At 34.5% G+C, this 144,179-nt stretch overlaps 8 protein-coding genes, 3 non-coding genes and 1 pseudogene across 11 annotated transcripts in view; 3 read left to right on the forward strand and 9 right to left on the reverse strand.

Moving 5' to 3' along the window:
• Positions 1-10,399: 10,399 nt before the first annotated feature.
• On the reverse strand, positions 10,400-13,615 carry LOC132616946 (membrane-associated progesterone-binding protein 4-like; annotated as a pseudogene).
• A 10,532-nt stretch (positions 13,616-24,147) lies between these two features.
• TRNAL-CAG (transfer RNA leucine (anticodon CAG)) lies at positions 24,148-24,228 on the reverse strand. The gene has a single exon. It is a non-coding gene; the product is annotated as a tRNA-Leu (tRNA).
• A 14,220-nt stretch (positions 24,229-38,448) lies between these two features.
• Positions 38,449-46,103, forward strand: LOC132599939 (protein NPG1). The gene is made up of 6 exons (XM_060313094.1): positions 38,449-38,645; positions 38,983-39,180; positions 39,903-40,158; positions 40,239-41,452; positions 42,896-43,043; positions 45,533-46,103. Exons 2-6 carry the CDS (start codon positions 39,007-39,009, stop codon positions 45,850-45,852), a joined length of 2,112 nt encoding a protein of 703 aa, XP_060169077.1. The 5' UTR covers positions 38,449-38,645; positions 38,983-39,006; the 3' UTR covers positions 45,853-46,103.
• A 1,554-nt stretch (positions 46,104-47,657) lies between these two features.
• On the reverse strand, positions 47,658-50,486 carry LOC132599951 (small ribosomal subunit protein eS7-like). Its single transcript, XM_060313101.1, has 6 exons — positions 50,360-50,486; positions 49,488-49,572; positions 49,324-49,397; positions 49,101-49,224; positions 48,208-48,390; positions 47,658-47,968 (listed from the first exon to the last, which is right to left on the reverse strand). Exons 1-6 carry the CDS (start codon positions 50,479-50,481, stop codon positions 47,849-47,851), a joined length of 708 nt encoding a protein of 235 aa, XP_060169084.1. The 5' UTR covers positions 50,482-50,486; the 3' UTR covers positions 47,658-47,848.
• Positions 50,487-52,178: 1,692 nt separating this feature from the next.
• TRNAN-GUU (transfer RNA asparagine (anticodon GUU)) lies at positions 52,179-52,252 on the reverse strand. Its single transcript has one exon. It is a non-coding gene; the product is annotated as a tRNA-Asn (tRNA).
• Positions 52,253-53,049: 797 nt separating this feature from the next.
• On the reverse strand, positions 53,050-53,126 carry TRNAN-GUU (transfer RNA asparagine (anticodon GUU)). Its single transcript has one exon. It is a non-coding gene; the product is annotated as a tRNA-Asn (tRNA).
• A 13,754-nt stretch (positions 53,127-66,880) lies between these two features.
• On the reverse strand, positions 66,881-68,158 carry LOC132623143 (VQ motif-containing protein 20). Its single transcript, XM_060337885.1, has one exon. It carries the CDS (start codon positions 68,025-68,027, stop codon positions 67,137-67,139), a length of 891 nt encoding a protein of 296 aa, XP_060193868.1. The 5' UTR covers positions 68,028-68,158; the 3' UTR covers positions 66,881-67,136.
• A 1,173-nt stretch (positions 68,159-69,331) lies between these two features.
• LOC132623215 (NAC domain-containing protein 20-like) lies at positions 69,332-72,353 on the reverse strand. Its single transcript, XM_060337976.1, has 3 exons — positions 72,023-72,353; positions 70,849-71,117; positions 69,332-70,190 (listed from the first exon to the last, which is right to left on the reverse strand). Exons 1-3 carry the CDS (start codon positions 72,228-72,230, stop codon positions 69,651-69,653), a joined length of 1,017 nt encoding a protein of 338 aa, XP_060193959.1. The 5' UTR covers positions 72,231-72,353; the 3' UTR covers positions 69,332-69,650.
• A 20,158-nt stretch (positions 72,354-92,511) lies between these two features.
• On the forward strand, positions 92,512-94,697 carry LOC132599961 (uncharacterized). Its single transcript, XM_060313108.1, has 4 exons — positions 92,512-92,691; positions 92,834-93,023; positions 93,376-93,442; positions 93,950-94,697. The coding sequence occupies exons 1-4, from the start codon at positions 92,574-92,576 to the stop codon at positions 94,250-94,252; spliced, it is 678 nt and encodes a 225-aa protein (XP_060169091.1). The 5' UTR covers positions 92,512-92,573; the 3' UTR covers positions 94,253-94,697.
• A 3,354-nt stretch (positions 94,698-98,051) lies between these two features.
• On the reverse strand, positions 98,052-106,594 carry LOC132599969 (kinesin-like protein KIN-14C). The gene is made up of 23 exons (XM_060313116.1): positions 106,385-106,594; positions 105,168-105,308; positions 104,910-105,067; positions 104,707-104,817; positions 104,315-104,519; positions 104,086-104,213; positions 103,903-103,986; positions 103,722-103,799; positions 103,545-103,637; positions 103,412-103,441; positions 102,701-103,042; positions 102,528-102,609; positions 102,338-102,433; positions 102,072-102,251; positions 101,863-101,969; positions 101,601-101,779; positions 101,211-101,375; positions 100,845-101,098; positions 100,457-100,620; positions 99,910-100,034; positions 99,243-99,377; positions 98,800-98,870; positions 98,052-98,714 (listed from the first exon to the last, which is right to left on the reverse strand). Exons 2-23 carry the CDS (start codon positions 105,268-105,270, stop codon positions 98,653-98,655), a joined length of 2,952 nt encoding a protein of 983 aa, XP_060169099.1. The 5' UTR covers positions 105,271-105,308; positions 106,385-106,594; the 3' UTR covers positions 98,052-98,652.
• An 8,108-nt stretch (positions 106,595-114,702) lies between these two features.
• Positions 114,703-119,115, reverse strand: LOC132623307 (uncharacterized). Its single transcript, XM_060338079.1, has 7 exons — positions 118,505-119,115; positions 118,094-118,186; positions 115,911-116,055; positions 115,711-115,821; positions 115,540-115,622; positions 115,399-115,456; positions 114,703-115,021 (listed from the first exon to the last, which is right to left on the reverse strand). The coding sequence occupies exons 1-7, from the start codon at positions 118,757-118,759 to the stop codon at positions 114,942-114,944; spliced, it is 825 nt and encodes a 274-aa protein (XP_060194062.1). The 5' UTR covers positions 118,760-119,115; the 3' UTR covers positions 114,703-114,941.
• A 23,981-nt stretch (positions 119,116-143,096) lies between these two features.
• LOC132599980 (uncharacterized) overlaps positions 143,097-144,179 on the forward strand; it is a 1,161-nt gene continuing 78 nt past the window's right edge. Inside the window, exon 1 of the mRNA XM_060313124.1 lies at positions 143,097-144,179. This exon is cut by the window's right edge and continues 78 nt beyond it. Within this exon, the coding sequence (XP_060169107.1) occupies positions 143,397-143,966 (570 nt within the window). The 5' untranslated portion in view covers positions 143,097-143,396 and the 3' untranslated portion in view covers positions 143,967-144,179.

Genomic DNA, 144,179 nt, shown 5'->3' on the forward strand with positions numbered 1-144,179 from the left:
GAAATGAGTAATAAATGCTAAGGGTAGAACAGGAAAAACAAAATTTTTTTCTCTTGATATGCGAAAGTGGACAAATAAAAAAAAAAAAAACAGCCCGGTGCATTAAGCTCCCACTATGCGCGGGGTCCGGGAAAGGGCCGGACCAATCTATTTTTTAGAATAGTGGACAAGTAAAAGTGAATGGAGGGAGTAATAAAGGAATAAATTTCTAGTTGTAATCTAATTTAGAATTTAATTACTTAACTCACAGAAAATACTATACAGCTCCCCTATTAATTGGAGTTTTTTGGAATGATGAACAAATGCATATGATCTCACTTCTCAAATGTTTAATTAGAATTATGAGAAGTAGCACAACTAACAGATACGATATCTTTCATCCCTATAAATGAAAGAGAGAGTTAAGGAAGTAAAAAAGATACAAACATTTGACATCTTCCAGATAATCAAGCACCAATTACCTTTTTGTATTCAAATTAAAACACAGGTTTATATAATAATGAGCTTTTTAATTCCCATCTATTATGCTCAAAACCTCTCTCAAGTCTCAGCTTTGTTAATTTGACCTTACTATCTATACCTTAGAGAATAAACAGAAATGGAAGATTAATTTGGCCCTTGCTTTTCTGCTCTTTAACCTTCTTTCTTCAGTTTAGTTTTTTCAGCAATATTTCATCTCTCTGCATATCACGAGCAATTCGCCATAAAGATGAATATAGTTACATGTGATGATGATAAGCCTAAAATTATCATGTCCCTATAGCTTCTTTTCGTTTTTATTTACAAGTTATCCAGAGATTAAGCCTTCCAGTTAGTCATTCTATTTTTGTGCTTCATCTTTTTGGCGAAGACTATATATAAATTTAACGCATCATGTGATTGATCGGCTTTTCATTTAATTTGTCTCACCAGATTTTGTTTGATTAAACCTTAAAAGTTTGGAGGCCTAGAACAGCATGTGAATACAGTAATTCCTTAACATCACATGATCTTTTAGCCTTATAAAGTCCATTATCCCACGCCATAGGACCAATGATACCTACTTCTTTAGGGAATATGTCTATCAAACGCATCTAAAAGTAGCATAAGCTAACCTCTATCTAAGACATAATTGATTAAGCTCTAAATGCAAATCTAATTATAAATTAGCAAAAGTAAGAGAAAGAGTGGAGGGTTAATTACATGTAAAGGAGAGCTTACTAACATCTCATTGCTTAGACGTATCCTTTGAGTGCTTGGGAAATCCCAGGAGATTTGGATCGTCTAGCAATTAGCTATAAAGGCATATAAAAAAAAAATTAAAAAATCAGACATTAACAATAATTTGGTCAAAACGTGGAGAGGAACATATTTGAACCATCTAATATATTTCTCCCACTTTTTATAACTTCCAAAAATATTTCAAAGCAAGAGATAACCGAAAAGAAGTCTACAAGTATGTAAATCAAGACCAATAACTTTTCTTTATGGAATTTTCGCTTCTCATCTGAAACCTAAACCGAAAAACCAACCTAGTACTAGTGGTATATATCATAGAAATCTAGTGTCATGGGATGAATAACATCTTGTACTTAACTATGTACATAAAATACATATATACGAAAATATGAGATGATTTTCTTGAAAAGAGAAGAACGAAAACGAGAAAGCAGGAGAGCAGGCTGAAGGTGATGACAGAAGCATAGAGAGCACAAATGAATTGAGATGCTTTTGCCCCAAATTTAGCATATCATCATTAGTGCTCTCTATCTTCTGTCAACAATTATCGCCATTTCTTCCCCACTTCCCATCAATAACCCTAATACCCTAAATCAAACAGTTGCAATATTATCAATTATTTATTTTCTTCAGGACCAAAATTAAGGAAAAAAAGAGATTTTCCTTTTTCGGGGGGGGGGGGTGAAGGGGAGGGGGGGGTGTTCTAGAGGCAGAAAGGGTGTTGGGACTATGAGAGAAATAGATGTTTTGAGGGTTAAACCTATTGAAGAGTAACAGTGGAGAGGGGTCTTTTTATAGGAAAAAATAGGAAGTGAGAGAAGGATAGATCAAGGAAAGGTTATTCGTGATAAAAAGGGTACTGTGTGTACTATCCATTTTGTTATAACAGTCTTTCACGAGTTGAGTTTTGGTAAAAGGACGCCCAAAGATCCTCTTTCTACTTCTTAACCACCCCCACTTCCAAGGAACGAGTCCAATCCTTACATATTTACCGTGAGATATCGGTTTCCATCCTTAGGTATATAATAATCATTTTTGGTGGGAGAGTTTAATCCAACAAAATAATCAGTGTCCGCATTAGAACCCGATTATATTCAGATTCGTGCCGCGTAGGGCTCATTCGGAAAAATCTCTTCCTACAAGGATTTATTCATACTCAAAGCTCAACCCGAGTCGAGACCTCTGGTTAAGTAAGGATGATCTTTTAGTCATTCTAATGGCTATTTCCCTATCTCCTTTCATATATTTTCTCTATTAACCTATTAAAATAAGTCATTAAAGTTACTATAATGTATAATTTCTTGACTGAATAATACTTACATAACCTAATAATTATAGTGTAATTTTCAAAAAGCCCCTAGATAGGGAAAAAAAAAATTCTTACCAAACTAGAGAAATATGAGGATTCTCCTGTTTTCCATTGTTAATAAGATAGAAAGTCAACTGATAACCTTTTTTTGCTTAAAAAGATTGAATTTTAAGCTTTAGAATTCGTACAAGGGGAGGTTAAAAAAGAAATGCGGCGCAGTAACAATTTACAACATTAAAGAAAGACTGACATGAATGGAGGATATGATTTATGCAATCATTCCAGATCTTGGTGGTTATCAGTATCTTCTGTGCTTTGATTTTAATTGGTAAGTTTGAACCATTCACCGCCCACAAGTTTCACCTTCTAAAAGATCCTCCTCCTGCTTTTTTTCTGATTTGTACTCTTCACCCTGAGCTCGCGAGCCGAATTCTCCGTATCTTTCCTGATTTCTCAAACCTTTTTTTCTTTGATGGCTTTTCTTTCACCGTTCGTTTTTGGCAGAATACATAATAAATATTTCTATATTTGACAAAGTATTATTCAGATTCTCATGGATAATATTTGGTCCTAATTTCTTTTTTATTCTTGGTTTTCTTATAATTGTTACCTCCTCAAACGATAATTGGTCCTAATTACCTCCATGCCCTTGATTTTCTACAATTCAAGTGATTTTAAATGATATGGCGCGTGAAAATGTGAATTAATAGCCACTATCATATTAATTTGATGTGTAAACAAAATATAATATATCATATATTTTCTTGTATTTAGTAATTCTAATGGTTATTTCCTTATAACGTTTCATATATTTTCTCTATTCCTCTATTAAAATACAGGCCAAATTTTCATTCTTTTACCATTTTTCTTTTGAGGAGATAATGATTATAGAAAAGTCAAATTATAAGGAACTAATTGAGACCATATATAATTTAAGAGGATAACGATTATAGAGTCACGTACAAAGGGGTAATTAAGTCCAATATATAATTTAAGGTGGATCTAAATAAAATGCATTAAATTTAAATAGAAGTTTAGGCATTTTTCCAATTTTTTTACAAAGATGAAGATAATAAGGTCCAGCTGGTAGGTAATAATATCCTGTGCAAAGACCTTTAAAGGAAGCAAGTTGATAAAGGGGTGGGAGCAGCTAGCCTGCAACAAAGCATGTGCATTCTATGCTAGCGACCTACATGATAGTAAGACTTCCAACTCTTCAATAATTATTCTGACATGCCTTTCTATCTTCTGGCGATGCATGCACTTCTTTTTTCCTATCCATTTTGGACTCAATTAATTTGAATTCGTGTTAAGAGTCATACTATAAGAGTAAGACATTTTCTATTAATTAAGGAGCCTTTGGAAATGGTTTGAAACCATGGTTTCAAATCATGGTTTAACATCATATTTGGACATGTAATTTTGATACAGTCAGACCTCTCTATAATGGCTAAAATTTTTTCGGAACCTTTTTTTTATATTATATTTTACTTCTCTATAATAGCATTTTACCTATAACAGCAACAGCCAACTTTATAGCAGTACGCTCTTTGTAAAATTACCCCTCATATAACAGTTATCTTCTTTTTCTGGTAATATAATAATTAACCATCTTTATAAAAATAGAATATCTATGATTACCAATAATAAGAGTCAAAATTTTGACCGAATGTTTGATCATTTAATACACTATTTATGACCAAAAAAATATCATATGAATATATATATTTTCATCATTAAACGATTTTCCTTCGTTATACAAAGTGTAATTAAGCTTAGAATTTGACAATTAAAAATGAAAATTAGATTTTATGCATCTTTTTTGCCTATAACAGCGAAGTATTATTTAAATGTCAATGGTGTTATAGGTGTATAACAGTCATTCTCTATAACAGCTGAAAAATTTCGGACCCAACCATGCTGTTATAGAGAGGTTTGACTGTATCTTAAATTGTATTTTCTCTTATAGACATAAAAACTCACAAGTTGTGAAACTATCAAAACATTCTCAATTCTTATACAATCTTATCAAATGAGCAAGTCATAGTTCATAACAAAATTAATACGCTACTAGAAGGCCTTTCTAGAAAATATAACATCAATTGATTAAACTTTAGTTCAATAAAAACGAAAATTTAACATGAATAGTAATGTAACTACTCTTTAATATAATCCTCCCACATGGTAGACATAAATAAAGGTTGGTGGAAGTTAATAAGATTGTTAAATGGTTGGTGGGAGTAATTGTTAAAAATATTTACCAACTTATGGCTCTTTTTTTTTATAAAATATAAACTTATAGGCCAAGTTTTATATTTAAATTTTTAAAACCATGGTTTCAAACCTAAATCTTGCCTTTTTGGATGATTTGGGGTTTCAAACCATGGTTTGAAAGTATGAGATGAAATGCATGTGCAAACGCTCATTTCATCTCATGGTTTCAAACTATGATTTCAAACCGCATGTCCAAACACCTACTAAGTTTCATACCTATGACTCAAATTCGAAACTTCTATTTAATACTTACCATTTCAGCACTACCTTTGATGATGCATTACACTTAATATGCTATTTTCTTTCTCAAGTATTAGGTGCTTTTTTTTAGTACTACTCCCTCTATTTCATTAGTTTTAGTTTGATTCGACATGAAACTTAAGAAAAGTAAGATTTTTTTAAAAACATATTGTATAATGTAGCAAATGCACTTGAATTTTGTGAGCTCTTAATCATGTTACGTATGATTTTAGAGTTAAAGAGTACTTAATATATATATAGGTAGTGATATTCTTTATGGAGACTAAAAAGACACATAAACTGAAACTAACAAAGAGCACTCGAGTTTTCTTTTAAAATAGTGGGGTTGGAAGCTAATGACTTTTTTAAGCAGCAGGTCACCTAAAAAATATTCAATTAACAAGTTATGATGTCTCAGTTGAAGTTAGCATTTCTTTGATTTCACCCCCTTCATTTCCTTGGGGAGAAGAAAGAACGTTCCAGGACTCAATTTGTGTGAACTTTTACGGTCACAATCTATATATAGACAATATATGAAAATATTTACAATATTAGGTCATCTAAAAAATATAATTACATGTATAATTCATATTAAGTAGAATTAATAATTCAAAAAATGAACCAACAGGTTAAAATACACTGATATGGTAGAACCTTTATACACTGGTAGAGGGTACAGTCAGTGGCGGACCTACGTTTGCAAGTATGGGTGCTTCAGCACCCATTGAGTTTGGCCAAATTAGTTTATTTATGCATAAATAATTCTTTAAAAACTCTATAAAGTACTATGAGCACCCATGTTTGATTTTTATGAGCACTATGAACTTATATTAAAATTAATGGAGCACCCACGACTTATAAATTCTAGATCCGCCACTGGGTACAGTTAAACTCAATTTTTTTCATTGGTCCCAAATGAAACTAAAGGACAAGGCTGTGATATGACCCTTAAGATTTGTGCTTTAATTACCTCTATGGTTTGTTTATATACTACTAATATTTGTTTCAGATATCCACACCTAATTCACATGCTACTCGTGTTCACAATTACCTTTATGTTCAAGTTCAGAACTCCTGATCCTGTTTATAGTCAATACTTCAAATTTTGATATGAAATTTGATGTCCCAAATAGAGGAACCACTTGAAAGACCTTTTCTACATCCTTCAAACTTACCCCCCCCCCCCCCCCCCCCCCTTCCCCCTCACACACACACACGCACATATATAAGTCCTACAAAGTTTCTTGATGATGTTACATTCTCTAACCACTACGCTAAATGGATGAATATAGAAAGAGTTGTGGAATATCAAAATTAGCCTTCCTTAAAGTCAAAGCTAAAATGCAACTTGCCAAGAAACATGGAGAAGCTAAGCCGGAAATATCAATGCAATCCTCAACATACATGTCTTATTCATTCAATTGAAGCCCGTTTACTTCTTTCACAAAAAAGTAGTGGTCAAAAATGAAGGAACAGACATGTAAATGGGGTGGTGGGCGTTGATAAATGATAAGAAAAAAAATTCCAAATTAATGTGTCAAAACCGTACAGCTCCATTCAATCATCTTTACCCCATATAGTGGGCCATGAAATTATACTGATGCTTCTTTCCAATTTTGTCAAGTTTGAGCATTGATTGGACTATAGCTTTGCTGCAAAGTGGTACATAGAACAATATACAAGAAGGGTGCGGAGATTTTGTGACAATCTAGGGATATCACTATGGTAGTGATCAAATATATATAGGTTAATATGCATGCGGAAATTAATTTTATTGATTTTGTACATACATGATAGATGATTTATTATTCATATCAGGATGAAAGTTACGTTGATATATAGTTGTCGACTGGGTTGTGGACTAATATAGGATAACATTTGTAAAAGATTCACTATACTCTAGCGCATTAGAAAAGGAATCTGATTCAATTTTTGATTCATAAAAATAAGGGGACGGGAAAAGGCCGCTATTATACTATTAGAAGTGGGTCATTTGCAAGATTGGCCTTTAAAGGCACCAGTCTTTAATTTTCGTCCCTGAAATTGGTGGTCTTTAATTTTTGGCCTTCCACTTAATACATCGAGGTTCTGGGTTCGAATTCAGGCTCAGTAAAAAAAAAATCGCAAGGCACAGGTTGTAGCAAAAGTTAAGCCTTAAGATAAACTTTTATCTAGAATTAAGCCTTAAGGCAAATCTCTGCCTTAAGGCCTAAATTTTACATCAATAGACCTAATTTTGGGCAAAAGTTAAGCCTTAAGGCAGAGGTTTGCAAAATTCCAACTAAGTAATTTTTTAAATTTTTTTTAAGTTAAGTTTGAAACTCAACTTATATCTTAAGTTGGGGTCCAACTTATGTCTTACGAATCCAAACTCTATTTTGTAATTTTTTTTTTTTAATTTTTAACTGAGCAAAAATTTGAACAAAAAATTAAATAGTTTTTAGCGAAGAACAAAAATTAAAAACTACCGATTTGAGGGGCAAAAATTAAAGACCATTGCCTTTGAAGGGAATTCCGCACAAAAACATGCTAGAGGTCTTCCTTTTTTTCCGCCAAATCCCTCTCAAGCATGGGGTCAGACAGACCACTACCTGATTATTGAAATAAATAAATAAAGTAATACATGTGGAGGGGACTCTTCTACATTGCAATAGACTCGCGCTAGTAGTTTACATTATTATCTTTCCAATAATAATAATAATAGTGTTTGGACTAATTTACATGCATTTTTAATATATTGGATAACTCTATTCATTAAGACCTAGATAAAAGAAAAAATTACCTAATAATATTTTGTCTCCTTAAAAATATAAACCATGATTTTCAGTATTTACACCTACTTCATGATTTTCAGTATTTGCACCTACTTCAAGTTAATTATATAAATCTGTGATAAGGACATGGCATTGATTGGCTTCTCTAGTCTAGAACTAGAAGGCTAGAAGACCGTTATAGATTGGATCTTATCAAGGTGGTTGTTGAAAATTTGTGATAATATTCTATGCTTTTTATGGATATCTGTAGTCTTTCTTTATGATTTTGAATAGGAGATGTAATCAATCTCTACTGTTAGACTTGTCAAAACATTATCTTTTACCTTTTTTGTCTCATTTTACGTGATATCTTTTTTAAAATAATTTTTTTTATATTTAAAACAATTTTAATTTTTCATTTTATGTTTAATAAAATAATATATAATTATATAAATATATTTATCACCCTCTTTAAAGTGTATAATTAATCAAATACATCACGTAAAATGAGAGTATCATTGTCGAACAGTGAAAATCATATTCCTGTGTTTCAATTTGTTTGTCTGATTTAATCATAACACATAAAGAAAACTTTTGAATCTTATAGTCTAAAACTAAAGATACGTACAATGTACCAAAATGTTCTTTAATTTTATAGTCTTAAATATATCATGTGGAAAGTTAGAATTAAAAAATTAAAAAAAGGAAGACATTCTTTTAAATGGACTAAAAAAAGGGGGAAAAGGTAAAAAATGTCTCTCTACTTTGGAAAAGGGCTAAAAATATCTTTCATTACAAATTTGGATAAAAAATATCTCTCCCATCATTAAAGTTTTCAAATATATCCCTATCTTAACGGAAATTCCCAACATAATTCAATTTTATTTTTAAACCCGATCTAACTACATAAAAATCTTTATGCGACCAACTTGTTTCCGAATACCACATCTGGAACCACTAGACACAAAAGCGGATAACCCATATGAATTTTTTATTTAGTTGGGTCGGCGTTAATATATACTACTTGTAATAGTAATTTCAGGAAAAGGTTGGTCGTCTTGAAAGAAGGTCCAATAGCTACTGTTCATTTGGCAGTGGCAGCAATTAGAGTGCTTGTCCAGACACTACAACTGTCCAACAGACTGCCTTTTTTGGAAGAGAGAATTTTGGAGTTTGATGCCATTTTTCCTTTTTTGGGGCTAACCCACTAATGCAAATGCAAGTCATTTCACTTTATTCTTATTCTACTTTTCTCCCTCTCTTAAAGGGTAGCCGTCCATGCATCATCTTCATTCTTCTCCAATGATAGTGTCGCGTCTATGATTCCTTTGAACAATTTTTTATTCCTCTTTTAAAGAGACAGCCTGTTTGGTGCATCGGTGGCAAATTTGTGACGTACTTTTTACTATTAACGGTGCACGGAGTATATTATATTATATTGTATTGTTTAATGGAGGAAGTACAAATCAGAGGTAGTATTATTCAAGTAAATACATGAAGGAGAAAGAAAAAAATTGACCAATGTAACTATTATCTATCCGCTAACAATATTATTATAGGCTTATAGCTCAGTATAGAGTTCAGTTGAAACACTAAATTTAGGAAAGACAATGAAGGTGGAATGTCACTTATAAAACTTATTTTTCCTACTTTCATCAGGAGAATCATTTTCAAGAAACTTATTTTTCTAGAAAAAAAAATATTCTCCAAAATATTTTGACCAACCAAACATATTAACATTGAAAAACATATGTTTTCCTCCACACCAAACACTTCCTAGAAGTTTAGCTCATGATGCAAACAAAGTCAAAAGTTCCATTCTTCAGTAAAACTCTGATCCTTGATTTAGGAGGCTAAGGGGCACTGGACTCTTATCGGTGTGGCGATCGCTGATGTTCCAAACCTCGGGTATTTGAACTGGATCGGCCCAGTTTCTAAAAGCCCGCACACCCAACAGATCTCTATAAATAAGTCAATAAAAAGCCTTACAGCTTCAGTTTAATATTCGCATGAAACTGTATTTGGGCTTAAATGTTCTTTGACTTGGGCTTTTAGGTAGGCAGAATTGGAAAATAAGTTGCACCACAGGAAGACTTTATAAGTGATCTCACAGTAATTTGGTTCTAATCCGTTTGTTCAAGTAATTATAACTATAAACACTTTACTTTCAATTGGTTTTTAAGTGATCTACTTGTGGAGATAATATTCTTATCATTCATACTCAAAAGAAAATATCATCAATCAAATCCTTATCTTGCTTTTTCATAAACTAATACAAGTAGAACAAGGCCAGAAGTGACAACAGTTATGATTCCTTTTCCCCTTTTTTTCCCCCTCCAAAATAGTCCTGCTAAATGCAGGTATACAGAATACTCTTGAACATTTTCAGCATTGTAGCACTAAATTATTCATAGGAAAATAACAGTCGAATTCAACACCAATTTTAGAAAAATTCACAACTCGTCATCTTCGAATCCTTGTAATTGAAAATAGTCACTATTTAAACTTCAAGAGAATAACTATTTTTAAAAGATAAAGTCAAAAAGTGATCAGTAATCAATCCCCAAGCCCCAACTCCATTTTAATATGGAAGGTGATAAGGCCTTTATGGTGCTGCAATTACTGGTGGGCCATCAAGTGGCATGTGGTGCGTCCCTTTATTTGCCATAGGGTCTGGTGGTAACAATGTCAACTCTTTTGAGAAAGATAAGTAAATATACAAAATTCGGTCACACGGAAAATTGTACAGAATGTTTTCGATGTTACATATTCTATGATTTTTTTCATAAATAAATATCAATATCCTATGAAGTTCCACAATGCAGTTTTTATAACCGACACGTTTCTCAAAATAATCACATCCTTCGTAGACTCCCAGACCTGACTGGCCAAGATCTTCCTCTTTAAAACAAGACAACGTTTGCTCATTTTTCCTGTCAACGCTATCTCCGTAGGTCGTTAAAACTAATTTCAGATAACCATTATCACACCAAACCTCTGAACCCTCTTCCTGACTCCACCTTGAATTACAACTAGGTAGTTTAGCCTCTTCATTCTTCTGTTTTTCCTGAGCACCTTTGTCTGCCTTTGCTTCAACCCCTTTTAAGTACTTTGTGGGATCGCCCTCACTGTCATAATAGCGACCCACTAGCTTACCGGTAAATGTGTACGTTGTAAAGTAGAAGTCTCTCCTGTCGACAATATTTTTAACCTTGGAGCTGGATAAATTCCGCAGTGAGTCAGTACGTAAGTCCATCTCCTGTGAAGTTTCCTGAAGCAAATGCACGCGCAGCCAGGGGCGGATGCACCAAGAGCCGAGGGTGTTCACCCGAACACCTCGGCAAAAAATTACAGTGTATATATAGGGTAAATTTTCTGTATTTATGTGCATATATTAACTTTTGAACACCCTCAGCAAAAAACTACAGTGTATATTTAGCTTCTTCTTTTTTCCGAACACCCTGAATGAAAATCCTGGATCCGCCATTGCGCGCAGCATCTCTTCCAGCAAAATGATTGTAACCACCCCCTACTCCATAGTGTCTCTTTCCTTTGCTCACATCAAATACTGACCCAACAATACCAAGAAAATTAAATGGCAAACTTGGATCAGACCCATTGTACAGAGCAAGTTCTTCAACAAAAGTCTTGGAGAATTTTGTGGAGTAGAGTAGTGTGATTTGAGAGGGAAAATCTTTAAATGGACCATTGAGAGAAGAGCCACTATAACTGGAATCCCTAAAAATGAAGACCAACGCATTTTTTCCACCCAAAGTCTTCAACTTTTCCGTTAGCGGCTACCTCTATTGGGTTACCCCCACAAGTAATAGTATATTCGTTGCTCCTTTCTTGTTGAATTATGTCCTTGAAATTACTCCATCATCTTATAAATATCATAGTATTTCTGTGATTATAAAGTCTTCACATTAAAAAGTTTAAGTTAAATTATTTTTAATTTAAAAAGAATATCAAAGGAAAATATTTAATTGATAAATTCTATAAATCTCTAAATGTTCTCTATTTTCACAATATCTCTTATTATGAAAATAGCTAGCAGCATCTCTATTTATAATAGTATAAAATCTACTTTTAACTCAAAATAGGAAAACTTATTCCTATATATATTTGACTATAAATTCTAACTAGACATGAATTAAAATATCAAATACTAACCAATTTTAATTTCTAAGACTTTAAATTATTTTTTTCCAACAAATATCATTCTTTTTATAATGGACCAAAATCTCCATAAATTGGAACGTAGAAAATACAGATAAGGGTAATATTATTCAAGTAAATACATGTAGGAGAAGAAAAATATTGACCAATGTAACTGTTGTCTATTCACTAACAACATTAATCATAGGCTTATAGCTTAAGTATAAGCATATAGCACTATAGTAGTTCAGTTTGAAACGCTAAATTTAGTAAAATTTCAAATTCAAATACCATCAATATGAGTTGCATCAAATTTGTATGTTAATATTAGGCTTAATGCATATTCGACCCCTAAACTTGCCCTTTTTTTTCATTTGGCACCTCAATTAACTGTTGTTCCTATTGAATTCCTGAACTCGTCCTCAAGTGTGTCTATCAAACATAATCCGATTTACATAGTATTCCATCTTCAATGTAGCAACATGCTAATATATATTCTAATTTAATTATGCGATCTTTTAGCTAAGATTAGCTGCAATTGAGACGGGAAAAAAGAGTAACTATTAATTAAGCTGGCAGTGGAAGAGCAGAATCAACAGAAACCGACACATTCATGACCTAAAGAATAACTTATTACATGTCTAAAATATTACTCCACCTTCATTTCCCCAATTTAATTTGTGCTTCTAATAAAAATCAGATTTAGGGGATTTGATAGACACTTGAGGACAGTGGCGGAGCCAGGATTTATGCCAAGGGGGTTCAAAAATATAAAGAAGTCATAATGAAGAAGCTAAGGGGGTTCAACGTCTACTATATATACATAAAAAATAATTTTCACCTTGTATATACAGTGCAATTTTTCGCCGAAGGGGGTTCGGAACCCCCTAGGCTCTTACTAGGTCCGTCACTGCTTGAGGACGAGTTAAGAAATTCAATAGAAACAACACTTAGTTGAGGTGCCAAAATGAAAAAAATGGGCAAATTTAAGGGGCCACATATGCATTCAGCCTTAATATTATATACCTTTATTTACTGTGTTAGAAGTGATAATTCCTCCTGTTGGTACCCAAGGTGATTCTTCAATAAAACTCCAATCCTTGATTTAGGAGGCACGAGGAGAACTAAGCTCGATCACTGATCTTTACCTTGGGCACTTGAACTGGATCGGCCCAGTTTCTAAAGCCCATATACCCAAGAGATCCATAGAAATAAGTCAATTCAAAACCTAACAGCTTCGGTTTAGTCCAGTATTGAACTGTATCTGGGCTTAAATGTTCTTTGACTTGGGCTTTTAGGTAAGCAGAATTGAAAAATAAGTTTCACCCAATGGAAGATTTTTTAAGTGATCTCACCGAATTTTTGTTGACTGATCGACTCCAACTGATTGCTCATCTTTATGATCAAGTTCTACTATATTGTAAATGGGAATAAGCACACAGGTCAACATGCCTGCTTGGCTTATTTGGGGCATTTTGGTTATTTCAATCGAAATGGAGCAACATGTTTGGGTGGAAGAAAATTTTACTGTAGTTGTTGTATAACTCTTTGAATGTCTGGACTAAAATGTTCTTTGCTTATGTCATTTTCGTCAGTACACTCTTGCCCACATAATTTTGTACCCCACGTCCAGCAAATCTAGGCCCGACTTAATCTTCCATTTCACACCTACTTATACTTATATGTAGCTTAATCAGGACAGCACAACTATTTTCTTGTGTAAATTGTTAAAGTATTAACACCAAAAAAGGATGTGTGTGATTGGAAATTGTAACAATTTCTAAAACTTTAGCCTTACAAACATGAAGAGATTGTATTTACATCTCGTGGGGAAATCTTCAAAAGCACAGTTTAAATGGATTAAAAAATGCAGCAACAGAGCTATTTTTGCTTTAGTGCCAATATGTTTATTTATGAGTTAACTTAAAGTTTGTATCACATAATATGAATATAAACATATTATATGTTTCATGTTTCTTAAATATTACTCCCCGTCCATTTACTTGTTCATGTTTAACTTGACACGCTCATTAAGACGTAGTAATAAAATAAAATAGTAATTTTACTATATCATCCCTAGTTATTATATGTTCGGAAATGGATTGAAATTAATCATAATACTTAATGATAAGAGTAAAACATGTATAAAATGATATTATCTTTTAATTTTTCAAACTGGACAACTAAAAGTGAACATCTATTTTTAGTATAATGAATAAGTAAAATTGGACGAAAAGAGTATATATTTTTGCAAAAACAGATTAATCGATGTGTTTACATTAAATATAGGGAAAGAGTCCAAAACACACTCCAACTTTGGCCGAAATTGCTATAACACTCTCCAACTTTGCAGGGATCCTATGACCCCTCAATACTATTTTTTCGTGTATTATTGATGGTATTATCGGTGACATGGACAAGGAAGTGAGCACATGTTGGTTGAGCGGGTGAGGGTGGACTTAAAACTAAACGGACCCGTCTCTATTTGCCATGAGATGAAAATATATTTCCATCTAAAAGTGAAACTTATAATGATATCATATATAGATATATGTTTGAGATATAAAATTTGCCAGGCATGTCACAAGGAACTCCAACCAATGATTATATATAGGAGTATTGCTCTTGATAAAATATTTGTCGCTGTCACACGTATCTCAATTACGAACTCCAAGAATATTGAATTATTACATAAGCATTCTCAAGAAACGCTTACACATGAGCGTTTTAAATGATCTTGAACTGCTTTGTTATTCTTAGGAGTTGAATCGCTCTTTTCCGACGAAATACACTGACATATTCTGATCTTCTGCAATCTGAATACACGACCAAACAATATTTGCACCATAAGTTGAGATATTCAATCTTTACTTGTTCTTCTCAACAATTTTGAAATACTCTATATCCAAGAACCAGTCTATAAATCTACATAACTAATTTCGTCATCTAAAGAAATAGTGAAAAAACACAAAAAAGGAAAAAAAAGTAACAGAATAAACAAAATATGTAGGGAGATCACAAGGGGGAAAAAGACAAATAGGTCAGCATACATGACGCAATTGATGACGAATTCTTCCAAACTCTTACAATTGCAAAATCCCTAAAATCATACAAATATTCATCAGCAACGTTAGATCACAAATAATCTAAGCATTAACAGATCCAACAAAGGAACTACACTCAAACAACAAAAATAGAAAAATAGAAAAATAGGAAAGGTAAAGAGATAGAGTTGTGGGACTCCTCAATAATCTCCCACTCGCAACTCACAAATTGGCTCTAACCTCTCCTTGACTTCTCAACCTCCTCCTAACAATAAGTCATATCGTTGTTAATTTTTTATTGATAAGAATACACAATTCCAATAACTAAAGACACAATTTTGTTTATAGAAACTAAAAGGAAAAGAAAGAAACAGAAAAAAAATCTGAAGACAATCATAAGTTTGAGGAGGTAAAATATCCAGAGCAGTAAAATCCAGCATTACAACCTAATATGAGAATTCAAGAATCCAGCATATAACAAATAAATTACATATGACATATACACACGCCGAAAGAGGAGCAATGGTGCACCAAAACTTATGCATATTTTAATTTGAATACCCAAAAACAAACATCCAAGACCCTTTTATATAGATATATATCACCATTATGGTGTTGTGAAGTGCCATTTTTCTTATTTCTTTTATCATTAGTTATTAAATGTTAATATTAATACCAATGAACGTTTCTTATAGTGACCTTTGGATTTTCAAATTAAGACTTTTAGACTTTCTAGTAGTACAATGTAAAATTTGAGGAGGCTTTTGGACGTTGCTACTTCTCCGTAGGAAACGGTTGTCTGTTTTTTGTGATTTCTGCATCCTTCAAATTGAATTGAATGAGTAGAATGAGGGGTGGTTCATTGCATTTACTAATAAATTTAATACAAAGTAATCACAATAGTTATAGGGAAAATGATGACAAATAATGTTATTAAATGGTGAGTGAGTCTTTATTATGGGTGGAGGGATGAAACCTTTAATATTTTATTTTATTTTGTAAAATAGAGAAATGAAGAGAAAAATGTCAAAAATTTGAGAAAAAAGATAAATAACAATAGTGGTCACAGAGAGGTGTCACATCACCTTGTCTATGTCTAGCTTTATTATATATATAGATTGGGCTGCGGTAATAACAATACGCACTTTACTTACAATTGGCTTTTTACTCGAAAGAAAACATTAACAATCAAATTACTATCTTATTTTTTCATAAACTAATAAAAGTAGCACAGTACCAGAAGTGACAATAGCTGTGATTCCTTTACACTAAACAATTCTTAGGATAATAACAGTCGAATTCAACATTAATTTTGGAGAAATTTACAAAGAGTTATTTTTCAATCCCCGCAATTAAAAAATAGTCACTGTTTAAACTTCAAGAGAATGATTTTTTTCCGGAGGACAGAGTCAGAAAATTATCAAGTGTGCTCAATCTTTCTCCAAGCCCAACTCCATTCATTTAATATCGATCAAGACAAGGAAGGTGATATAGAAATTTATGGTGTAGCAATTATTGGAGGGCCATTAGGTGGCCGTTGCATGTGGTGCATCACTTTATTTGCCGTGGGGGCTGGTAGTGGGTCTATCACCTGCCTTCTAATGAATCTCTTAACTTGTGGATCTGCAGACAAAAACCCAACAGTATTAGAAGGACTTTAATTTTACGTACATTAAGGGATGGTTTGGTAGGATGTATTAGAGCAAAATAATATATGTATTAGCTTTGTATCATTGACTCCTTATTTCGTAGTGTTTTTCAACCATTCAATACTATTTCTATTCTAATACACTCTATTCAGTATTATACTTATATACACCCTACCAAACGACCTCTAACGGTGTAAAGATTACACTACAAATATAAAAATTATTTGCCCTAAAAATATATGTCACGCGGGAATAATGCTATTAACTTAAAAAAGAACACCTAAAAATTTAACATGATCATACTTTATTAAAATAATAAAACAACAAGGGTCACAAGCATACCTGCGGAGGCAAAGACAATAGTAATCAAGGCAAGTACGAGAGTTATTAGACGGACGAAGAAAGAAGAGTTGCCACTCATAATGCTTCTCTTTCAGTGAAGTTGCTGGACACATTTGCACAGATCGAATGGTGGATAATCAACTTTGTTTTACCCACCTTGTATGTCATAATTAAAAGTTAAGAGGGAAAAAAAAGTGAAACACGTTTTAACCTCTCTAGTCTAAAGTTCCCGTGCACCAGGCACGTTCATATTATTTAATCTTCTTTATTTAAAATCTTGATAAGCTATGACTTATGACTCCTTTTTAGTCATGAAAATTAGAACTTTAATATTTTAATCAAATCCACCAATTGGTTTCTTATCTTTCTGGTCAAAAGAATTGCTAGTAGTGTATTGCTCAAGCGGGCTGGTCTAAAAGTGATGTTTGGTTTTACACTTTCAGTTTTTTCTCTTGAGGAAAAGGTGCAAATATACCCCTCAATTTTGCGATTTAGAGCAGATATGCCTCTCGTTACAAAAGTGGTGCATATATACCCCTGCCGTTACAAAAATGGTGCAAATATACTCCTGCAGTTACAAAATGGTGCAAATATACCCTTTTCCCTAACGGAATTTTTTTTTAAAATCATTTAATTTATTTTTTAATTAAAAAAAAAGTCTACCTATATTTTCTTTAGTAGACATAATTTTCTAAAGCCACATGGTAATTTTTTTTTCTGGTGTGTCGGGTCTGGTAAGTTTCAAAAATTATCTCCGTGACTTTAAAAAAATAAGTCTACCCATTTTTTTAAATATCCGAGAGAAATTAGAATCTTTCTATTAATGGGAAAAAAACATCAAAAGATTGGCCCTTTATATTGTTTCTGTTAGTAAATGTGTTTAAAGGTTTCAGGATTTGGTAGTAGCAGTCAAATTAGGAAATGATTTTTTGCATTGAATGGATTTGTAGATTGAGAGTGCATATTCAAAATTAAAATGATTTTGGTAATTTGTTGAGCTTTTCTTTTGTACATTACCATAAAAAAAAAAAGTCTACCTATATTTTCTTTAGTAGACATAATTTTCTAAAGCCATATGGTAATTTTTTTTTCTGGTGTGTCGGGTCTGGTAAGTTTCAAAAAATATCTCCGTGACTTTAAAAAAATAAGTCTACCCATTTTTTTAAACTTATCAGACCCGACCCACCAGAAAAAAAAATTACCATGTGGCTTTAGAAAATTATGTCTACTAAAGAAAATATAGGTAGACTTTTTTTTAATTAAAAAATAAATTAAATGATTTTTTAAAAAAAATCCGTTAGTGAAAAGGGTATATTTGCACCATTTTGTAACTGCAGGGGTATATTTGCACCATTTTTGTAACGGCAGGAGTATATATGCACCACTTTTATAACGAGGGGTATATCTGCTCTAAATCGCAAAGTTGAGGGGTATATTTGCACCTTTTTCCTTTTTTCAATAAGACTAGAGAATACTGGTGTGTTGACACGCATCACCCTCAACTGATGCTTTAAACTAGCCAACAAAATCTCAGCTACGACCAAAATAATTATGAACTAAACTAATAAACAGATTTAGCAATAACTCGAAGGGGACTGTGATTACATTTGTTTTGATGAGTACCTCTTTTTTTTTTTTTTTTTTTTTGGACTATTTGATTCTTTACTTATTTTTATTATCGTTTAGAAAGATGTCGGCGATTACCCAAGTCATGAGACCGAGGAAAATTGGACACTGAATCCTCAATTCCTTCCAAAGAAAATTGATACACCATTATGTAATAACTGCATAAAAATACTACTCTGTAAATCACATCTTTTTATACTTAGCAATCTAACTGAGTTGAAGAACGACCTCGAATCCATAACTCGGAGGGAATCACATATATTCCAAGCTTCTTTCTTAAGCGACTATAGTAGTGTTTTTTTTTTTTTTTTTTGAAAAAAAAAAAAAAAAAACCAACAACCTTCCTTAGTCCTGTCAAGTTGCTTAATATTATGCTTAATAATTCCATGTCACTGTGACTTCATCAATATTTGTTAATTAGTTTAATATAACATCACCTAACATGTCATGACTCAGAAGAAGTCCAATTCTTTAATGCCATCAAGCTTCTGTTAAGTCAATATATAAATATATACAGAGGCTATTAGGTTTAAACGCAAAAATTCTTCTAGCAAAAATATTCTAAATAATCTTTAAACAATACTAGATTAAAGATTAATAATTGCTACATCAACTACTTCCCAGTTGACAAAAAAAATAAAAAAATACTTGCTCTTATTAGAAGATGCAGTACTTGATAAGCTAGCTTATATATCCCAGTTTCACCATTCATCTGCTTATTTTGTTATGTCAAATCCAAGCAATAGTCAGCCATCATCATCGGGCACCACCTGCAGCTGCAACGACGTGGCGGAGTTTACGTGTAATCTATGTGTATTATGTGCGTGTTGTCCAATATCCATCCTTTGTTGTTTTATTAAGACACCATACAAGATTGTGAAGCAAGTCAGTTGTACTGTTTGTTGTGGATCGCAGAAAAAAGTTCTTCCTGGATATTATTCTTCGTTTTCGGATATGGATATAGATTCTCCGAATAAGTTTGCAGGTCCTAGCAAGAAGAAGACGAAGAAGGAGAAGAAGAAATTGCTTGAATATTGATACTCAATTAGCATTTTGTGAGTTGTTTACAAAAATGAGATAAAGAATTTGTCTTATTGTCTAGACTGATATTTGAACGCCTTGAGTTATTGTTGCATTGAGACAATTTTAAAGTGTAATATAATTCTGTTTCCTTTTAATATATGAATGAGAACGAACTATGATTCATGACAAATCTAATCTGATTGGTCAAATGACTGAATTTCCCTTGGTATAAAGTTTGATTTGAATTGATTTTAGATCCGATCACTTTATTCACCTTGGCATTAATCATCAAAAAGTTTAAGAACATTCGTAGAGCAATTTTTTAGAAACCTTAATAAAGTTTAGAAAATATTATTATATTAAATATATATAATAAGTGACAATGTAATGGATTTTGCAGTTCTTAGTTCTCAACTTTCTTGTTGGGGAGCTTGCTGACCAAATGTGCATTTTCAATTTTGCCCTTGTATTTGATATATATTAGATCATATACCAAAATGTGTTTTCAATAAATCAAGACATTTACAAACCTATTTTGGTAATACATGGTCCCACAAATTAACTTTTTGCATGTGGATATGTACTTTTTCTTTCTCATACTTTTACCCCTACTTTATTTATTTGTTACTTAGATTGTCACATTCACCTAGGTAAATATGACAAATTTTAAGATCTTTTAAAATGCTTCAATAGTTGTCTAAAATGATGATGTCATATCTAACAAAAATAATTGTGACAAAGATGAGAAAATACAATAATTTGAAGGAGCTCATTTATTGTTGAAAAAGTACTAGATGGTATTTGTCACTGCGTAAATTTTAAAATTACTATTAAATTTCTCATGCCCTTGTTTATTAATGATAATGATCTTTAATTTGTATTTTGAAAACATAAATTTATGTATGATATTTTAACACAATTTTACAAAATTATTAGTTATGTCGTCGCGTTTGGACATGATTAATTTATTTAAATTTAGTCGATCCTAACTTATTTGAGATTGATAGCTTAAGGTTATTATGACGTGAATTTACACAATAATATTCCACTAACACTAAAAAAAAAATGAAAAAAAAAATACATTTTTTTGAAAGGAAAAGAAAGTTTAAATTAAGAAAAACATTTATTTTTTGATATTTTTGATATATTTTTTATGAGATAATTAGAGATAGCATCTATTAAAATAAGTTAAAGAGTCAATTTTTTTAAATTTTAAATTTTATCTTTATTTATAGTTAAGTTCGCTAAGTCTCTCAATGAAAAAATAAATATAGTGTGTATAAATATATAATCATTGTATTTTACTAGAATAAGCCGATGAGATTACGAACGACTAATTAATATATACCAAAACATATAGTTTTATCTTAAGCTAAAAATTATATGTTAACAGATTCATAAAATGCTAAAATGTCTTTTCAGTGTACAATTATAGTTAGTTTGAAATTGTTTTACATACTTCAAATTATGTTAAATTATGTTAATTTACAAAACATTAAGTTACATGTGCCTCTTTAATACTTATTTTTTGCCATACTCGCTTCCTTATAAACAATTCTTTTAGTAAGTTATCCAATTGTGCGACCAACTTAAATAATTAATAATACATAATTAAGAAGGAACGCAGCACAAAATATTTTTTTCTAATTAAAACTTTTATGAGTATGTTTTACCTTGACCTTGGGCCCGGGCTCAGCACGGGCTTTCAAGAACTAGTATATATAGAAAAGGGGATCATAGGGAGATATATGCCTTTATAATGAAGGAAAAAGCTCCAAGCTCTTACTGCCACACCGAATGTTTACACCAGACTAAATGGATGTATGCCATGTGTGTGAATCTATATATAAAATAAAGCTAGGCATAAGCAAGCTGATGTGGCACCTCTCTTTGGCCAAGGATCCTATTTATCTTTTTTCTCCTTTTTTTTTTGGGTTTTTTTCTCATTTTTCTCAATTATTTTATTTCAAAAAGTCATCTCCATAACTCACCTCTATATCTTCATAAATTCTACTCTTAATTGATATTTTAATATCCATAACTCTCAAACCTTTGATGTTCATAACCCCCAATTATATAATTTTGCATTAGATGATTCTCTTAATGGTATGCTAATATAGGAGAATTGAGAGACCAGACAAGGAGAAGTCGTGATTCAATCTCTTTCAAGAACCTTTTACTTTCCTTATGAGCAAGTCTTATTGGTGTAACATGGAAAAATTGAGATACCATTCAGAGAAGCCATAATTGAAAGCTTCTCTTCTACCTAGGCTCTGTAATACTTTGTTGGAGACTTGGAGTAGTTTTCTTTTATGCTATGTGTAGTCTACATTTAGTAGATTCCTTGTAATCTTGTTCTAATCTCATTAGAAATTTGTCTATGATTAGTAGATTCTTTGTAATCTTGTATTTTTCTTGTCCTAATCTCATTAGAACTTTTGTTGCAGATGATGAAGATTAACACTATGTAATTTTTCTTGTCCTAATCTCACTATGACTACGAGGACATACCATATAGCAATAGAAAAGGATCTTGCCCAAGAGACGGATCAAATTTCAATGTCATTTTTGGTATTTTCTATCTGTTAATTTTTAGAATTACAAATTTTTTCTTTAACAATTCTAGCATTCTTTTTGTCAACAATTTTTTCTCCTTTTTTCTTTTTTCCCATTTCATGCAAAAAAAAAAAAAATTGGTTTGCTCTTAAGACCGAACCGACATACAAATATAGTATGTTATTGAGATGGTAATGCTCTAACTATCATTGTTCGAAATTCTTTTGAGAGAAATTATTTCTATGTATGAATTATAGTATTCTCTAAAGGTTTTATTTGCTTAGTTAACTATTCTTCTGTTTTTTCTTTTCATTGGTGAGGTTCATTTTTTGTGTGTCCAGAGTGTTTTTCAAAGTAGAAGCATGGTGAGGAAGCCAACATATATTTGTGTGCTTAAGGAAGTATCTATATATCCTTCCGCAATCATGTGGATCAACTTAACAAACCTATTGATGGAATATGAGAATGTAAAATTAGTTTGTAATTTTCAAACTGCATTTCAATTCATAAGAAAGTTGTTTATTGATATGTAAAATTAATGCAGCCCTCAAATTTTCACATTTTCATAGATTACTGCAATACGCATGGAAGATTTAAAAATTTGTATAAATTTACAAAAGCAAGATCATTCGTAAAAATACTCATCAAGAATGAATAATTCTTGATAAATATTGGAGTACATTGATGAACTTTATCGACATGTGTACATTGATGAACTTTATCGACATGTGATCTTTATAAACCAAATGTAGAAGATAGAAGCGGAAGATAACCAATTATAACCAAGATTATTTTTGAATGTTTCATATTGGACATAAATAATGATTAGGATATGATTTTTTTTAATCATTTCATTAAATTAATAAAAAGAGAAGGACGAGTTTGACTTGATTATTTAAAAGAAGGATGATAATACTTACTGATTTTATGGAGGAATTGACCAAGCAAAGGTAAGAACATAAAAAAGAGAGTGGGAAAAAGGGCGAAGCGAAAAAAATGTTGGGATGAATACAAAGAAGAGTAGGATTACGCGAGCAAAAATTATTAAGATGAAAACAATAAGGGGAAAACATATAAAAAAGAAGGGCAGATAATCAAGAAAAATAACAAAGAATGGAAAAGGCGATCTTAAAAATGTAAGGTAATGAGAATATATATCATCAATTTTTTTTTATTATTATTTTACTTTTTCTCAATTAAATTTGTAACATTGCGAAACAAAAATTTTGACTTAAAATATTTACAAGAAGTACCTAAAGAAAAAATTAAGACCGGAGGCTTAAAATTAAGTGTTTTTGCCACACCAGTGGCACATGATTCTTGTGACATAGGAGATGGGAGGGTCAAAATTAAGGAGGGTCATTTGTTTGACATTGAATTTGTCGAGGATCTTTTCGTATTTGGTATCAACCTTGGAAATGTGGCTAGAACAACGGATTATTTTGGTTGAAGAACAGAGAAAAAGACCAAATTGATCAATGATTGATCTTTTCAATTAAAAAAAAAAATTAACAATAATTACTTAGCTATATTTTAACGATCGCGCGTAGCGCGGGCTAATTCACTAGTATATATATAACTATGACCTAACCTTGATTAATTAATGTATATATTCACTTTATTAAATCACTAATCATTGTACATTGTATTATTTGGTGTAAACACCCGGAGTGGGTAAGTACTTACCCTCTAAAATACTAGCTAGCCAAAGGGCAAAAAAGATAAGAGCAAAGGGGAAAAATAAAGTTGAAGCCAAAGGGCAAAAAATCATAAGAGTAAGGGCGAGGAGAGGGAGGGGGGTGGGGGTGTTGGAAATTGAAGCCAATGGGTAAAAAGGATAAGAGGAAAGGGGAAAGAAGTTGGAGCTAAAGGGTAAAAAAAGATAAAGAGTAAAGTGGGAAAAAAGTCAAAGCCAATGGTAAAAGGGATAGGAGTAAAGGGGAAAAAGAGTTGACTGTCAAGAATGGGATTCGAACCCATGCCCTTTCGGACCAGTACCTGAAACTGGCGCCTTAGACCAACTCGGCCATCTTGACTTGATGATAGCAGTTACACCATACAGATATATATCCATTTGGTCTCTTTCTTTTCCTGTTTTGATCCACTCTTCAATAGTTTATGTCAATAGATGTCGGATCCATGTGTTGGACTCTAGCACAGTTGCACTTGTTACTCCTGTTCTAAGCCTTTAACTGGTTCCAATGTAAAAATAATTGTTAAGTATTTCATATATACTGTGTGCTAATGAGCATTATCCTAACAACTTGATGGTATTGATCTCTCGAGATACAAGAAGAACATGTTGTTTGCTGATGCTCCAGATAACAAAAAAAAAAAAAGGGGGGGGGGGGGGGGGGGGGAAGAAGATGCTATCAGAACACTAGAAGCAATTTGTTTAAATCTCTGCCATTAGGTAAGAAAAATTAGCTGATTAAATTCAAGATATATGATGTCGGCATGGAATTAGTTTAGGCATTAGGAATAATCCAGGGAGACTTCTAAAAGTAATCACAGTTAAAATTCACTGATAGTATATAAATTCGTGACACTATTAACTTAAACTCTGTTATTAAACTTCCTGTGGAGATCTTAAAAGTATGAGGTGCACATTTGATGGCCTAGGCCTACCACTCAATGGTTCCATTAATAGTGGGTTGGTAAGTCACAAAAGCTATGTTTCTTTGGCTAATGCTCTTGTGATTGTGCACCACCAAAAAATGTTCACACTTACCTTTATGAGTTTGATCCAAGCACGGAAGCATGGTATTAGTAACTGAGAAACTAAATCAATAAAATGTGGATAGATGGAGACTCATATAGACTAAAGTTGATGTGTCGTACTCATTTTGACTTATTGTTATGAGAGCACTAATGATACTAAAATCACACCAGAGAAGAATAATTCAATGATTTCAATCATTAATTATCTATTGTCATGAAATAGCTGACAATTCCTAGAATTTGAGTGTGCAAAAAAAGTTAGAGCAAGCTCTCTCTTGTTGTGGAAGTTCCTTTAACAATTTTGAACTCTTAAATGAGATAATTTTCATAAATCAACGTGATATTGGAGTAGGCAAAATTCTGAATTTGAATTTCACTGTTACCCGTTAGTAAAAACGTTTACTATTGATCCAAAAATAGAATCAAATCCATGTCAGAGACCGTAAAGAAATAAATACTATTTATGGTGTGGTAATGTTAGCAAAGAAATAAAAATTACCCGAATTTTCGAAAGGAAAGATTACCAATAACATCTTATGAAATTAATGATGAGGGCACATTGGAGACATTGATGCAAGAATTTACTAATAATGGCAATTATCATCACCGAAAGCAGGTTGCTCATGGCGCATGCTTGTATTTCGCATGCTTGTATTTAAGTACTTAGTTATGCTATTAAATTAAAGAATACATGGAATGGGATACTGCCTTCATTATCAGTCCTTCGGTGCTCCATTTTATAGAAAAAACATTATGTTTTTCATTTATTAGTTTGTACAAACACTAAATAGTAAATACGAGTTAAAAAAAAATTCTCACCCATAAGATTGATAACTGCTACTTGAAATAACATAAATCGAGGGTTAAATTACACACACTGTCACCAATACTGTAAAAATTATTAACACTTACAAAGTAAATTAACATGTCATAAAAGGTTAACTTTATATTCTAAGTTATCATATTATGTTTATTGTACAGTAAGTTAACCTGATGGTGTAAATATATCATACTTTATCAGCTCATAAAACTTAAAACTCATGTCGGTATGCATAGTTAGAAGTAGGTAATAAGCAGGGCAATTTTTGGACAGTGCACCAGGGTTGCACGCTTGTGTTGCTATGAACTAGTGACTTATGTTATTGGTGGGACACCATAATCTTAGGAATCATAGTTTGAGGTGATTAATTAAACATCATGCTCTACTACTTTAAGCAAAAAAAATTCTTGAACACTCTTTAACTTTACCAATGCTCCTCTATAAATTGAGCCAATGCTAAGCTAACTTCAACTCATCCCAAATTGTTCCATTCAACTCTTTCTTTTGCTTCCATCTAGCTAACCCCATCATTTATCAAGCAACACTTGACAATGAAAGGAGCATCAAAACTTGTGCTTGTCACAGTCCTAGTGCTGCTTATTGCTGAAGCACACATCTCACTTGCTGCAACATGCAGCCCAGTTCAACTGAGCCCTTGCCTAGGTGCCATCAGATCATCATCACCACCATCTAGACTCTGCTGCAGCAAAATCAAGCAACAAAAACCTTGCCTTTGCAAATATCTGAAGAACCCAACTTTGAAGAAGTATGTCAACTCTCCTGGTGCCAAGAAAGTCGCTCGCTCTTGTGGCGTTCCATACCCCAGGTGTTAAAAACACTATATATTTCCTATATTAGTAGGGAGTGAAACTTGATATACTATACATCATGAGAACCTATCGGCATTATCTCTGTTTTATCTGTTTTAGTAATCTCTGTCTGCACCAGTTCTATACTAGGTGTTCTACTATTTACATGAAATAAAAATACGGAGTAGTATTTACTTATCCCATCTTGTCCTTGTATTCTTGGTCGCGATTTACTTGGAATGCAGATGTATTGAAGTATTAGCTTAAATGTTGTCAACTCGAGTTTCACCTTTAGCATTCAACTGCCCTTTACATTTGATGTAACACGAGTCATTCTCTTGTTGCTATGGAGAAGATTAACCTGAACAAATATTGGCTCTATAACAATGTGCCGAAGGTGATCCACTGTATTGTGTGCAAAAATTCTTTTACCAAAATATGAAGCAAAGCAAAAACAGAATAGGAGAATAATGAAACACAAACAAGCTGATGGTGGCACTTTTGAATTGAGAATTAGAATTATGACCACGACATGGGATCATGTTTAAAATTAAAGATAACCATTGAAATCCTCCTTATTTTTCCATAAAATTGGAAACTGCAGTAATCATACCCCAGAATTTATGGTTCAAGAAAAGGTTAAAATTCCATTGGACTGCAAATTATACGTGTGAGTACTCCGATAGAGAAAGCACCATTTCAATTGGATATTTCAATTGGGAATGAAAAGATTGCCCAATTCCCAATCCTTCATGCTGCTCTGAGTTTGTCAGTCTCACGACAAAGTTAAAGAACTGGCGAAGGTGACTCAAGAGAGGTTGATTTTAGGTTTAATTTTTTTATTTGATAGTAAATTTTATGATTTTATTTCCGCTTAAACAATATAATAATTTGAAGAAAAATAAAAAGTAAGAAAATTTTATTTTAAAAGAGCTTCCTACTTTTTGTAATAGAAATATTTTAGAATTTTGAATGAAACTATTCACATATTCATATTACTAGTAAATAAAATTTTATACAACAACAACTAAATGATTGTTTTGTCAACTTAACATCTTATTAACTTGAATTAACTCTTACTAATATAAATAATAGCAACAATATTACTATGTGCAAACACATGGTCAGTGGCGTACGTAGGATTTTTCCAAAGCAGTGTCACATTTTATAAAGAACAAATAAATAAAACACTAAAACATCATATTAAAAAGAATTTTAAATAAAACATTTCATGCATATTACTACAACTTTTCTCGATGAGTTTTTTTTTAAATATATTAAATAACCATATTAGTAATAATGTAAATAGTAGCACTTTTTATATATCGGGATTTAAATGCTCACTAAATAATATATTATTCAGTTGATTTCGCAAATTATTCTTAATCAATTACATTGCCGTGCTAGAAAGAAGAAAGAAAGTGAAAGCAAAATAGAAGAGAAAACAAATAAATAGGACAGTTCTTTTGTCAAAATACTTTATTTTTAAAAAAAATCAAACAAAATATGACCACAGAGGGTCGAACTCGCCTTCTAGCCGAGGACTTGTGCGCCTAGTGAGCTGCGTAGCTCCTTGTGCCAATTAGTGTCATTTATTCTACTTATCTTGGCTTTGTTCTGTGTTTTGGTTTATACATATACATATTTAGTAACATTTTCCGACGAAGCAGTGTCACGTGACACCCTTCGGCATAAGGTAAATCTGCCCCCTGCACATGGGTACCATCTTCTTGAATTAATCCTTACAAATATAGATAATAGCGATAATATTACTAAGCCATGTTAAAGATTTTTGAATTGAACAAATTAATTATGTATTGTGCAGTTTCACTTAATTAAGTTTATGACAATAGTTAATAGTTTATTTTGAACAATTAAACGTGTCATAAAGTTCTTTACAATAAACTGCAAGCTAACATAGAACGTTTAAACATGTCATTAAATTCCTTATATTAAACTGCAAACTTAAAAGCTAGGAAATTAATGAAAAGTTAATTATAACGTAATTTTCACATCTTATATCGAGAAATGAACCCCAAATTGCTAGCTCTGGAGGCAAAAAGACATATTCTGAAAAAATGTCTCTAAACACTTTCATAAACATGGGAGTAATATTCGTTTTATCCTTATTAATTGCGATTAACCCTAGCATCGGGCATGTAGCAGTCGGCGTCCAAGGTTCCGGGTCGGGCTTCTCATTTGGGCCGGGCTTCATATCTGGAACGGGCTTTTCATCTGGGCTGAATAATGGTAGGCCATTTTTTTGGAGTTTTAATGGGCCTGAAGCTGACAAATGTCTAACAACACTTAGAAATACTCCAGGTTGTGTTCAAAAAATATTTGGGTCTCTGTTCAAAATCCCATTTCACTTTATTGGGCCTTCATTTCACTCTATTGGGCCTCAATGTTGCAAAGTTGTTATAGACATGGAAGATAATTGTTGGCCCAAGATTTTTCCGATAAGCCCGCTTTTCCCTCTCACACTCAAAAATCTTTGTAACACACCGGGTCAGGCTCCGGATGCCCAACAACCACCGACATCACCACCACCTTCGGATTCATATTCGGATCCACTCCCGTCAACTCCAACTTCATCACCGCCTCCGCCTCAATCATACTCGTACTCATTTTCATTTGGAAATAAAGGAAGAAATTAAGAACGGGCTAGTTGGAGAATAGGCCCAAATTGAATTTGAATTTGGGTCTGTTGTACCCGAGTCCTTGAAATAAAATAAGGAAAATTTACTTGTCATAGCTACCCCTAAGATTTAATTATGAATAATAACTATTTTATTTAATATTTAATTTTTGCAGCTATATTATTCTAAAATTACATTTCATAGCTACCCCACTATATTTCAGTTACTGTGTTTCCTCATCTCCTAATTACACGATCCATTAACTACTCTATCCCTAAAATACACTGTCCACTTTATTTTTCTCTCTAAAATAAACGCTCTCACTTCTCTCTACTCTAACGTTTACCAAAATCAACTTTTCATCGTTGAAGGAGAGGAAGATTTGGGCTTCTAAATTTGATTTGGAAACTTCGCAACCTGGGAAGAAGATTCGAACCACCATTGTTGTCGGTCGAAGAAGCTGCCATGTGTGATCTGATATATTTGTGTCCTAAATCGACTGGGTGTTCATCAATCTGGCTGGAAACTTCAATACGATTCAATTCGTAGTTCTGGACCAGGTCGAATTGATTCTATAAGGTTACGGTCGAAAAATATCAAAGCCGACGCAACGAAGAAGACGATGAATTGGGTTATTCCAATTGGTGCTCTTTTGATCGAATTGCTCTCTGTTTTTCGTTAATAATTGTTGAATCTCTTCTCTCACTGATAACGACGCTATTCTACCGCCCCTCCGGCATGAATCCAACGCATACTCCACCTCCGATGAAAGTTGTGGAGCTTCATGCCCACCAAGTGTTTGATAAAATGTTTCAGTATATTTCAATGTACTGTTTCAATATATTTCAATGTATTTTTAATTTATGAAACAGTTTCTGATATATTTCATTGTATTCCATTGTATATACGCATACTACAACTTTATATTTCTTAAACAATCAAGCATATTTCATTATATTCCTGTGTATATTTTTCTGTATTTGGAAGTTTTTAGATCTTTAGTGGTTTTTGAATTCAAAAAGTTTTGATTGTGATAAAAGTTGAGAGAGATTCGTGAGTTGTTATGGAAGAACAGCCGTTATGCGTGATACATGCTTGATTTAATTTGACTTACCATTTAAAATGAAAGAAGAGAATTTGTTCCATAAATACAACCTATTTTTACTCTGCCAGAATTTGTATTTCCGAGTATTTCAAAAACGCGAACTCTGCCAGATTTTATATTTCTGTGTATTTCAAAAACGCGAAATACAACCGAATATAATAAAAACTAGCTACGATTTGTAAATATAGAAAACGTAGCTATAAATTGTTAGAAGCTATTAAAAGATAGTTGTTTATGTAAGTTTCACTTGAAATAATCTATTGGGTCTTCGACCCACGAAGAATTGAAGATTTTGTCAAGGAAGTGGTTTTCACCATTAGTTTCCTATGTAATTAATACGAGAATAAGACCCTATTGTTGTTAAGCAATTCTTTTTAGTAAGTAATAATTTTTTTTTTTGTTCCATTTTATGCATTTTTTGGTTAGACAGCCAAAATAAAAGAAAGAAGAAAAAAATAATATTCTCTTTATTTCGAAATGTTTGACAGTTTTCGTACACAATTTATAATTGAAATTTGACTAACGTCTTAAAGAATTGCATATAGAGTAGGTAATACAAGCGCAACTAAAATATTGATCTAGACTCGACATATGAAGAAAATTCAAAATACATATGTATAATAAGATAACACTCATAATGATGCGGTATTTACAAAAATAGGCGGTTAGATTCACTGTTTGCTTTCTAGCCGATATACATAGATTATACACTAATTTTATATGGTTATACACATATTACACACGATTATATATCAACAACTACTTTTAATTTAAGCGGCGATGGTGGCTATTTTAGATTTATTATTCCATTCAAAATTCGCTTTAGGATATGTGAATTCTCCTTTCCTTTTCTTCTGGAGAACTTCTTTTAGGATGAATATGTAAGCGAAAGTTAAACAGCAAGAAGCACAAAAGTAGGTGCAACAAATATAATGACAAATGCAAATTGACAATATAGTCAATAAGCAACCTGCTACGTACTGCTATCAAATGCCTAATAAACCAAAAATAAAAGTTCAATCTTTGAGACACCCACTTTGTCTTTCATAATGTTTTTTCTCTCGTGAAGCATTCAAAAGAGAGAACAAATTAAAGTCACAACCCATAGGATGGAGACTTTCCTCTTGCTCCTTATTTTCTCGGGGTTCGAACTTAATACTTATCGACAGTGAAAAGAAATTTTATATTACCACATCACTTTTATTTATTATAACAGGTAAACAATCTTATTATATTATTGATAGTATGAATCTCATTTTTAAGGAATATTACCTCTAAATATTTTGAGGGTGACTTGATTTAATTTTGTAAAAGATTCTTTAAAAGTTGTAATTGTGTATTAGTTAAGCACTTTTGTGATGAAGATTACTTATGTCTTTATGACCTTTCTGTTCAGTGAACTTCTTCCAATGATAACAGACAAATATTTCCATGCACACGCAAGCATGGAGGTGAACAAATAAGAATTAAGCTAATGATATAAGTCCAATTTTGACCAAAAATATTAAGTGACGTTAATTTCTCAAACGTTTTGTTAGGTTTTGTATGTCCGTGTCGTTATTTTATGCCTTTTTCTGCATATATATATACATGTACAAAAATCTTTAGTAAGCGTCATGATATATGTTGTTTGTACAAGAATTTCAATGATCCATTTAGAAGTGAATGTTGAACGAGTTTAACTGACCAGATATTTTTCACCTGAATCACTTATACTTGATGCCAAATAAATTTACCGACCCCCTAAGTCTTGCTTTGAAGCGGCACCACTTTAGGTGAAATTTAGCTACTATGTCCCTGTTACTGCAGACAGATAATTTCATTAAGAATAAATTCGACCCTTCTAGTAACAGTTAGCACCATGGAGTTTGTGATACGCTCAAATTACACCTATTAATGGCGTAAAGCGGACGTTGTCAAATATAGTAACCCAAACAAGGTTGGGGTCGAATCCCACAGCGAATATGGAGAGAAAATGATACTAATCGTATGCGATACTAATCTTTAAAGGCTTTAATCCTATTCCTGATAGTTTGAAATATTTGTTGACTAATGTAATTGAATATTTTGACTGGAATTGTATTTAATGCGAGATAAAGACTAAGGTTGTGTTCCCCAACTTGATTAGATATTATGCTTCAGGTTTCAATGTGATATATTTCTAATGGTTGTTCTATGAATATGCACTTGATCTCTTAAGGACTTCCTAATGTTTCCCAACAGTTAAGCCGTATTTCCTCTTTATGATTCTTCCGAATATAAAAGAGTTTCAATCGAAGAGCGACCAATAATGCCAATTTAGACTTGTTCTTATTCCTAAGTTAGTCTATTAAACGAGGGTTAACGTCTTGAGTCATTTTTATTCAATCTTACCAATATTGACTCTCTTTCCCAAGAAAAGTTAATATAATGGCTTAGGCTAATGCTTGCAATCATTACCCAACGCTAACGCACAAAGATAGAATAAATAATAACAACCATTATGCATATATCAATAGTAGAAACCCATTCACATAATATCCATCATGGGACCCACAACCTTAACGTTAAAATTAGCTACTCATTCTTTTTGCTAACAAAGAAAGCTTGAAAGTTAACATAATATACTTACAATGTGAATACAAGATAGAATGAAAGTGAAGTTGTTGCTTTAAATGCTCCAACCACTTCTAATATTAAAGACATAAAGTTAATGCTTCCAAGAGAAATCTGAATAATGAAATTAAAACCCTACTTTAAGTATTTATAGGGACAAAAATCGCGCCAAGTTTCTGGACAAAAACACCCTTACGCGGCATCGTTACGGACCGTCAGCATGCTGTCACGGCCACCATGCGACGGACCGTAACACAGGTTACGGTTCGTATCTCCCGGCGGATCATGGCCTCAATCTTCAGTGGCCAATGCGTTACGCCATGACGTTACGCCCCGTAATCTGAGTTACGGACCGTCCTTCTGGGGCGTAACTTGTGACACTACTTGGCAACTTTCTGGAAATTTGAGAGACGTTATGGTGAGGGTTACGGTCCGTAACATGCGTTACGGACCGTCCTTCATAGCGGCACGTATCCTCTCTGGTACGTATCACGTTACGGTCCGTAACATTTAGCTCCAAGTTGTCCGTTTTTCAGCATTTCTTATCATTTCCGATCCTTATTCGACCAACCCTATAAAACACAAAAATAACATAAGAAACGATGTAAAAACACTTAAAAACAAGCAACACTTCTAGTTACAAAGGCATAAAATGTGCCGAAATTCACAGCACATCAGTTTGTCACTATGCCCCTGTTATTCCGGCATTTAGCACCTCCTTAACTCAATCATGTTACAATATCCAGTACATTGGAATCAAGGTTCTAACCAGGAGACTCGTGCTTTATCAACATAAGTGACTTGTTATTACCCGTTGAACTTGTATTATTAGAGTGTATATTAACTCAAAGTTGGGTTCTCATAACTTATGTTATAATTTAAGGATTTTAGCCTTATTCCTTGATAATTTATTTGTATTGCATTTCTTCTTAATAAATCTTGTCAGATCATTGTAAATAAATCATTTTCATGACAAATTGAAATCAAATCTTTTACATAGACATGTCACAGACTAATACGTCTAGACTTTCCATTGCATATCCGATTATTAGCTACTCTATCTTATCATAGCTTCATACATATATAGATAGCCTAGAATGGCTGCATCAGTTGTTTCACAACATTTTAATATCACATTTCTCAACCATTCCGCTTCTTTTCAAGCATCTTCACGCTACACATTTTTTTTTTTCATTATGGAATACAAATTTATTTTGATGCTCAAATTACAGCACCTTCATTCATATTACAAATTCAACTTTAAGGAATTTTATCATTATCATATGTTGGTTCAGTACTACTTATAGACCAATGTACTTTTACACCCGCTTATGAACAGTCAGGTCTATACAAAAAAGGTTATCGCTCAACAGATACATCTTTTCATGAAAAGTCACAACTTTTATGAAAGAACACAACAATTATAGGTAGGCGTATAACCTAACTATCAAATGGTAGTTTCATCAACTAATCATCACCAAACTGTCAAGTTGTAAATTTACTACCACATCAAGGATATATTTTGTGAGAGTTGAAGAATTAATTTTATATCTTGAACTTCTTCAAATACTATTGGCTATCAATCATAAGCCAAACACCCCCACACTTTAAAAATTTTAAGTGTCCTTTCCAAATATACTAAATACCTGAAATCTTATTATGAAAATTAGAACTTATCAAGTGACATCTTTACACGAGAGAACATAATATTTCAAGTGTCACCCTTTCACAAATTTAATGCAACCTTTTTGAAATGACACATGACCAACCATCAGGTCAATAATTTAATTAACCAGTCGTTACTAAAACCGAACCAACTATGAATATATTCATTAACTACTCTATCAATTTCTGCTAATAATGAATTATGTGGGAGTTAACAAAATCTTGACTTATTAGACATAAGACCAGTTTTGGTGTTTTGTCCCCCCCCCCCCCCCCCCCCCCGGCCCAACACACACTTTGAAATCTTCAAGTGTCTTTTTCATAATTCATGTGGACATCTAATTAACAACAGTAAATCATCACATTTGTGCTGTAACACGTGTATTTTTATTTTATTTTTAAATAAAAGACTATTTTTTCCCAATGGACTTCCAACTAATCCATAACTCAAAAAATACAGCAAACTAAATTCGGTAAATTAATTCGTTACCAAGTTTATAGCGTTCAAATACTCTAACACAAGGGCATCTAATAAGAAGATTCTTTAATGCATACAAAATGATCTAGTAATAAAATTATCATTTCTCTGAATTTCAATTATTCTAACAACTTTCAAGTATAGATATTATCCATCAAAATAAAGGAATTCATAAATATTATCCCGCAACTTAAAAGTAAAATTCACATGAGTTTATGCAACATTGTTCTTCCATGATAATTTTCTTAATTTGGCGTGGAATAACGAATTTATAATAAGCATATTAAATATGTTATTCCTAAACTTATTTAAAATGCATTTCATGATAATCACAAGTGGATCAGCTACCCTAATATTTATGAAAATAAATTTCACAAAAACATCAAGGATAGAAATTTAAAAACAATTCCAACTATAGCGACTTCCTTCAGAGTCGTAAACTTTAGTACCGTCTGCTGTACTTTGCAAATTTGATGTTCAATGTTTTGCACAGATGGAAGACGTATGATTTATGCAATTAATTGTCTATCTTCTCAAACACATGTTGTGAAGACTTAGCTTTTGGAGAAAACTGAGACCACATCCTTTGATTCAGAAAGCCAAAACCACCGGAAATAAAGAATGTTAATGTTCAAACCATTCTATGGTTCAGATCCCTTCTTGTAATGGCATAACCCATCCAATTTTGTTTTGTCAATGCCCATTTACTAATTTCCGTGGAACTAAATAATCGACATTTACTTTCAGTAAACATCATCTTCATTAATGATCCTCAGTAAATGCCGATCCAGAGATAACCACCACAACACAAATGTTCTTCATTTTCCTTTCCTTAATTTGTCGACTCCACTGTTTTGAATTATCCATAATAGCATCATCTTCTTCATAACACAACATTTCTTTAAGATTGTTAGAAAAATAAGTAAACATAATCGAAGAAGATAACGACTTTGAAGCGTGAAAAATCAACTTTCTTTAAAGAGATATTGGCTGTATATATATTGGAAAAAATGCAAACAATTCCCTTTAAGATACAACAAAACTTAGATTATACATGCAGATTTTTCTATCTGCTACTTCAAAGAGTGTTCTTATATTTATAGAATTTGAGAAATGACTTTTTAAAATAATCATGTCATTTCACGAGCAGACGTGTCTATTCATTTTAAAACATCTTATATTACAAACTATCTAACATTTATCTTAAAATAATATCAGATTAATTTATGACTGACACATATGAATGCGTGCAGTGCAGTATCACAAATTAAAGTATCTCTTCCTTGGTTTTTTGAATCACATGACAAGTGCGTGAAAAAATTTTCATGCAATAATCGAAAGTAGAAATAAAAATAATAATATTACTATAAGAGGAAAACAACTCTCTGTCAAATTATCCTCCGGAAAGCGTAGAAAATACCTCTAAAGCATTACAAAATAATTTAAATTTATCCTCCTCCGATTTATTGGATCACAATTGTCCTTATTATTAATTATCGAGTTAAAAATGTTCTTCCTTCCACATTAGATCTCAAATGTCCTTTACAATTAGAAATGTCGGGATGAACTATGAGTATATATCGACTTATCTCTTGTTTCTTATTCTTCATTCTTAACGACTATCATCAATTGATTTCCAAAAAGGAATTAAAAATAATCGCACTTGATATGAGACTTAAAATAAAGGAAAATAAATTGATTGGTCATATCTTCAAATGTAGCGGTCAAATTAGCTGTTGATTAAAGGGTTTTTTGTAATGAAATGTTGAACTAAATAAGAAATTAGTATAATATTTTAAATCAAACTGCCATTTAAATTATGTGAATCTGGGTGAGAGGTCAATGAAATTGAATCTTCTTTCTTTTCATAGGCAAATATATCTCTTGCAGTGCTACAACATGCGAAAATTGATTACAACTATAGTATTTTCATGGACGGTATAATTCAAACAACTCTAACAATAAATGTTTGGCCTTATTTGACTCTTCATCATTAATCGATATTTAATTTCTTGAACAACTTGGACAAATTTAGAAGCAAGCGCATGTGCCTAGTGAAAGTGAACTACCCATTTGTTCTTTTCTAACACTACTACATGTATGATGGGATAATTCTATTTTGAATGTACAATTGACTTCCTATGAGTATACAAATATCCGTTGCTACAATTTAAAATGTTTTATGCCAGCTAGAAAATGGCAACCAGTCCAGAAAAAGATGAAAAGGAACAAATTAGAGAACGTTTTAAGAGTTACGTTTTAAGAGTAATTAACTGGGGAGATGTAATAAATTTATTTCCCCGTCTATATACAAAAGAAATAACTGCACGAACACGTGTCATTTTAAAATAAAAATTATAACTTTAATATTATTATCTTCGGTCTTATATTAGTTGTCCACATTACTATAAATATCATCAGCTATAGCAAAGAAAGAAACACCGGTATGTGAATGATGCATGATTATTTTCGTATCGGAGGAGTGGCTGCGGGTCTACCGGGGTTCCAACATATTAATATCTAGTGAAGTGTTCTCCCAGATTCAAAACTTTTTGTCAATACTCACAATCTTTATTAGTTAATAATCCTAGCGATTGGATTCTATGCTTAACCTGATAGGAAATCAAGATATAATTAGGTAAGTTTTTCCTACTTTAGTTATCGCATCAATTGTTTTTTCAAGTAAACAATATTGATTAAAGTGCAATTAATTGGAGAGATAAGGGCAATGTAGTAAAAATGCACTTTTATTTATGATTTCTTAAAGGGTTTGTAAAAAGAAAAGTGGCCAATTAATATGAGACGGAGGGAGTAGTAAATATGTATTGTCACCTTAGTTTTTATTTATTTTAGATTTTATACTATAAATTAGTACGATCATCAAGGATTGTGGTGGAATCGATTTCGTCGTAATTAGAGGTTTCAAGTATAAAACTATGAATATGTGTGTGAAAAAAGGCCTGGTAGAGGGTGCTTTCGGAGGCTGATCTGTATTTTAAATTACAATCTTTATTCAAATTAAGCTATCAGAATGTTGAATCCGTATTGCAATTATTGATATATTCGCCCTTGCACTATTCCCTTATAACTTTTGTTCAAATACTGTGCTTATTTTAAGAAAATCATTTAATATGTATAAATTATTAATTTAGAATCTACTATAAAAGGCTAAAATCCCAACATAAGTTTCAGATCCTGACTCCGTCTACGTGAACCTATATAGCCGCTCTTATACTATTCCCTTAATGAATTTTAAGTAGTGCGAATTTAAATTAGTCTAACGTCCAATACAGGTGAAAAAAAAAAAAAGGAAGATACGAATGAAATGATGATGCATAAAATTATCGAGTAAAAAGTTGTTTCGAAATATCGGCGGCGGTAACTACAAAATTGCCAAATGGAGCGCTATATATATAAAACCTGAACCTTGAGTACTTTGTTTTGTGTTTTTTTCTTTTCTTAGAATATTCTGAATCATTAGTCAAACCTCAACAACGCTGTCACCATTCTTTCTTTCTGATCCAAACAAATCTTCACCCCTTTTGGCTGTTTTAAACAAGGAATTTAAACAATTAAACCTATAACACCATTCATCTGCCATTAAAATCCACAACATTTAAGGTAATAACACCCCCATTTTCTCCCATTCTTGATTCTTTTATCTTATTTATAATTTTTCAGGATTCATTTTTTATACCCCTAACCGTTTGTTTGTTTGTATCAATCCTTAGATTGTGATTCAAAATTACAGTTTTCTTAATTATCTAGTGTATTTTGTGTTTGTGTTTTATAATAATGATGAATCTTTTTCACCAATTGGGTTGTTAATTATGAGTTTGTGATGCATATTAACATCAAGAACGAAAATGGGCAAAGACTATCCATTTTCTTGATGCTATATAAATGCTAAGGGATCAAATTTTAGGTTAATGATGTTTTTTTTTTTTTTTAATTGTAGTGAGCATAGAAAGTGGGGCCAGAGATGTCTGGAAGCGAATCAGCAGAATTAGGACAGGCTGATGTGGACCAATCAGTCAGGCAAATTTGTGCAAATGGGATTTCCATGCAAACAAATGTTGTTGAAGCAAAGCTTGATGAGGGAAACATTCAAGAGGCTGAATCTGCATTGCGTGAAGGTTTGTCCCTCAATTTTGAGGTGAGTTTTGCCAAAGTTTATGTCTTTTTCTTTGCATTCCTGTTGAATTTTGTCATGTAACCACAAAGCTTGTAGCTTGTTCATAAGGAAACAATATTGAGAGCTTGTACAAACTCATAGTGATAATAAAGCAGTAAAATTTAGGACAGGACGCTTTTCTTCGATTAAATTCATGATCGCCCACCTAATTCTTTTGTGGCTGCTTAAATGTTTGAAGGATTTCATTGATGATGAGTTTGAGAGCCAATCACTTTAAATGACATTCTCGAAAATACTGTCCTTTCTGTTCTCATATGTTGTATGATTTCCATCGATTATAGGCATGATGCGTTACTTTCTTATCTGTTGTTATTTGGTGATGCTTTAGATCTTTGGTGAAAGTTTATGTTCAATTAAATTGCATTATATTATTTACAGGCTTCGAATTAATAGGCAAAATAGGTATTGGTTTCTTGTATAGAAAAAGAAACCAGGAACTTAAGGTGGATTACCTTCTTTTGTTTTGACAGGATTAGTATTGGTCAGATTGTACTTATTTGCATGTAGAATTTGAATGCTAGTCAACATTAATGTAATTGATCTTATTTTCCGGAAAGCACTTTAAGTTGCATTAATAATTTATTAATGTTTGTTTCTTCTTCCATTATCTCTTCCATTCTTGATTGTCATCAACATGAACTTGAAGGTCTGAAGGCATGTGTTTGTTATAATTTTGATGGCAGGAAGCGCGAGCTCTTCTTGGAAGATTGGAATATCAAAGAGGAAATGTGGAAGGTGCTCTTAGGGTGTTTGATGGTATTGATCTCCAAGCAGCCATACATAGGATGCAGCCTTCTGTTACTGACAAACAACCTTCTAAAAAGGGCCGCACTCGCAGCATTGAGTCTGTGCCAGGCATCTCACAGCATGCTGCTGGTCTGGTCCTTGAGGCCGTATATTTGAAAGCGAAGTCCCTGCAAAAGCTTGGGAGACTGACTGGTACAAGGAAATTTCAATAGTAGTTTATATAAAATTGCTATTACTTTGATTTGATCATTTACAGACATTTCTATTTGCAGAGGCTGCTCGTGAGTGTCTAAGTGTGCTTGATGCTGTAGAGAAGATATTCGATAATGGGATACCTGATGTATTGGTGGAGAATAAGCTGCAAGAGACTGTGAGCCATGCTGTTGAGCTCCTTCCAGAGCTATGGAAGCAAGCTGGTTGCTATTCAGAAGCAATGTCTGCCTACCGCCGTGCCCTCTTAAGCCAATGGAATCTTGATAATGACTGCTGTGCAAGGATTCAAAAAGCTTTTGCTGTGTTTCTGCTTTATAGTGGGGTTGAGGTTTGCCCACCAAGCTTAGCTGTGCAAATTGACGGTTCTTATGTACCTAGGAACAATTTGGAAGAAGCAATACTTCTGTTAATGATTCTAATGAGAAAAGTTTACCTTGGTAAGATCAAATGGGACCCTTCAGTTTTAGAGCACCTTACATTTGCTCTGTCTGTATGCAGTCAGACCTCTGTGTTAGCTAAGCAACTTGAAGAGGTAATGCCAGGGGTACTCAACCGGATTGACCGTTGGCGATCTTTAGCACTTTGTTATAGTGCGGCTGGACAGAACAAAACTGCCTTAAGTCTGCTTCGCAAGTCTCTTCATAAGCATGAAGAGCCAGAGGACGTTCTCTCGTTGTTGTTGGCTGCTAAAATTTGCTCTGAGGATGTCTTTCTTGCTGCTGAGGGAGTGAAGTATGCACAGAGGGCAATAACTAATGCACAGGGTGGTTCAAATGAACACTTGAAAGGTGTTGGTCTCCGCATGTTAGGTCTTTGTTTGGGGAAGCAGGCGAAAGTTGCAACCTCTGACTTCGAGAGAACGCGTCTTCAATCTGAGGCCTTAAAATCTTTAGATGGTGCAATGGCTTTAGAGCATGAAAATTCAGATTTGATGTTTGAGTTAGGGGTTCAATATGCACAGCACCGTAATCTGGAGACAGCTTTGCAATATGCGAGAAAGTATGTCGATGCAACGGCAGGATCTACTCTAAGAGGTTGGAGACTGCTTGCTTTAGTTCTTTCTGCTCAACAACGCTATTCAGAGGCTGAAGTAGTTACTGATGCGGCTTTTGATGAGACTGTAAAGTGGGATCAAGGACCTCTGCTAAGGATGAAAGCTAAGCTAAAAAAATCCCAGTCACGGTACAGCGACGCTGTTGAACCTTATTGTCATCTCCTTTCATTGGTTCAAGCTCAAAGAAAATCTTATGGACCATTCAGAAATGCACCTCAGGTTAGATTGTATATCTAGTAAGTTTAGTCGAAACATATATGTGTATCTCAGATTTTCCTTTTCACCCACCCCCTTATGCCCCCTAGTAATTTGCATTTGGAACTCAGAACTGGGATAGAAGTAACCACTTCTCAATGAGATTCTAATTCTGAAGTTCAATAGTTTCAACTTCGAAACCAGTTCTGACTCCAGTCTCCCCAGAATTAACTAACAAAATAAAGCATTTTACTTGGATCCTGATTCTCTAGTTAGCCAGAAGCAGCACAATTCTGTCGTGCAGAAATAAGTTTCCCCCAAATTCCTAAATCTTCTGAAACCAAAATCGTCGCTGGTAGTGGCCTTTCTATGCCATAGATGACCACTTGCTCCATTGGGATTACTGTCACTCAGCACTACAAGTGTCATCAGTATGACAACCTTGAAAAGTCATTAATGACCACAGGTACCAACAACATTGGCCCGTAAGTCATATTCCAGCCTAGCAGACATCAGAACCATAAATAGAGGGCTAAAATCCATGAAAAGCCAGTGCCGAGACAATCTTCCAATGCTAAATTTGCCCCATGGCAGTCATCATATCCACTATCATCTTTTCCACCACTCTTTCTCACCATGGCATAATTTTCTCATGAACATCCTTGAGCTTTTCTTGGTGAAAGACTGTAATTCTTGTAATTCTGTTTTGCAACCCAACATGATTACACACTATAATCCACTGTCTCTTATTAGATTAACATGCTACAGATAGATGAGTTTTACCAACAACAACAACAACAACATACCCAGTTGAATTCCATAATGTTGGGTCTCGGGAGGGTAAAGTGTACACAGACCTTACCCCACCTTGGAAAGTAGGGAGGCTGTTTCCGAAAGACCCTCGGCTCAAAAGAAAACAAGGGAAAAGAGTCAGATACGGACAAACAAATCAAAGCAATGCAAAAATTGGAAGATCGATGAGTTTTACCATTAAACTGGTTGAATCATTTGTAAATTATGACTTTGATGTTCATATCTGCAATAAAAAAGGATAGTTGTATTTGGTCTATTGAGGTGCATGTATGGTTTGAGTGGATATTTTGTCATTAGTGGTGGAAAGGGGAAAAGGAGAAGTGAACGGAACAAATGTATGAAAGAATGAATGGGCTCATTTTGACCATTTCCTTGCTTGACAGATATTATTCTGTAGTTCACTTAATTTCAGATGCATCATGATTTCCTTATGTTATCAAAAAATGAGATTGAATGTGTGCAGATTCCTTCTATTATTTATGCTAATGGTCTTACAAATGAAGAGAAGAATACATATTCCATTAGAAAACCCATTTTTTTCTATGGTGCCTTACCACTGAACAATCTTTGGCTTCAATAATATGCTTGCCATTTATACTATGCTTCTAGTTCTGACTTCATTGAATTAATTTTCTTTTCTTACTGCTATTACAGGTGGAAGAAGATAAAGTAAAGGAATATGAAGTTTGGCATGGACTGGCAAACTTGTACTCTACCCTTTCACGGTTTAAGGATGCAGAGACATGTTTGGAGAAAGCAAGAGATCTTATCGAATATTCGGCAGACACTTTGCATGCAGAAGGCAAGATTATGAACTTAATTTACAATGACTGATCCTGCTATGTTTGTTGTTTTTTAAAAAAATTATTGACTTTCTTCCTTTGTTTTCTTTAAGTGATGATATCAAATTGAGTACGTAAAAGAAGGTGAGTGCAAATAAAGACTGAAAACAGTGATTGTGAATAACCTAAACAGACTTGGAAAATTACCTCAGCATGCAAATCTGCTTACCTAGAATTTGCTCCTATACGCTCGAATTAAAATTTAGCTTATTCTTTCTTTGCACCTTACGTATGACCTGGGAGATAGCCTGTTGGATTGGAAACTTCAGACTTCCTTATGTTTTTATGGCAATGTTTCGTGTGAGATCTACATTACATTAGACTCTTTATTTAATCATGGACAGTAGTGTGTGTGTGTGTGTGTGTGTGTGTGTGTGTATTATTTAAATAATTGTAGTTTAGTTATAGGAGTAGTAATAGCAGGAGAATTCAGATAGTGCATGCTGCTTTTCTACTTTGTACCTTGTGAACTTTCTCTTCCTCCTTTAGTATCTGCATCCCATCAATGTTTTTATAGCTGCTGTCTGAGAACTTACTGAATTACTAGTTTTGATGCACACTTGATCTTAATACGAGAGTTCCAAAGAGATGTAAAATCTTTGAGTTTGAAACACAGGACAGATTATAGGTACTTACATTTAACTCCTCCTGCTTTTTTTGGGAAGCGAAGATTCATGTAGGTTGATACCAACTAGTTAGGATTAGCTTAGTCGTGTTGGTATACTTACACTATGTCTGTTATTTATCGAAGTTGTCAACAACAAGTCTATTGGAGCTTTTAAGCGCAAAGAATAATTAAAGTGTGGGCTTTAGCAAAGAAAGCCTACAATTTAGCTATTTATATGTTGTTGCCCCCTTAAAGAAGAAATGTATCCGTGAAGGTGCGCATGTGTTAGCGCCTTGACGCCTGTACTAAAGCACCAATAAGTGAGGCGAAGTGCACAGAGGGGCTTTACAGAGCTTTAGGGCTTAAATAGGCTTTTAACAATAGTAGTATTTATAAGAAGTCTTTTTAGCTTGTTTAGAGATTTAATGTGTCCATAAAAAATGTAGAGAATCTCTAGTTAGCAAACCTTTTAGTAGTATTGGAAGGAGATGAATATTGAGGATTCAGTTTAACTGAACCCACTATTTTGGAATTTAGACATGGTTGCTATAGTTGCTTCGTTTTTTTTCTTTCTAGGAAAGGGGTGTGTGTGTGGGTGGGTGGTGGGGGAGGGACAGCTCACCTCTAGAATTGCACAAACTCTGTATCAATGAAGATTACTAGAAACTTGAGTAAATGTTGCTATAAGCAAAATCTTAAAATTTGTGTTCTTCGAAAGACTGAACATAGTGTACGCCATCCATTGTGACATCAGACTTTTGTAAAGAGTAATTAAGAATTTAATGAATCACTTCATTTTATAATATTACAAAATCGGCCTGGAACTCTACCATTTTAAGCTTTTCTGAGCCATTGGGTTTTTGGTTATGAGAAACTCTTAATAGACACAGTTCCTATTATTTGTTTTGTCACATACTCATCTTAAGCATGTTGAGGATCTTTCCAACTAGCTTCATCATGTCCCTTGTCCTACAAAGACTTCTCTATGTTTGGAAAGGACGGAAATAATGAGATAGTTAGAAATGATATCGTTCCTTTTGCTTATTAAATGAAGCGGGCAGAGAATGTTGAAAGAAGTAAAATCCACAAGTGCCAAGACCAATTTTTTTTTAATTCTCTCTTCGACATCCAACATTATATGCCGATCTTCTTTGACAATTTCTCTCCAAGGTGAAGAAAGAAAAAGAAACAATCCTTTCATCTATCCTTCTTTTATTTCTTTTCCTTTCCCTTCTCTAATCATAGCATTTTCCTTCAGATGTGAAGTTATAGAAGCAGTGCTAGAAACTTAACCCCCAGGGGCCTTCCTGTTTCTCTGAGAATACAGTCTATATCGGAATAACAAGATGGCTGTATTGCTTGAATATTTTTTTACTTTTAACATTCAACTCATCTTCATAGCGTAATACGTGGCAAAAGTAGAATGCGCTGGAACAAAAGTTGGAAAATATAACGAGGGCGAAAAGAATTTTGAACACTAAATTGTCTATGGTTTAGTTTTTATCTATTTTAGTTTTCTTGTAGTCATGTTTCTCGTTTCCAAGAAAATGATGTCAATTTTTTTATTGTCTGACGTCATTGTCAACAATGAACTGATATTGAAAAGAGAAAGGCAATTTTACCAACGGAATTCGTCTGTATTGTGGTTATGATGGTTTAGATTGTAATTATTGGAGGAATATTCTAACACTAATGACAAAATTACCAACATATGAAGTCTGATAAGGCTGCTTGCATACATTTCTGTCCGAGTTTTTGTCCTTGATATTTAAAAGCCTCCTTAATAATGGGACGGAAGTAGAATACAACTTGTGCTGATTTTTCTATATCAACTTGTTCCAGGAATGATGTTTGAAAGACAAGGAAAAAATGACCAAGCCTTGGCTGCTTATGTTAATGCTCTATTAGTAGATCCGAATCATGTGCAGTGTAAGATCTTGCTTGGTGCTTTAATGGCTAAAATGGGCTCGAATATGTTGTCATTGGCAAGAGCATTACTCTCAGATGCATTGAAGATCGAACCTACCAATCGTGTAGCTTGGTACCACTTGGGATTGGTTCATAGAGATGATGGACGGGTAGCTGATGCTGCTGATTGTTTCCAGGCAGCTTCCATGCTTGAAGAGTCTGATCCCATCGAAAGCTTTAGTTCCGTCATTTGAAGTTTTCCAACCATCTACAAGTCAAATGCTTATTCTTTTATTCTTTATTTATACAGGTTTTTTGGGCACAATGTCCAAAATTATCCTTAGATGACATATTTGGTAGGTTTTTTGGGGATATTTTCTACTTCAATGTAATTGTAGATTAATTGTACTATATAATTTCATGTTCACTTTCATAGGAAATAGAACAATTGGTCCACTTGGAATGTGAATTCTTGTGCATCAACAAAGATCTAACAATTTAGACACATCCTTGTCTTAGTAGCTGTGCTCACAGCCGTACCCTCGCCCCCCACCCCCACCCCACTACCCCCTATTCATCCTGTTATCTCTGTCCCTAACCGGTCTATCCACAAATCTTGGATGTTTTTTTCTGTGCGAGTTCAACCTTTTCGGGGATAAAGGTGTAGGAGAGCCTACTAAACAAAATCTGCATCTGTAATAAACTTCTCGTTGAGGTTTGTCAAAGATAAGCTTCAAGTCCTCTATGACTGGACTTTCCTTTGTTTACATGATTCTGATGGAATGACACTTAAAATTCTTTGGCACCATGTATCAACTGTTGTCCATGTAGCGGATCTGCGAGTCATCAGTCAAAGTGGTATTTTGCATAATAAATACTAAAAGACTTATGCTGGAAAGTATAAAACTTACTAGATTTGACTTATTATTACTTGTATAATGTACATTTGAATCAAATTCATTTCCTACACCAAATGCATATACAGACTAAGCCCGGTTTTCCCTCTCATAATGCCAACCACTGCACACACTGCCCCAAAAAAATGAGTTTTGTTTAAGGTATTGTTATTTTAGTCGAGGAATCGACAAGAAATAACTAAGGTCATCTAATTTAAGGGAAAATAAACACGGAGTCATTCCATGACAGGGTATCTCAGTGGAGCAGTTAAAAAAAACTTCTGCTGGGACATGAATGAGACGTTCAGGCTGTACAATGTAATTTTAGGAGGAGAAATAGGCAAGTGTATTAACCAATTCTTGATGTCAATGTTTCGAAAGAGCGAAATAGAATAGGTAACGGAGAGAGACAGACAAACATAACATACTCTTGCAATAGGCCTTGAATCATTAGGATACAAAATTGGTAGATACCCTATATCTGTAGCAAAAAGCTCTTTCCCCATTTACTTTTTTAACTTGTAAGAAGTAAAGGTCAGCTGAGTCAATTATTTCACTTAAAGGCGTTTGGAAACTAATAGTAATAGTTGTTTTGTTCTTAACTAAAGTTTCAATGCGTAGGTTCCTCACAAAATACGAGTGAAATTAATTGAATTATACGGGGAATAACACAAGAAAGAATGATAAACCAGGTGGATTGTCCATTAAAGGGGGATAGCAAACATTTCTCACCACAGATTACAGTAAATAGATCAAGCAGCACAACCAGCAGTACCATTTTTTCTTCCTTTGTTCATCTTGCAAACATAAAGTCATACCCAAAACTTTCTTTCTCCACTTTCACAAGTTTGAAGATCTTTTTGGCAACAAATGAACAAAATATGTCGATATAGGTCTGAAATTTTGAAAGCTGGCTTAGAGGGTGAGAAACATCTTTCCAAGTGAGTCTTCAAGCCAGAAAAACTAGAAGGTGGAAAACTAGGTCTTGATCCAGTTCTCTATCCATTAAATAGTTAGTATATAATACTATAAAACTACACCACATTCAATGTGATATACATTGTTTTCAGAGTGAACAGAAACAGTATTGAGCAGCCATCTCAAAAACCAATGCCAAGTCATTGACATTACTCATGTATAGCAGAGGGAGGGAGGAAGGGAGAGAGAGCAAATGAAACCAAATTTAATAAGCAAGCCAGAAATCTATGACATAGCAACAAGGTTTTAACTGAAAATAGATAGGAATTTCACATAGTTCTCTGCATTCTAAAACAAAATGGAATTGCCAAAATTTCAAAGGAACCACTAATCTGTAGTTTCACATCAAATAGATAAAGACATGCATTTTGTTTCCTTAATGCTCACTGATGGGGTACTCAAACACAACATCTTTGCCTGAAAGCTTTCTGTAAACTGCTGAAAACGTCTCCAACTTGTACTCAGTGTTGTTTCGTTCCTTGGGGTCCAAGTACACCTATTCACAAAAAAAGTTGAGAAACAAATCAGGAAACAAGAATAGAGCTTTCTGCCCTTTCAAATGAAAAGGTCACAAAAGTTATCACTCCAAAATGATATCAACAAGTAAAACCATGCCTTTACTAGTTCTCAGACATTAGTGAAAAATACACAAGCAGTACTTATTACTTCACCCGAAAAACTATTCCAGTTAACTGCAGCCATAAACATTGAAACAAGAAGATACAGCTTATTTACCTTCATTATCTTGGAGCCATCAACACGATACCTAGTACGCTTCCCAACAATCTCAGCAGGAACGACCAAGTCCTCCAATATGGCATCATGAACAGATGTAAGAGTTCTGCTGCGGGGTCGTGTAGCAGCTGAACCTCTCTTGGGGGGTCTCACTATCCTCCGGGTGGCAATGAAAATTACATCCTGCAAAAAATCAAAACTTCATCAAAGGCAGGAAGCTCGCGGCCTACATTGTAAAACAAGGAAACAAGAAAAGCTACCCTAATAAACTAATGGTATAATATAACATTTTGGCCTCATTGTTTTCCCTAAAGAGTGGAGACCAACTAACCAAGTATAATATGCATTTTTTGAAAGGTAATTGATGTCTACAGGAAGAGAAAAAAGCATGCAGTACACACAGGTGAATAAGGCCAATAATATTTTTGTCATGATTGCAGGACCAACTGAATACGTTTTCGAAGATTGGGCTACACTAAAACTATTGAGAAGATTATCATATCTCTATCAAAATAGTACCACAGCAATAATTTTTAGAAAAAAAATGAAGGGAAGCAAGAACTACAGAAATACATCAATACCACTATGTCTAAATAACAGTATGTGAATTTCGGAATGCCAGTCCCAACAGGTAATGTCAACTTTTCCAACTAACAACGAAGGAAAATATGGTAGAAACCAGAACTGCAGCGCCATAAAAAGGAATTAATTTTTTATGAACCATAATGGGAACTACAAAGAAAGAGTCCATTACAGATCACAACAAAATTCAACAAACAACGATGAACAAACATAAATTGGGTTTCAGATTAAACACTCTTAACAACAATTCTTCAGGAAATTTCAAATGCAATGATGAAGACAGAAAATTATGAAAATAATTTGATAGCTACCTTGCCACTGAATTTCTTCTCCAACTCCCTAACAAGGCGAACATGAACCTTGCGGAAAGCTTTCCTCAGTCTGTAGGGCACATGGATAACAACAGCTTTCCTGTTTCCTGACACATCAATTTGACTGCAATATCCATGACATGTAGGAAGTTACTACAAAGTCAAAAATACATACTAACTACAACATACAAAAATAAAACAATATAGATTAGACCACACATACGCTGCAGAATTGATGTATAGGTCCTTCAATTCACTTTTGAGCTCTTGGTTGGTGTTCTCCAAATCAAAGAAAGCCTGTTCAGTAACAATTTAATGTGTTTATTAAACATTACATCCAATGAACCATTCAATAACAAATTTCATCAAGTAAGAACAAAGCATAACCTGTGCAACCGACTCCTCAAACTCAGTAGGTTCAGCATCTTTATCTTTGTGAATCTTTTGCCTTGACGTGTACATCTTCACAGATCTGTTTACCCGACCATTTAGACAGAAATAAGTAATACGCCCAAGTAATACTATAAAGCATCAGCAAGAGCCAGTTCACGCAAGTAACTTTATCTGAATATACAACTCGACACAGCAGAGATTTTTTCTTAATACTAGTAACAAAACGGCATATCAATCATTCATTCATCTATAAATCTTCATTCTGCTCATTTCAATTAAATTTAATATCAACATAATGGTTTTCACGCCATAAAGATAAACCAACCTATAACCTCAAATGGGGTTGAGAAACAAGTCATTTTTCTTCTGTCTTAATTCATCTCCAAACTTATACATATAACCAATAACACAAATCTAAAGATAAATCAATCAATAGCCTCAAAATGGGTTAAGGGAAAACGTCATTTTACTTCAAAATCAGCAATTGTTTGTGTCTTAATTCATCTATTTCACATATAACCATTTTTCATAACACAAAGCTAAAGATAACCACAAAACATCATTTGTCTTCGAAATCAGGACTGGTTTCTCTATTAAATTTTATGTATTTCTAACTTGATAACCATTAACACAAAGCTAAAGATAACATAATACATAGCTTCAAAAGTGCTTGAGTAAAAAACGTCATATTTTTCGAAATCAGCATTGGTTTCTCTCTTAATTCATCTGTTTCAAACTTTTACATATATCTAATAACACTAAAATCTAGGGATACTAATTTAGAACTAACTAATGATGTTCTTATAATACGAGCTAAGATTAAAATTTAACGTAAAACCTGAAGATGCTATTCGCTTAGTGAGTACCTGGTAGTGAGAGGCAAGTAGAGAGCTGTAATGTTTGCGGGAGTAAGAAAAAGGAACGCTAGGGTTTTGAGGATGTATAAAGGATCAGGCTTGCTGTAAGGTTTTACATTTACGGGCTCCATTTACTTCATTCAATAACGGCCCATTTGGGTTTAGTAACTTCAAGGCTAATTTGCAGGATTATCCTTCGTTCGGGTGGCCCTCAAATCAGTGGTATTTAATTTTTAGCCTTCATTAAAAATCACTTAATTTCGGGTTCACATCTCCGTTCAGTCAAAAATTGCAAGGCATAAGTTGGGATTCGCAGGACATAAGTTAGGTTTCAAACTCTGATTTAAGGCAATATATATATATATATATATATATATATATATATATATATATATATATATATATATATAATTTGTTAGAATTTTACAAACCTCTGTCTTAAGACCTAATTTTGGCTAAAACTTATCCTTGAGACATAAGTTGGGGTCCAACTTTTACCCTGCGAATTCCAACTTATGCCTTGCGGATTTTTATTTTTATTTTTATTTTTTTACTGAGCCTGGGTTCGAATCCAGGTGTTATGCGAAGGACAAATATTAAAAACCATCAATTTGAGGGCCAAAAATTAAAGACCACCCTAAAAGAAAGACAATCCACGCAAAAAAATGATTGGGATATATGTACCTGCTGGCCACTAAATGGCAAGAAATAGCCATTTCTCATACCTTAAGTCAAAATCCCAACATTTTGGACTTATATTTTAAAATTTTCAAATTTTGGATTTAATTTTTATTTTTTTTGGATCTGATTTCGAATTTGAAACTTTCGATTTTTGGATATTCGAAAACCGAATTTCTCATACCTTAAGTTGGCCTACCCGACTATCCATTAGATGTTAGCGCATTACTTATATGGTTCAATCTAATAAGTCAAATATATCCTACTTTTTTTTTATTCCCCTCCTGTTTGATCCCCTTTGTTGGAGCTATTGCTCCTTTGATGATTCGAACCCACAACCTTATAGTTGTAGGTGGGAAGTGCTGATGATCTGAGGAACCCCTTCTTGTCCAAAAATATACCCTACTCATTACACATTAACCAAATATTAAAAAAATTACTAAGTTACTTGTATGAATACTGTGTTTAAATGATTGTTATAGCAACGGAGAACTATATACTCAGGCAAATTGGTATAAATATTTTATTTGGTTGTTCACTTTATAAGAAGAAGAAGAAGAAGAAGAAGAAACAGTTCAATTTATAGGGCGAACAGAAAATTTGAATTATCCGAAACCGAATTTATAAAATAGATCTAATTCGAACGTATTTGGATCAGATTCGGATTACATTTTGGGAAATTCAAAACTGAAATTATAATCCGACATATGCTAAACCCAATCTGATCTGACCGATTAACAGGCTTAGAAGAAAGAATGCATGCACGAATATGATAGATAAAAATAAAATAGGACACATAACCATGTATGCTTTCACTATCGGATTAAAACAACTTCAAGTATTTGAAGCTTTTTTAGGTTTTCCTTATCTTGTGCTAAATTATCTAAAAAGTACTTTAAAAGAATATTCGGAAAATGTAGAACTCCTTTTGTACCTAGCCACTTGATTGATGAGAAACAAGTGCTCAAACATCTTAATCTGCTTTTTCAATAACTGAATCAATGTTATAGACTGCTCATTCCAGTCAAAGCCTTAAAAAAACATCAGCTTTACTTCGATTTATTACTTTGTAGATGTTGCATACTCCTCCTTTTGCTATTTCAATGAGACTCTGAGCACTGATTGATAATAGAAAGAAAAAAAAAATGAACGCTAGAAGGAGGGCTTGAACCTCCGACCTTGTGGTTAACAGCCACACGCTCTAACCAACTGAGCTATTCCAGCACGAGCCGTTTGGGAATGAGTCTTGCCATTATTTAAACTTCTATATGTATAACAACATGCATATAGGAAATGGAAAAGGGTCAAAAATGCCCCTCTATTTTGGGAAAAAAGCTAAAAATATCCCTCCTATCATTAAAATTTTCAAATATACCCTTGTCTTAATGAAAATCCCAACATAACCTGATCTTATTTTTAAACTCAACCTAACTAAATAAAAAGTGCACATGGGTTACTTGCTCCTGTGCCTAGTGGCTCCAGATGTAGGACTCGGGAACAAGTTTGTCGCATATGGGTTTTGTATGTAACTGGGTCGGGTTTAAATAGAACGGGTTTAAAAATGAAATCGGGTTATTTTGGGAAATTTCCGTTAAGATAGGGTATATTTGAAAAACTTTAATGATGTGAGAGGTATTTTTCCAACGGATGATATTTTTAGCCCTTTTCCCAAAGTGGAGGGGCATTTTTGACCCTTTTCCCTATAGGAAAATCACAAGGTCTTAGGTTCAAATTCAGCGAACACAAAATTAATATCAGATGATTTTTTTCTTTTGTCCATGTCTTGGTGGATAGAGTTACTCCGTTACTTATTCGATTACACGTACACTATATAGAAAATACTCCATAGTGCATAAAAATATGGAGTTGAACCTAGCTTTCACTAACTTCAGTCTTTCTTTATAGATAAAAATGTGACTAGTTTTACACATTAGTACACACCCACAACAACATACCATGTGGAGGCTGCTTTTGATAGACTTTCAGCAATGAAAAACATTGGTTAAAAAAAAAAAAATGAACGCTAGAAGGAGGGCTTGAACCTCCGACCTTGTGGTTAACAGCCACACGCTCTAACCAACTGAGCTATTCCATTGGCAATTCGTCATAAAAGCATACCCCCACGCCCACCCCCGCCCCAACAACCCACAAACGCACATATACGAAAGATGCAAATTACTAAAATACTCCTCAATTTGATAACGTTCTCAAGAAAAGGTGTTACACCCCGTACTTCGAAGAAACACTGTTAAATTTGAATGTAAGAATGTCGAGTTACGACTAGGTAAAACAACTTTGGAGTATGAGGAATGAGGCATTATTAAGTATATTGTTTAAATAATGGATGATTATGATCTTGTAAGTCGTAATCGGGAAAGAGTATTTTAAAACACAAGAATATGGTCATTATCATGTATAATAAGTGATAAATATCATGTATGGAGGGTTTCGGAATATTTCGAGATCGAGCAAGTTGAAGAAAATAAGTTCGACGAAAATTTGAGAAATGCTGGACAGATTTTTAGTCAACTTTGGAGGGGTATATCTCTATGCATATTTGGAGTTTTAAGGCGTTTCAAAAGCCTAAAATGAAGTTCGTCAAGTCTAGTTTATGATTCAACAAACCACTCATCGATAGGACGTCGGAGTAGAGAATTATAGACACTACAAACTGAACTGTCGCGCAGAAACAGCACTGCTACAGTACGCTACAGCACTGCTACAGTACTGTAGCTACAGTGACGCCGTTTCAGCCCTTATAAAAAGGGGCAAACCCCCATTTTTATCATCTAAAAACTTCTCAAATTTTCCAGAAAATTCAGCAACAAAAAGGGGCCTAAATCTCACATAAAAGTGAGGATTGTGAGTGAAATTTCAAGCTACGAAGTACTAATCGAAGTCCGGGCAACGCATAATCACGAATATAATTTTGTTTGGAGTTAGAGGAGCATGGGAACAAGAAAATGTTGAAGAATTTGCTACTTTCATAAAAGCAAAGTAAGAATCAATTCCTTTTTTTCTTATGTTATGAAGGTTTGTTTGTGTTGTAGTATGTAGAAATGAGTAGAATTTATGGAAATATGAAAGTTTGCAAAGTGGGTGTGTATATATGTAAGTGGCCATATATGTATATTGTTGTATAAGTAATATGGGTTGAATTTTATGTTGTATTCTAGTTGTGGTTATGGTGGAATTCATATTGGAAATGGAAGTTGAATGACTTTGGTTGAGGTTGGAAATATGGAATATAGCCATGTGGTGTATAGAAGTAGAATGGAAATGGATTAATTTTGTTTAATGTGTTAGTTGTGTTGTGGTGAACCTTATGATGTAAATGAAGGTTAAATGGCTTAAGTTGGCATTGAATTGGAATGTAGAAGATTATGTCACTTTAGAATGGTTTTGTGATATTATGGAAATGAAGTTGTTAAGATGTGAATTATGATTATGGTTGATGAAATTGGAAGATGGAAATATGTTATGAATATGTAGGTTGAAGATTTGAAGTTTTGGGTGAATTATGTTTTGGTGGAAAGTTTGTATATTTTGTATATCTTGTGAATATTTCGTAGAAATGATATGAAATATTTCCAAATTATATTGTGATGATCTAGATTAATGATGAATGTGAAACCATTGAGACTAGTTTGGAAATTGAAGTTGAAATGAAGGTTATGACATTATGTTGGAAAGACAGCTAGTTAAGTTATATTGTGTTTATAGTGATTGTTGTTGTTGTTGATGTTGTTGTTGGGTTGTTGTTGATTGTTTTGGCCGAGTTAAATTCTCGGGGATGCTATATGTATAGGGGAGATGCTGCCCAAATTTCTGTAGGCAATTATGAATAAAGATTGAATACTTAAAGATTGGAAATTGAGAATTGGTAAATGTGACCAATTGCAGATTTTGGGCGAAACGGGAATTGAATTTGGAAAGGCGTAAAGAGCATATAAGGTATGTAAGGCTATCCCGATTCTTCTTTTGGCATGTCCTAGGTGTACTAGGATCGGATTTGAGCCTCGGAAAGTATTCTGCTCATCGGAATATGCATTTGAAAATACCCCTTTTTCATTCAATGGAATTGAACCCTATAAGTATGCTTTATTGAAAGAATTGTGCAAACTTTCGCAAATTGTCTAGAAAATTATGGAATGTCCCCAGAACCTCCGTAGGTGACTTTATAAGCTTAAAATACGTAATTTGAGCCCACCGCTTCGTTTGTCCCGAGGTGGGCCCACTATTTCCGATTTTACCCTTTTGTGTTTATGACTTGTCTTCGAGCATTTTTTTTTAAGAAATATTCTAACTACTCTTTTAACTACTAAATTAAAATTGTTTTAATATTTCATTAAGCCTTATGAATTGTTTTGAAACTTGGGAACGATCTCAGAAAGATTATGCTTCCGTAACCCATTTTGACATTCGAATTTCACTTACTATGACTCCGTTCGATTTCATTGATTTGATCTGTCATTCGATATGCTTCATTGAGTCTCTGGAAATATATATATGGTATTTTTATTGCATTTAGTTTCTCACTACTCCATTCGTGGATGCCTCAATGTTTCCCACACTGAGCCCGGGCCAGGATATGTTCTCAAGCGTTTTCCACTGCATTGTTCGCCGTGCCTCGATGTGAGGGGGCAGGTATACATGTACATGGGTTGTGGAGTATGATGTGCCATGTACACTATTCTGATATGATCTGATATGGCCATTTGATATGATATGCTATGCTACGGGGTTATTCCCCTTTTCTGATCCTTATGTGTTGTGGCACCAGCGTCAGGGGGTGACCACGTTCTGTCTGCCGAGTCCCTTGACAGGGGCCGGATATGATATGGCATATGTTTCTGTACTCACTCTTCATGTTTTGAAAATATGCATTTGATACTCTGGACATCTCACTCACATTTCCGTACGTCCTGTTTCGGTTATGATTTTGTTCCGTGATGGGACCAGGTATGGTATACGTTTTCTGTAAGTACTATTTATGCTTTATGATCAGCATTTTGCTAATCTGGATATTCCGTTCACTTTCTGTATCTTCTGTTTCGATTATGACTTTGTTTATTACGTTCCATGCTTTACATACTCAGTACATATTTCGTACTGACCCCCTTTCTTCGGGGGCTGCGTTTTCATGCCGCGCAGGTACAGACTACAGATTTGCTTTTGCTGACCCGCCTGCATAGGACATCATTCTGCTATTCTGGAGCACTCTTTTGTCCAGAGCCTATACCTTGGTACAGTCCGCTGCTATTGTATATATGTATGTTATTCAGGGGTATGACGAGGCCCTGTCCCGTCTTATGATTCTGTTATGTTCTGTAGAGGTCTGTAGACATACTTGTGTGGGTTCTGTATATGTTTTGGGTTGCTATGAACTAGGATAGCCTTGTCGGCTTCCATGTACTATATCTGTTCATTTGCGATAACTAGCAATGTCGACTGACTTTCTATTCATATAATCTGCTAATATGCTGGTTTGGGGTATTGGGTACGTTTGGGTGTCCAGCACGGACACTAGTCGCGGCCTACGGGGCTGGGTCGTGACAAAAGTGGTATCAGAGCGGTTCGTCCTCGGAATGTCTACAGACCGTGTCTAGTAGAGTCTTGTTTATCGGTGTGTTGTGCACCACATCTATAAACATGAGGCTACAGGGCATTTTGGGTGTTACCTTTCTTTGGATCTTAGATCGTGCGATAGAGCCCAGCCATAAGAAGTGAAATTCCTTTTTACTAACCCTTGATTGCAGCTGGAGAACGGTATCGACGTAAGACAGCGACTGATGATATTGGAAGCTACACAGTACACAGGTAAGTAATGGTATGAAAGATGTATGCTGGGTAAGGTGTTTGAAATACGATTGAAACATGAAGCTGAAGATTGAAAGAAAAAAAAATAAGCAGGAAAGTGTAGTAGGTGCAGTTTGAGTTGGGCATGTGAGGTAAGCCTCAGCATCTTTATACTTTTATTTGAAATTATTAGCCCCGTGTGGCTATGAGGCGATATGATACGATATGTATATACGTATATGTGTTGGCCCTGTGAGGCATGGTTGGTATTTCCTGTGTACAGGTTTTGGGATAGTAAGAAATACAGAGGAACCTCTGCCCAATTTTTTCTAGAAATACGGAGAGGAAAATGAGATATAAATTCTTAACGTGTCTTGAAGATCGATACCGTAGGGTAAATCTATTATGTTGGATTAAAGTTTAACAGATACCCTCCATGTCATTTGTAAGAAGCATTATCCCTATTTGGAAAAAATTTATCTCGAGAAATCATATATGAGTAGCAAATTCTCAATTTATTTAAACGGACCGGAAATATGTTCCAACCCCATTTTGCTTTAGAACAGCCTAGGTTGAGGGGCAAAAATATGTGGAAGGGCAAAGATGTCCAACGGTTAAGTTTCCTCTAATTGGAAGAATACAAAATGTATGACAGGCAGTTGAGGATTGAGTGGTCCGCTTACGAGTCAAATATACATATATACACACATGGAGGTGAATATTGAGGATTTACAGGGGCGATACGGTAACTATATATTAGAAAAGTAAAAGAATCCCCTCTAAGTCGGGGTGGGACCCGCTACGAGGGCGTTTTGAAAGTTGTTAAGACCCCAATTTGCCTTAAATTACGTGACCAAGGTCGCGCGGGGCAGTTGACGTGATTATACCGGCCTTAACGCACCTAAATGTATTGAAGTTTTCAAGGTTAAGCGTGCTAAGGTGGGAGGATGGGTGACCCCCCTGGGAAATATGTACGAAATCCCAAAGATTCAGCCACAAGAGACGAATGAAAGAATGAGATCAAAATTGGATAAGGGTGTGTGGTAAGCACGAAATGAAAGGGGCATACAAGGATATAACGACGAAGACTGAAGAGACGACAGACAAAAGAGACGACTGAAGCGATAAAGCATGGAGAGTTAGTGGACAGACAAATAACAAGAAAAAGGGATGACCATGAGTACAGGCGTAAATCTTGGCTACAAAAGAAGAAGAATGGATTGCATAGTTTGGATAAGTTCAGTTTTACCGGGCAAGCAATACTGAAAGTAAGTAAAGTAAATACTGATAAATACGGGAAAAAAACATTGATATCTACCTCAGGGAGAACTCTACCTCAACATTCGAGGACGAATGTTTTTAAAGGGGGGGAGAATGTTACACCCCGTACTTCGAAGAAACACTGTTAAATTTGAATGTAAGAATGTCGAGTTACGACTAGGTAAAACAACTTTGGAGTATGAGGAATGAGGCATTATTAAGTATATTGTTTAAATAATGGATGATTATGATCTTGTAAGTCGTAATCGGGAAAGAGTATTTTAAAACACAAGAATATGGTCATTATCATGTATAATAAGTGATAAATATCATGTATGGAGGGTTTCGGAATATTTCGAGATCGAGCAAGTTGAAGAAAATAAGTTCGACGAAAATTTGAGAAATGCTGGACAGATTTTTAGTCAACTTTGGAGGGGTATATCTCTATGCATATTTGGAGTTTTAAGGCGTTTCAAAAGCCTAAAATGAAGTTCGTCAAGTCTAGTTTATGATTCAACAAACCACTCATCGATAGGACGTCGGAGTAGAGAATTATAGACACTACAAACTGAACTGTCGCGCAGAAACAGCACTGCTACAGTACGCTACAGCACTGCTACAGTACTGTAGCTACAGTGACGCCGTTTCAGCCCTTATAAAAAGGGGCAAACCCCCATTTTTATCATCTAAAAACTTCTCAAATTTTCCAGAAAATTCAGCAACAAAAAGGGGCCTAAATCTCACATAAAAGTGAGGATTGTGAGTGAAATTTCAAGCTACGAAGTACTAATCGAAGTCCGGGCAACGCATAATCACGAATATAATTTTGTTTGGAGTTAGAGGAGCATGGGAACAAGAAAATGTTGAAGAATTTTCTACTTTCATAAAAGCAAAGTAAGAATCAATTCCTTTTTTTCTTATGTTATGAAGGTTTGTTTGTGTTGTAGTATGTAGAAATGAGTAGAATTTATGGAAATATGAAAGTTTGCAAAGTGGGTGTGTATATATGTAAGTGGCCATATATGTATATTGTTGTATAAGTAATATGGGTTGAATTTTATGTTGTATTCTAGTTGTGGTTATGGTGGAATTCATATTGGAAATGGAAGTTGAATGACTTTGGTTGAGGTTGGAAATATGGAATATAGCCATGTGGTGTATAGAAGTAGAATGGAAATGGATTAATTTTGTTTAATGTGTTAGTTGTGTTGTGGTGAACCTTATGATGTAAATGAAGGTTAAATGGCTTAAGTTGGCATTGAATTGGAATGTAGAAGATTATGTCACTTTAGAATGGTTTTGTGATATTATGGAAATGAAGTTGTTAAGATGTGAATTATGATTATGGTTGATGAAATTGGAAGATGGAAATATGTTATGAATATGTAGGTTGAAGATTTGAAGTTTTGGGTGAATTATGTTTTGGTGGAAAGTTTGTATATTTTGTATATCTTGTGAATATTTCGTAGAAATGATATGAAATATTTCCAAATTATATTGTGATGATCTAGATTAATGATGAATGTGAAACCATTGAGACTAGTTTGGAAATTGAAGTTGAAATGAAGGTTATGACATTATGTTGGAAAGACAGCTAGTTAAGTTATATTGTGTTTATAGTGATTGTTGTTGTTGTTGATGTTGTTGTTGGGTTGTTGTTGATTGTTTTGGCCGAGTTAAATTCTCGGGGATGCTATATGTATAGGGGAGATGCTGCCCAAATTTCTGTAGGCAATTATGAATAAAGATTGAATACTTAAAGATTGGAAATTGAGAATTGGTAAATGTGACCAATTGCAGATTTTGGGCGAAACGGGAATTGAATTTGGAAAGGCGTAAAGAGCATATAAGGTATGTAAGGCTATCCCGATTCTTCTTTTGGCATGTCCTAGGTGTACTAGGATCGGATTTGAGCCTCGGAAAGTATTCTGCTCATCGGAATATGCATTTGAAAATACCCCTTTTTCATTCAATGGAATTGAACCCTATAAGTATGCTTTATTGAAAGAATTGTGCAAACTTTCGCAAATTGTCTAGAAAATTATGGAATGTCCCCAGAACCTCCGTAGGTGACTTTATAAGCTTAAAATACGTAATTTGAGCCCACCGCTTCGTTTGTCCCGAGGTGGGCCCACTATTTCCGATTTTACCCTTTTGTGTTTATGACTTGTCTTCGAGCATTTTTTTTTAAGAAATATTCTAACTACTCTTTTAACTACTAAATTAAAATTGTTTTAATATTTCATTAAGCCTTATGAATTGTTTTGAAACTTGGGAACGATCTCAGAAAGATTATGCTTCCGTAACCCATTTTGACATTCGAATTTCACTTACTATGACTCCGTTCGATTTCATTGATTTGATCTGTCATTCGATATGCTTCATTGAGTCTCTGGAAATATATATATGGTATTTTTATTGCATTTAGTTTCTCACTACTCCATTCGTGGATGCCTCAATGTTTCCCACACTGAGCCCGGGCCAGGATATGTTCTCAAGCGTTTTCCACTGCATTGTTCGCCGTGCCTCGATGTGAGGGGGCAGGTATACATGTACATGGGTTGTGGAGTATGATGTGCCATGTACACTATTCTGATATGATCTGATATGGCCATTTGATATGATATGCTATGCTACGGGGTTATTCCCCTTTTCTGATCCTTATGTGTTGTGGCACCAGCGTCAGGGGGTGACCACGTTCTGTCTGCCGAGTCCCTTGACAGGGGCCGGATATGATATGGCATATGTTTCTGTACTCACTCTTCATGTTTTGAAAATATGCATTTGATACTCTGGACATCTCACTCACATTTCCGTACGTCCTGTTTCGGTTATGATTTTGTTCCGTGATGGGACCAGGTATGGTATACGTTTTCTGTAAGTACTATTTATGCTTTATGATCAGCATTTTGCTAATCTGGATATTCCGTTCACTTTCTGTATCTTCTGTTTCGATTATGACTTTGTTTATTACGTTCCATGCTTTACATACTCAGTACATATTTCGTACTGACCCCCTTTCTTCGGGGGCTGCGTTTTCATGCCGCGCAGGTACAGACTACAGATTTGCTTTTGCTGACCCGCCTGCATAGGACATCATTCTGCTATTCTGGAGCACTCTTTTGTCCAGAGCCTATACCTTGGTACAGTCCGCTGCTATTGTATATATGTATGTTATTCAGGGGTATGACGAGGCCCTGTCCCGTCTTATGATTCTGTTATGTTCTGTAGAGGTCTGTAGACATACTTGTGTGGGTTCTGTATATGTTTTGGGTTGCTATGAACTAGGATAGCCTTGTCGGCTTCCATGTACTATATCTGTTCATTTGCGATAACTAGCAATGTCGACTGACTTTCTATTCATATAATCTGCTAATATGCTGGTTTGGGGTATTGGGTACGTTTGGGTGTCCAGCACGGACACTAGTCGCGGCCTACGGGGCTGGGTCGTGACAAAAGGTAAAAGGTAATCAAGAAAGATTTTGTCTTTACAAGAACGAGAAATCCGTTTCATGATTTTCTTCACAACATTAATATCATTATTCTTCGATCAAAGTATGTGGGAAAAAAATAAACATTAAAAATAACTCAAAACCGACTGGATCACTGGAGCAAAAAGAAACAAAGCTACTGTTTGGGAATTCAGGAAGATTTACTACAACAGTCTACAGATTGTAGTTGGTATATGAACAACAGCTTTTTCAGATTGATATACACAGATATTACAGTGGTATACATGGTATATGGTGATATTTGGGATTGCTTGAACTAAAAAGTTGCACTCATGATCTATTTATTGGTTTTTTTCTTAGTGGGTGGTATTAGCACCCCGGGATGCTCATCCTACTGAGGAATTATCAATATTTGGAGAATGTAGTGTACTTAGGCAAGGTACGGATGATTGGATCATCAGCTGTTCAAGATCAAGTTATTTATTTCATTTTCACTTTTACTTCACTTCTTTTAATTAATTCTTTAGCAATTTGTAGTATCAAGTTAAGACAAACTATAAGTCTTAATTTGGTCATTAGTTTAATTTGCTCTTATTATTAGCCTTTGGCTACATTTGTAAAGAATTTCTAGAGTTGCTTTGAGAAAAATTAATAAAATTAGCCCTAGACACCAAAATGCCTAGTGAACTTTATTAAAAAAAAAAAAAAACGACTGGATTAATTTAAGAAATAATCATCAACCCAAGGGCTCATTGTATTCAACAAAGTCATAAAACTAAATATTGTACCAAAATATTACATTGATTATCTTTATATGGACATGACATGAAAATTGTTAAAAATCTATCCATCTCACGCCAAAATTTATTATTAAGTTAACGCATAATATAAATCACCAAACAAGCACTTTCACACCGTCTTTTTCTTGATGAGCAGTGTTATTGAAATTACAAATAGGCATTTGCTGCATAAACTTCTTTCTCAACAATATTTTCCGGTGTTTAGCAAAGAGTGAAAAATATTTTTCATTTTTACTTAAAAATTGATCGTAATTTTAGTAAATTGTATAGTGTTTTGGCGAAATTTCTAGTATATTAAGGCTTGTTTGGAAAGCTACTTTAGAATTGGGTTTTAATGTAATTGTATTGTTTGGTGTGTTTAATTACTCGGTTAGAATAGAAGTGTTCAAGTGTAATTGATGTGGGATGATTTCATTATCCAATTCTCGAAGAGTGGATACTTTTTGAATTCTCTTTATTTTCTTTTTAAATATTATTCTTCTTAAATTTTGTGTCTTGCATTTCTTTTCTTCTATTTCCTTGAACATATATTTATCACACATTAAAACTTATTTACCTTACTTTTATTTTGAATTAAGTTTTTTAACCATGTAATTATATTTGTACAATCAAACATGAACGTGAGGAATTACACTGTAATTATATTATGATAAACAAATATATCTTTGCAATTACTAGTAATTTATGAACATTTTTAAAAATATCGATAAATTATTTAAGTGCTGATTAGACTAGGAATTTGACGTTAAGAGTTGAGATTGTTGGTAAAAAAAAAAAAAAAAAAAAAAAAACTGACTTTCGTCCAAAATGACGAACACTGTTTTTCTTCTTTTGGTGAAAATATAATTTTATGACAATCAAACACCAGATAAAGTTTTATTTTCTGAAATTTGTTTTCCTTCATACCAAACAGACACGTGAAAAAGAATCAAAACGTGGAATAGCTTTAACAAAATGCACTCACGGCCTCAGCGGAGTTATTTTATGCTAATTGATGCTTCGTTATCTAGATTAGAAAACAGTAGCTTTTGGACTTCTATTACTGATCGTGTTTGTGGTATTGATGGAATCCTAAGTACTCTTTTTGTTTTTTAACTCAGTGTCCGAAATTCGCATTAGAGTCTGACTATGTCTGAATTCGCGCCACGTAGGATCTATTTGGGGGGAGCGTTCCCTACAAAAAAATTGTTTATATCGAGAGAAGCAGCCGCATTCGCTGCACCGCATTCTTTGGTGATGGGTATCCTACGTACTCACTAGCTAATGAAAGAAAAAGAATTTCTATATCGTTTCACAAATTAAAGCATGAAGAGTGTGTTTGGTATGGAGGAAAACATTTTCCATAAATTTTTTCCAATTTTCCCACATTTGGTTAGTCAAAATATCTTGAAAAATATTTTCTCTAGGAAAACATGTTCCTTGAAAATGAGGAAAACAACTCCCTCAATGGAAGTAGGGAAAACAAGTTCCACAAGGAACATTGCAAGTTCATTGTCTCCTCCCCAACCCCTACCCCTCGACCTTCTCACACCCCACAACCCCCGAACCCCCATTACCTAACCACCCTTACACCCCTATTACCCCCACCCCAACCCACCACTTAACCACCGTCTTCTACCCGACACCCACTACCTCCCCACCCCTATAAGCACCTACCCCATCCCCTACCCTTATCACCACTTACCCCCAACCCCTACCTCTCACCTCCCTACCACCTCCCCCGATCTCTCAACTTTGCAAAACCAGACACTTTGTGAAAGTAGTAACTTTCAAAAATAGCAACTTTACAAAAGTAGTCGCTTTTTAAAAATATTACTTTTAAAAAGTAGCTACTTTTCAAAAATAGTCATTTTGCAAATGTAGTCACTTAAAAAAATAGTGACTTTGTGAAACTAGATACTTTTTAAAAATAATCACTTTTTGAAAGTAGCCAATTTTCATAACTAGTCATTTTGTGAAAATAGTTACTTTTAAAAACTAACTACTTTGCAAAAGTATCCATAGCCTCTTTGTGAAAGTTATAAAATAACCACTTTTGGAATGTATCCTTTCTCAGATAGTGGCCACTTTTGTAAAGTAGTCATTTTTAAAAGTGACACAAAATGGCTACTTTTGTATAGTGGTCATTTTTTGAAAAATGACAAAAAGTTATTCTGCATATTTACATTTTCAGTTGCTTTGCAAGAAATACATTTTTGCAAAAATAGCTATTTTATGTTAATTTTAAAAAATGGTAAGTTACAAAAATAACCATTTTTGTGAACCTTTTAAAAAATGGCTAGTTTACAAACATAGTCACTTTTTTGGGTTGTCTTTCAAAGTGCAAAGTAGTCATTTTATTGGTTGTCCTAGAAAAAGGCCACTTGCAAAGGTATGGAGGTATTTGGTTATCTTATATAAATAGCCACTTTATGAAAGTAGCATCTTTTTCAAAATGCGGGGTGGGGTAGTAGGGAAGGTTAGAATGGGGGGGGGGGGGGGGGTAGGAGATGAGAGGTAGTGAGTTGGGGGTGCGTGTGGTTAGGGGGTTGAATTGGTATTTCCGTCAAATCAAACACTAGAAAATATTTTCTACATCCAACCAAACACAAGAAAATAAGTAGGAAAATCACTTGTTTTCCAAGAAATCATTTTCTAGGAAAATATTTTCCATCATACCAAACACACCCAAAATATTCGCTTTTTCTGTTAGGGATTGCCCTGAATTTTCTAACTTATTTGGATTCTATATCATAATTGGGTTTTACTCCAAAAAGGTTAACTTGGTGGAAAAGTTTTTTTTAGTAGAAAAAACTCTTACATGTCTATCTCCTTTTTCTTGGAGGAGAAGTTTCAAAGATATATAAATAGAAGATCTTTCTTCTTATACAAAAACACACATACAAAAAAAAAAAAAATCCACAATGTAGTCATTAAAGAGTCTTGTTTAGATGAGATTATTCTCTCAATGGATTTTAATATTATATTAGTTTTCTTATATGTAGTCCAATTGGTTAAATCGTATTATAATATTAGTATAGTTTTCTTTGTCGTCTAATTTATTGACGTTCAAGGTTTGTAATTATTAGCTTCCGCATGATGCCCTGTTATTTCAATCCCAACAAGTGGTACTAGCGCCAATGGTTCAACGAGGTTGAAGACAAGTTCAAAACAGATTCAAATCTAGTTGTAGCCTGTTGACACTAATATATATATATATATATATATATTTTTTTTTTTATCGAATAAGTAAATGAAAAAAAAAAAAACAGAGTACTACACGTGGATATAATTTTCAACAATCCTGCTACTGCATATTTTTAAAACAAAAATTATTTTTAACTCATGCTTACCTTTAGGCATGAACTCCAATTTTCAACTCATGCTTACTTTTAATGTATGAGCTCAATTTTTTCAACCCTTGCTTACTTTAATAGCTTGGGCCAATTTCAACCCATGTTCACTTTTAACGCATGGGCTCGACTTTTAACCTCTGCTCACTTTTGAGGCACAAGACTCAAATTTTCAACCATACCTACTTTTAATTATGACAAGCAACAATGATGAAGATTATGTGAGCCAGAAGATTCAAGCCAAAGAGAGATTTGTTAGGATTGTCCTGAATTTCCTAACTTATTTGTATTCTACACCATAATCGTGTTTTACTCCTAAAAGGTTAACTTGGTGGAAAAGATTTTTTTAGTAGAAAAGACTCTTCCATATTTATCCTTTTTCTTAGAGGAGAAATTTCAAACATCTAAAAATAGAAGATCTTTCTTCTCATGCGGGAAAAAAAAAACACAATAATATTCAAAATGTAATCATTAAAGAGTCTTGTTTAGGGGGAGATTATTCTCTCAATATATTTTAATGTCTTTATATTAGTTTTGTTATATGCAGGCCAATTGATCAAATCATATTATAATATTAGTATAGGTTTAACGTTCATGATTTGTAACTATTAGCTTCCGCATGACGCCCTGTTATTTCGATCCCAAACATTTTCAATCATACAAATCAATTACAGTTTAATTTTCAACCGATCATGCCAAATTCTCTGTTCTTGGAGGAGAAACAGTTCCTCTTTTCGTGGTTCATTTTTGATGTTTCTAAGGTCGAGACTCAAGTCAATTTTAAATTTTGCTCAATCTAAATAGTGGGAATTCCTGATTATATCACAGCTAATCCATCTTGAATTGAGATTGTAGCTAGCTTTTTTTACTTTTGAATTGCCAGTGCTACAACGGAGTAGTTAGTCATTTTTGCACGGTGATATTACTGATTATTTAAAAGATGAAACAATTGATGTATTATTTTCATATCGTTTAAGATGAATCTGACGAGTGCATATCCATTTTTACAGCTGCCTCATTGCCAATGGTCAAAATTAATTAATTACGTTCAAAATTTAGAAGATAAAACATTGTTCAATAGTGAGAGTGCCTACTCTTCTAGGGGAAAAAAAAGAAGCTACTGGGACAGGGCATGAACAAGAAATAAACAGAATTTGCACATTAGATAATACAATAAACTCTGAATAATTGAGTTTGCAAAGAATGAAAGTAATCTTATTAATTTCTGCAAAGCAAATGACACTATCAACTACAAAACGGAAAAATAACCATTCCTTTTTCTATATGATATCTCATTATTTGAAACAATTCTGCACTCATCTAGACTCCTCCGCCAAGGAAAAATAAGCAAAAAAAATTTCTCAACTGAAGCAAAAAATTTGGAAAATTAAATCAGAAAATTCTCACTAAAAAATAATAATAATAAGAAGTCCTACTTCTCATATAAAATATCCTAAGCTGGACTTCAAAAATCTGGAAGCTCCTTAATACTTTCTGATGAGGAAGAAGAAAAGGAGTTTCTCATACTAGGCATAAAAAACAAAGAATCCGTGTAGTTACAAAATTGCTGATCTGAGAAAAACAAATCTGGAGAATTAGTAATTGGACTAGGATCAAAAGGTGCTAGATTACTATCAAAGAAACCTGGAGGATCACTAAGATTATTATTGTAATTATAATTACTAATACCACTATTTATATCTTTATTATCATTAATATTAGCTAGGTCAAAAATTGGAGGAGGCGGAGCATAACAAGAAGCTGACGAATTATCTCCTACACTGAAGCTACCGTTACTTTCATCCGTGACAACCGAAGTGGACTCATTGTCATCATTTGCCAAAATCTCACATTTATTATTAATATTATTTGTAATGTTATTATGATAAATATTTTCTTGATCAGATCGGAGGATATCTCCAAGACAGCTTTCTGGATCACAGGTGAGGTCCTCCTCCTCGTTTATTGGCTCGGATTTGGGATGTTGAGGTATCGGTCGAGCAGGATGAGAAGGCGATGAGTGGTCGTCCTCAGGAGAGAGGCCGGTGAGTTTTTGGACCAATGCCATGAAGTCGCGTGGATGCGTGTGGATGACTTTTGGAGAATGCGTGTAGATGATGACCGGATGACGTGGCTGCTGATGTGGGATGGTGGTAGGGGTGGTGGGCGCTACCCCGTTATACAGGGAGGACGAAGAGGAAGAAGATGATAATGAATTTGATGATGATTTCTTGATGAAATGAGATGCCTTATTGATCTTCAAAGGAGAATAGACATTATTGTTGTTGTTGTTGCTATTGTTGTTGATCACGACTTGATCAACCTTTGCATGATCATAGAATTGTGCATGGTTCATGGTTAAGATTTAAGAACAACTCTAAAATTGTATATCTCTATCCAACCTTGATGAGAGGTGAAGAAAGTTGAGTGAATTTGTGTGGTGAATATATAGAACAATTTTGAGTGATGAGCTGTGGGTGAAAGTTGTTGAGTTGGATACAATCTACAATAGTGTGAGTTTAGTTACAGAAAAGTGACACAAAGGATAATTCTGAGAGCTTAGCGGAGAGCAGTTATGGGAAAATTATTAGATGTAAAGAATAGCTAATTTATCGGCTAGGAAAAAGCATCACGTTAACTGCGAAAACAATGATCTAATTTCCACGACAAAATGAGGAATTAATTCACTAAGTGAATTAACTTAACTCTAGGAGCAAATATTAAAGATTAATCTGTTATATATATAGGGCCATGTACATGTGTGTGTATAAGTATACATTTAAAGATTCTTATTTTCTTAAATAATTTCTTTGAACATTAGGATAATTTAACAGTGATGTTTACTATTTTAATCTACAATTACGTGCTCGTGCTGGATTGTGTTTTTCCAGAACCTAATAGGATAGGACTTAGGAGTGTGCTTGAACCGGGTATATCCATCCAAATAAGGGCAGCCCAACAATTGTCTGGTTTATTCTAGAAGATCTGGCCCGCTATGATAGGGCCTCCATGGCCCAAAACTAAAACTATGGGACTGGAGAGATTTTGCATTTGAACTGTGTCTCCATATTTTGGCAATTTAGTAATACTACTATAAAATTAGTTGCCACTCGATATAGGAGTATATAAGAGCCTGTTTGGATGAGCTTATGCCTATAAGCTGCAAACAACTTATAAGCTAAAAAAAATAAGTTGAGGTAGTCTAAACTTATTTTTTTTGGCTTATAAGCTGTTTTCAGCTTATAAGCTGTTTTAGATAAGCTAAGTCAAACGGGCCCAATTATTTTTTTGAGCTTATTTTAAGCACAAAAGGACTTTAAGCTGGTCAGCCAAACACTAAAAAAAAAAAAAAAACTGAAAACAGCTTATAAGCAACTTATAAGCCAATTCAAACAGGCTCTAAGAAGCTTAATCATGTTAATTCACAAACCAAAAAATCATTTCTAAGCAATTGCATTAATGGAATTTAATGAATTAGTTTTCATGCATGCTTATGCTGTAGTAGTTTAACATTGAACGTAAATGATCACGACAATGAGTAATTTAGCATAAGTAGCTAACTGTTTTCGTATCTGTCCATGTTAAATAATCAAACATGTTATAAAGAACAAAAGTGGCACTATTTGACCGAGAAGAAAAGGAAAAGTTGGATAATGATAATTAGTTGTGTTATACAAATGCAAATATGGAGCTAGTTTGAATAAAAGATCGTACAATAGTGACTGTTGGGATTTTCCCAAGTCAATTACAGCTGACTACACTAGCTTAATTAACATGAATCCAGAATTTCTTGCTTATTTATGAATTAAACTTTGCCCTACATATGGACTTGGGAAATTTACAGTAAATATGAAAGCACTCGGTTATTACTCGTTACATGAAATGTGACTTTTTGTGACAGGAGGGTCGACACTGAGAATAGTTCTGTTATTTGAAACTTACTCGGGCGACCCCTAAATTAAGTCAACACAATAACAAGTTACTCCCAAATATTTGAGTTCAATTTGTATGATTGCTCCTGTGGCTGTTGTTGCTGAAGAGGATCTAGTACAACAGAGGAAGAAGGCCCCTCCAATGGGTTAAAATCAATCCCAAAATGAGAAATAGTACCTTGTGATTGAATATTAAACGGGTAACCGGTACTAGTAATTGTAGCTTGATTATCTCTTGGCTGATGATTATAATTACCCCTATATTGTAATGCCCTAAGAAGCAAAGAATTCACTGATGGAAGATTATTTGAGCTTAGCAGGTTAGAAGACCAAGCTGCAGGTAGTAATGGAAGAGTACTAGTGCTTGTCAAGTTCATGATATTCATGTTCTCATGATTGGTGTAATTCTGTAAAGGAATATTGGCGCCGTTGAAACTTGGTAGGTCAATATTATCCCCAAACTCATTTGCTAATGTGTAAGTGTCACAATTAGGAGACTCTTGATCAGATTGTTGGGATGATGATGTTGGTTGTGGTTTCTTCGCAGTTGAGTTTTTGTGGAACACCCTACAAACTACCCATTCCTCCTGAAAAGAAGACAAAATTATACTATTAGTCTGGACAATCTTGGTGCTAATCCAAGAAAATGTACACTATTAGAGCCCGAAATATCATTGCTTTTTTGTCATATACTTTCTCATTTCAATTTGTATGACATAATTTGACTAGTCAAGAAGCTTTAAAAAATGGGAATATTTTTAAAACCGTTATCTTAAATATGTCTTTGTGGTGACTACAAAAAAATTTAAATCTTGTAATCTTAAATACACCATAATATTTGTACGGGCATAAAAGGTTGTCATTAATAATAAAGTGTGAAGTTCAAGGTAAATTATTCTCAAATTTTAAAAATGCCATCCTTTTTAAACGACTAATAAGAAAATAGCATCATTCTTTCTAGAACGAAGGGAGAAAGTACTAAGGAATTTGTTATTATATCTATTTTTAAGTTTAATTTTCTTCTACACCTTTTTTTTATTTTTATGTAATTAACTTATATCGACAATGTAGATGAACTTTTAAAGCATCAGAATACCTATGGTCCATAATAAGTGGGATTAGTTACGGCGAATTATTTGAAACAAGACATTAATAATTCTACTAACTTACTTAAATCCCTTTTTTTTTTTTTTTTTTTTTGTGTGTGTGTGTGTGTGTTTAATTTCCAGAATTGAAAAGAATTACCTTAGAAGGTTTGAAACCAAGCTTGGTTTCTAGCCTATACTCATGCATAACCCAATTGGTTTTTTCACCCTTAGGAGCTCTCCCTCTGTAGAAAACCAAAGTTTTCTTCATTCCAACAAGGACTGATCCACCACGATAAATCTCCTTATCTTTGCCTGTTGTTTTCCAGTAGCCTGCTTCTGTAGCCCGGTTAGTGCGAAGGCCCGTTGGATACTTGCGATCTTTAAGGCTGAAGAAGTACCATTCTTTTTCTCCCATTGATGCTTTAGCTGCAAGAGATTTAATTTAACATGCATGTAAATCACTTATTATTTTGATTTCATGCAGCAGTCCTTAACGTTTCTCTTAGGCGTTATTTGTTATAACTCCCTTTGTTCACACTATTTCCTTATTAGTAGTTTGTTTCATAAAGAGTGACATAATCCAATATTTTTCTTTGAGTTTAAGTTATATACGCTATCGTCAGTATAAGATTTTACTTTCACATGTTGTAGCAGGTAAATCTATCTTGTTTTCACGGTCACAAATTCACATTTAAGGAGACTTAAGGGTAAATACTCTTTGATTGACCAGATAGTGTTACGTAATTTTTTTTATACTGATAATGTAAAAAAACTTTTATAACCACACAAATATCATGATGTGCATGTAGAATTATAAGTTTTAAATTTTTTATAGCTATAAGAATATTATATTATATCTAAGATCACAAGTTTCAATATCATCTTTTCTTATTACACTTTGTGCCTGCAGCTAGCCTGTTAAACGCTTCAAAGTTGAAAATATTGTTAAATGAGATGAGAAGCAAGAAATTCTTGTTTTGCTTCTCTCCTGAACTTCAAAAATCAGTACTTAGTATATATAATATATGAACTTGCAATTAATTACTGTAACGTTTAAGTAAATAATCTGTAGACAAATAATTAAGTAAAAATTAATACAATAGATTATACTTGAGAATTGAGTGGAAAATAATTTCTTCTAGAGGAATATCATACTCATTACTCCATATATATGTTGAATGAGAAAGAGAAGAAAGAAATTCTTGTATTGCTTGTCTCCTTTGGAGAAAGGAAAGACAATTTAAAAGAAAATAAAAGATCAAGAATATTGTTGAAATGAAGGGTAGAAGATGAAGAGAAAGAGAAGCAAAACAGTAATAAAATTTTGCTACCTGGGAGATCCCAAGGCTCAGACTTGTTGAGATCAACATCAGCAATGGCTCTAGAAGTGAAGGTGAAATCAGAAACCTTGTTACTTAGATAATATGTGATTAATTCTTCATCAGTTGGATGGAACCTAAACCCTGGAGGTAGATTTTCCTGATCCATTATATTGCTGGATATTTCTTCAAGAGAGGGAAGTACGGATGCAGAGACCATGGCTATATAAAGGTGCGTTATTTTCTATGTACGTATCAATCTTCAGAAAGAAGCACCTATTTAATTTCCTCCATTTCTTTTGGTCTTCATTTTTACAGCTACCATATTGACATTGATAGATGCATCAAGATTTTAGATTTTCTTTGGTCACAATATGATTATTATAATGCCACTACGAGATCAGTTACTATGCTCATAATTTGACATTTATATATACTTCTTCCCATCCATATAAGTGACTTTTCCGTCTTTCTAATTTTGTCTAAAATAAGTTACTTTTCAAAAAAAAAAGAAGGGGTTTTTCAAATTTACCCTTTCTATTAGTAAATGATAAGAACATTTCTTTTTTAATAAAATACCTTTTTACATTTTCATACAAGGAGCTAGATTAAGGTACCCTTTTACACTCTACCCTTCCAGACCCCACTTTGTGGCCGGATTATACTGGATATGTTATTGTTGTTCTTATTGATGTGGCTAGATTAAGGTAATTTAGTCAAATGACCCTCTTAATTAATGTAATGAGTGTATCAAAATCTAATAATCACTTTTTGTGGACCGGAGGGGTATTCTAAACTGCCACTGCGGATATTTAACTGATGAGTTTTAGGTTATATGCATGAACAATTTCAAAATAGCTACAAATCCAATCATTTAAAGAACAATTGCAGATAACCCTATTTAATAAGCATTTGATTGATATAGGATATGATAACCTAAATGAATGATAAATGACCTGCTACAAAATGTTGAATTACATCGATGATATAACATATGTACATTACACCGTAATATATATAACTTAAATTCATAACTTTTTAAACAGTCTGAGTTATTTACCATGTGGATTTTGTCAAAAGAGTATAAAGTAATCTTTTACTTGTTAAGACCATTAAGCTGATAAGTGAACAAGTACAGGAGAAAGAAAACTCTTCAGGGTACTCATTAAACAAAATGTGTATAGATTAAACTGCGAAATTTTAAGAATATATAATTAAATCACTAATTATGGTTTACGATTTGCCTCCATTAAGAACAAACCTGTCCTTTTCAAACAGTAGAATAAGGTGTAAACAGTGTGCGCTCTTAGCATAGTGTAAATATGTACCTATATACGATAAATAATTTAATTGGATGAAATAAATGAGAAGTCCTGTTTATATATGATTACAGATATGAATTCATTAACCAGTAGTATGTCCAACTACCTTCACCCATTTCTACCCACCCTGTGAATCGGTCTAAATCCTCGATTAGTCTGGTCCAATGAGAAATAAAACTCCCTTTTGTCATCCTCAATATCCTATTATTCCTTCCCTTAGTATCCCCAATAAATAAATAACCATATCAATAAGGATTTAAGTTTTATACATTGATTGTATAAATATTTTTCATGGTATTATTATAACTCAATCTCTTATAGCATGGCACGTACTTACCATTTATTTTAAGTTATTAATTAAATTAACGCTATTAAATTAAATTACTTACGATCACCTTTTGATCAATGACCTGATATATCATATACAGAGTATATTTTTTTACATTGCTAGAGCATATTTGCCTACCCTCTGATTAACCCAGGACGTGTTATAGTATGTGTTTTGGAGTGTATATATATATATATATATATATATATATATATATGAACGTAACAATATAGTAATGGCTAAGTAATTCTTATAATATAATCATTAGTTAACGAACTAAGAATAGATAATGTACATCTATTGAGACGGTTAAGAATTGAGATATAGATCATAGATGCCGACCTTGTTGTCTTCGTCCTATAGTTTTTAGGCAAGAAAATGCCAGTATGGGTTTAACCATGTGTGAATAGACACAATATACTAACCTTAATATTTATTTGGGGTGAGACCAATTACATGTTTAACCTAATCATTTTGATTTGGACAAATGATTACTTGCCTAGTGGATAAATTGATCACCAACCATAAGACTGCCCATCCTACCTAGCTCCTTTACCTAGCTTTCCTTGCTTTCCGTGCTCTCTTTTCTTTCTTTTGATTTTGTTTTGATCAACTTAATAGCTTGTTGGATCAAACTTTCGAAATCTATTTATTTTAAAATTAAATTGTGGTTTGTGTTTGATTAATAAAGTTAAAAATTACTTTTGTCAATATTAGAGTAGTAATTTATGTTTGACCAAAATTTCCAAACTGTTTCTGGGGGAAAATATTTTCTTTACCTTCTGAAATACAGTTTATGTTACTACTCAAAAACACACTACAAGAAAGAAGAGATTTGGAAACAATTTTTTTTTTGTTGCCATAGATAGGTTATTGTTGCAAAAAATATTTTTGGCAACAACATTTTTTTTGTTGTTGCATAAACTTTTCCCAACGGTTGTTATTGCAACGACGTGCAACAACTTTTTTTTAAGTTGCCAAAAGTACTTTTTGCAACAATAGTCAATACTATATGGCAATAAAATTAAATTTTTGGCAACGAAAAAAAATTCATTTTTAAAAGATTCATATATATATATATATATATATATATGCCAACAATAAAATTAAGTTGTTGTCAAATATTGACTTTTGCCAACTATATTATTTTTGTTGCCAAAAGAGCTGTTGCAATTTCTATACTTTCTTGTAGTGACACTTATTTCTTTCCTAAAAGCTTGATCAAACAACTCAACTCTCTAAAATAAACACTTTTTAAGAAAATGAATGATTTTGGCTTCCAAGCTTGTGTCAAACAGACAATTATAATTAAGGTGTGTGTGTGTATATATATATTGATGATGTAAATATGTTTTATATAATGAATGAATTTTAATTTGTAATTGAAGATTATGTGTTATGTTTATTAGTAGAATACCAATAAATTATGCTTAATTATCATGAAGAGTTTATCTGTGACGTCTAATTAGAAGTGACTTGATTGTGTAATTAGAGAAGAATTTATCCGCAACATCCTAGAAGTCATGATTTGATTGTTTAACTAGAGTTTAAGTTCAATAATCATCTCATATTGTATACATCATGCATGCATAAAATTTAAACTCAGCTACTACTCCTAATTTCTTTGGAGCTTCCATTTTTTCAATCCTAACATAGAACTCTTTTGTACTTAAGAACTTAACTATCAAGTTCTCTAGAAAGGCACTCGCAACTGTGCAATACCACCACACGTGCTCATCAAAAGCACACAGAATTAAATTCTTTAAAACCAAAACCTCCTTTTCGGAGTGAACTCAGTTAGATCTATCAGATTATATTATAAAGACAAACGTATTACTGTCACTTAATATCTCTTAATATCATACTCCAGTCTTAGTAGTTATGACCCTTTTATGCAGGTGCCTAATTATTACTAATTACTAGTTATGTGAGGCCCGGGCTTACTCAAGATATAAAAGTAGATATTTTAACTAAAGAAATATAATTTGTGTTAGTACAAGTGTACAACAACAACAACAAAACAACCATATACCCATTGTAGTCCCACAAGTGGGTAGTTATATGAAAGCAAAATTTTCATTCCACTCCTTTAATATTTTAACTTCCATTTTGATGAAATTATTTAATTCAAATCAAATTTGGAGCCAGAATTTGACATTATAACTTATGTATCCTAATTTTATGAAATTATTTAGTTCTAAATAAATAATCTATACATAGTTAATGAACTTTTAAGACAAATACATAATTTAACTTGTGCAGCGGATGGAGCTGCTCCTCTCTTAATTAGGGATTAGGGGTTCGAACATGGATATGGGAAAAAATCTTTGGAGGAAGCGCTCCCCCCGAATAGGCGCGATACAGTGCGAATTATCTGGATTAATTGGGCTCAAATGCGGATATCGAGCACCAATCAGAAAATCAAAGAACGTGAAAAATGAGGTAGGAGGTTCGATAGCCTTTGAAAAGTAGACTTTAAAAACAAAAAACAAAAAAATTGACTTAAATAAATAAGATTAGGACCTAAAAGTAATTAATTAAAAAGTTTTAAAAAAATTTGAAAATTATTGTGAGGACTACAAAAGTCCCCAGGTTCGATAACTTTTGAAAAGTAGACTTTAAAAACAAAAAAACAAAAAAAGACTTAAATAAATAAGATTAGGACATAAAAGTAATTAATTAAAAAGTTTTTAAAAAATTGGGAAATTATTGTGAGGACTACAAAAGTCCTCACATTTGCTCTTATATAATATAGTAATATATGCACCTAAGCTGATATCCTTGCGAAACAAATTGGGCTTGGCTTTGTAGGTGTTTACGGTCTACCTTGGGACGGACTTGTCCATTTCTCAACAGTGACTCTGCCTAACTGTCACTGCATGATTTTAGTTTTTTTTTTTTTTGGGTTAAAAAGATTAGTAATATTAATTATTAAAATAATTAATATGCATCATAATAAAATACAGAATCTATTCAGGTTTAATTTGAATACCATAACCAGAGTGACTTTCGTTTTGCCCCAGAAATGCATTAACTACAAGATAATAATAACAGTAACAACGGTCATTTGGTTTTAATTACGTATATAGAAAGAAAAAAAAAGATGATACGAAGATTTGCTGAATAATTGTATAGTTATCAATTCCATAATTAAAGCTCGTGAGAGTAGTAATGTGTATAACTCCATAAAGGACAGCCCGGTGCACTAAGCTCCCGCTATGCGCAGGGTCCGGGGAAGGGCCGGACCACAAGGGTCTATTGTACGCAGCCTTACCTTGCAGAAATGCAAGAGGCTGTTTCCACGGCTCGAACCCGTGACCTCTTGGTCACATGGCAACAACTTTACCAGTTACGCCAAGGCTCCCCTTCATGTGTATAACTCCATACTCTAGTTAAAATTAATTTACTTTTGTAGCATAAAAGTAACCAAGATGTTACGAACTCTATCAAGTACTTGTCATTTGTCAAAAGTAAAATTTAAAAAACACTAAACAGCTATGTTATGAAGGTTGACATTGTGAGTATTATGGAGAGTAATTCTTTGTTGGTAATGCAAAGTAAAAGTTTCTTGTGTGTTGTTTTGTCTCTCACTTGTCTTTTGTCCTCATGAATGCAAAATGTCCCACATAGGTGGTGGAAAGTCCTTCCTTTTACTTTATAATGAAAAGTTCTTTATTGAGTTGGTAAATGAGCTAGAATAAGGGTGTGGCCTCGCCCACATGAGAATTGGGCTTCGTAGGCAAAATGGGTCAATTGCCCCCCCCCCCCCCCCCCCCCCCTCTCCCCCAGGCCTCAACGTTAATGACCTTTATTCTCGACCATATCTGGGCAATATTTTGTGCAAGCTCCATACTTCCACCCACCAATGCAGGTGTTCGGGAGTTGTTGTGGAACCTTGGGGAGCGTGCCGGGCTAAACAATTTGTACCGTGATCGGTCCGGAAATCCCTTTCAAGGGAGTGTCTTGCCACGCAACATGGTTTTAGAATTTGTTTTCTTATTTTACTTATTACTGATCTATATTATTCTCCATTTTTACTAACAGACATTATCCTAGACAGAAACTTGAATATGCAAAAATGATAGTACTAATCTTTAGGATGATCTAATATTGGGCGAGGAATATCATGATTAATATAATGAAAAGTATTACGCTTCTAAATAGATTCGATCTTTTTACAAATGTTTGTTTGTGTGCAGACAAATAAATGATGGTCTGACATATGCATGGAAGCCCTTTATTTTGTTTCTTCCTTAAAAAGACTTATAATTCAACGTGATCTACATTTAGGTTAGGACTTGCGGGGAGCTAGGTGCTTGACTTCAGGTGTGAAAATTCAGGATTAACACATGCAATTAGCTGTCGTTGACATTTCTTACAGATCTTTGAGGATCTACTTCAAAGTCTTTATAGGACTTCCTTTGAATATTATTTCACTTGCATTTCAGATTATTAATTAGGAGGAGGCCGGTCAGTGAGAAATAAAAGCATAGTATGTTAGTCCTAACTATATTAATTAACGAGGCTGCAGAAATAACCTACTCCACTGGAAACTCTAAATCAATAAATGCACCACGGGGGACTCTAGATTGCTGTATTTAGATGTGCTAATTGTTGTGAGACAAATTAAAGCAGCGATTAATATTCAACGCTGCTACTAAACTTGGTTGGCTAGCTAATTTAATAGTACATAAGTAGTAATTAGGAAGATCAACGAAACGTACCCGAAGAAAACGCAATATATACAGAATCCATGGAATTACGTGGGCAGCTAGAAAGCTTATATACCAAAATCCTTAGCTTCACCCACCCCACCCACCCTTACCCCAACGAAGGGATCAAATTTGTCGGCAATATTACAAGTTTACAACTCCAGGAATTTATTGATTGTTCTTCTGTAAATTAATTTGTATAAACCTGGCAATATTATAACCTTCATGACCATGAGCTAAGGCTTATCATAGACCTTCTATAACAATCATCCTCTATAATAATATTTAACTATAAAGGTCAGTTTTTATTTTATTTTTCAAAACTGATTTTTCATGTTATGTGTTATCTTATATGTTTCTGTAGCTTTTTTCCAGAGCAAGAATCTGTAAGTTGACTTGTACTATTGAACATGAAGTCAAAAGATACAAGGGAAAGAAAACAGTGGATAAAAATTCCAGATTACACCTTATATAATATATCGGTCTAAATATCAGGTATCTTCGACAACCTTAGACTTGTCCAGGGACAAATCTCATGTTATAGAAGTCAAAAAAATATTCAGACAAATAACGTCGTTAGGAAGAGGTCGACTGGATTAGATGATACATCCATGCAAGGGTCCTCCACTCCTCCTTGTATTGTCACTAGAAATTAAGATATTGTTGTTGGACTTGAAAATCGGTTCACAATGATAACAAGTTTTGGAGCTAAGAGATGGCAAATAGACTTGTGACTCAAATTTGAACTAATCAAAATGGCTCATAATTCTATTAGCCTAAAATTTACTCATGAGTTAAAAATTACTATTAGACGAAAAAGGGTAAAACAACAGGTCATCACTCAAAGTAACTACTTGTGAATTTTATCCCCAAAAATCACGAAATTGGGTGAAAGGAAAATTGGGCCTAATACACTGATTCAACTACTAAAATAAATACGCAAAAATAGCAGCCATTGGCCACTTTTCAGTTCTGTATTGAAAAATAGCTACCGTGATGAAATTTCATAGTTAAAGGTGATATTCCAAAACAATAACCTTGAGTTCTACTCATAATTTGGAAACTTCATTATAGTGGTTATTTTACCATTACATGAGCTGAAAAGAGGTTTGTGAAGATTACTCAATAATCAATATATTCGAACACTTGGGCCATTCACCTATAGCTAGCTTGAGTCTGGTGGGCTTATCCTTCGTACTTCTAACTTGGGCCTCTGCACATTTTTTACTTGAATAGGAAAAAGGGAAAGTCACACAATACAACTTTTTCAAATTGTAATTAAAAAGATTACAAATACTTTAAAAAATGTAATTTATTCAAAATTTGAACTTCTTAATTACTAAAATACAACTTCTTACATTCCTAATATATCAATAATACTTAATTTTAGGAGTTACTACCATTAATGCATATCCACTTTTTACTTTCTATTTCTTTCAAAATCACCCCCCTCCCCACCCCCCGCCGCAAAAAATTTATCTATGAAAAGGGCATGGGAGATAATGTAATTTTCCGTATTCCAGCTACCGTTTTAAAAATATTTTTTTCTTTCGTTTCCTCCTTTTTTTTTTTTTTTATTATTTTCACTTGATGACTGATGCAATTATTTTTTTGTGACTAAAAGAAATTATTTGAATATATTAATATTAATATTAAGAAAACTACAAGAAAATATATGGTATATTGGAAAACAAAAGTACATGAAAATATACCTAAAAAGTATATGGTATATTCAAATTGGCAAATTTAACTGAAAATATGATAACAAAATATCTGTGGATATAACAGTAGAAATTAGTATATCTAAGTATGTATATTATATACCTAATATATGAATATATTACTCTACGTGCCAACCAATTGTACTCTATAATAACATATATGGTAATAATATACGATATATAGATAGAATAATATATATAACATATACTACAATAATATACTTGTTCATGAATTAACTTTATTTTTTTGGGTTAGAATTCATGAATTAGTTTGCTAGTAGATGGTGCTGGAGCTTTTTTAGGTAAGCATTTATTGTGTTTTTATATGCATTTAATTATGTTATCACTAATATAGGGAATCTCCTTATTTATAGATTTTTATTTATAGCAATAATCTCCTTGTTTTTAGCTTTAAGTTGCGCAATTTCTAATATCTAAATTAGTTGTAGATTATATAATTAATTCTTATATATCTTGTATTTGTGAAAGTTCCCCCAGGAAAAAATCTACATTTGTAATTGAAATAAATCATATATTTGACATATCAAATCTTATGAGCCGTTTGGACATTGTTTGAAACCATGATTTGAAGTCATGTTTGGACATGTAATTTGGATATCTTAAGTTGTATTTACTCTTATAGACATAAAAACCCCACAAGTTATGAAAACTATCAAAACATTTTAATTCTTATACAATCTTACCAAATGAACAAGTCATAGTTCATAACAAAATTAATACGCTACTAGAAGACCTTTTAAAAAAATACAATATCAATTGATTAAACTTTAGTTTAATAAAAATGAAAATTTAACATGAATAGTAATGTAACTACTCTTTGATATAATCTTCCCACATGGTAGACATAAATAAAGGTTGGTGGAAGTTAATGAGATTGGTAAATGGTTAGTGGGAGTAATTGTTAAAAATATTTACCAACTTATGAATTTTTTTAAATAAAATATAAACTTATGAATCAAGTTTTATATTTAAATTTTTTGAAACCATGATTTGAAACCCCAAATTATATCTTTTTAGATGATTTGAAGTTTCAAACATAAGATGAAATGCATATCCAAATGCAAATTTCATCTATAATTTCAAATCGCGATTTCAAATCGCATGGCGAAACGCCGACTTAGTGTAAAATAAACAGAGTCAGCACGTTGCCCATCGTGTCATAAAATGATATTTCCTGTTCCTTTAATGTCGTCTTTTTCAAAAATTGTCAGGTAAGTGGTATCCACATTCCAGAGTCAAAACCATCAATCAAGCCTAGAGCCCATATGATTTTTAATCTATGGGTCCAAACTCCAAACCACCTTCTTTTCAAGAGAAATGAAAAACGGAAAAGGTTCAAATATACCCTGAAGTATGTGAAAAAGTTTAAAATATACCCCTTATTATATTTTGAATCTAAATATACTCCTATTGTTATACTATTAAATTAAATATATCTCTACTCCGTTAAGTTTGTTCAAGGTGGACATCCAATCCTACGTGACACTGACAATTGATGAGGTGGATGCGATGTGACATGCCACCTCATCACCTTTAACCCATTTTAACCCTCCCCTGTATTTGTTCTTCCGTCACTAAAATTTTCTTCCCCTTCACCATTTGCCAAAACAAGACTAGAAAAATGAAATTTGCATAAATCAGCCACTATTATGATTTCTAAAATTCTATTTGCTGGCCACATGAGCCAAAATTATAAAATTCTACAAAAATGGAATTTGCATAATCGCCAAAAACACCAGTATAACGCTCTCCCTCGTGTGGCTTTGCTGGGAAGACATAAAGATGAAGTAAAGAAGCAACACCCATGTGTACTGGATGAATAAGCAGAGCTGTTAAAGTCAAATTGTGGAAGGAATATCAAGCATCCCTAGCCAACCGAGACAATCTTAAATGCATAACACTGCACCCAAATATAATTTTAGAAATCATTATAGCGGCTGATTTATGTAAATTCCATTTTTATAGCCTTGGTTTGGCAAATGGTGGTGGGGGTATTTTAGTGGTGGAAGAATAAATATAGGGGAGGGATAAAATGAATTAAGGGTGATGAGATGGCATGTCACATGACATCCACCTCATCAATTGTCAGTATCATGTAGGATTGAATGTCCACCTTGAACAAACTTAACGGAGGAGAGATATATTTGATCCAATAGTATAATGATAGGGGTACATTTAGACCCAAAGTATAACGAGAGTATATTTAAACCTTTTTCTCATAATACAGGGGTATATTTGACCCTTTTCCGAATGAAAAATAAAAGTGCATTATCTGACACATTTATTTTATTTGAAAATTCAGAGAATTGTTTTTGTCATATCTTCTTGGATTTAGCTATTTTTTTTATATCACTTTTTATGTAATTTTGAGAAGAGACATAAATTCAACCCTAAATTTGCATCGAAAACTCACTTCAACAATTAAACTTAAGTGGTAATTCTTTACCCCCTAAACAATTTATACGTGAATTATCCCAACCTTACTTTGCCCAGATCAGTTGAGAACTGGGTGTTGTTATACCATTCGCTCTGTGATAGGTCCACGTCATTTAATGATTTTTTTCTAAATATAATTTGTTCCAAACTTAAAAAATAATTATAAAATGAACAGAACCCAACCCAAGTTAAAACCCGACCCGTTCCCAAACAAATGACCCTTATTCCTAAACCAAATCATCCTTTTCACCATATTTCGTTGAGTCCACTTCTGCAATTTTTGGTACGTTTTTTTTATTAATGTTGGTGCACAAATTATTCTTGAATTTCTATTCTACACCAAAGTTTCTGCTTTTAATTTCCAGGTTGCGATAGCAAACAACCTGAGAATTTTGTTTTCCTTATATCTGAAAATAGTAAAACTCAGATGGGTATTCAATTTTAATTTAGCAGAATAGTCTGAAAGACTCCCGTACTTAACATTTTTTGACATCTCGGTGTTTTGTACATACATGTTTGCCAACTGAATCACTCTACCCATCAAAATTGAGTATTTTAAACTCATCTCATCCTATGTGACATTTGACTCAGCTGTGGGTGTTATACACTCATTTTAGGCGAGTGAGGCCTCGTAAAAAGGCAATAACAGCCAATTTTTGCCCTTTAGAAGTCACCTTCTTCTCCAACTATTAAACCGCCATTGTTGAACCAATTTTGAGCTCTAAATTTTATTTTATTTTTTTGAAAAAAACTATCTCTTTCTTTTCTTCCTCCACCCTCTCCCAACTCCCCCATTTATGTTTCTCTTCTCCCTCAATCAACTTTTTTAGGATGAATGAAGAAAAAATCACTCCAACTCTTGCTAATTGTCAAAAAGGAAAGAAAAACAAGAACTGTTCGTTTTTCCTTGTGTGATTTCATAAAATCAAATACATGCTGCTTGACTAATACTACTGGTTTATTTGATTCTCAAAATCATAATAGATTAAAATTAAAAAAAAAAAAAAGGACTGTTCGTTCACCTTCATTTAAAAAAAAAAATCCCAGCCCTCACCCTTGTTCATCTTCTTCTTGCAATTTTGATGGTGGCAAAATCCTAACCCATCTCCGCATAAGCTTCTTTCAACAATAAATCTATCAATACAACACAACAACAAAACTCCATACCCAATCCATAACATTAATTGAAAATCTAAAAAGAGTTAAATCTAAAATCTCCCAAAACACATCAATTTCTAATTTCTTCCACAAAATCAATCACAATCTTACACCAATAATTACGAAAGGGACAACCCAAAATTCCCAATTTTTATTCTACCTGCTCCTCCTCCTCCTTCTTCGCCATCCTTTATAACCTCCCCATTCATGACTCGACCCGATCCTAAACCCGTATCCACCTCTAAATTCTCTTAAAATTGCATTTAATGGCTCTGACAAAATGTTGAGCTTTGACGCAATGGAGTGGGCTGATTGTAACATAATTTTGGTGGTGGTGGGTGGAACAGGGAGATGGGAGGGTGAAGAGAGAAGAGAAAGGTTGGGTTTTTTTTTTTCCTTAAACAAAAGGAATAAATTTATTTTTTCGCAAAGCTAATTTTTATAAAAATAAATGATGACATGGCATTAGTTTATATAGGTGAATCTGATGTGTCCTTTGTGTCTCAGCGAGTGAGTTACACACAACTAGGGGTTTAAAATGCTCAATTTTGATGGACAGAGGTATTCAGTTGGCAAACATGTAAGTACAAACACCAAAATATCAAAAAATATTAAAGTACAGGGGTCTCCCAGACTATTCTGCCTTTTAATTTTACTCTTCGTCTTTTAGCCTCTAAATCAATCCACAGCTACTATAAAAGGAGCTCTAAAATAGTAGGTAGCAACAAACCATTTTTCAGATCTGAAGAATATTAGCTCGAGCTTCAAGCTTCTTTCATGGAGTTTTTCGGTTGGTTGTTCAAGCTTTCAACTCTTCTCCATGAGTGGTGGCTTCCAAAGTGAATTCCAAATCAAAGAGAGAATCAATTGCACCAATGATACCAGAAACAGAACAATGACTATTTTTTTGATTTCAAGTGTTTTTTTTTTTTACTGTTGATTTTTTTTTTTCTGAAATCAAATACTAAAATAGTGATTATAAATATGGTATCCTGTGGGGCAATTACTTATGTAATATAAATAGAGAAAAGAAACAGGTGTAATGGTGGTGAAAACATAAAGGGAAAGTGAGAAGAAGAAGAGAAAAGAAATGAGGAGAAAAAAAAAAGGTTCAATATTAAGTGTATTTAATTGTATAATGACGAATTAGAAATGACATCTAGAGAAGGTAGTCGGTTTTAAGCATTACTTTTTTCTCTCACGGACCAAGTCACCTCTTAAGGGGCATAAATTACACATTGAATGAGATTAGGGGTAAATAATTACTCATAAAGTTAAAGTGCTAAAATGAGTTTTCGTAAGTTCAGGAGTGAATTTATGTTTTTTCTCATGTAATTTTCAAATATACATATTAAATTTCCAGATTATAGTTAAACTCACATTAAAAATTAAATATTTTGACTATTGTACTTAGAATCAAGTCAAACAAAATGAAATGAGGGGAATAATAAATTAGGAAAGTGGAACCATTAAACCATGGTAGGTGGCTGACGCGTCTCATTCACTTTTTATCTTAATTTAAATTCTGAGAGAGTCGTATACTAGAAGAAGCAAAGTTTTTTTTTTTTTTTTTTTTTTGCAGGGGTGGGGGTTGAAAATCTGATCATGAAATTGTAACTATTTTTAAATTTTTTGTTCTCATAGATGTTTGGTAGTCATAAAGCTCGACTAACTCGAATTCGCATGGCCCACTAAATTGTAATCATTAATCAACTCTATTTATTGGATGGTGTTTCACTAATACGGAACTTAATGTTCTAATTTTAGGTGTATATTATATTAGTTAGTGATAGATGAAATACTCCCCCGTCTTGTATTAGTTATCAACAGTACTAAATGTGTTCGTCCCAAAATATTTGTCAATTTACAAAATTAAAATAAAATTAATAAGCTTTTTTCATTTGGCCCTTTAAATTAATTCTTTTTAAAAGTAAACAATATTGATTATATTGAAAAGAGTCAAGGGTAAATTAGTAAAACAACACTTTTTATTTATGATTTTTTAAATGACGTGTTAAAGAAATCGTGACAACTAATATGAAACGGAGGAGTATATTAAACTGATGTCTTAAAAGATAGTTTGACAAGTAAAACACACATTAAATTCAATAGATTAATTATTTTGACTTATTAAAGTTATTAATATTGCATAAGTACAATTGTATTAAATACTTCGGAACGTCTTTTTTAGGTCATGTAAACTGGAACAAGAGAAATAATAGTGAGGATTAATTTTTACTTAGCAAAAAGAGACCCCAATTTTCCCATTTCCGTGTAGTGTATATCCAAATAAACAGATGAAGTTGACACTTTGCGTTAGCCAATATTTTATTTTTATTTTTTATTATAAGTCAATTATCACCAGCAGTAAATGGGACACTATCGAAAACATGAACCCGCGACCTTTTTAGTATGAAAAACAAAAACCAAACTAACACAAAAATAAATAAATACATAACTAGGTTTCACGCACAGAATCTGTGCGTGAAAGGACCAAACTGTAACTTTTTTAATTTGTTCCTTTCACGCACAAATTCTGTGCTTGAAAGGCTACTTTTTTTTTTTTAAACCTATCAAAATCACGTTTTTTCCATACTTTGGGCAAAGATTAGTTATGTTTCAAAATCCCGAAATATCAATATTTTATATAAGACTTAATATTTTTTTTTGCGTACAATAATTTTGGCTCATTACATCAAGTATAACTAAATGTTTGGATCGGCGTTTTAGGGGTTCTAAAGTGCCCCAAAGTAAGTTTTTTTGTTTGGAAACTTGACTTCCTTTAGTTTAAGTGTCATATTTTATAGGGTTTTGATCTGAGTGTTTTATTATTTAGTCAAATCGAATGTACAAATAAAAATATTTTATTTAATAATAATTCATCTAATACGAGAGGTTTATACTTATTCAAAAATAATTCATTTCATTAAATTACAATACTAATTCAAAGTAATACAATACTAAATTACAGTGACAATACAATCTTCAAGTTCTAAAGGCTCGATTACTTCGAGACGTGCTTGTACTACCACCGCCTTGTTGCCCACATGAACGCTTGTCATGGCCATATTGCTTACATGTAGAGCACTTACGAGAGTAAGTTCTTTCACTAACATCCATTTGATTGGGTCTACGACTCCGTGAGTTAATGCCCAATTTCCTGATGTAATCCTTGTTAGCAACCATCGAAAACGGCTCGTTCAGCCAATAAGCTTCATTATCAAGTGGGTGGAATTGGCCGGAATATGCTAAGGTAACTGTGGACCTTGTATTCCTACGCCACATAATTTGTTATCGTTTTTTTTCATTCTCTCAAAGCACTTTACAGCATGAGAACAAGGCATGTGGTACGTTTGCCACTTACCACAAGTGCATATTCTTGTTGCCTTATAAACGGTATGCACGTTTCCACCCTTACCGTTGTAATAACCCGTCCTAACTTCATACACACGTTGAATGGGGTCATACTCGGTCATTTGGTGAAGCTCACATTTTTTTCTATAATGCTCCATCTTAGTGTAGGGCTTTGGCATCCATGTCCCACTTTCGGCTAATATCGCTCCGGCGTGCCTTGTCCTAACCACAAATCGCTCCACAACCTGCTTGAAAGTCATTCTCACTATTGCGGTGTCAGGTAATCCCCGAGCACATTTCAGCAAGCCATTGAAAGACTCTGAGCTATTTGTTGTGAGCATGCCCCATCTTTTGCCACCATCAGCATGAAGCGTCCATTTTTCAATTTCGAGCTTCATCAACCAAACGTATGCGGGTTCACTAACTTCCTTGATCAGATCCATTTTTGTAGCCCATTTTCTTTGTTGATGCTCCATCGCATCCCCCCACATCAATTTGTTTAGAGTACCATTGTGAAACGTTGATTGCAAATTTGCCTTCAAATGCCTTAAGCAATAGCGATGGTAAACAAGGAGAGACTGCCACCCCGATAAATTATTATACAGTGCAATATGCCTTTATGATGATCAGACAACACACATATGCCCGTACGATCCTTAATAACATGAGCCTTCAAATGAGTCAAAAAGATCCCCCATGTGTCGTTGCTCTCGTTAGCGGCAATTGCGACAGCAAAAGGGAATATTGACCCATTGGCATCCATTCCTACTGCAATTAAGAGCTTGATGTCGTATGCGTGACGTCTATGGATATCACTGGCCGGCAGTGAGTAAACCCATCAATACATGGTTTGAATGTCCAGAATACGAAGTTAAAAATTTTACCCTCTATAAGCCGCCACTCTACAACAGTACCATCATTAAAATTTTGTAGAGCTGCCATATACCTTGGTAGCGATTGAAAAAAGGTATGTCAATTTCCAAAGATCATCTCAAAAGCGCGTCTACGCTTGAGAAATCCCTTTCTGTTGCTTATAGTTTTAGCATATGCGATTTGAACGTTTCTAATGCAATCTTTGATGGGGATCCTACACAAGTTTAAACAAATAACATTTAGTAATGATCTTTTAATTGATATAAGACCTATAATGTACTAGGTAGGATATGTTACCTTGGCGTTGCGGCAACGTCTTTAAGTAACACTTGAGCAATCATGTTTATATCTAAATTATAATGATCTGCTCGATTGTCTTCCATATCACAAGTGTGTTTTTGGCGGAATTTTGTGATAGCCCACGTACCATCAGGCTTAACAATTCCCCGGAGCAACCACTCACATCCTTGATACCGTCGTCTACAAACTAGCCTCCATATCTTTGTGTTTGACTGATAAACCTTAAACTCCCTCATGTCCTTAAAACAATAAATTTTGACAGCCCGTTGCAACGCCTTTTTGGATGCGAACAACATTTCTTTTGCAAGGTAGCATGGATCTCTGTTGAGATCCTTTGGTTTAATCCAGTTTTTTAGGCGACTGTGATCATCTTCTCTTGTGAAGACAAATGCATCATCACGACCTTGCAGGCTGTCAAGATAAGGAATATTGTTAGAATGCCATTGAATTGGGCTTTCAGAAGTTTGGTTTTCAGCCATCGGTAGTGGTACGTGGTGGTGCATTGGTTCTTGTTGGTTTTGGCTTTGAGGAATATTGTTGGTCATACCAACTTGGACATCATCATCATTGGTTACCTCTGCATTATTAGCTATTTCATCGTCATCACTTGATGATGACTCATAATAATTTGGAAAAACTTCATTATCAAGTGCATTCCTCCTCCTACACGAAAAATAACATATTTTAAATACTATATATATATATGTATATATATATTTAATATCAAGGTGATGAACTTATTGTTGTTCATAAGCATTGTCATGGTGTGGAGAATGATCAACTCCACCGAACTGAGAGGATTCGCCAACATTCATATTTGGTACCACTAACGAGTTTTGAGAATGGTTCCTATAAAGATTTGAAAAATGGTTATTTATCAATTCATACAACAAACACGTGCCACTACAAATAATAATAATAATATTATAAAAATGCATATTTACCAATTTACATTGTAAGCTTGATTAAATTGCTGCCTTAGATTTTCCAGCGATACATGACCACTCAAAATGGCTCCATAAGAACTAAAGTTCCCATAAGTGTTACCATGAATAGGCACGACTTGAGGGACTTTTTCTCGAGGTATCTTTTCAACATACATCTCAAGAATTTAATGGATACTAAATCACTATATTATTCCGGTGATCCCAAATTATCACTCAAAGATTCATCATCGTTGATATTGTGCATGCCATAACGCACTACACCGTTTGATATTGTTTGTGGATATTTGCCTGTTGTTGAGATTCCAAACTCAGTGGGTGTAGTTTTCATTCTTTGGTGCATGTAACTGACTAGTGTTTCATAATTTAAAGTTGTTGGAAATTTAACATGGGCCTTTAGTTTGATACTATAACGAATGGAGTAATTGTCCTCAACGATATCTCCATCCCAAAATAGTGAAACCCTAACAGTTAAAGCATGTTGAGACATTTTTTCTATGAACTTTGATTTGTTTTTCAATGACCTGTAAGACTTAGACTTATGAATTGATGAGTTTTTCACTCGTCCAACATTCATGTTAAATAGATTGCTGAAATTGTCATGCTTGGTGTGTTGTCAAATCAATACTTACATTGCGCATTACAATGGTGCGCAATACAAGTGAGAGTCATATTAAAATGGTGCGCAATACAAGTGAGAGTCATATTAAAACAGTCAAATAATGCAGCATTGTATTGTCAAATCAAGTCTATATATGTCATAGATTGCTGAAATTGTCATGCGTGGTGTGTTGTCAAATCAACACTTACATTGCGCATTAAAATGGTGCGCAATACAAGCGAGAGTCATATTAAAACGGTCAAATAATGCAGCATTGTATTTCAAATCAAGTCTATATGTGTCATAGATTGCTGAAATTGTCATGCGTGGTGTGTTGTCAAATCAACACTTACATTGCGCATTAAAATGGTGCGCAATACAAGTGAGAGTCATATTAAAATGGTCAAATAATGCAACATTGTATTGTCAAATCAAGTCTATATGTGTCATAGATTGCTGAAATTGTCATGCGTGGTGTGTTGTCAAATCAACACTTACATTGCGCATTAAAATGGTGCGCAATACAAGTGAGAGTCATATTAAAACGGTCAAATAATGAAGTACTATATATAACATGATTGACAATTTCTAAAAGCATTCACATTAAAACGAGTTATCATGTCATTCTACACTCAGTTTGGTAATCTTGATTCTATTACATGTTTTACCCCAGGAAACATATTTGAAGCAATGGGTAGGACATGGGAACTAGATGATGAATTTCAATACTCAAATAACCCTAACAACAGATTCAATCGGAATACAATAATAAAATGAGAGTGGAGTGGGATTGGCGTGTTAGGGAGGCTGCCGCACTGGAGCAAAAGTTAGCGTCAGTAGGGCTTAAGCGCCCAAAAAAACGTGTTATGTCACTGCCTCGTGGAACTCCACAAGAGTTTAGTTTTGTTCTTAACCGTTTTCGTGAAGAGAACAATCGGATGCAAATACGTTACGTTAGGGTAGAATATGGTATACATAGTAGCACAAGATTTAGATCCAAGTGGAATTCGGACTGTGAGATGTCCGATGAAGATTAATATTTTTATATAAAGTAAGTAGGTAGGGTCATAAAGACCACCCCCTCCCAACTAGGGGTACATGGGGGTTTGCAACTATACAAGTAGCCCTTTCTTTTGTTATTAGACTACAACATATTCAATGTCGAGTAGTAGAAACACAACTTGATTTTTACTCTTACCAAAAGAACCAAATAGCAGTGATGATGAGAGTTCAAATCATAGCAGTTTTTCGAGTGATAACAGTGATTTCAAACTAGACGAGCTAAATCCCTACATTCTTATAGAACATAATGATGATTTCTGCAATGTGAAATATTCAGATCCGCGAGAATATTATTGCAGTTTACGCCGAGAATGGTCACATCGGCTTGCCGAATCAGAACGTCTTGTTCGTGACTTGGAAAATCTCAACGCTCCAATCCCAATAAGGTACTCAATAACCATGCCTCGAGTAGGTCCAGAAACTTGCGAGCTTGCAGTACAAAGGATTAGAAAAGAAAACAACAGAATGCTGGCAAGACGTTGTAGATTTTACATGCTAAAGTTGGCCGAAGAACAAGCATCATCAACCAGTAGAGAACTAACATCTATTGAAAAAAGATGTGTCTTAAGAAACCGCAAATATTTTTCTGACGACGATATTGAGGACTTCTATTCTGATGAAGATTAGGGGTTATTTAAGTTCTTTTAAATTTCTGACTCATGCGGTTAGTTTGTGTTGTAAGTTTATGATGAAGTCATCAATAAGAAAAAAATTAGTAAGTTTTTAATTTGCTTTGATTGTTTAAAACTATTATTAATTTCTAGCAAAGTGTGTTGAACGGGTGAAAATGGAGGAAATGAAGGAGAAGAGTTTGCTGAAAAATAGCTAAGTGGGGAAGAGAAGGCGCTCCATTTTTCTCCATGGAAGTTGGTTTGAACTCTTCAGCCTTTAGGTTAAGTGTTTTTTTAGCTGAAATTGCTGTTGTCATTGCTAAAATAAGAACAAGAAGAGAAAAAAACTTACTTCGGGGTACTTTAAAACCTCTAAAACGACGATCCAAACGTTTAGTTATACTTGATGTAATGAGCCAACATTATTGTACGTAGAAAAATATATTAAGTCCTATATAAAATATTGATATTTCGGGGTTTTGAAACATGACTAATCTTTGTCCAAAGTATGAAAAAAATGATTTTGATAGGTTTAAAAAAAAAGTAGCCTTTCACGCATAGAATCTGTGCGAGAAAGGATCAAATTAAAAAAAGTTACGGTTAGACTGTGCGTGAAACCTAGTTATGTATTTTTTTTTTTTTTTTCTTTTCATACTAAAAAAGTCGCGGGTTCTCGAAACCATAAGCTGATGAGGTGCGTCTACAACTGTTCATCATCTTTTCAATCTTTGTAAATTTGAACACCAGCTTTGACTATGCTAGAATAGAAACTTTGACTGAATTTGTCGTCTTTTTAAGTATTTGTCGTCTTGTGCTTCTTCTTAATCTCTTTTGTTGTGACCTTTGAATTATATTGTTTCATGAGGAAAAAAATGACTTATTACAACCTTTTGCCAGTACATTATTCTTGTCACGTCTTTACTCGTTAAGATGCCAAAATAAAATTTTCTGATAACTTTAAAGGCTCCTATGCATTTGGCCTTTATGTAAAGTACACATGCTATGCACACAGATTTTTTAGTACATGGAGTTAGTGGGAGTAAATATTTTATAGAGGTCATCAAAGGCACAAAAAAAAAATAAAAAAATTCATTGCATTTTTTTCTCTCTCTTGTCTTCTATGAATAGTCAGCCCCAATCCCATCCTTGCTCTCTCTCTTTTTTGGGCCTCACTCTCCCCCATAAATCTCTCTCTTTTTCTCTCGCCTCCCATAGCCATCCACTTGTTACCCCACCAGGTACTAACCCATCTCTCTTTTATTCCATGTTTATATTTATAGTAATTTCATTTTTACATATATGTATATACATATTTGTATATATGGAAGGTAGAGATCTTAGTTCTTATAAGGGTTTGTAAACATTTTCTTTAATTTTCAGGCTTTGGATCTGTTAAAAAGAAGAAGATGAATATGTACGCTTACCAACAGAAGGCCTTGGTGGGTTGTGTTGGAGTTGGAGAAACTGACATTTCTGTCTCTAATGGTGTCGTTTGTCCTAAGCCCCGTAAGCTTGGCTTCTTTAATTCTGTTGAAGAACCTATCAAACCTTATCAGTTGCTGCAATTTAGGTATGCCTTTTTTCTTCCCAACATTAAATTTATGGGGTTGGCCTGGTGGTAATTGGCTTGAGCCTTGGGGTGCTCCTTTCAAGGTTTCAAGTTCGAAACTCACTGGGTGCAAACAATTTCTGAGGGCCATTGGGACTGGGGTAAAACCCTGAATTACCCGTGGTGCACTTGCGGGAAACTCCTTGCCGAGGGCTTGTGCACCCCGGGATTAGTCGGGGCTCAAAGAGACCCGGACACCCGGTGCTTAATCAAAAAAAATAAAAATTTATAGTCTTTTCTTTTCTTTGTGTCCTATGTTTTATTCTCTCTGTATCTTATTTATTGTTTTTTTTCTTTCTTTTGGGTTTTTTAGAAATCAAGAAATGGAGGCTTGTGATTTGAAAGCTGGAACTGGGCTGCTGGATATCATCCTCACAAAGGTGAATTTTTTTAATCAATTTTTTTTTTGGTTAAAAGAAAAATCTGATCTTTTTCTTCTTTTATAAGGGAATTCAAGATTTCAAGTAGAATCTTCTTAATTTTAACTCCTTTTGCTTATGTAGGTCACTGAATTTTTTTGTCATCCCTTCTTGATAGGTCATCTTGATAAGTTTAGGACACTGATTTTAATTGAATATCTGAAACTACTACAACCTGTAATTTTCTGCTTTATAAGAAGTTTTTTAAGTTAATTTGAAGGGTTTATTTCTCATGAAAGTCATCTTTCTTCTTGATTTCAATTTTTTCAACAAAGAAAGTGACTTTCTCAGATATTAATACTAAGCAGTGTTTTAAAAGAAAAATAATACAAGTTGGTTTGTTTCTAGATGATCTAGTTTGTTAACCAGTTAATTCATCAAGTTGATTTGTTTATAGATGATCTAGTTTGTTAACAACTCAATTCACTTATACTGATAGCTAACAAGTTCTGATTTTTCTATTAACAGGAGAAGAATTATGAAGTTGATAAAGCCAATTTTGAGGCGGCTTCATCACCACCATTCTTTTATGGATCTCCACCAAGTAGGGCTGGGAATCCCCTGATCCAAGATGCCCAATTTGGCAACCATAATTTTGTTCCCATACTACCAATCCCAGAAAGAGCAGTGGGACCCACAACTCCACCACCCTCCTCCGCGATCGTGGGCGGAGGAGGATGCGTTCGTGTGAAGTTTGGGAACAACACAGCTCCTGTGAGGATTGAAGGCTTCAATTGTCGCGGCAGCAACAGTATCTCAGCTATGGCTTAGGTAAATCCATTGACAACATCACAAAAGAATAGATAAAAAGGAGAGATTTTTGGGGGAAAGAGGCCTACACCAAGTTGTTTAGTGTTGTATATATAGAGTGACAGAAAGAAGGTTTAAGTCCAATTTGCTGATGAGTTTTGTTCTCTAATCATTCAAATCCAGTAATTTGTGTATATTGTGACCAAGGTGATGAATGAATGTTTTTTAAGTCCAAAAGAATAAAACTGTAATAGCCCCCAATGAAAGATATAAGACAAAAAGATTACTTATCTTTTCTTTGGGAGTGACTAGGGTTCCTTTTTATAGCATTTTAGAACAACATAAGAGTTGAGAGTACTTAATTGTCGCATGAAGACTCAAAGAGGATGTTCGTTGAAAGTTTGTGACTTTTATCTTCATTGTAATAGTAATCTGAATGAAAAAGATGGTCTTTCTTTAGTATTAATTTTCTATTCTTGGCCTGCTACTGCTTTGTTTATAATAGTAATAATAGTGCAGTACAGATTGCTTATCTTTTCTTTTGGAGTGACTAGGGTTCCTTTTTATAGCATCTTGTAACATGAGTTGAGAGCACTTAATTGTAGCATGAAGACTCAAAGAAGGTGTTCTTTGAAAGTTTGTGACTTTTATCCTTCATTGTAATAGTAATCTGAAGGAAAAAGATGGTCTTTTCTTAGAAATTCATTCTTCTTGTATTCTACTATAGTAATTTTATATTCTTGGCTTGCTACTGCTTTGTAATAATAGACTAATAGTGCAGTACAGATGGATCAAAGCACACGTGTTTGTGAGTATTTTCAACTTTGATAATGAATCATGTTGCAATTATTCAATGTTCAATGGCCATTATTATCGCCACTACTCTGTGATTCTGTTCACAAATTTTGGACTTTTTTTAAAGGGTGTGTCATTATCTCTTTGCAATAAAGAAATGGTGGTTAATGCTCGAGGAGTGTTTGAACGAAATATTTTAGTATATTTTGTGATGGTGAAACATTGGAGACTACGTGGATTGGTTTTGCTTTCTTATGTTTATTTTTTGTTCTTTTGCATTAGCATATGGTTATTTGATATACGTTTAGTTGAATTGTCCAATTGATCCTCCCTCAGATTAAGGAGGAAAATTAGAGGCGTGGGGTGCTATGTTTAGCAATTTGTCGTGTGCATTTAAAGAAAAGTTTGATTGCTGACTAGTTTGTCTATAGGCTAGGCTGGCTCTGCTCATGGGTTGTCCACCTCTTTGCTAGACAACACAATAAAAGATTGCCAAATTGTTTGTTTTCTCAACGGCTCCTGTACTTTCCAAGAAGGGTCTCCCTCTTCACTAATATGCATTTTTCCCCCTTTTTATAATGGTCGTCTTCAGTCAAATTTTCAATTTGCAATTTGCACAAATCTTGATTATTTCTAATAATAATAAAAAAAAAAAGTCAGGCCAATCTTAGGACAAACAAAACCGAATTGGTTGGGAAAAAAATACCTAGCAACCAAGTACTCCCACCAAAAGCAAAGACTGAAGAACCACTATTGTATACTTAAAGACGAGAGAGAACGAGCTGACCTACCCAACAGACAGAACGCAAGTACGCAAGAGTGATTCTTCTATCACTTGAAAAGGTCGAGAAAAATTACCTAGCATTTTCTTTTTTAAGTGTTGTTGAGATTTAAACCTAATCTTTATGATTTTTAGGGATTAAAATTATTTTCATCCACTAACTTTACTTTAAAAATTAAACTCCCCCTCAACTTCGAATAATAAACATTTTCACTCTTTTATTCTATGCAATAACTATTTCAGCCTTGTTTTTCTCAATCCCCTATTTATGTAATACCATTTTATATTATATATATATATATATATATATATATTTTTTTTTTTGATCTTGGTATTTATAAGTTTTTATTTAAGTTCATTAACATTAGAAGTAGAATAATACTTTTATGAATTTTTAACAAAATCAAATGCTATTTTTAATGATTGTTATTTCAATATTATATGCAGTAAGTATGTATATATGTATATACATGCATGTGTGTATGTTTGAGTTTCACTTCTCTCTTATTCGATATTGTTTATATAAATAAACAAGTTTTGTTTGTCGCTAATGGAATATTTCGTAAATTATACAAATAAAATTCATTTACAGTATAAATAAATTATTTTTAAAAATTTGCCTATATTTTTAATTGTTTTTGCTTTCCTGGATAGAAATATATTTATAATGTTATTAAAACCTGTTACTTTTCACGTGTATAAATAAACATTAAAGTTTTGATTATTTTTAATAAAATTAAATTTTATTTTCTGTTAATTTATTTTATTATAGAACTCTATTAACCTATATACTTAACTAGTATTTTTCACTTCATTCTTAGCCTAGAAGATAATATTTATTTTTTATTGAGGATGTAAATGATTTTCACCATCCTGATTTTTAGCAATTCGATTGACCAGAAGACGGCACCTATGCATATCGTGTAAACAATATTCAAAGAATGACGTCAGTCTCTTTAATCTGTTTGGTATGTGTTTGCTGCTTTGTGGTTGTGGAGCATTATTTTAAAAAAGAATATGCTCTTAACTTAGGTACATGTCTTATCGTTGTCACGATGGCCCTTGTCTATACAATGTGGAGAACCTATCCAATTGTGAATGATATCTCAACCTTTAATATTTTGGTCCCCCATTGTGTTATACCTTTTGTTTACAAGTATCTTTATGATGGATATGGCGGATTCGAGCCTGCTTTGCTTTTTCACTTTTAAGTTTTGTTTATACATATACGTCCAACCCCCCCCCCCCCCCCCCCCTCTCCCACACACCCAGAACTGCTATTTTTAGTTTCTTTTCTTCCTTTTGCAACCCTTAACATGAAATTCCAACTATGGTTCAAGGCTGTTCCAAAAGGAGGAGCCTTACTGCTACTTTGTTAACCTGGAAATAGGGATTAATGTTACCAAAGACAAAATTAAGACTCGGAGTGAACTAGCCTTTATGTGCTATTCGTGCCTTATGCATTGCATTGTCCACCTTGTACGTCCTTAATATTTTTAAATAAAAAGTTTCTTTCACGTATTTGACTACAACTTATATAATATGTCGTCGAGAAAATATAATATGTATATAGTCAAGTATGTTGATGATATTATTACTAAAATATATTAGTATATCCTTAGTTAAATAAAAAAAAATCGTTTTTTTTTTCTTTCTTTTGGATGCTTTCTACGGGAGTAGGCTTCTTGCTTACTTCAAATAAACTAATCTTGTTTTACTAAGGATTGGTGGGGTTAATACAAGACGCACCAAATGGATGATTTTTTTTATTAAAATTGAATGTAGAATAAGGTGGTGAAACTTATGCAAAATAACTAATCAAGCAAGGATATATACTATAGCCTCGAGTTTTACACTTGATTGTGCCGTTAGATATTCTTTGTCCTTTGCAAGATTTGCTTTTACTATGTACGTAGTTCTTTACCAAAAGTTAACTTCTTTGCCAGAAGTTAATAAGTTATTCATATAGCCAACAGTATTGGAGGCAAGTAATAACACCTCCATTTCAGTGCAGTTGAATAATAGTCCGCGGTTATCCTCAAACAAATGATGAAAAGACATTTACGTACATGGTACATTATTTGATACTTAGGCGACTTCTTTGTTACAAAAAAAAACTTGGTAATTTTGGTATAATAAAGTAAAAGTTGAATGATCACGTGAAATTATCTGAAAGGTTTTAAGACTAAGGAAAACCAGTAAGGAGTGCACACAATAAAGAATGTAGTTATGTGCCTTGATGCTCACACATATATTTCATTCTGCCTAAAAACACTTTTTCCCTTCACAAGAAAAGGAAATCTCACTGTTTTTCTTGGTTCTTTTCTATCCAAAGGAAAGAAAGCCCTACTAGTACAAGTTTAAGAGATCATAAAGAGTACAAGGACGAATATTTTCATGACTTGCTTTCTGGAAAAGTTTGTAGTGACATATGATTCTTTCAAAGAAAGATAAGTCCTTTCAAGTTTCTGGAATGACATTGTACATTTGATGTGTTTCAAACTGAACTGGTTGCTAGCTAGAGGTTTCTCCGTCAAAACAAGATGTTGAAGCATATCCAGAATATGAGTAACCCAAAGATAAATTGCTGATAAAAACCAACATTTGTATGTGACAACTCAACAGACTTTATACAAACTTTACTCACTGAATTCCTTATAGAGAAAAAAGAAACCTATAAAAAAATTGAGTGTAGTATATCACAACCTGCCCCTCCCTCCGTATTCCCAAATAAAAAGAGAAAAAATAGCAAAATGTCATGTATAGTCCTACACTCTAAAAGGGACTCTCCCTGGTCAATGAAAAGAATCTGTACAGTTAAGAAGAGATATTTGACTGCATCATGTTACTGCCACCTTTTGGTAGATTTAGCCAACATATTGGCTGCACTGGTCGACTTTCGCAGACCTGAAACATATTAAGGAAGTTCCAATTACACCACTAATTTTTAGCCAAGGGTATTCTTGGAACATGTCATGCTTAATCAACATACCGTTAGAGGCTTTTGGAGAATCCCTCTCTGATCTTTGCGGAGATCTAGGTATTTTATATGCAGTTTTGTATCTGCAAAAGGCCATGTGGGATGATAATCAAGCAATTAGCTCAAGTCGAGCAGCAGAAAATCACTAGTTCAAAACAGTTGGAATACCTTAAATCTTGGAGGAGTGATGTTAAGTCTACAAACTTCCTGGATTTTTTAGTTTCATCTAAAGCAATAAGTATTTTTTGAATGCTTGACCTTTTGTTTTACCTTTTTCATGTAGTTAATAACAACATTTCAGATGAAAGTTTAGTTTCTATATAAAATTTCTACATAAGCCAATCAGAGGGTACCTGGATTTACTTGAATAAAACTCTAAGATCTTTATTCTCTTATGTTTCATAAAAATAACGTTCTGTAGAAAGCACAAGCATACCGAGATGATGTTTACTTACTTATGTGCCTTCTCTGGTGGTTTGTATCCTTCAGGGAAAGGATTGGTGCTTTCAGCACATCCATCAGTTTCTGTGCCCACAGAAAGACCACTATCAGATAGCATATCACTTAGTCTTTCCTCATTATCTGCGTCGCTGAACACAAAGATATCAGCATTTGCAAAAATAATCTGACTTACAATCCGTCTAACAGTCTCAGACTGAGACTGCCAGAGGGACTCCTGTTGGTGTCTAAACTCATCACTGTAATTCTTGAAACTAGCTAAATAATTCTGATCAGTACTCTTTGAGCCCTTATCAGATGTTGTTTTCTCACTGAGTCTGGAGTCTTTCCTACCACAGAATTTCAAGCTACATCCAAACAGCCCCCTTGGACATGAATTTTTTTCCTTTTTTCAATTTTCTTTTTTCAGAACAGCGTTTGGTTATACATTGGACTGATCTTTTGAAAAATTTTCTGAAGAAAAGTGGTTTTGAACAGTTTTTCAAGTTAACTATTTTTTCCACTCACAAAACTTCTACTTATTTTAAAGTTAAATGCATGTTCAAACACAACTTCAACTTCCAAATACCGTTTCTCAATTTTTTTTCAAATATCACCTTTTTATGTCTAAACCCCTAGTAAGTCTCACGAAATAAAGTTTTGGCTTGAGATGAAGAACCATACCTGAATGAGTTTGGACTGCGTTTCTCACCATTGGCTTCTGGAGAAACATTCTTTTGATCTTTGAGCAGCTGTAGTTGCTCAATCTCCTCATCTTTCTTAGCTATTGTATCTTTGAGAGATACTACCTGGAAGATCAAAAGTTAACAATGGTCACAAATTCACATGCTCCAGAGCAGGAAATTCTAAGTCAGGCAGCAATATCATCTCTCGCCCGACGAATAGTAAAGAGGAAAACAATCTCGATTGAGAAAAAGAAAAAAGAACTCAGGTTATCATTGGTGGTTCTACTGGTAAGTAGCTTTGAACTTCTTGTTTATAGACAGCGCTTAAACCCATCGCCAACTAATATCATTGCCAAGACAATAGTCTCGCCTTATGGCCAACCTACTTGAATAACTAAATCCTCTTCTTTGCTCCAAATTAGTAATTTACTTGAGAGCGATTAATAAGGCCCACATTTAACTAATTGGAAAAAGATATTGGTCACCAATTCTAGTACAACAATTAAAGGTTCTAATCTAGTACAAGTAGAAAATTAAGAGAGCACCTGCTCCATCAACTCTCTGATATCCCTGCCATCTTTGCTACTTCGAGCAGCGCCTAGCTCTACTCCAGATGCCCGTTCAGCAAATTTTAATGTGCTCATGGTTTCTGAATATGAAGCAATCTCAGGGTTAAGCTGCACAAACATAAGTGTCTTTGCCTGACCACCTGTACAGCAGAATAGAATTATAAATTACCACAAGAAAAACAGTGATCTTACAGATAAGAAGCAAGCCCCTGACATGTTCAAAATATTTAAACACCAAAGCTAGAGATCTCAACCATGTCAGACATTTGTTTCCATTAGAAGCCTCAGGTACATGCTCATACTGTTAGGTCTACCATTGTACGAGGAACTGAAAGCAAAACATTTTGTATAGAAAGAGAGATACCTAATGAAGCCTGAAGGACTTGAGTTAGTTTGCTGTTTCTGTATGGAATGTGAGCATTCTTTTGTGCCAAAGCAGATATGACATCTCCTAAAGCAGACAATGACTTGTTTATATGTTGTGCCTCCTTTAATCTATCTCCTGTCACCTCAGAGCGATCTACCCTTTCACTTCCAGCAAGATCCACCAAATGAAGACTACTATGCATTGATGAACCACTCTTTATATCCTTCCCTTGGACATGGATAGTTACAATACTGGACATATATTGAAATAAGTTTTACTATATAGGAAATAACCTTTCAAAACTTAAAAGGAAAAACATGTAGTTTAAATGTTGAAATTCACAGATGAATAGTTGTTTTGAACCTGTGTGATCGACTACTTCTTTCATTCATGGCAGTAGAACCTTTTGCTCGATTTCTCAATCCCGTATGCATTAAATCTAAGACATCATCAGCTCCATTGACGGGGAACATGCTTGCTTCTGGGACAGCTAACCCATTGGGTTGAGAGGTAGATATAATCCCAAGTGTGTGCAAATCAAGGAAAACAGTCGCAGATCCATGATATATATTGCAAACATAATATTGATCTCTTGTGATTATTTGGAATTGTAGGAAATGGGAGAAAAGGAAGGGACAACTAAAACATTTTAGTAGTTTACATCCAAATTGACAATTTGTTTAATGTAGAAAAGGAGAAAAATGGAGATAATGCCAGGAAAGCTTAAAAAAAATGAAATTTAGTAAAGGATATCTTTTTTGAGAACCATCACTTGACAGTAAGTCACGAACTTGTTCATTATATATTTCCATCATTTGAACTTTGAGTTCATACTTAAAAGTGCTCTCTCTCATTTGGGAAATTCTGAAAAGATCATTCAAAGCTCGATAATTGACTCCCCAATCCTCCTCGCTTGCTCCCTCCGGACCAGTCTGGAGGTTAATTTAACTTGCTTCAGCAATGTTAAACGATGTGTAAACATATTTAACAAATTTATATAGGACAGTATTCTTACCATGGTGTACGTTTTTCCCGAGCCAGTTTGACCATACGCAAATATACATACATTATAACCATCAAGCACAGACTGTACTAAGGGCTGAATATCTGAATACACTTGAGCTGCAAAGGTTGAATTAGAGAAATTCCTTTTTTATTCATGAAACATAATTTTACAGAATTTGTATGAACTTTATCTGGCAAAGTTCGGAGGAATCTGAAAACCTTGTGTTGAAGCTGGATTGTAGACCGTATTGAACTTGAAAGATCTACGGCCTTCTTTTCCTTGTTTGGAAGGATTTACAACAATTAGCTCCCCATTTTCTCCGATATATTCAATCACCGACTGTTTTTCCTTTTGTCCACGAAGGAATGGCCTTATCCGACAATACACTCTAATATTTCCTAATTTGAAAAAGATTCATAAGCAACAGTAAAAGGAGAGAAATATTCCGTCCTCTTAATTCTAAAATTTCGTAATATAACAACACCTTTTAACTCCTGGACCTCATTGTGTAGTTTGCGATTCTCAGCAAGGACGACAGAGTAGTTTGCAGCTGCATGGTCTAGTGCTCTAAATTTTTCACCTATCATAGAAATTTAACTTCATAAGAGAACTCCTACACAATCACTTAACTTTAAAATCTGTTTTGATATCTTCCACCTATATACAGCACTGACCTAATTGATTGAATTCCTCTGCATAGCTCCTTTGTGTTTTCACTACTTCTTGCTTTATCGACTGAGAAGCAAACTTCAGTTCCTGAAGTTTATGGATATCCAGATCAGATGTGACAAACAACGAATTATGTTAGATTAAATTAAGAGAAAAAAAGAAGAAGATCAAATCATACTCGTAGTGCGCCAAGCTGGAATTCTGTGAATATTTGGTACACGTTCTCCTTCTTGCTCCACCTCTGTGATTTTGATTCAGAAAAACTCTCGAGTTCTTTCACTCTGTTTGTTGATTCTTTTAAAAGGCTCTCGATGTCTTTCAACCTCTTCTCAAGCTTTTGTTGAGTATCTCTAGCCTCTTTTTCCATTTCTAGGCACCGTACTTCATGTGCTTTCTGAGCTATTTCTAGTTCTTGCTTCAAAGCTGAAATCTCTTGACTATGAACATCCTTCTCCTTCATCAATCTAACCACGTCGTGATTCTCATTTTTCTTTTCCCCATCCATTTTGATTTTTACGTTCTGTAATATGATTTCAGTTCAAATAAGGATGCTAAACTTCAAATGCAGATCCTTTTCATCAATAGCAAATTTCATTTAACACATGTGATGATAAAATTGTAAGCAGAGTAGATACATAACACTATTGAAAATGATGTTTGATGTAAATAAGTAATGATTGCAACACACTCAGTGCTCACTTCAAGCAAGCAAAAACCTTGGATGGGAGAAAGTACAGGTAACTTTATCTTCAAGAGATCAGATAGATCATATATTAAGAGTTAATACACACAAAATTACCGGAAATGAAACTACAGAATGTATATATACCACTAAATATACTGATCATTGAGCAAACAATGTGGCAGAGAAAGAGAGGTGGTGAACTACCTTAATTTGCTGAAGCTGGTTCATGACAATCTGAAATAAAAGATTTGTGTGGGTGAAGGATGCATAAGCTCTTGAAGAAGTAAAATTTCCTAGACTTCAAAAACTTTTTCACAGGAAGCGAAGCCTACACTACCTGTGTCTCTTCACTAGTCCCAGTTGCAAGGGCTTCCAGGACTCGGATCCGTGACTGGTATTTCTCCTCACGAGTCTTGAATAGATTGTTTTGCTACAGACAACAGAATAAATGTCATGAGCAAGGTTCATTTTAAAGAGAATTTGGGCGAAAACACCAAAGGCGTATCATATATACCGTTCTAAGATGTTCAGCTTGAGTAGAGATTCGCCGCTCAATTTCTTGCACTACTTTTCTCAACAAGCATGCTACCCGCTGACAGATTTAAACAACTAAACGATGTTAGGGTGTAATTCTTGTGATGTATTCGAGTAGAAAAGAATATAATCATGAATATCTTTATCTCTTATGTGCGCACATGAGGTATCTCTCCATTCTTCCGCTCAACGCTTTCATCAAGAATCCCATTCACAACACTTAGAAGTGACTGGGTTGGGGCAATCTGAGTGCAAGAAAACAATCAGTTGTAATAAGTATGAAGTCAAATTTCAGATGTATAATTTAGTCAAGCTTCACCGACAAAAAGGGACATGTTACTAACATCCAAGCTGTTAGATTTCATCATTTCGGCAATCTTCGATGGGGGGAGATCAGCATAGCCCCCTTGTTTAAGCTGAAATACTTCATGGAACTTATGTCCAACGTGATGTAATAATGCAGCTGATGGCTCTATAAAGTTCAAAATACAGAAGTCAACAATCTAAGAAAAAGATATCTCGTTAGTGAAGCTTGGGAAAGTAGTTAGAACATAGGGATTTAAACAACCATACCTGCCATCACGGGACTTCTCAAAGCACGCTGGAATTTTGAATCTGATCCTATTTTTCGTCTTCCTTCTGTTGAGGATGGGGAAGAATGAGTACTCGACAGTTCCTGTTTGCGAGATAATGGTGTGGTCGAACCATATCCTCCAACATTCGGAGTAAATTCTGCTCGAAGTGTTAAAAGGCATTCCACAACAATTTTCATGGATCCCTGGATAATGTATCAGGGTGAATATATCAAAAGAAGAAAAATGATGTGTAATTGTACCCAAAGGTACAGAAAGTTACACATTTATGCATATTATAACACATACAACCATTTTATATAATGATAAGCAGACATAAAATGATGCACATATATTAGAAACACGAGAGCACAACTTTATACTCGTGCTAACCTTTTCTAGATCTGATGCTTGAAACCTGGGCAAGCCCATTTCATCCATAGCTGACAAAAACCGTTTCACATTTTCTGAACCTAACTCCGAAGAATGACTTGAACCATTAAACTAGAATGAAAGATGCAGTAAGTCAGATCATCAAAACAAAACCACCCTTAGCTTCTAATTACTGTAAAATCCAACATATTAATTACTACTACCTCTGGTATAAAACCTGGTTTCAACTTGTTCAATAATTGACACAAGATAGCTCCATCAACTAAATATGCTCGTAATTCCTCATCAGAAGCATTTACTGGTAAACTTAAGTAAGGAAGAAGACTGTTTATCCACTCTACCAAAGTTGCCCGTTGCTTAGCTGTAGACATAACAAAGTGAAATCAAAAAGAAAATCAGCCCAAGCAAGAGTTTGATCAGCAAATACATGGTATTAAATGTTTATTTGCCTTCAGCCTCACCATTACTACTTGACGAAGGCTCAAAGATGTCCCCGCTAGTGGACGGAGTTGAGCTATTCCGTCTACCACAATCTTTAGCTACACGATCCAGGATTGAATTCATGATGGTAACTAGAGCACGGTCTTCAATTCAGAGAACATCTGAATCACATTGAAAACAGATATGCTGAAATCAATTTATCCCTGACCTCCACAAATCGTAAAACGAAAAACATTCCGTCTAAAAGATTGTCTCAACAGCAGAAGCAGCTTGCAAGTTCACTATACACAATTATCAGAAAGTTTGCAAGGCAATATACAATTATCAGATCTTTTTTTTTTAATAACCGTGATATTTGGGCCAGCTTACGCGCACCTCGACTAATTTCACAGGTACCCACTACCCTCTACCAACACAAGTACCTGGTACCCTCCACCATCACAGGTACCGGGTAACTCTTTCCACCAAGGCAGGCACGGTTATCATACAGTTTACCTCTTGGTAATTGGAACTAGCTAACAAATAATCCAAGGAATTCCAAATTAAATCTCATCGCTCTGTGTGACCATGATGATTAGCATAACAAGAACTCAAAAACAGTTACCACCATTTTTTTCATATGCACTTCAAACAACATGCAACATGGGCATTGAGGAAAGTAAAGTCAACTTTGGAGTTGCATCTTATACTAATATGGTCTCTGGTCCTAAAAATTACGACTAGCTTTAACCAACAGTAGAAATTGATCAACACAATGTGTAAAGCATTACATAATTTGAAAGGTGGAAAAAAGAAGAAAAATAGCAAGAAATTATGAGAAGCAACTGCCTTCTATATGGAAAAGCAATGTGATCAATAATAAGAAGATAGGAACAAAGAAATATAATCACCAAATTGAGAATATGAAACGTACAGCTTCAGAGTGAGGTGGCAATTACACATGCAAAAGCCATCAACCATTCTAATACCATCAAAATTTTCATGAAAACAAATAACACTTTGTTCAATTTTCAAGCTCTAATTAACCAATACTCAATCTTGAAATCTATTATCCAAGAATCAACTCTATGAATGATCACATGCAAATTAAAAATCAAGAATAAAGAGCCCCAGAATACATAAATCACAAAATAATAAGAATAAGATGAAAAAACATACTCATTAACGACAAAAATCTTGTCAACAGAAAAAGGACTGAAATTGTAAAGGAATGTTTGTTGAAAAAGATGGAAAGAACCTGTGAAAAGTGTAGATATGGAAAGGCACAAACTGTGCACGTTCTTTAGAGAAGACCAAAGGCAATGATTATTTAATTATTGTCATTATTATTAGCAATGAATATGGAATTCTTTTTTTTTTCCTTCAGAATTTTGTCTCTAAGGAATTTTGTGTTCGGTTAGTCTCCCATTTTCCGTGTACCGTTAGTCTCCTGAGGGAGGTTGACAACCTGACCGCGTACCGTTAATTTAGGAGATCTCTTCTTAGCTAACCTTTCTATTTTCTCTTTTTATATTTGCCTTGTGTCAACCTTTTCATTAGTAAAAAAATAAAACATTCCCAAGCCCCCCCAAAAAAAAAAGTTCCCATATTTTTCTTCTTTTCCTATTATTATGTTGTTACTTTATAGGGAAAAAATTACTGTAGTAGTATCTTGCTCCTTCCGTCTCATATTACTTGTCCACTTTTTTTTTTTTTTTAAAAAAATCAAATTATATAAATTTTGACCAACATTTTGAGATATATTTTTTCACCATATTAATATGAGAAAAATTGCAACTTGTAATACTTTGCGTGTAGCTTTTTGAATGTCAAATTACAATTTTAAGCTATTGAATTGATATAGAGCCCGTTTGGATAGACTTATAAATTGGTGGTGTTTGGTAAAATAGAAAACAACTTAAATTAAGTCAAAAAGTGCATAAAATAAGCCAAAATCAAGAAGCTGCTCGACCCCATCTTAAAAAGTCATTTTGGTGACTAACAACTTTACCCTTTTATCCCTTATATTTTCTAGTAATTCCAATACTATCTTTACTTCTAAAAATCCTTTAAGCACTTTTATCCAAACACGTAACTACTTATTTATAAAATAACTTTCAACACTTAAAAAGTACTTTAAGCACTTATGCTTAAATATCACTTTTTTTTTTCCAGCAAATCCAAACGGGCTCATAATCTAATTTAGCTTCAAAAACTAGTTAACTTGACTCTTAAAAAGCCAAACATAACAACTAATATGAAACAGAAGGAGTACCATATTAATATGAGAAGAATTCCGACTTGTAATACTTTTCGTGTAGTTTTTAAATATATAAATTATAATTTTAAAATATTGAATTGATCTAATCCAATTAAGCTCCGAAGATTAGTCAACTTAACTCTCGAAAAGAAAAACAAGACAACTAATATGGGACAAAGGGAGTACCATCTAGAAGAAAATGACATGGCATTTAATTTTTGGTGACTCTTTAATTTTTTATTTTAGGAGAGGTGACTCAAGTTTTAATTATTAGGTAGAGGTGATAATTTTCTATTAGTGATTAAGGGGTTTTGAAGTTGCCCAAAAGTTTCCATTTTGATACTTTGACCATCAACTTTATTTTTAACACTTTGCACTCAAGTTTTATTTTTAACACTTTGACCCAACCCTGCCCAGACCCCTCCCCCGACCCCATGCGCCTCCCCCGCCCCCGCCCCCGCCCCCCACCCCACACCCCCGCCAATTTTTTTCTTTATTTTTTTTCACCCTCCTCCTCCTCCCAACCCCCTAACCCCCCACCCCCCACCAAAAAAAATATATTTTTTTTAATTTTCTTTATTTGTTTTTTCACCCTCTCCCCCCCCCCCCCCTCCTCCTCCTCACAACCCTCCCCCCACCCTCCAATTTTTTTTTAATTTTTTTGATTTTCCTTATCTGTTTTTTCACCACCACCACCCCCCCCACCTTCCTCCTCCTCCTCCTCGCAATCCTCGCCCCACCCCCCACCACTCCCCAAAATTTTTTTTAAAAAAGTTTTGATTTTTTTCTTACCTGCCTCCACTCCTCCTCCCCCTCCCCACCCCACCAAAAAAAATTTAAAAAGTTTTGATTTTTTTTTTGTTTTTACCAGCCCCCGCTCATCCTCACTACCCCCACCCCAAAAAAAAATTAATTTTTTCACACCAGTCGTCCTCCTCCTCCTCCTCCTCGCAGCCCGCCCCCAAAAAAAATCTTTTTTTTTTGATTTTTTCTTACCAGCCTCTACTCCTCTTCTCATCCCCCACCCCCAAAAAAAATTTTGATATTTTTTTTAAATTTTTTCACCAGCCCCCCCCCCCCCCCCCCCCTCACTACCCCCCTCCCCCCAAAATTATTTTTTTAAAAAAAGTTTTGAAAAGTTTTTCTTTTTGTGTTTTTGCACCCAGCACCCCCCGCCCTTTAAAAAAAAAGTTTTGAAAAGTTTTTTTTTTTGCACCACCCCCCTCCCCCACTCAAAAAGAATATTGAAAAGAAGTTTTGATTTTTTTGGGGGTTTAGGAAAAGTTTGGATAAAATTCAGATTGTTGTTGTAGTGTGTTTGTAGTGAAATAGATGGTTTTTCTGTTGTTGTCCTAGTATGGTTCAGGGTTTAGGAAAAGATATCCAATAGATGATTTTTTTGTTCTTGTCCTGGTATTTATCTGGTTCTGTTTATAGAAGATATCCAACGATTTATAGTTGTTGCAACAAGTTCTACACTTGTGGCAACAAGTAGACAATCTGTTCCAACAACTACAAATCTGTTGGACATAACTTCAGTTATTTGGTTCTGTTTGTAGAAAATATCCAACAGATTTGTAGTTATTGTCCAAGCCAAAATGCTCCATAGTTGTTAATTGCATTGTGTTGTAATAATAGTTATTTGTTGGAACTTTATGACATTTAAATGTTATTCTTTTTTAGAATGGTAATTTCTGTTCTTGGTGCTTGTGAACTTGGTTTATATGATATGTTGATCGTATTCAAATCACAAATGTATGCATTGTTGTTAATAAATTGTTGAACAGTTTTTAACAAGTAATGGATCTGTAGCAACAGCTCTGTAACTTGTTGGGTTTTATCAAACAAGTAACAGGACTTGTTGCAACAACTAGTAACTTGTGTTTTATCCAACTGCTAAAAGATTTCCAGCAAATAAGCAATCTGTTGTAACAACTGATAGGCCTTGTTGCAGCAACTAAGTTACATGTTGGGGTTTTTCCAACAAGTGGAGTGACTTGTTACAGAAAGTAGGTAACTTGTTGTATTTTATCTAACAAGAGTAAGGACTTGTTCAACAACTATGTCATTTTCTGCAACAGATACTACAGTTGTTGCAACATATACTACACTTGTTGCAACAGATATTACAGTTATTGCAACAGATGCTACTTGATTCACCCATATTTAGTGATCAACAAAGAGAATCAATGATATTTAGTGATAAACAAAGGAAATCAATAATAAGTAGTGATCAATATATAACACTTAATCAATTTGATGGTAATTTGAGTTGCAACAGGTACTACACTTGCTACAACAGATACTACAATTGTTACAAAGGATACTACAGTTGTTCCAACAGATACTACACTTGCTGCAACAGATACTACACTTGCTGCAACAAATACTACTTGGTTCACTCATATTTAGTGATCAATAAAGGGAATCAGCCATATTTAGTGATAAACAATGTAAATCAACCATATTTAGTGATAAACAATGGAAATCAACCATATTTATTGATCAATATATATACTTAAGCAATTTGATGGTGTTTTGGGTCAGGATAGATAATCAACTAAGTCCAATACGTACTAAACAGAGTGATCATTGGAGTGAATTGATGTAAACTACTTGATTCACCCATCTTTAGTGATAAACAATGGAAATCAACCATATTTATTGATCAATATATATACTTAAGCAATTTGATGGTGTTTTGGGTCAGGATAGATGATCAACTAAGTCCAATACGTACTAAACGGAGTGATCATTGGAGTGAATTGATGTGAACTACTTGATTCACCCATATTTAGTGATAAACAATAGAAATAAACCATATTTATTGATCAATATATATACTTAAGCAATTTGATGGTGTTTTGGGTCAGGATAGATGATCAACCAAGTCCAATACGCACTAAACGGAGTGATCATTTGAGTGAATTGATGTGAACTACTTGATTCACTCATATTTAGTGATAAACAATGAAAATCAATCATATTTAGTGATCAATGTATACACTTAAGCAATTTGATGGTGTTTTGGGTCAGGATAGATGATCAACTAAGTCCAATACGCACTAAATGGAGTGATCATTGGAGTGAATTGGTGTGAACTACTTGATTCACCCATATTTACTTATTTAGTGATAAAAAGTGAAAATCAACCATATTTAGTGATCAATATATATATCTACTAAAATCATTAGTAATTTATTGCAACTTCTTCCACAACTGTATGATCTGTTGCAATAGATTAGTAACTTATTTAAACAAATTAGTTATTTGTTGGAACGGATTAGTAATTTGTTGAAACGGATTAGTAATTTGTTGTAACTTCTTCCACAACTGTACTATCTGTTGCAACAGATTAGTAACTTGTTTAAACAGATTAGTTACTTATTGGAACATATTAGTAACTTGTTGAAACAGATTAGTAATTTGTTGCAACTTCTTCAACAACTGTATGATCTGTTGCAATCATTTAGGCGACTTGTCTAAACAGATTAGTAACTTGTTTAAACAGATTAGTTACTTGTTGGAACAGATTAGTAACTTGTTGCAACTTCTTCAACAACTGCATGATCTGTTGCAATCATTTAGGCAACTTGTCTAAACAGATTAGTAACTTGTTTAAACAGATTAGTTACTTGTTGGAACAAATTAGTAAGTTGTTGCAATTTCTTCAACAACTGTATGATCTGTTGCTATCATTTAGGCAACTTGTCTAAACAGATTAGTGACTTGTTTAAACTGATCCATTTGTTGAAACAGATTAGTAACTTGTTGCAACTTCTTCAACAACTGTATAATCTGTTGCAACAATTAACTCATCTGTTGCGACATATTTTTTAGTTTTTACAATAATTTAAGCAATTGTTTGATTTTTTCCAACCAGGTGAGTAATTTGTTGCAACAACAACAATTAGTAAGCAAAATAAATAAGTTCATAAATAGAAATTGTTCATCAGCCACCTTGGCTCCAAATACTACAACTAATCAAAATAAATAAGTTCATAAACATCATTCACAAATAACATAAAGGACAAAAAAAAAAAAAAAACAGAAATTGTTCAACAGCCTCCAAATACCACAACTTAAGTAATAATTTGTTTAGCAACTACCTTCTGGGGTGTATCAGATTTTCTTGATCTACTTCATCTCCTTCATTTCTATCATCAGTTTCTTCATCTTCTAATTCTTCTTCACTTTCTTCATTTGTATATACTGCTTCTTGGCTTTGTTCTTCATCTCTTTTTGAGGATTCATTGTCAGTTTGGCTACCAATTTAACTATATCTTTCCTCAACATTTGCTGATTCATAAATAAATTGTCTACTTGTTGCAACAAGTGTAGAACTTATTGCAACAATTACAAATCTGTAGGATATCCTTTACAAACAGAACCAAATAACTGAAGCTATGTCCAACAGATTTGTAGTTGTTGCAACAGATTGTCTATCTTGTTACAACAAGTGTAGAACTTGTTGCAACAACTAAAAATCTGTTGGATATCTTCTACAAACAGAACCAAAAAACTGAAGCTATGTCCAACAGATTTGTAATTGTTGCAACAGATTGTCTACTTGTTACAAGAAGTGTAGAACTTGTTGCAACAACTAAAAAGCTGTTGGATATCTTCTACAAACAGAAGCTATGTCCAACAGATTTGTAATTATTGCAACAGATTGTCTATTTGTTACAACAAGTGTAGAACTTGTTGCAACAACTAAAAATCTATTGGATATCTTCTACAAACAGAAGAAAATAACTGAAGTTATGTCTAACAGATTAGTGAGTCGTTACAACAAATTGTCTACTTGTTGCAAAAAGTGTAGAATTTGTTGCAACAACTATAAATCTGTTGATTATCTTCTACATATAAAACCAGATAAATACCAGGACAAGAACAAAAAAACTATCTGTTGGATATATTTTCCTAAACCCTGAACCATACCAGGACAACAACAAAAAAACCATCTATTTCACTACAAACATATAACAACAACAACCTGAATTTTATCCAAACTTTTCCTAAACCCAAACAAAAAAAAAAATTCAAAACTTCCTTTCTAGATTTGTTTTGGAGTGGGGGGTTGCAAAAAACCAAAAATAAAAAAATTTCAAAACTTTTTTTTAAAACAAAATTAATTTTTTTTTGGGTGGGCGGGGGAAGTAAGAAACCAAAAAAAAAAATTGCAAAACAACTTCTTTTCAAGAACAATCATTTTGTGCGGGGGGGGGGGGGGGGGGGTGGTGGTGCAATAAAATAAAAAATTTCAAAACTTTGTTTTTCAAAACAATTTTTTTTCTGGAAGGGTGGGGTGTGCAAAAAAAAAAAAAAAAAAAAAACTTTTCAAAATTAAAAAAAAAAAATTGTGGAGGGGGGGGGGGGTTGGGGGAGGAGGAGGAGGGGGGTGAAAAAAATAAAAATTGGGGGCTAGGAAGAGGGGCTGGTAAAAAAAAAATGGGGGGAGGAGGAATAGGGGCTGATAAAAAAAAAAATCAGGGGGGGGGGGGGTGGGGGAGGATTTGGAGGAGGAGGAGGTGGGGTGAAAAAATAAATAAAGAAAATTAAAATTAAAAAAAATAGGCGGGAAGGGGTGGGAGGAGGAGGAGTGGGGGCTTGATTTTTTTTTTTTAATTTTATTTTAAAAAAAAATAATTTTTTTTGGGGGGCGGGGGGAGGGGGAGGGTTGGGAGGAGGAAGAGGGAGATGAAAAAACAAATAAAGAAAATCAATTTAAAAAACAAATAGGGGAGGGGAGGGGGCGGGAGGAGGGGTGGGAAGAGGAGAAGGGGGCAGCTGGTGAAAAAGAAAAATAATTCAATTTTTTTGGTGGGGGGGTGGGGGAGGGGTGGGAGGAGGACGGGAGACGGGGGTGGCTGGTGAAAAAGCAAATAAATAATTCAAAAAAAAAAATTAAAAAAAAATTGGGGGTGGGGGGGTGTGTGGGGCGGGGGAGGGGTGGGAGGAGGAGAAGGAGGTTGATGGGTTTTTTAGATTAAATTGGAGTCTTTTTATATTTTGTAAAAGATTAACAAGTTTGAAAAAATACATTTTGGACCCCAATTTTTTTACTCCCAAATTTAATTGGGTTTTACTTTCAAGTGATCTCCATAAGTCACCTATACTAATTTTACAACTAAAAGGTTACCTATAGCTAATTCTTCCGAGAATGACCATAGGCTGACCTATAATTTTGAGTTTTGAGTTCTAGAAAAAGCAATTTGCTAGGCTATAGATGAGTGTAATATTTAACATAAATGCAGAATTTAAGTCGGAATTGTTCGGTTCTGTTGAACCCTTAAGTTTAACTATAGTTCCGCCTGAGAATGACAGTGTCATCATTTTCTTGTACTGCTTTGATCGACCAAAAAGAGCTTCGTAAAAACTGAAAGACTCACTTGATTGATTGATAAGAAATAACTCCGTAACAAATTAAAAGATTCTTGTATATATGGTAACCTTCTTTCCCCTACTGTGGACGGATGTACAGAAGTATAGTCAAATATTTTTTGTTTGATTACATATTCCCAACACTTCTAATTTCTAAATATTTTATTAGGGAATTTACCTTATAGTTTTAAAGACGGTTTTTATTTCTAAGATTTTTAAAAATAGATTGTCAAATTCACACCAACAATTACTTGTGTTGAACCTTGTACTTGAAGTCTGCCTTTCTCTTTAAGACCGAGGAAGACAGGAAGAAGTTGCTTTTGAATGAGTAGTCTTTCGGAAAAACATATTTTTAAGAAGTTCTTACGTTACTTACTTTTCACAATTTCTCCATATTTTCTAAGTGAATGTTGTGGAGATTTTGCAAGAAATGTCGAGTACTATTCTTTTTGTCCCGTGGAGTGTGGAACTTGTACAAGTAAAATCTAAGTGAGCTTTTAAATTTGTCAACTTACCTCTACATTTGGGATGCTTGGATATTTGGATCTTTTACTCTTTTTGTTTTACAGAAAGAAAGTTTCCTACCTGTTTAACTTTCTCAGGTTTTCTGTCCTCATAGTCATGCTGTGTTCCACAATTTGTTCACCCACTCTCAGTTTCTTACTATACTACTGCGCCCATCGTTTTCCAAATTGTATGCTTGCTAGTCATATTCGAAACTTCTAATGTACTTAGAATGCGTCAAACTTTTTATTTTCCAATTAGAAAAGTTGTACAAGGAAAATTATCCAACTGTAGAAAGAAGTACAAATCGTTCTCTTTGTTTTTTCCTTTTTCAGTAACTTCCATTTCATATACAGGTAGTATAGTGCTGCAACCTTTGAAAATGACCAGTTCATACAAAGAAAAGTCTTAAGTGTTACGTTCTTCTTAATGTTTCAAGGAAAGACCAACTCCCTAAATCATTGACCAGAGAAAAGTTGGATCAACAACAAATCCTTCATTACATTGATTTGAAACTTTATATGACAGAGAGAAGAAGATAAAGAAACAAAAATATATTTAAAAATAGAGTAAATGCTAAATTAGGATGACAAGGTAAGACGAGTACTTGAAAGGATAACATTCTAGAAAGTAAATGTAGCAACTAAAATCAGGGTAAGGTACAAGTCTACAAAATTTTCCATTTGCGCTCCACAGCATTCGTGATCATAGATATGCAGTATGCAGCACTTAATGGATAATCGGAAACTGCAAGATACATCAGATGATTAGACAAGGTTCAGCTCCAGGAAAAACGCAAAAATTTGCCATAGAGAAAACATCATGGACCTAGTTTAGAACTAACAGAAAATATGCATGCATACCTCGCGTTAAGAAGAAGCTAAAGTTGTATTTACAGAGAGTAGAACCAAAGGTGGCTCGACAATAACTCGTTAAACTTATCAAGATGAGTGGGCTATGATATGGTATTTGACATTGGTTGTTAGAAGCATCGAGTATGTTAAGGTGCATTCCTAAGCATTAAAACCAGCCATGTATATCAAAGAAAGGCAGAAAGATCGACTATTGTGCTCTAATTGATATTGGACTAAAAATAAAAAAGAAAAGAGGAAGGATTGGTTTACCTGATATATAATCTTCGACATATTCTTTATCAATTTTTCCATGGGCCATTGCCCCAACCTGCATATGACAGATATCAACTTATCAAGTAACTATAAGTCCCTAAAAATCGAACTTCTATAGAAAATTATACTAGAACATACCATGAAAACAAGGTTCATGTCATTGCTAATTCCATTAACATAGTCCTGAATATCCACCAGTTTCTCAGAACTATGAGAGAAGCCTGAAGCATAAGAGGAGAAGTGGAGGTATTAGTCAATTGCCAAGGACATTCAGTTAGAAAAGGGAGGAACTAAGAGAAAATTATTCACCGATCTTCCGGCAGTCGATGGGTAGGTACTGTGAAACAGGATTTTTTATAACACGTAACAGTTTCTCTCGTTTACCAACAGCAGTTATGCTCAGCTTTTGTAGCAGCTGCACTGAAGTTGAAGCCATATCAGAAAACAGCAGAATTTGACAAAACAGGAAAGAGATGGGGAAGAACTGTTCACAAGGTAATTAAACTTACACATGATACCAGCAAATCGCTTAAATGTCCTAGGGATACGAACATGAGGTTTTACTTCAAAGAGCACGCCTTTCTCAGTCCTCACATACAACGCTTTTAATCGCCCAGCTTTATTTATTCGGCTATCTAAAATTGTAAGCATTGCCTGCAGAAGGAAAGAAGAAATCATATAAACATTCTAGAAAAAAGACATACAAGGATTTTAACTAATTGTATAGCCTCGTAAAGAAATAATGACCCGCTGCGAGAATAAATTGTAAATGAAGTTAGTAAACGCCAATTCCTTTCTTCCATTTGCTGTGCAAGGAATTACAACTTATTTTGCTAATATTACAGACTGAATTGGAAGGACACAGCTATTATCCTTAACAGGAAAAGTGACAAGTATGCAAGCAAACATTTTAACAAGGATGCTTTGGTCGATTAAAATGTTTAGATCCTACAAGCCCCAAGGTAGGATCAAGCAAACAAAGCTGCAGGTGCTCTTATTCCTGCTTTCTCCCCTCCGCTAAAAGAAGGATTCCCTATGAGTTGTCAGTAGCAAAAGAAAATGCCTCCTCCCATTTTATATTCAACTTTTAGAAACTGTCGGAGTCAAGTTTTAGTCATATTAGTATGTTTCTTTAGGTCCAATGTCCTGTATCATGTGACAGATTTATATGCCAGTAAAAGTGTAAAAACTTCTAGTGCTAGAGAACCTTTTCTTTATAGATATTTGGATGGGGACAGGTTTAAATGGAGTGATACGGATAGTGAGGATTCACATAGTCAAGCCCAACTAGATTGGAACTGAAGTATAGTTGTTACTTGCAGGTTTTATCTTCTTTTCGGGAAGGGGAGGGGAGGATTTTCTAGAAAAGCTGTTTGGAGAACTAAAAGAGATTTCCTTCTTATTTCACCGAGAAAGTATACACTAAAGAAGAAGCATCAGCGGTGCACTGCAACTCAATTTATACTTCCAATTCCAATAAATACTAAGAAACTGAACCAGACAGAAGTAGAACAAAAGCAAAGAGATGGAACTCACTCTAAAGAACTAAAATTGAGAGAAAATGGAACAGAAATGCACAGCTCTAAGCCATTCATATCTTTATCTGTACCTATAAGGCAATTGGGAAGCTTTATAAACGAAATAAAGAAGCATACAGACAGGTATTATCCCACAGTTGACATTATCGTATGTATAAATCAAACTCTATAGCATAGAGACTGAGTGGCAGAGAACTGGAGGGTGGTGGGTGGAGAAGGCATCTGACTTTTCATATTAATTTCTCTTTTTCTTTTTTTGGCCAGTGGAGGACACTTAATCGTTAAATATAGGTTGAACAAGTATGTGAAAAACACACTTAGCCAGTAATCCGAAATAGTCCCACTAGAAAAGTGAATGTAATATCATGATTAAATAAACATATGACCAAAGAGCTGTCAAGATGAATACTTTGTGATTTAAAGGCCAACTACCAGATAACTCTTTCCTTGTCATTTTTCTTACTCGGAAATTCCAGCATTGAATAATTCCAGTTACTCAAACTCTACTTGAACTTGGATCAACAAACATCATTTGAGATGATTCTTTAATACTCCTCCAATCCCAGTTTGTTTGACACTCCCCCCTTTCTTTTCCGTCCAAAAAGATTGTGACCTTCATATATTTAAAAACTAATTCTTACACTCCCATTCCCTTTTTCCTACATCTTTTACTATTCCGTTCATCCTATTGACATGACTTGTGAGTCTACTAAACAGATACTTCTATACTGAGGATAGTCTTGGTACTTTATACATATTTCTAAATAGATACCTTACTTGTCAAAACTCTTACTTTCTTTTTAAATCGTGGCCAGTCAAATATCATCAAACTGGACAGAGGGAATATGTTTTAGTGTCAACTAATTGAGCTCCAGGAAAATTCATACACATTCAGTACATAGCTAATTGTGTTCCAGCATGCTTGTTTTAACTTTGGCAGGCCACTCTACCCGACATCTCCACAAAAGTTTACAAAACATTGAGACATCAACTTTTGCTGGTTACCATTACGAAAAGTCTCAACCTATGGCTCACAGTTAAATATTGCTTTAAATGACAAAGTTTTATCTGAACTCTACAGGAAGGCCATAGTGTTTATACTATCATGAGTATTGAGGAACGAGAACAGGCCCATAGTTTCAAAGTCCACTAACCTGATGAGCAATATCAGGCCGATAATCAGAAGGGTTGCGATTATTCTTCTTCAGAAAGTTGGAATGTTCATCTGAGTTCAGAAGCTGGTAAGTCTGCATGCACAAGAGGAGATAACATAAGCATTGGTTAGCTCCCTTTATTGAGCGGTATATGTGATTATTATGACTGTGGCGATAAAAAATATTCACTTTTTTTACAAAGTAAATTTTCGCTTTATTTGAAAATCAGTGTTTGGCCATGAAAATTCCAAATTTAACTCGAAGTTGGATTCCAAATTTGAAAACGGCTTATAACCTATTTTCCAACTCCATTCTCATAATTCCAAATAAAACGCTCTCTTCTCAAAGGACCCAGGACTAAAAAATGAAGAAACAAAAAGTGGATGAAAAAATGGAATTGCAAAGACAGACCTTTCCAATTTTAGCAATTTCGAGAGAGGCTCTCTCAATTATGAAAATAACACCAGGTTTAGTGCTTTGATCAGTTGAAACAACTGGTATTCCAGCTAGTAAATCTACAACTCTTTCAGCTGCCTCAGTATCTGCAACAGTGTGTTCTGTTTTCACTCTTTTTGCTGACTCGGATTGCTCTATTTCTTCTTCTTTATCATAATTCTCTTCTTTCTTTTTTCTCTTTTCCCCTTTCACTTTATAAGGCCGCACCATTTCTTCTCACACCTATAAGTTTCTCAGTACTTCAAGGAAAGAAAAAGACTCTGTGGGGGGTTTTGGAAGATGGTGTTTTTTTTTTTTTTTTTTTTTTAACGGGCAGACAGTGTTTAGGGGTTTGGGTTTTGATTCTTTATTGGAACTTTTAGCAAATTCTCTTAAGACCTAATTATTAATATTATGAAAAAGAGTTAAAATTACCTCTGAATTTTGGGAAATAGTTCATTGATACTCTTCGTTATACTTTAGGGCCAATTATACCCTTACTGTTATATTATGGGGTCAATTATACCCTTATGTCTAACAGTTGCCACGTGGCATCATCCCAGCCCTTCAAAATTATTTTCCCCTCAAATAATTTTTTACCCACTAAAATAATCCAACCCGACCCGATTTTTTTTTTCCAGCCAAGGGGTAATGGGTTGGGTCCGTATCACTTTGGCTGGAAAAAAAATCGGGTCAGGTTGGGTTATTTTAATGGGTAAAAAATTATTTGAGGGGAAAATAATTTTGAAAGGCTGGGATGATGCCACGTGGCAGCTGTTAGACATAAGGGTATAATTGACCTCATAGTATAACGGTAAGGGTATAATTGACCCTAAAGTATAACGAAGGGTATGGATGAACTATTTCCCAAAGTTCAGGGGTAATTTTGGCCCTTTTCCGTTAATATTAACCACCATTTTATTTAATTATATTTAGTAGCTAATTAACTTTTCTAAATTACAATTGGTAGCTATATCAAAAATACATACCCATAATATATGGCTTAAGTAACTAAAACGCCCCCGAACTTGACACGAATTGCAACTTTCGTCCCCAAACTATTGCTGCACTTCAAGACACCCCTAGACTTGGCAAAATGGGTTTTAATTAATCCCCGAGCTGCCACATGGCATAGTGAGTGTAGTCCCACGCCAAGAGGCGCGTGAGAGGTGCCACATTAGCATAAAAACAGTAACAAATCCAATTTTCACATTTCCCTTTACATTTCTTTCACTTCCAACGGCTAACATCAACCCCTTCTTCTTATTTAACCTCTCCCCCATTAAAATACACCACAACTTGATATTCAAGCTTTTTGTTCTCCTTCTTTTCTAATTGTTAAATTTTCTCTCTCAATTGTAAGTTTCTCTCTCAATTGTACTCATGACTAGAGTTTGTAGATGTGGATTTCCGGCGGTGGTGAGGATTTCATGGTCCGATGACAATCCGGGAAGGAGATTTTGGGGTTGTCAAAAGTACAAGGTATGTAATTTATGTTTTTAATAGCTCAATTTTAGTATGATTTTGCTAGGTTTGTTTAATTTAGTCACTGATTTACATCTAATTTTACCGGGTTTGTCACTATTTTTCGTTCATTTTTTATAGGTGAAAGGTCGAAGTTCTTGCAAATTTTTCGATGGGTATGAACCACCATTTCCGGAGCAAGCTAATGTTGTTATTTGGGGTTTGTTGAAGAAGAAAAACAAATATGAGCAAGAGTTGAAGTGGTCAAAAACATTGAAGATTTGTCTATGTATTAGTGTCCTATGTAATTTGATGTTTTATCTTGGTTCTGGTAGTAGTACTAATTAGGTTGAAGTGAAGTTGTACTTAGATGATTAACAATGGTTGTAGTACTAATTAGGTTGAAGTGAATTTCTATTTAGATGATTAACAATGTAATCTAATTTTGGTTAGCATATTGAATATGATTATGATGACTTTGTGAAGCAATACGTTATACCATCTGGTTAGTAATGGTTAGCCTATTCAACATGCTAACCAACAACATTTATACCATATGGACACTATCAAAATCTGGGATGAAAAATCTGGACAATAAACATTGACCATTTCAATGCAACCCTAGACAAAACACTAACTAACATTCAATGGAAAATCTGGACATAAAATAGCAACTACCATTCAATGCAAATCTGGACAATAAGCATTGACCATTTCAATGCAAACCTGAACAAAACACCAACTAACATTCAATGCAAAATATGGACAATATAAACCAGTAACCATTACCATTTCACATCAAAATCTGGTCAGAAATATCAACTACCATTCAATGCAAAACCTTGACATAAAATACCAAGTACCATTCAATGAAAATCTGGACAATAAACCAATACCATTTAATACCAAACCAAGGTCATTGTCATATGCAAAATAATTGGACAGTAGCACTAACTGTCAACAAAAACTACCAAGCTACATTGTTTGCTTACATATCCAAGTTTCACCAAAAATAGCTAGCTTAAACATAGAAATATCATACTACTTCATTGGAGATTTTCTTTTTCTTGATCTTTTTTGAACTCCAAGAGCCTTTGATCTTGTTTGGATTCTATGATTAGCACTTTGCACTTGGAGTTGTCTTTGTGTAACTGCTTCTGCTCCTTTCCACTTCAATCCTTTTGTCACACCCTGATTCCCCTAGGGTGTGATGGGCACCCGACCCCATATCCGGAGCCGAGCGAACCCACAGACTTTCATTCGTACAAAATCTTTCCGGACTCTTAAACTTCATAAAACACGATACATAGCAAATCTTACAGAAAATACACATATATTTTTTTTTCCTTAGCTTTCAAATCAAAAGGGGTCTGTAATTCCCACAGACGTCATAGCATAACACAGAACGACACATTGGCTGCTGGAGCCTCTTACTAAACTGACATACCACACCCACGACTCTGTCTGCAAAGTCTCTAACATCATACAGAATCCATAATGTATATGCTATGTCAAACTTTGACTCGGCAGTCCTCCAGGAGCAATTGGAGTTCGCCAGCAGTGAAATAGCTTTTATAATGTCTCCATCTCGTCTGGGAGTACCTGCGCGGCATGAAACGCAGCCCCCGAAGAACAGGGGGTCAGTACGGATATGTACTGAGTATGTAAGGCATAAGTACAGAAAACGAAACCATGACTGATATAGACGGAACAACATACAAAAACTTATTCAGAAATATCAAACGCTTATAATTTTTCTTTTCCAGACACGAATCATACTTACTCATCTCGTATACCAGACAGATTACAGAACGTACAAATTGCTTGGATGACATCACATAGCAGACGGAATACAGAATGTACGGAAGGTCAGAATACTTACTTTCCCACTTAAGTCATGCATATCAGAATCGGATATCGTATCACATACGCGGCAACCCCGGGGACAAATAACACGCTGGGACAAGTACCATATCATACAGACGATAACCTCGGGGACAAATAACACTCCGAGGAACAGTCACATCATATCATATGCATGGTGGCCTCGGGGACAGATAACACGCCGAGGAACTGATGGACAGTGCCAATGAATGCGCACGATAACATAGGCACGTGGCTGCCACTCATGCCTTTGGCGCCACAACACATCTATCTTCCAGAAGTTTTTCTCCGATCTCCGTCACACATCACAACATAACCACGGTACCCGGGGGTGGACAGATAACACAGCACCCCGAGCCCGGACACATCATACTTCGTAACATAACCTCGGTAACCGGGGACGGACATATAACACAGTACCCCGGAACCGGACACATCATACTTCGAAATTCATATATGGAACCCGGCCCCCAACAGAGGACCCGGCGAACCATCCGCACGATACATACCGGCCCGGGACTCGGCGAAGGAAGTCATAACATATGCACGAGCAGAGTCGTGAAGAATCAAATGCGCATAACTCAAGCTCAATAAGTTAATCAAACGCATTCTCAGAATGTCCATACAGATCACTTATTACAGATTACTTATAGATTATTCAAACATATTCTCGGAATATCCATAACAGATTTCTTATTACAGAATACTTTATGTCAAATTACTTTTAACAGAATATTTCTATCAAAGTACTTATCGCTTTTACTCAATCAGAATACATGTTCCCAATTGCTTGCATCGGATTACCCATAACCGACTACTTATGTCCGAATACATATATCAAAAGGGTTATGACGGAATGCTTATAGACATGTGGGGGTCCAGAACGAGTTTCGGGTCAATCGGAGTTAGTATACAAAAGTTACGAGCGTTCGAAGTACAGAACGCTCTATAATCATTTCGGAAGCTTTTCTTGGAAAACCAAAGCCGTAATTAGGTTAACTACCTTTTAGACATGATTATGGATCAAACCAAATAGAACTCTTGGAATCATACGTACGTCGGAACACTTAAATCAGAATAAATATATCAAAAGGGTTATGCCAGGATACTTAATTCCACATATTTATATCGGAATGTTCAGATCAGAGTACCTACTTGTATCGAAATTTCTCATATCGGAACACTTATGCCAAATACTTACGTCAGAACACTTGTGTTGGCATGATTAGCCCAGAAGGTTTACATCAAAATACTTAGATCACGATTCGCCTATCAGGCTCATTTGACACTTAAGTTAGGGAAAACATACAAATCACAGACAGACTCAGAATTACAGAATGGAGTAACCTCAAGATACATATCATATCATATCCTACATGGCTCTAGGGCATGCCAAAAGAAAGAAAGGTAAGCCTCACATACCTGAGTGACGACCAACTAGTTGCGCTTACGCATCCAACTTGTTTGCTTACATGCAAGAGAGTTTATCCATCTTGTCAATCTACGTCCAAAAGGATTCATTCATTCGTTAGACTCGTTGTCACATACTTGTCTTAACCTTTCAAACACGTTTACTTATGTTCTGCCAGAATTTCGGCAGCATCTCCCCTGTAAATCTACCAATCCCGAGAATAAGGCTCGGCCCCAAATCAACAACAACCATCCGGGAATTTAACCCGGCCAAACCAACAAAGATACTAACAACACCAATAAGAGGTTCAAAACACATTTTTAACATTAGTGACTCTTTGCTATACAATTTGGCAATATTCCGTTTTTGCTCAAATCAACCGCATACGATCGAACTAACATCAATATTCGTACACTCAAGTGCTAATCCAAAACACTTAAACAAGATTCAAAAACACTTCGGACAACCCACAAAATGTTCAAACAATTCAAACAACGCACCATAGAATCCAAAATCTTCCAACTTCCATAGGAACCATCACAACACATTTCTTTCTCCAAAATTTCACAATCTATACCAACAAACCATACTTTTACCACATTATTATCAAAATTACAAGAACTATATTTGGCTCACATTAGTTTCCACAACAAACCATAAACTACTATAATCTCAACTTTGAATCATTAAACTTCTTTTTGCGTTATAAAATCCACAACGACACAACTAATATACTAAAATTAATTCCTCCCTTCTCCAATAGACAACACCATACGACCACATCAACTACATACACACCCACACGACCTCAATAACCACATGCTTATTTTCATGCAACTTTCATTTATTTTTATGCATTACAACCACAAGTAACACATTACATGGAATTAATCCAATCTTTCCATATTACAACACACACCCACGGCTAGCCACACTACACACACATGTTTCATGAATTAAATCCTTTTCCACACACTTCAACATACACAAATCACCCATAACATAAGTAAAAGAGAATTGAACCATACCTTTCCATTCATCTTCCTCCATCTCTTGGCTAAGCCATATTTTTGCAAGAATAAATACCCTACTTGCTTCAACAACTCCACCATGTTAAAAAGCATCTTCCATATAGCAAGAAAACTAGAAGAACATAATCCTCCATGATCAAATTGGAGGGGCTGGTTTCGGCCAGCCCCCTTAGCCGAACCCTCACCTTATTTTTTTTTTTGTGTTTTATTTTTCTATTCTTGGTCTTGAATTGGAAAGATGATCACATATATATATCCACATAATTCAATCATGTGAGGGGCACATGCCCCTTTCTAGAAATTTCTTATATTTTCTTGAAACTTTTCCTTCAATTAAAAGATGAATCAAGTCTTGTCTTGCACACTTTGACCCTTATGTTCTCCAACAAATGGCCAATGTGACCCTTTGAACTTTCATGAATTTTTTTGTGAAATTCCCGTTTCGTCCCTCGACTTTTCTCAATATGACCATTTTACCCCTAACCTTCCACATTATTTCCATTGATCATTTTGCAATTTCTCTTCTTGCCCTTAGCCTCTCACAATATTTTCATACTAATAATGGTCATAAATGATATTCTTAACGACTTGCGCATTAATGTATTTTTTGAAAATGGTTTCATCCTTAACTTCCCACGACGACTTTGAAATATCCAAACGTTCAAAATACGGGCTATAACATCCTCCCCCCCTTTAGAACATTCGTCCTCGAATGTTCAACTGACTTTATAGGGCTTTATAATATTTCGGGAGGGTCCGTCCTATAGACGCTTTTTTTCTTCAGGCCCGTTCTTTATCCCTTATCTTATCCTCCTTGACCCTTTCACGCATCCTCGTTTCACGTCGTAGGTTTTTTTTTTTTCCAGTCGACGACATCATTCTCGTCGGCATTCCTACATCTTTCCGTTCGCCATTGATCCTTTCGCACATTTAGTTTGCTGTCTTACTTATAAATTTTCCTTAACCGTGCTCTTGCGTCACGTTCCTTATCGTGGCCGCTATTCCTTTGGCTCTACTTATTCAGATCGGTCTTCAACCCTCACACACTTTTCCTTTGTTCATGTTGCCACACTTGTTCTTTTTACGTACTTATACTTGCAATTTCACCTCAGATAATTCCGTGTGCTTCCAGTTATTCCCCTTTTTGGAAGTCTTGCCCATTCATGTTTCTTATCTTTCGCTCCTGTCGGAGATTTAATCTCTTTGTTTCCCACCTGCATACTCACTTTCTTCTTCAAACATCATAGTGCTCAGACTGTTCCGTCCTTAACCTGTAGCGAAGGTAGCAACTCATCTCATAGTACTTGCACCATTTGTTCCCTTACTACTGGTCAGGTTTCTGATGCCTTCTTTCTGCCATAGCATAGATCGTTAGGGCACACGTGTCCACTGACACCTTCACACACGAGATATTACACATGTTCATACACACATACACACATAATCAATACCACTAATCCACAATACACTTCTAGACGCTGTTCAAGCCTATCCGAATTCCCAAGCTATGAGGTACTCTCGTCCCTTCACCGGGCTAATCTGTCCCGTTCTACGCATCTTATTAAGGTTTTCAGTCATCCTACATACTATAGTTTTCACTCAGAATATTCTGGATTTCCATTTGCCTTTTATATCAAAATATGTAGAATTTCTTGAATACTTCCCAGGGGGTCACCCATCCCAGGATTGCTCCCACCTGAGCACGCTTAACTTTGAAACTTGGCTGGAATCCAATGCCTTAATGCCGATATTTTCGCGTCGACTTCCGCGCGAGACCTTTACTACATAATTTGAGGCTAATCGAGGTCTTACAGATCCCGGGACACCCTCGTAACAAGTCTTTTCCTTCACAATTACCATTTTACCCTTTTTGGGCCTCAGAGCTCACCTTTCGCTTCCGCGTATAGTTACTTTTCATCTTAGGTTCCCAAATTCCTGATAGTAACAGATGCTTCTTCGTTTCCCTTACTTCATAATTGTCCGGATATCCGTCCGTTCGAATTTCTTACTCACCGCTTTTACATAATAATCTGTAGCGAAATTAGTTGTCAACTTTCTGAATCCTTCATCCGACCTTGTTTTCCTTGTACAGAACAAATATCAGTAACGACTTATAGAACATACGACTACATCACATTCTGGCCATCCGGAACTGCCAATTCCAGGTAACAGGGCAAATACGTCAATACTGCCCCCGGTGACCTTCCATATCACCACTTACCTTTTGTGTCGTATGTGAGGCCCATATAAGAGATCTCATTTCCTATAGTTTGGCTCTATCGCACGATCTGAGACAGAAAGATGGTCAACAATTCCTAAATGCCCTGTAGCCTCCTGTTTATAAATGTGGCCGGCAACACACCATAAACAGGACTCTACTAGACACGACTTTGCAGACAACCCACGAACAGACCTTGCTCTGATACCACTCTGTCACACCCTGATTCCCCTAGGGTGTGATGGGCACCCGACCCCATATCCGGAGCCGAGCGAACCCACAGACTTTCATTCGTACAAAATCTTTCCGGACTCTTAAACTTCATAAAACACGATACATAGCAAATCTTACAGAAAATACACATATATTTTTTTTTCCTTAGCTTTCAAATCAAAAGGGGTCTGTAATTCCCACAGACGTCATAGCATAACACAGAACGACACATTGGCTGCTGGAGCCTCTTACTAAACTGACATACCACACCCACGACTCTGTCTGCAAAGTCTCTAACATCATACAGAATCCATAATGTATATGCTATGTCAAACTTTGACTCGGCAGTCCTCCAGGAGCAATTGGAGTTCGCCAGCAGTGAAATAGCTTTTATAATGTCTCCATCTCGTCTGGGAGTACCTGCGCGGCATGAAACGCAGCCCCCGAAGAACAGGGGGTCAGTACGGATATGTACTGAGTATGTAAGGCATAAGTACAGAAAACGAAACCATGACTGATATAGACGGAACAACATACAAAAACTTATTCAGAAATATCAAACGCTTATAATTTTTCTTTTCCAGACACGAATCATACTTACTCATCTCGTATACCAGACAGATTACAGAACGTACAAATTGCTTGGATGACATCACATAGCAGACGGAATACAGAATGTACGGAAGGTCAGAATACTTACTTTCCCACATAAGTCATGCATATCAGAATCGGATATCGTATCACATACGCGGCAACCCCGGGGACAAATAACACGCTGGGACAAGTACCATATCATACAGACGATAACCTCGGGGACAAATAACACTCCGAGGAACAGTCACATCATATCATATGCATGGTGGCCTCGGGGACAGATAACACGCCGAGGAACTGATGGACAGTGCCAATGAATGCGCACGATAACATAGGCACGTGGCTGCCACTCATGCCTTTGGCGCCACAACACATCTATCTTCCAGAAGTTTTTCTCCGATCTCCGTCACACATCACAACATAACCACGGTACCCGGGGGTGGACAGATAACACAGCACCCCGAGCCCGGACACATCATACTTCGTAACATAACCTCGGTAACCGGGGACGGACATATAACACAGTACCCCGGAACCGGACACATCATACTTCGAAATTCATATATGGAACCCGGCCCCCAACAGAGGACCCGGCGAACCATCCGCACGATACATACCGGCCCGGGACTCGGCGAAGGAAGTCATAACATATGCACGAGCAGAGTCGTGAAGAATCAAATGCGCATAACTCAAGCTCAATAAGTTAATCAAACGCATTCTCAGAATGTCCATACAGATCACTTATTACAGATTACTTATAGATTATTCAAACATATTCTCGGAATATCCATAACAGATTTCTTATTACAGAATACTTTATGTCAAATTACTTTTAACAGAATATTTCTATCAAAGTACTTATCGCTTTTACTCAATCAGAATACATGTTCCCAATTGCTTGCATCGGATTACCCATAACCGACTACTTATGTCCGAATACATATATCAAAAGGGTTATGACGGAATGCTTATAGACATGTGGGGGTCCAGAACGAGTTTCGGGTCAATCGGAGTTAGTATACAAAAGTTACGAGCGTTCGAAGTACAGAACGCTCTATAATCATTTCGGAAGCTTTTCTTGGAAAACCAAAGCCGTAATTAGGTTAACTACCTTTTAGACATGATTATGGATCAAACCAAATAGAACTCTTGGAATCATACGTACGTCGGAACACTTAAATCAGAATAAATATATCAAAAGGGTTATGCCAGGATACTTAATTCCACATATTTATATCGGAATGTTCAGATCAGAGTACCTACTTGTATCGAAATTTCTCATATCGGAACACTTATGCCAAATACTTACGTCAGAACACTTGTGTTGGCATGATTAGCCCAGAAGGTTTACATCAAAATACTTAGATCACGATTCGCCTATCAGGCTCATTTGACACTTAAGTTAGGGAAAACATACAAATCACAGACAGACTCAGAATTACAGAATGGAGTAACCTCAAGATACATATCATATCATATCCTACATGGCTCTAGGGCATGCCAAAAGAAAGAAAGGTAAGCCTCACATACCTGAGTGACGACCAACTAGTTGCGCTTACGCATCCAACTTGTTTGCTTACATGCAAGAGAGTTTATCCATCTTGTCAATCTACGTCCAAAAGGATTCATTCATTCGTTAGACTCGTTGTCACATACTTGTCTTAACCTTTCAAACACGTTTACTTATGTTCTGCCAGAATTTCGGCAGCATCTCCCCTGTAAATCTACCAATCCCGAGAATAAGGCTCGGCCCCAAATCAACAACAACCATCCGGGAATTTAACCCGGCCAAACCAACAAAGATACTAACAACACCAATAAGAGGTTCAAAACACATTTTTAACATTAGTGACTCTTTGCTATACAATTTGGCAATATTCCGTTTTTGCTCAAATCAACCGCATACGATCGAACTAACATCAATATTCGTACACTCAAGTGCTAATCCAAAACACTTAAACAAGATTCAAAAACACTTCGGACAACCCACAAAATGTTCAAACAATTCAAACAACGCACCATAGAATCCAAAATCTTCCAACTTCCATAGGAACCATCACAACACATTTCTTTCTCCAAAATTTCACAATCTATACCAACAAACCATACTTTTACCACATTATTATCAAAATTACAAGAACTATATTTGGCTCACATTAGTTTCCACAACAAACCATAAACTACTATAATCTCAACTTTGAATCATTAAACTTCTTTTTGCGTTATAAAATCCACAACGACACAACTAATATACTAAAATTAATTCCTCCCTTCTCCAATAGACAACACCATACGACCACATCAACTACATACACACCCACACGACCTCAATAACCACATGCTTATTTTCATGCAACTTTCATTTATTTTTATGCATTACAACCACAAGTAACACATTACATGGAATTAATCCAATCTTTCCATATTACAACACACACCCACGGCTAGCCACACTACACACACATGTTTCATGAATTAAATCCTTTTCCACACACTTCAACATACACAAATCACCCATAACATAAGTAAAAGAGAATTGAACCATACCTTTCCATTCATCTTCCTCCATCTCTTGGCTAAGCCATATTTTTGCAAGAATAAATACCCTACTTGCTTCAACAACTCCACCATGTTAAAAAGCATCTTCCATATAGCAAGAAAACTAGAAGAACATAATCCTCCATGATCAAATTGGAGGGGCTGGTTTCGGCCAGCCCCCTTAGCCGAACCCTCACCTTATTTTTTTTTTTGTGTTTTATTTTTCTATTCTTGGTCTTGAATTGGAAAGATGATCACATATATATATCCACATAATTCAATCATGTGAGGGGCACATGCCCCTTTCTAGAAATTTCTTATATTTTCTTGAAACTTTTCCTTCAATTAAAAGATGAATCAAGTCTTGTCTTGCACACTTTGACCCTTATGTTCTCCAACAAATGGCCAATGTGACCCTTTGAACTTTCATGAATTTTTTTGTGAAATTCCCGTTTCGTCCCTCGACTTTTCTCAATATGACCATTTTACCCCTAACCTTCCACATTATTTCCATTGATCATTTTGCAATTTCTCTTCTTGCCCTTAGCCTCTCACAATATTTTCATACTAATAATGGTCATAAATGATATTCTTAACGACTTGCGCATTAATGTAGTTTTTGAAAATGGTTTCATCCTTAACTTCCCACGACGACTTTGAAATATCCAAACGTTCAAAATACGGGCTATAACACCTTTGCTGGGTTTGTATCCAATATCACCTGTGACCAAGGCTGAATTCATTGCCTTAGGTGTGGACACCAACCTGCTGCTAGGCATTCCTTGCTGCAATTTAAATTGGTTAGTGTCATAAAGTGGCTAAAAATAATAACAATGACTTAGGTGATTGAGAAACACTTACATTAACACATTTGTATCCAGACTCAGACACAAATACACCCTGTCCAACAACCCTTGGCCTCTTGTACTTAGTCCTTCCCCCTCCCATGCTTGTAGATGCATCTTGAGTGTCATGAACACTACTTTTTCTTGTAGTTCCAGTTGATGACTGCTGGGAAGCATTAACCTAACAGATAATAAGTTAATATTTAACTAATTAATGGTAAGCAAAGTAATGTATATTACAATTACCTTTGTAGTTGCTTTAGGCCTTGGAGGGACTGGTGGCTTTGTGTATTTCCTCTTGGAAGTTGCTGAAGCAGTTGGTGGAGCAGTTTCTAGTGTAGTTGGAGGAGCAGTTGCTCGTGCATTTGGTGCTCTTGTTGATCCTGCTGCTTTTGGTGGCCTTGAGTATTTCCTCTTGGAAGTTGCATCAGCAGTTGGTAGCCTTGAGTAGTTGCTCTTGGAAGTTGCTGATGCAGTTGGTGGCACTGAGTATTTCCTCGTAGAAGGGGCAGAAGTTGTTGTTGATGCAGTTGGAGGCCTTGAAGGACAACTTCTTATGTTATGTGTACTAGACTTGCAACCAGAGCATGTCATGGCTATCCCTATTTTTGTCAACTTTCCAGCCCTTCTCACTTCTCCTATCTCCTCTCTTCTGCACCTTCTTGGCATGCCATGCATTTTTTTGACTTCCGGAGGCTCTATCTTTGGGTTTGTACTGTATGGCCACATAATCATGCTTGGAACAGGCTGTATGAAGTGAGAATAAGCCCTTAAATAGGTCTCTTGTCTGTACCAATGTACAATATTCTCACTTGGATCAATTCTTCTATGGTGCATAGCTGCTATGGCATGTGCACAAGGGATACCTTTTAGTTGCCATGACCTGCAGCTGCAATATTCTCTTGCCAGTTGAATAATATGAGTACCTAACCCCTCTTTGATTTCAAAGCCACAGTCTCCATTCCAGTGAAATGTACAGTTCATTGACCCCTCAACATTAGCATTGAACACTTTCAATGCCATTGGTGATATCCCATCAACCCAAGTTTCAGAAAATGCCCTCATCTTAGCTATCCTATTCATCACCTTGATTCTAATTTCTTCTAACATTGACACAATTGTCTTGTGTCTAGCTGACAGTATCCAAGCATTAAAAGATTCTGACATATTGTTGTCCACACTATCACATTTTGAAAATTCTTTGAAATACACTTTGCACCACCTTTCTTTGTTGTATGAAATAAGGTCTTCAACAATACCCCTACCCAACTGATCTAACTCATTCAGCCTGTTTTTCAGTTCTGCCTCAAATGTTGACCTAACACACTTCCAGAATTTTTTCCTCCTCTTAATACCTCTCCAATTTTGGGCCCAGTTAGACAGAATGTGTCTAGCACACATTCTGTGCTCAGAAGCAGGAAGTACTTCTTCAACAGCACTAACCAGACCCTGTAAAAACATAGCAGAATTAGAAAATAGAACATAATGCCTAAATAGAAAACAAATAATGAAAAAAGGGTACCTTTTGCATGTCACTAATTATAGTGACCTCAGTCCCATCTCCAAGTTGCAAGTCATCCTGGAGGATTCTCATAAACCATCTCCATGTATCCTTTGTCTCAGTTCCAGTAACAGCCCATGCTATTGGAAACATTTGATTGTTTCCATCTTTAGCAACTGGTACAAGTAACTGGCCCTTGCAAATACCCTTCAGAAAACAACCATCTAGGCCTATACATCTCCTACAACCTCCCATGAACCCCAATTTCATTGCAGCGAAACAAATATAGAAATTTTTGAATTCTTTCTTACCATCTTCCTTGTCTATTACATTCACGACACATGTGCTGCCAGGATTAGTTTGCAGCAGCACATCCCTGTAGTCAAAGAGTCTACCAAACTCAGCAATATGATCTCCCATGACTTCTCTTAAAACAATCTTCCTTGTTTTCAAACAAACAGATTTCCCAACATATATACCAAAATCTTTCCTAACCAAGTCTTGTATTTCCCACCCTTTAATTGTAGGTTGGGAAGTGATTCTCTCCTTATAATGCTTAGACAGAAATTTAGAATTGCAAAGGAAGTTGATGTTGGTCCTATGGCATTTGTGTCTAGGATTGTAGGTCTTGACTGTGAAGTTTGTACTCCTACTTTCCTTGCTAGCATATATCATCCAAGGACAACCTTCTTTGCACTTCACCCTAACCCTTCTTGTGTCATTCTTCTTCTTGTCCAGCTGGACACCTTTCTTCAGAGCATATTTGGTCAAAGCTTCTATGAATTCTTTGACATTTTGAAATACTTGACCAACCTGCCAAATGAATTTCTCACAATCTGGATCATACACAAACCTATTTGTCTTCCTCCTTGCCTTCAATTCAGTCCCTCCTTCAACTTGTTCATCATCACTAACATCTTCACCCTCAGATTCAGAAGCAAAACTATCTACATCTGATGAGTCATAATATGGCTCATCATCATCACCTCCCAAATAACCCCTTAGATTTGTTCTCATACTATCAATGTCTTCATAACCTTCATCCACTCCAGCCTCACTTATAAACCCATCTGGTCTATCCTTAGCAGCTCTAGTAGTTTTTATTTTTTTATTTTTTATATTCTCTTAAATTTTCTCTCACCACCCTAAGTTCTTCATGAACATCACTCCCATAATCATCAGACAGTTCAGAATCAGACCCATTTACTGCATCTTCTTCCTCAGAATTGTCTACATCACTAGTGGGATTCTCAGCAGCAAAATCACTACTAGCAAAAGCACCACTATTATTTGCTTCAGCCCCTTCAACACAGTTTGGAGAAGAAGGATTTTCTAGATCTATACTTGTAGTTGGTGTTTTATTAACTAGTGGTGGATAGGGAAAAAATAAACTGGCAGATTCCCTATCCCCACTTGGCTTTGATAAATTATCACCAGCCCCACCAATCACATGCTGGCTGACAGGCCCCACATCCTCAAAAGAAGAGTCATTGCACACATAAATCTCAATTGTATCCCCATCATTCAACAGTACTCATAGGTCTAATAAATCCCTGTCTGATGTTAATTTTACCAAAGCACCCCCCTTAGGCGCAATATAAGTGGTCCCTAAATTAATCACCCAAAATCTTTAGCAAGATCTACTAGCTCAGGAATAGACAAATGATCAAAATCAATGTTAAAAGAATGTTCTGTCCTACCCCCAACAAAAGTAGGCCCCACTTCACTCACCAATATACCACCAAACTTAGTAGCCATTCCTCAACCTACAGAGGTTTTAACAATTCAAAAACTCAGCCATAAACATTAGGCTAGCCTAAACATTAACAATAAATCACAGAAAATGAAAAGTAACAGAAAACAACAAATAACAAAAAAAAAAAAAAAAACATGCTTGCATACAGAAAAAGACATCACCTTTACATAGAATAATCCTTCACCTAACTTCAATATAACCAAAACACCCTAAAATTTTCAATTATTACAGAAAGACCTAAACATACCAATCAGAAAAGCCCTAAAAGATTTCAGTTTTTACAAGAATACATAAGCACGTGCTATCATAGGACAAATAAAATAAAAGAAAAGAGCCCCTAATTTTTCAGGTAATTGCAAAAATACCAAAAGACGTGCATGCACAAAATCAAGTCTTTAACGATGAATTTTAGTAGCCATAAACTCATGTTCTTTATAACTAGAAGCATTATCAAGCATTTCAGAAGACAAACATGTTTGAAGAAACCCTAATCGGAACCCTAATAGACTTTATGAAACCTTAATCGGAAAACAGAGGTTGAAATCACTAATGTTTGAAGAAGACAACTGAAACCACGATCGATCGGAGCAGATAAAATGATTGACCAAAAGAAACCCACCAAAACAGCTGCAACGAACACTAATCGATGAACTTGAACCCACCCACCCACACTTAATACACCCAAGAATCGACAGGATGTGACCCTAACGACTAGTGTTTAGCAAGATTTGTAGACTAGAACCCTAAAATTTCCATAGAAATCAAAGGGAGACAGAGAGTTTTTGAGGGTGTTGGTTCAAATGGAGGCTTCTAGAGACTGAAAGGGGGTTTAATTAAACGTGGGTCGGGTCGGGTGGGGTCGGTTGGGTTGTTTACCCGGTTCTAATTGCCATTTATTATGTGGCATAAATATATTACACGTGGATGGCCACATAAGCGTTTTAATCCAGCTGGACCCGCGAGTGACTACACTCATTCCGGGTCATGAGCTCGGGGATTAATTAAAACCCATTTTGCCAAGTCTAGGGGTGTCTTGAAGTGCAGTAATAGTTTAGGGATGAAAGTTGCAATTTGTGCCAAGTTCGGGATATATATATATATATCTTTTTTCCCAATCACTACCCATTTTAGATTTTTCATTTCTCAAAACTCTAAAAAAATCTCTCTCCCTTTCTCTCAACCACCACCACCACAGCCGCGCCACCCCTCTCTCTTCTCCCTCTCCCTCTGTGCTCACCCCTCTATGTAGCAGCTGACTTGTTGTTGAACAAGAATGGAGTGAATGAAGGGGGCTGGTTATTGCGGCGTTGTTGCTGTCCAAATTGCGGTGGCAATAGTGCGGTGTTGTTGGTTGTTGTAGCCATTCTTGTTGCACTGTTTTTTGCATTGGCTTAGCAGCTAATGTTTTTCTACTAAATAGACAAAAGGTGCAATCGGATGCTACATAAGTTTTAGGAATTTTTAGGGTTTTGGTGGTGGTGGAGAGATTAGGGTTTTTGGTGGTGGTGGTGTCTTAGATCTGGCCGTGTGTATTTTTTGTATTTTTGTGTGTATTTGTTAAAAGCCAAATATAAATACATTCAAAAAATCTACATCTCACAAATACACTGTTTTTTAATGTATTTGTTTTTATATTTTTTGAGTGTATTTTGTTAATAGCCAAACACACTATTTTTGAATGTATTTGTCATGTATTTGAATTTTTTTTTTGTCTTTGTATCTGAATGTATTTGTTGAAATCCATTCAAATACATGAAAATTTGAATGTATTTGACTTCATATGTAGTTAAAATGTACACAATATATTTGAAATACATAAAAAAGAAAGCCACTGAAATACATCAAAAACGAAAAAAAAAAAACTAAAATGCATAAAAAAAAGACACAAAAATACATTATAGCAAAAAAAAATCATTGAAATATATCAAAACAAAAAAAATCACTATGTATTTGAAAACAAACAAATACAAAATAAATATGTTCATTAAATAGTAGCTATGGTTGGTAATATTGAAAAGGTAGCTACTAGAGGTAAGGATCTACTAAAGGGTAGCTATTCATGTAAGTTTACCTTCTTTATTTGTTAATGGAAAATAGGTCAAAGGTGTCTTAACATATTGAAAATAGCTTAAAATTGTTTTTTCCATCCTAAATTGTCTTAGAGCCCGTTTGGATTGGCTTATAAGTTGCTGGAAACAGCTTATAAGCTATTTTCAGCTTTTTTAAGTGTTTGACTGGCCAGCCTAAAACCATTTTGTGCTTAAAATAAGCCCAAAAAAATAATTGGGCCCATTTGGCTTAGCTTATCTAAAGCAGCTTATAAGTTGTTTTCAGCTTATAAGCTTTTTTTTTAAGCCCATCCAAACATGCTCTTAATGTTAAATTTAAACTAAATTTGCTATTTATAATTTCCATTTAGGCTAGTAAATAAAGAGGCCATAGAATGCCAAGGCGGGCCATTCGCACAAATGTTCTATTTAAGGGTGGTCTTTAAATTTTGACCATCAAATCGTTGGTATTCAATTTTTGGCCTTTGACACTTTCAGTAATAAAAAAATGGCCGAAAATACTTCTAAGATTCTGAATTCGACCTCCAGCAGAATAAAAAAGTAATTTCGCAAGGCGAGGTTTTGATAGAAACTATGCCTATTCAGGCAACTTTATGCATTAAGGCATAATTCTGTAATATAACTTAGGCATAAAGTCATAAATAGCCCCCTAAACTTTGCCACATTTTCCTCTGGGGTACCTAAACCGAGGGTTGTACTTATTTGGTACCTAAACTCCTCTGAATTTGTACCCATTGGGTACTTTTTGTTGATGTGGCAAAAAAAGTGAAGCACACTTTCCTTGGGCGCGTGGCCCACTCTTAAATGTTAATTTTCTTTTTCTTTTTTTGATTAAAAACTCACCTTTTGACTTTAATTAAATTTAAGAAGAAAAAAAAACATTGGTCCACTCTTCACACCTCCCCTCCTTCCTTCTTCGTCTTCTCCACCTCTATCTTCTTCAGTTCTTCTTCTTCTTTTTTTTTTCTTTTTTTTTTTAGTTTCTTTATATTTTGTTCATAAAAATTAACTTAAAAAAAAAAGAGGAAGACAACTGGACCGGTCTTCCTCCTCAATTCTTCCATCCAACTATTTTCCCACCCCTCCATTCCCGTCATCTCTCTCGATTCGACTTCTTCTATCCTTTTTTTTTTTTTTAGTTTCTTTGTATTTTGTTCATTAGGAATATGTATCAGATTTAGGTCTCAAAAATTTCTAGCGAAGCTCCATTTTTTCCGACAAGATTGACACAAATTAATTATTTTTTTTGGGTGAAAGTTCGTTCTTGCTCCTCGTAATTGTGGGAAATGGGATGGGAAAAATGGTTACTAGTTGGGAAGAAGGTGAAATGGGGGGTGGCATCCGGTGGGAGTTGTGCCGACGCCGGCGCCGGTGGGCAGGGGTATGGGGTTTGGTGGGGAAGAAGAAGTGCATTGGGGGAGGGGGGTGTTTGGGTTAATTAAAAAAAAGTTTTTAAATATATTTTTGATTTATTTTACTAAAGTGTCACGTGTCACATTTTCATTGGACAAAGTTGTCATGTAATGGAGAGTGTAATACACTCTCTTAATTTTGCTGATTATTGTGAAAAATGTATTCAATGGGTACAAATTCAGAGGAGTTTAGGTACCCAATAGGTACAACCCTCCGTTTAGGTACCCCAGAGGAAAATGTGGCAAAGTTTAGGGGGCTATCTATGACTTTTTCCTATAACTTAATTTCTACAAAATTATGTCAAACAAGGCATAGTTTCTATATAAGAAGAAATAACTAGATGAAAATTATGCCTTATCCGGCATTACTGTAAGATACTACAGAATTATGTTTTAAGGCATAACTTTGCCCGAATAGACGTAGTTTCAATGAAAATCTTCCCTTGAATTTTTTTTTACCTCTGATGGGTTCGAACCCAAAATCTCTGATTTTATAGACCAGCGAGTAAGGATATTTTGGCCCACTTTTCATTAAATGAAAAGTAGAGGTAAAAATTAAAGACTAGGGATTTGAGGGACAAAAATTAAAGACCAACGATTTGAGGGACAAAAATTAAAGACCATTCCATATGAGGGAAATCCGCATAAATTTTTTGTGCCAAGGCATTAAAAAAGAGCCCACCTATTCCTCATCTTTAGTCCTAAAAATAACGTGGTGTGTATTTATGGGCGCTTAGGTAGACAGAGGATAAATTAAGATATTTAAAATGCGATAAGGTATTTTTGACCCTTTTCTGTGTATAAAACATTACCTTACTCATATAAGAAAAAAGAAGATTACAATTGGATACTTTCTTTGTGAAAATTTCGGTCATGTAGTGGATTAAGATAAATTGGAGTACTATTTTGATTTTAGGCAAACTTAGTATACCATTTCATAAATTGATCGAGAACCGCTAAATCTATACTGAACTAGCAAATATTTTCAGTAAGGTTGAAGGTTTAGTACAGCTCAAAATCGATTAACGATAAACTTGACCATTACGTATAAAAATCCAACCAAAGTATGCGATAAGCACCTTGGGGTTTAGCCGATGAAAGGATAAATTGTGTTTTGTCAAGTTTTGAATCATCTTAAATGATGTGCATACGTATTAAAATACTTTTAAATATTATGATGTGCATACATATTTAAAGAGTTTTAAAACATGAATTAAGTTTTTTGTTTCTTCTAAGTTTAATATGTTGTAAATTATTAATTATATTTAAAATATAGGTTATGATAATGTAAATTTTAAAATAAACTTTTCCTCACCTAATATGTCACAATGACAAAATGCTGGTGCTGTGATGAAATTCATAATCCGGCCTTGAAATTTTTTATTTCCGATTATTAGTTTTTTTTTAGCAACTAATAGTATTAAGGTGCTCAAAGAAATAAATCGATAAACCGCATCAGATTGTTCATTTCTATCTCTTTTTTCTTTTCATTTACTTGTATTTTTTGTCCTTATCGTGATTGTGATGCAAAATCGAAGATACAAAGTGCACAAACTAAAAAATAAGCAATACATACATACTGCAGAAAAATGAAAAAATTAGCGTTCCTCACATGCATGTATATATCCCTTCAAGTGTAAAAAATTTGAAATTATTGCTTTTCAGTTTCCAGGACAGTAGAAGAAGGGAAACTTCAATAACTTCACACTGGCCCCCGACTGCACTTAAAACTTCATTTTAACATTTTCATGACTGCACTTAAAACTTCATTTTAACATTTTCATAGGCAAAAAATAAAGCAAACAAAAAAAGGTTCGTTTAATTAAAAAGACTACAGAATCTATACAAAGAACATGTATTGGTTCTCTTTCATCCTTGATTATTATCTCTTCGAGTATGTCTAAAATTTGGGATATACAATTCGAGTGTAGTACTTGATAAATTGATATAACGAAAAAGTTGTGTGGAATTTTCATTAGGCCATAGCCAACGAGAGACTTCATCGGAAACCACCTCCTCCTCTGGCCGCTATCTACTCCTTTTTCTCTCTTCTTTTTTAATCAAATCTTGACCATTTTTTGTTTTAGTTTATAGCATATCTCTTTTCTTTTTTTGACGGACATGTACTTTTTCTTATTGATTTAGTTTGCCACATCAAAAAAGAGTAATGTTCATGCATTAAAGATGGTTTTGTTTTTTTAATTAAATTTGTGTGCAATAGGTATAAGTTTGTACAACATGAAGTTTTGTAATATGGATAAATACCTTAATTTATATGGTGTCTAAATTGATAACGATTTTAAGGGACCCTCGATGTATTTCGCCAATTGTTTTCCTTCCATTTTTCTTAAAAATTTAAAATAATGAATTTAGATAGATCATTTTAGGGAAGTGCTAGTCCCAAAGCCATCTTGAGTTCCTCCTCGATCTGTTTTTTTCTTAGGACTTGAAGACGTACCTAGTGATGGTATGTTTAATCTTTTTTTGCCGTTGACGTGGCATTTTGATGCCCTTTGTTTTACTTAAAGCTTATGTCTTTGGTATCAGACGCAAACAACTCTCCAAAGCTAACCACAAACGTAAAGCATACGAAAATAAGATTCATCGGACAATCCTAATGCTATCAAGCTGGTGGAAATCCTAATCCTAGGTTGCCGCCCAATAATATAGCATTTTGGTTCTTACGAATTGAACTATTCATTATACTAGGAATTAAGGTCTATTCCTTCACCTAATTCTTTAAAATAAATGGTTGTTAATTATTCACACTTTTGACAAATTGGCCGAAAATGGATGAAAGTGAGAGGACGGAGGCCTGAGGGAAAGCAAATAGGGAGACCAAGGAAGGGTGGCTGAGAAGGTGGAGATCCAATATCAAATGAATTGTGTTGACTCTTGACCCTCTCAAATTATAAGACACGCCTTTCTTTGTTTTCCTCCTTTTTGTTATTCTTATAAGTATTACAAGTAGTCAAACAAGTTTTAAAATTATACTTATCAATATATAATCACAAAATTCTTGGGTTGAAATTGCCTATTCATTCAAGAAATAGAAAGAAAAATTGTATATTCATTGGTGTATGTATAATAAAAAGAGGGATTAGCTATTGATTAGTACAGCTGATCAAATAAGTCAAAACAGAGGCGTTAGGCGTAGGGCATGACACGATTTGGTACCACCAGGCTATTAATCGTTGTTTGAAAGACTGTATTAAATAAAGTAATGCTGATATAAAATTTTAGTATTTGGTTGATTCACAAATTTAAATCCAATACAATTAATATCAATATTATTTATGTTGTTTATTTAGTATTATTCTTATACTGTATATATTAAAATACGACATGAACGATATCGGTACTATTCTTATATATTACAACCTATTAAGTATATACATGTTGTTTCTCTATTTTCTAATTCTAATGTAATAAATCAAACAATTAGAAAAAATAATTCCAATATCCCAACATAGCTTGTTTTTTAACCAAGCGACCCCTAACAATATCATTTTGATTTGGTTTAAATTAACTAACTGGATAATATCATTATACTTAGTTATAAAATTAAACATTCGTTTAGTCGATTTTCAATTTTCAGAATTTTTGAATAATGACAAGTCACTTCTTGAATCACCAAATATTCCTATTTTTCACTATACCAACCAATTTCATTTGAAATCAACAAAAGAAAAAGTAAATTAACCTGACCTATTAAATCATCACTATATCCTCTATTCTGATATTCAAATTGAGAGAGATGAAATTGGAGCACGAGCAGTTGATATTTTGAAACTTATAACAAACTATCTTTTGGCTTTTGGAAAGGATAGAAAGGTTGTATACGGATAAAATGCAATTTCCTGTAACAAATTTGAAAGAGCAACGTTGAAAAGGTGCAGGCGGAGCAGCTCCATGGCCGGCGGCTCTTGTGCAGGCTCCGCCACGTGGTGAAGGTGTGTGTAGACGTGGCGCCATGCATGGGCACAAAAGCTGACCAAGTTCAACCCCTCCTTTTAGATCTGCTCGTTTTTCTAATAAATTTCTAGAACCCCATGCTGATGGCCGCCCACGATTTCGGCGCAGATCTTCATCAGACCGTTCTAGAGTCCGACCATATTTTAATCACTTTGACAAATTAAAGTTTCAAGCATTTGACACTTGAAAATAAAATAGAGAATAGAATATTTTTTCTAAATTTATTTCGCTTTTGTGATTAGTGGGAAATAGTAATTACCTCTAAATTAGTCCACGTCCACACAAACTTATTCTGGACACCAATCTTATTAGGAAAGAATTACTCCTCATCCTAATTTATGTAATAGTATTTGATCGTGAACAAATCTTAAGAAAGGCTAAACATTCGAATTACAACTTTCTCCAACTAAACACCTGAATACATTGCAAAATGTTTCTACTAAGTATTATCGGCTTATTTCTGAAAAAGCTTCTACGCATTTTCTCAAACGTCATTAATAGAACTTTAACCATATAAATATGTTATCTCCTTTAATTATACACATTAGCCTCAATAATACTTCAAGTCTGTTTCGATTGAGGCTATTGGTATAATTAAAGGATGTAGACATATTTTGCATGGTCAACTTATCTAGGTAATAGACGCTTGAGAATATATGAAGAAACTTTTTCATAATGTGAGCTGAAAGTGTCCAATATAAACACTTTTATCATGTGTTGAGTTGAAACAAGCGTAGTTCAAGTGTCTAAATAAAATTACAATCAATTTAAGAGCTTATTTATGTATTCAGCCCGTAAAAAGTTAGAAATTTTTGAAACTTATGGTTCATAAATATTTGCAGGGTTATATTTCATTTTATAAGGATAAAATGAATAATTTAAAGAGAAAATTATTATAAAAAAAGAATATCTTTATTTTTTAGCTCAGTAAAAAAATATGGGGGTGTATTAAATGCCGGACATTATCTTCTTGGTTTTTTTTTTTTTCATTAGGAGGGACCGCCCGTTGCCTGCCAAGTGCCAATCCATTCACCCACTAACGAAAATATCAATGACCACGCCATTCTGAACCGCTAAAACACAAGATTTGACACTAGCCCATCTAGGCCCATCTCTTCAAACGGCATCCAATCGCAGAAAGGAAAGGGACGTAGTAGAATACTCCAAAAAGAGAGAGACAATTAAAAACGTCATTGTAGATGTAAGTGGTCGTTTGGTAGTTAGTTAAAATTATCCGGAAATTATAATTTCGGGATTAATTTATCTCATATCTTGAGATTATTTTATTTCATTTAGGAGATGGGATAAAATAATTTCAGAATAAATGGGATAAAAAAAGATATCCCAATTTATATCATGAAATGCATTTTATACTTTATTTGATATAAAATATAAATTTATTTTAAAATAAATTTATATCTTCTATCAAATATGATATAAAAAATTAGTGCTGAGATATCTCATTATATCACGCACTAAACGACCCCTAAGAGTGGAGATGTGGGAAGCATTCATGCTAAGAACCCGCCAAATATGGCTGTCACTCCACCTCACATCCTCCTAATTTCCCGCCCATCATTTCCTAGTTCCTACTTAAAATAAAATATCATCACCAATCTAATCCCCACGCGCCTCTCCATTACTATATAAATTCTGAAACTCCTTTCCTCCATCAAATATCCCAAACTTATTATATCTCCTTAATTAGTTCCTACACACACACACTGTGCCCCGAGTAACAAAACTACTTTTTCTTTCCATTTCTTCTTTACTCGCTAGTGTATAGAAATTCTAGTGGAATTTCCTTCCTAATCACTTTCTCCATCAACCGCGTCCCTTACTATAATTTTCACATTGTTTGGTTTTCTTAATTTCCTTCTATAAATAACCCTTCATTTGTCCCTTCATCATAACGCCAAACACAATCCACCCAAAAGCTATCCCTCAATTCTTAGGTATGGAACAGTGCAAAACTTACAAAAACAGTAACAAACGAACCCTAGACGAGTCGGGTTTGGACTCAGTCTCCGACATGCCTGAGTCAAAGCGAGTTCACACCGAGCCAAATGCAAGTGATGCTGACGTGGACCTTGACTCACCTGAAACCAAGCAAATCAGAGAAGACATCCTGGACATCCTAGACGAGCCTGAAACAGTAACAAATGATGTACCAGGAATTCAAGACCTTGACTCACTAATTAAGAGTTTTGAAGAAGAGATCATTAATCCACGTCACAACTTCGTTGACCTAACGTCATCAGATTATTCAGGCGATTCCCAATCGGACCTCGGCTACCTTCTAGAAGCTTCAGACCATGAGCTCGGCCTACCGCCCACATTTGATGAGAATACGATCGGATTTGATGACGAGTTACTGAGATATGACTCGTTCGACTTAGGGATGATTGCCGGAATCATGGATGGAGATAATTACCACGGTGAAAATGACGGTGATTTTTTTACAGTGGGCGGGTTATTCGATTACCCCAATCAGTCTAATTTTTCCGAGTCCCTACCGGCTTTGTAGAAATATGCGTTTCTTTTCTGTCCATGATAGCTTATAGTTTGTACATCTTAAAATTATAGTTTGGAGGATCAAATTATATGTGTTATGAAATATATAGAATGGATGTCCACTACACAAATATAATGTCTCTTCCATTATCTTCCACCATCTTAATGGTTCTTCAACCATCTTAATGGTTTTTCCATTATCTCATATATTGAATGCATATGTAGC

Source organism: Lycium barbarum, chromosome 1 (assembly GCF_019175385.1).
Source record: "Lycium barbarum isolate Lr01 chromosome 1, ASM1917538v2, whole genome shotgun sequence".
NCBI lineage: Eukaryota > Viridiplantae > Streptophyta > Magnoliopsida > Solanales > Solanaceae > Lycium > Lycium barbarum.

Excerpts from the sequence above, each read along its gene's own strand:
- LOC132599939 (XM_060313094.1), top strand. The coding sequence starts at position 39,007 with ATGTCTGGAAGCGAATCAGCAGAATTAGGACAGGCTGATGTGGACCAA. Across the intron at positions 41,453-42,895 it reads CATTCAGAAATGCACCTCAG|GTGGAAGAAGATAAAGTAAA; the intron begins GTTAGATTGTAT and ends CTGCTATTACAG. Across the intron at positions 43,044-45,532 it reads AGACACTTTGCATGCAGAAG|GAATGATGTTTGAAAGACAA; the intron begins GCAAGATTATGA and ends AACTTGTTCCAG.
- LOC132599951 (XM_060313101.1), bottom strand. The coding sequence starts at position 50,481 with ATGGAGCCCGTAAATGTAAAACCTTACAGCAAGCCTGATCCTTTATAC. Across the intron at positions 49,225-49,323 it reads CTATACATCAATTCTGCAGC|TCAAATTGATGTGTCAGGAA; the intron begins GTATGTGTGGTC and ends TGGATATTGCAG. Across the intron at positions 48,391-49,100 it reads AGAAGAAATTCAGTGGCAAG|GATGTAATTTTCATTGCCAC; the intron begins GTAGCTATCAAA and ends GATTTTTTGCAG.
- LOC132623143 (XM_060337885.1), bottom strand. The coding sequence starts at position 68,027 with ATGAACCATGCACAATTCTATGATCATGCAAAGGTTGATCAAGTCGTG.
- LOC132623215 (XM_060337976.1), bottom strand. The coding sequence starts at position 72,230 with ATGGTCTCTGCATCCGTACTTCCCTCTCTTGAAGAAATATCCAGCAAT. Across the intron at positions 71,118-72,022 it reads TGAGCCTTGGGATCTCCCAG|CTAAAGCATCAATGGGAGAA; the intron begins GTAGCAAAATTT and ends AATCTCTTGCAG. Across the intron at positions 70,191-70,848 it reads TTGGTTTCAAACCTTCTAAG|GAGGAATGGGTAGTTTGTAG; the intron begins GTAATTCTTTTC and ends TCTTCTTTTCAG.
- LOC132599961 (XM_060313108.1), top strand. The coding sequence starts at position 92,574 with ATGAATAGTCAGCCCCAATCCCATCCTTGCTCTCTCTCTTTTTTGGGC. Across the intron at positions 92,692-92,833 it reads TCCACTTGTTACCCCACCAG|GCTTTGGATCTGTTAAAAAG; the intron begins GTACTAACCCAT and ends TTTAATTTTCAG. Across the intron at positions 93,024-93,375 it reads TATCAGTTGCTGCAATTTAG|AAATCAAGAAATGGAGGCTT; the intron begins GTATGCCTTTTT and ends TGGGTTTTTTAG.
- LOC132599969 (XM_060313116.1), bottom strand. The coding sequence starts at position 105,270 with ATGAATTCAATCCTGGATCGTGTAGCTAAAGATTGTGGTAGACGGAAT. Across the intron at positions 101,376-101,600 it reads AGTGATGGTTCTCAAAAAAG|ACTTGGGATTATATCTACCT; the intron begins ATATCCTTTACT and ends TGATTTGCACAC. Across the intron at positions 101,099-101,210 it reads AGAAGTAGTCGATCACACAG|TATTGTAACTATCCATGTCC; the intron begins GTTCAAAACAAC and ends ATATATGTCCAG.
- LOC132623307 (XM_060338079.1), bottom strand. The coding sequence starts at position 118,759 with ATGGTGCGGCCTTATAAAGTGAAAGGGGAAAAGAGAAAAAAGAAAGAA. Across the intron at positions 118,187-118,504 it reads AAATTGCTAAAATTGGAAAG|ACTTACCAGCTTCTGAACTC; the intron begins GTCTGTCTTTGC and ends TTGTGCATGCAG. Across the intron at positions 115,457-115,539 it reads ACATGAACCTTGTTTTCATG|GTTGGGGCAATGGCCCATGG; the intron begins GTATGTTCTAGT and ends TGTCATATGCAG.